We start from the raw sequence: 144,179 nt of genomic DNA on the forward strand, positions 1-144,179 counted from the left end.
AAGAGCTGTAGTACTTTTCATCTGTGGCCAAAAGAGCTACCAACAGCTTCTCCATTTTTGTCACAGGCTCAACATTGCTCATCCCATTGATGAACATTTGTGTGCCATCACTAACACGTTCACCAAGGAGTGCAGACTGTGAATTTGTAGACAGTTTGACAAGAAGTCCAGTCCATCAAAACTACCAAGTCTACAGCATGACCCACCAATATATTATCTTCTTTGATACTTTTTCTCCAATTAATCTTAAATCCTATAATCCAGTTTTTGTCTATATAGACCTGACACTTATGCATGTCTTATAATATTCCACCAGGGATAAGAATTATTTCCTTTCTTACACTTTTTGGGTCCAGCCGAGCAGGCTAACCACACCAGGATGACTTTATTGAAGCCTAGTTCAAGAAAACGTAAGACTGAACTGACTAGGAGCACAACTTACTAATACATGTCTGAGGAAGGAGGATCTGGTACTATGAGCACAGGAGCTCCCATGTGAGTGTTCCTGTTCTCCTGGGGCATAGCAACCAGCCTTCCTTTGCCACACTGTACTAACAGGATGTAAAATTTTCTCTGTACTACACTTGTGCTGGGAGGATGACCATGTGAGTCATCAGATAGCGATGAGATGAGGTGATGACACACACAATTTGATATGCAGGGAAATAACAACTAAATCACCTTAGTACTTTGTGCCATCATAGCTACAAACATGAACAGGACATCAGGTCCTAAAGCATCGGTGTGTATCAATGTGCTCCTAAAGTAATGTTTACTACAGACTGTACTGAAGAAAATTATGCCAGAGAGGTACTTAAGCCTTCAAATCTGGCTTGCCCATCCTTGTTCATTTTCCCCCACCCCTCTGGCTCTACTGAGGCTTGAAGTGGATCCAGGAGAAGAACTAGTTATGCAGTCTTCCAACACTGGTTCAAAAAGCTTTGTACCTTCAAACACCCCCCCCAATGGCCTGATCTACTACCCAGAGCATTTGAAACCTTTGTGTTTTCATCTCACTGTCACACTGCTGGTGGGATCAGCGCAGCCTTAATGGAAACACACACAGAGTCATAGAATCATTTAGGTTAGAAAAGACCCTTGTGATCTTCCAGTCCAACCATAAAACCAACATTGCCAAGTTGGGTTGGAAGGGACCTTCATGACCATCCAGTTCCACTCCCTGCCTTCCACTAGACCTGGTTGCTCCAAGAACTGTCCAACCTGCCCTTTGATGCTGCCAGGGATGGGGCTGCCACAGCTTCTCTGGACAACCTGTGTCAGAGCCTCAATACCCTCACAGCCAGGAATTTCTGCCCATTATCCCATCTAGCCCTGCCCTCTGGCAGTTTGAAGCCATTCCCCCTTGTCCTGTCACTCCAGGCTCCTGTCCAAAGTCCCTCTCCAGCTCTCTTGAAACCCCTTTAGGCCCTGGCAGGGGCTCTAAGGTCTTCCTAAAGCCTTCTCTCCCCCAGGCTGAACACCCTCAGCTCTCCTAGCCTGTCTCCAGATCAGAGGGGCTCCAGCCCTCAGAGCATCTCTGTGGCCTCTTCTGGACTCACTCCAGTAGCTCCATGTCTTTCTGATGTTTGGGATGCCAGAGCTGGAGGCAGCTCTGCAGATGGGGTCTCACCTGAGTAGGGCAGAGGAGCAGAATCCCCTCCCTCATGTTGCTGGTCACGCTGCTTTTGATGCAGCCCTGGATACTGTTGAATTTCTGGGCTTATTAGGACTTGAAGACACAGAGTTTGGAGCAGAGTCAAGGCTGGGCAAGTTCAAAGCAAACCATGGAGAGTGATAGCCATAAACCACGAATACCAGCCTTAGACCAAGTCTCAGCCACTGATCCTCTGGCTTAGTGGCATAGAAAGTATACATGCTCTATTAGTAAGAGATAGAGCCTAGAATGATGTGCTTGTAACATGGAAAGCACAGCTCATTGCCTATGTTTAGGTAGGATGAATCCAGGCCCTTCTAAAATGTTTACAGTGCCTTTTATTTGTGGCTTGAACCGGAAGATAGCAATTATACACATCCCAGATGGAGAAAGATGTTTAAAAGGAGACTTGGTTATACCAGGAACCCTGTTGCTTGCTTTTTCTATTTGGCTGTTTCTTCACTTCTCCTACAGAAGCAGCAGGAAATCTTTAGGGACTGGCTTTCCCTCCTCCCCTGATTCCAAGAAACTGACCTCTTTGATCTCTTTTAGTAACAAAACCTGGGCCTGCCTTTTTTCCAGCGGAAGCAAGTGACAAACTCAAATGTTCACATCCTTATCTGGGTATAAATTGGCACAACATCTGGACTTCAAAGAAAGTCCCCTGATTTACACTTCTTGCAGACCACAATCCTCATGGTAGGTGGGAGCCTGTGTTGCCAACCTTGGTCAGCAAATTACTTAATTAGAAACAGTCATTAAATAATCTTTAGTCTAATGTTTATTTCTCCAAGCTGAAGTGGTTACACTGCTTGTTGCTGCACTGCGCCATACTAGAGGAGGCTACAGCAAGGCTGTTCTGCCTTGGTGGTGGATTTCAGTGCCCATGCTGCTGGGATGTGTTTGCTCACAAGAAAAAGTGAAGTTTAATGTTTAGATGGGGAGAGGGAAGCAAAAAACCAAACCACTGCAGAACTTCACAGTGGAAAACTTCGGCAAGCAGTTTCTTCTTTTCTGCTTTCCTCCCTCCTTTTCAATGACCAAGTTTTACCTTGAATCTAAGATTCCAAGTGAAAGAAGCCCATGGTTTCCTCCAGACTGAGGTTATGCAGGTGATTTCTGCTGTCAGAGTAAGTCTGGGCTCATTTTACAGCTTTTCCCTTAGCCGGACCCTTTGCTAAGACTTTGTCTAGGCAGTTGGTTTTCATTGCACTGTCTTGAAGCCCTCAGGAACACATTCACTACTGGGTTTATAAAGAAGGGTTTGGCAAACAGATCCTTCTGCTACACATACATGCCAACTCGTGCAATCCCACTGCCCTAGGAATCAGCCCCAAAGCCCATGCTAGCCATGCTGCATTGCTCACTTACAGTAAAAGGCGTATTCCCATCCCCAAGCTTGGAGGGGCCATGCCGTGAAGTCCTTAGGCTGAATTCTGGGGTCTCAGTTCCTCAGACAAGTCTATTTTGGAGTTCTCCAGGAGAAATGATATGCAGACGACCTCCTCCTATGACCACTGACTTTAACTGCCCAGGACCAGGGCCAAGTCCTCCAAGCATCTCATCCAAAGCTCAGCTTTCTTTTCTCAACTCACTGTCCCAGGAGCAGCCCTACAGCTCTCTGTGCTCTTCATCACCTCTGAAGATGGGAATGACAGGAGGATGGTCTCCTTTGCACATGCCATTTCAACTTTTATCTTTTTTCCCCTCAAAAACAATGTTTATGCTCTTAAATCCCAATTCCTTCCATGAAGGCATGCCTTCAGCCTCCTTATTGGGCATTGGAGGAGAAAGTCTTGGCTCATTCTTCCCTCTATGAACAACATCTTGTCAGTTTGTAAGGAAGAATGGGATTATTGATACATGCTTTTATATATATCTTTATATGAGCCACTTAAAAATGCAGTTTCAGATGTAGCTCTGCTAGGGATGAGTTCTCAAATATTGAAGCTATTCTTTCAGGAAGGTCATGCTGTCATAACAAACAATTCACCAAAATAGAAACAGTACCCTGGGAATCTGAACATCAGAGTGGAAAGTCAGTTTCCTGGCAGATATTTGTAAAGTGCTTTGAAGATGCGAAGAATGACACTGCTGCTATGAAGTATTTGTTCCCTTTGTTTGTACTATGATGATGCCGAGCTTAAGGATTTTTTTTCAGTGTGTAACATAACAGAAGCAGCAACTACTCCACACTTGGGGATTTTATAAAAAAAGAACACAAACCAACCCCCCCCAATACCTCCCCCACTTATATAAGAAAATCTCTGTGATATCTCTGCTATCAGCAGAAACATAAACACTCCTGATTTATGTATAGATTTTTCCATAGTTCTCACCACTGTGGTATCTGAATGACTCTACAAATATTTAATGGCTACAATATTATGAAAGAGTAATGTGAAGTATTGTTGTTTATATTTTGCCCAGAGGGAATGGAAGCACAGAATTAATTAAACAACACAAAGTGAAACAGAAGATTAGATACTGAATGCTGATCTATTGAATCCCAGTTTATTGTCTGTTCCATAAGATAATGCCTGTTAGATTAAAAAAAAAAAAAAGAAAAAAAAAGAAAAAAAAAGAGAAAAGGGCTTTATCCAGAAACCATTTAGTGTAGTTTTTTGGCATGAGTTGTACAACCCAGATAAAATTATTTCAAAAGTTCCAGATAGGTCCCAAGTCTTGGAAATTATGAACTTTCTCTAATTCTTTTGTATTTGGGTGTAAACCATTCTGGCCACGTACAATCCCCCAAAAGAAGGCTTTTGTGTGTTGTGAGTGGGTGTTTGTGTCCGTTCCATGTCTCAGCTGTGTCATGTTCCCATCAGATGGGCAGGAGAGACATCTTCTAAGTGCTCATCTGAGAATGGGGTAAGAGAGAAAACATTATAAATGACTCCAACTGTTGCCTTTCCCTGGTCTTAAAATTAAGAACCAAACATGGTTTAAGGGAAAAGGGTTTTTACCTCGGTGTTTATTTAAGGATCCTTAAGGTGCACCACTTTGTCCAGGTGGAATGCACCAAAATGCATATGAAATGCACCTCCTGAAATTCACACACGATAGATCGTGTATACAATTTATAGACCTTGCAAATTAGCATATCTATCAAAGATTCCCCAATGAGAAGCTTAAATGAATTGCATGATATCCCCCCATCCAGAGGAAATCCCCCCTGGATGGGCCTATCTTGGTTTACAGGATGTGTTCTAGAGAGGACCTTGGTTTCTCAGGATAGCATGGGGCTTTCTGGCCCCAACTGTGAGGCCTCCAGGATGTTTGATCTCCTAGCTTAACGGAATATTAGGACTATGCTAAGTTATCGGACTTCAGGAATTACAAGTATGCATGCTAAAAGCACTGAGGATACATAAAAGCTATATAAAAGGGTATATAAAAGGTATATAAAAGAAAAGGTAAAAAATCACCATGGCATCACAACAGCAAGAAAAATGTGAGTTAGAGCTCACCAGCTTTACAGGCACCGAAGGAACCAACCAAGAGCTGCAGCTCATTAGGAAACTGCACTTTATAACTTCTTGTGTTTGTAGTACTCCTGGCATTTCAAACAGTGAGATGGACCTTTTACACTGTTGATGGTTTCTCCTCTGGAGAGGTGATTATCACACTATTAATTTTTAGCACCAGTGGTGTGTGATAGCAGAGTCTGGCTGCAGATGAGACACCATCTGATCTTCAGTTGTGGCTCAGCCTGATTAGTCATCCAGAAGGCAGATTTGGGTTGGTTTACATTCCTCACCTCTGATATGACCTCCAGCTACTCTGAAACAGTCCTCCCACAGCAAAAGCTTTGCTTTCCTTGGCTTGTATATCTCAAATAATCCAACTGTCTATTAAACTTCCTATTAGGATGGGGACAGTCATGCCCTGGTATCTACTGAGGTTCATGAGAAGGCTTTTGAGGGGATGGGTGGGTCAGTGCTCCCCAAGTCCTAACACAACCCATGCCACTGCTCTGGGGTGACTGCTACTCCACAAAGTTCAAAGAGTAGCTCTGGTGCATAAAAATGTTATCAGACCCTTGACATGACTGCAATTGGTCAGTTTAAGGTAATTCAAGTCAAGCTTCATACTGATGAAGTGGTTCCTGTGATTATGGTGAATAAAGGTTATTGCTCCCAAACTCAGCTGGAAGGGAGCTATCCGTACCATATACACCAAAGAGATGATGGGAATGATAAATTTCCCTGGATACCTGGAAATAAGCTTCAGGTCAACCCCCCGAAATGATTATTTTTTGCTTTAGACCCTTTAGCTAGAAAAAGACTAACAATCAACCTGTCAAGATAGCTTGAACAAGCTTTACCAGCTCTGTTTAGGTAGTAGAGGATTTTATGAAGAACAGAGGGGGAAACAGATTTCTTTTCCAGTGTTGCCCTTGTTTGCTGTCTATTAACATGGGGTCTGTTGTCAGAAGCACTCATGTTTTTACCTGTTGTTCACTCTTTGTGAAGGAGATTAGGCTGACTATAAGTTGGTGTCTCTTAACAAGCTGCTCCCAGCTGTTCCACATAGGAGCATGGATGAGAAGAGGCATAGCTTTATATGACTGGGTGATTTTTTGTTTCTTTTTCTTGTTTGCTTTTCTGTGACTTTTGAGACATTTAGGAAGACTAAAACAAGATACTTCTTTTGTTTTAATCCTACTTAGCAGGAAGACTGTTTTCTTGGTCTGTAAGTCAGACCTGGTAGGAGGTCCTTAAATGCTGGAGCAACCCACGCAAAGTGTTTATTTCCACACTTGGGAAATGGTTATAACTGAACTCTTTCCAAAGATGCAATTAAGAAATTATCTACCTTCCTGCCTGCCAGTAAGGGCTTTCTGTGTTACTCGCCTGGAAGGCTGTTGTTTATTGTGGTAATAAAGGAGATGAAATTTCTTCTAATGAATGATAAGAATAGATTGATTGTCCAGAGAAATTGTGGCTCCCCCATCCCTGGAAGGGTTCAAGGCCAAGTTGGATGGGGCTTGGAGCAACATGGTCTAGTGAAGGTGTCCCTGCCCATGGCAGGGAGAATTGGAACAAGATGATTTTTAAGGTCACTTGCAATCCAAACCTTTCTCTGATTCTATAGTTAAGTCCTGGGCAGGACAGAAAAGCATGATTAAAAAGTGCTTCAGTTTGTTACTTTGCTGTGGAATTGCCCTTGTTCCGGTACCTGCTCCACCAAGCCAGATGTTGCCAGCAGAGAGGAGTTTGTTCACACTCCCCTACTCCAAACAGTCACTGCTGACCAATGCCAGAGGCAGGAAAATGCAGTAAAGGGACTGGCAGGTATCACACAAGCTGGTATTTCTAGTAACTAAAGGAAACTGACAAACACATGAGTTGTATTCCATTACACACCAAATTCTGTAAAAGGAGTGGCTGAGGGATAAAAGAAAAAAGGCAGTAAAGACTATGTTGTGTAGATTAACATAAACAACCCTTTTCTCCTCAAAGAGAAGGTGTCTCTGAAACACCCTTTAGGACTCAGTAAAGAAATGTTGGGGTCATACAAAATGAGTTCTATGAAAATGTCAATTGAATACTCAGGAAAAACATTCAGGAAAAGCTATTATGGGGAAGTCATTACTTGGGAAGGGATAGAGAACTACAGGATGATGTCAGTTAAGAAACCACGGAGTACACAAGTCTTTTGCTCTCTGAGCTTTACTCCTTGTCAAAGATATAGCAGAATTAGAAAAGATTTCAAAGGATCGGAATGAAGAATGTTATTTTCAGACTTGTATGAACACACTATGACTGTCCACCCTCATAAAAGTTTACATGAGACAGACACAATAAATATCTCTACAAGACAGGTACTCCAGGTCATAGAGAATAATTGCACATTGTTTTTAGTAATGGCAGAATTAGGGTCATCAAATGATTTTATTGGCCAGTAGGCTTATAAAGAGTCAAGAATCTGACTTTTCACAAAGTCTGGAGTCCAGTTATAGACATCCTTGTCAGCAGGTATTATGAATACTGAGCATTTATACAGATCCTAAAGACCCCTGTTTAAGGGAAGAAATATTCATAAGAGGATCCTGATATTCATATTCATATACAGAAGTATAATCTAGAGCTTCACAAGCCCCTAAGCCACAACTCTGTAGGCACAGAGGAGTTATTGGGGCAGTATCACTACCCACTGGTGTTGTTTGTATGCTTCTTTCCCACCCTTCCACCCCAGAAGGGATGGGGAAAGGGAACAGACCTGGCCTGATTCAACACAGTCATCCTTATGCTCTTAACCTGCTTGTAAAAGAGCTTGGAAAGGTCTACAGTCACTTTCTAGTCAACAGAATCACTTGCTCAATGACCCAAACCTTTGCTTTCTTTCAGCATGTTGAGCTCTTGCAAAATCAACTACTTCCCAGGAAGGTGGGAGACCTGGGGGAACTCAAGGCACCCCTTCAGTAATGTTGGCATGAGGAACTTATATCTCAGCAAGCTAGAGAGACCAGGGCAGGTTTTTTTCTTTGTTGCAGGGGAGCAAAGCCTCAGAGGGGAGCAAAGTCTCAGAGCCAGTTAAGCAATCTGGCCAAAAGCTTTGTGAGTAGGGACAGTGCAGGAAGGAGTTGGATGCCAGTTTCCTGAGTTTTGATCCCATGCCTTGCTTCCTGCAGGTCTATGATACATCTGTGATGCTCTGCAAATAATTAATACCAATTCTGCACTAAAATGAAACCAGCAGTGGCTGAACAATGAGGATTCAGCCAGGAAATGCCTATTCCTTGACCTTTCACTCCACTTGCAGATAAAACCTAGAGCAGACAGCAAAACTAATTCAGCTTCAATCTCTCTTACTCTGTGTCATCACTGGCCATTGTCCTCTTGCTCTGAGTGAATATTCATCTCTGCTACCCGGGAGATTTCTGGCAGTTTACATGTTGAAATATACTCCCTTTTATCCCTTGTGGTGGCTTAATGTCTCATTCCCTCTTGGCTTCCCTGCATTTCTGGTTCAAAATTTCTCTATATGGGACCATTTCAAATAAGAAACAGCTCTGACCAAGGGAACTGCTGCCTCATCAGCTTTCATTTCTATAGATGATGACCAGTGTTTCAGTTATGATTGTGGTGGATTTTTGTTCTCTACCCCAGTGCTTGGAACACTGATATGGGATTTTTAGTCTTCAAAGTTCTCTACGTATTGGTCCCATTAGGACCTCATCTATTACTGATGCCATCTCTGGAAACGGCCCTTCTCCCAACCATCCAGTTTAATTCATGTTGTTGACTTCTGTTAACGTGCCCCTGGTTTACCATGTGCAAATGACAGGGATTGGCATCACACCCTCCAGTCCTTGTGTGGGAACAGGCTACTCTCTGTCCTCTGGGATCTCCCCCAGCTCCACCATTTCTCCTTTTGTATCTTCCAGTCATCTCTGGAACCACCAAATGATGATATTTTTCTGTGGTCTGAGAGTGTTAGTGACGGCTCACCCAAAAGGCTTATCACGGTGTGTGTGAAAGTTGCTTTTAGGAAAAAAACTTCTCCTGCTACTGACTGCAGAACCTCAAACACAGTGAAAACTTCAAGGCAAGTGAGGACCCAAAACCTACATCCAGAAAGCTCTCAGGGCAAAAATACTTCTCAAAATCTGAAGGGAGGACATGACAGACAGGGGACTTACACAGCTAAGTCCTTCACGAAACACCTCTGATTGTTCTGACAGCTCTCTAAGGGCTTGTGGCATTTGCATACAGACTCCTGACAACATCATAGAATTACAGAATTGTTTGGTGGGAAGTGACCTTTAAAGGTCATCTAATCCAATGCCCTGCCATGGTCAGGGACACCTTCCACTAGACCAGTTTGTCCAGAGCCTTGTCCTATCTGGCCTTGAATATTTCCAGGGATGGGGCATTTGCCACCTCACTGGGCAATCTGTGCCAGTATTTTATCACCCTCACAGTAAAAAACATTTTCCTTATGTCTAGTCTAAATCTACCTCCTTTTGATTTAAAATCAATACCCCTTGCTTTATTTCAACAGACCAAAGTTTGCCTCCATCTTTCTTATAAGCCCCCTTTAGGCACTGACAGGGGCTCTGAAGTCTCCCTGGAACCTCCTCTTCTCTAGGCTGAACACACAGAGCTTTTCCAGCCTGTCTCCAGAGCAGAGGAGCTCCAGCCCTCAAAGCATCTCCGTGGCCTCCTCTGAATTCACTCCAGCAGCTCCATGCCCTTCTAATGTTGGGAACCACAGGGCTGGAGGCAGCTCTGCAGGTGGCATCTCATCTGAGCAGTGCAGAGGGGCAGAATCCCATCCCTCGAGTTGCTGGTCACACTTCTGGTGTTCCAGCCCAGGGTATGGTTGACTGTTATGTCGGCTGTTTGGTCTTCAATCACACATTGCTGTGTAATCACCAGCCTTTCATCCACCACTACCCTCTAGTCTTTCTCAACAGGGTTTCTCTCAGTCATCAGCTGCATTACCAACAGATGCAGGTTGTACTCCAGCAGCTGCTACTGAGTAAACATTTGGTAAGAGATTTATTTTTCCCAAAGAGCATCCCATGTACACCAGAAAAAGAAGGCATTTGATACATCTCCACTTTACAGCTGACATGCTGAGTAGGTTTGTTGGGGTTTTAGTTTGGGCCTAGGTTTTTTTTTTCTGTTAAAGGAATTTCCCCCCCCCCCCCCCCATACATGTTGCTAAGGGAACAAATCGCTGAAGGCTGGATACTTAAGGAAAACAAAGAGCTACGCATTAAAGGTGGGGTGGGCCTGGCCACCCTTTTGTTTCCCCTGGGTGTGGGGTCAGTTTGGTCTCAGAGTTCGGAGAGAGAAGCTGCTGGTTCTTTTCGTCCGCTTTTCTTTCTGCGGAGAAAGATCCGAGGATCCCCAGCCCACCTTCCCTGCCCCGCTGGAGGCTGGGCTGTGGCTGCCCTGCCCTGCTGCTGCTTTGAGCCTTCGCTACATTGTAGCCGTGCTCGACCTGCCTGCCCAGATCTCCGGGGGGGGGATTCTGTTTGGATACATCTCATCTGCCACCCAGGATTTGTGCTCGGCCCTGCTGCTCCAGCCTGCCGTTCCAGCCTGCTGCTCCCCAAGGTCCAGCCGGACACTGGGGCCAGCTGTCCGGGGGTTTGTGAAGCCTTTGTTCCATCCTTCCCTGGGACCCCAGGCCACCAGTGCCATGTGCTCCCCGAGCTTGCTCCGGAGCGCCTCCTGCGGCCGCGGGGAAACCATCGCACCTGCCCTGCTAACCGGGAGCCGCCAGCGCCCCTGCCGGCTGCAAGCAGAACTGCATCCAAGGGGAAAGGGCCTGACAGCCAAGAGAGGCTGGGACTGGGTTTGTGATTGTTTGCTGTTACTGCCATAGTTATTGTTGTTTGTTTGACTGGTTATATATATAATAGTTAAGAACTGTTATTCCTATTTCCCACATCTTTGCCTAAAAGCCCTTGATTTCAAAATTATAATAACTCAGAGGGAAAGGGGTTGCATCTGCCACTTCAAGGGAGGCTTCTGCCTTCCTTAGCAGACACCTGTCTTTCAAAACCAAGACAAGGTTTAAGAGGCATAAGGGCACCGAAATACTATGGAAATCAATAGGATCTGGGCAGGTGTGTACTTATGAGGACTTCTACTTTTAAAAGAATTTGGTGACTGTTGTAGAATATGGCTTTTTTGCCCCTTGCCACATGATGAAATCCTCAGGTCTGCAGGGTGCAAGGTGCTGCCTTCCTTCAGACAGAGAAGAGATATCCAAAGCTGGGTGTTGGGATTTTTTAGAAGCTCTCCTGGGTTTTTGTTAGTTTTTTTTTTTTTTTCTGTTAAAGGAATTTTCCCCCATACATGTTGCTAGGGGAACAAATGGCCGAGTACTTAAGAAAAACAAAGGACCCGGCTGCCCTTTTTGTTTCACCTGGGGCAGTCAGTCTCCAGTGTTTCGGACAGCGAGGGAGGGTGCTTGCTTGGACAGCGAGGGAGGGTGCTTGCTTGGTCCGCTTTTTCCTTCTGCTAGAGAGAAACCCTGGGATCCCAAAGCCTACCTTCCCTGCCACGCTCAGAGCCGGGCTGTGGCTGCCCTGCCCCGCTGCTGCTTCGAGCCTTCGCTACATTGTAGCCGTGCTCGACCTGCCTGCCCAGATCTCCGGGGGGGGGATTCTGTTTGGATACATCTCATCTGCCACCCAGGATTTGTGCTCGGCCCTGCTGCTCCAGCCTGCCGTTCCAGCCTGCTGCTCCCCAAGGTCCAGCCGGACACTGGGGCCAGCTGTCCAGGGGTTTGTGAAGCCTTTGTTCCATCCTTCCCTGGGACCCCAGGCCACCAGTGCCATGTGCTCCCCGAGCTTGCTCCGGAGCGCCTCCTGCGGCCGTGGGGAAACAATCGCACCTGCCCTGCTAACCGGGAGCCGCCAGCGCCCCTGCCGGCTGCAAGCAGAACTGCATCCAAGGGGAAAGGGCCTGACAGCCAAGAGAGGCTGGGACTGGGTTTGTGATTGTTTGCTGTTACTGCCATAGTTATTGTTGTTTGTTTGACTGGTTATACACATATAGATATATAATAGTAAAGAACTGTTATTCCTATTTCCCACATCTTTGCCTAAAAGCCCCTAGATTTTCAAAATTATAATAACTCAGAGGGAAGGGGGTTGCATCTGCCATTCCATGGGAGGCTCCTGCCTTCCTTAGCAGACACCTGTCTTTCAAACCAAGACAGCTGGGGAAACAAAGACCTTTCACTAGCTAGGTCAGAAAACGGAAACATACTTGAAGCACCTCTAGCCAAGACATGGCCCTCCTGCTTCAGCACCAGGCTTTGTATCCTTGCTGCTAAATTCTATTGCCCAAAATTTCTGTTCAGAGAATATTTCCCTTCCCATGACAGTAAGGATCTTGACAGCTTGTGTCCCAGGAAAGAGTGAGAGAAGCCTTGAATATGTTAGGGTATCAAATCAAGTCTCGTCCTTATATCCAGTGGAGCAAGAATGAGATCCTGGGTCACTTGTGTGAAGAAGTACCCATCCATACATGAACATTGTCACCTGGCTGTCCCTTGTGCAAAGCGTATCAGCTTCTCTGTAGAATCAGGTAGCAGAAGGTACCAACCTAAGCCTTATCTTTAGGGCTTTGATGTAAAGTTGAATCAAAGCCTTGGCTGGAAGATATGAACATTTTGGTGCCAACTAGCAGGAACGTAGTATCTTCAGGTCTAGACAGTAGTTGAGCAGCAGTTCTGTCTGTCACGTCCATCACAACAATGACAGACAATTACTAATGTATTTAGTCCAGACCTGGCAAAGCATCTGTCATGGGTTAGCATAGCTGCGGAAGTGATTCCTTTGCAAAGAGGTGCTTATAGCTTCCTCTATGACCTAACAGAACCTATCAACTGGCTAGTTTGAATATTGACAATTTTTTAAGCCACTTAAAAGGCTTGACACGCCTCTGTGGTCCACATTTAAGAATGGGCAAACCTCGGGAAAGCTCTCTCTTGCTTCCAGCCTTGGGACAGGTAACTGAGCAGGGCCCGTGCAGCCCAGAGGGCCCGGGCTGGGCCCTGCTCGGCCCAGGCTGGGCCAGGACACAGCCTTCCTCAAGCCGTGAGTCCCTGTTCCATCTGCAGCTTCCCCCCAGCCCTGCTCTGTGCAGGCAGCCCCTGATGCGGCTGGGGCTCGTCTGAGACTGCTGCCCCGATGCCCAGCAAAGATCATGTGACCAACAGTGATAAGTGAACTCCAGCTGCGGAGCCAGGTGAGATTAACCCTTTTTTAGTGCTGTAAGTTTCTCCAGAACAGATGAAGCCTGCAGACATTAATCCTCTTCTGAGTCTGAGGAAGAGGGACAGTGAAGAAAACACCATAGAGACACCGAAGTCAGTAAAGAAGGAAGATCTGAAAACCTGAGGGAGGAGAAAGAGGAGATGCTTAGAAGTTGAAATTCTGTTGTAAAGCTATGGTGGTGATGGACTATGATATATCAGAGTACCCGCTGTAATTTCATGAAAGCATGGGGGGTTGGAGCGTTCAAATGGTAATTGTGAGCAGAAGTACCTATGCTGAAACAAGCAAATGCTGAAGCAGCTGTAATTTGATGAGAAGTTTGAACAGGGAGAGATGGAAGTGATGAGGACTCTTGCTCCAAATCGGAAGGAGAAGACTTCTGTTCCTAGAGATGCTCTCAGAGATAGTCCTAGAGATGAAGATGATGAGGACCCTTTTGCTCCCAGGGAAGGGGGAGGGCCTCTATTCCTAGAGATGAAGATGCTCCCAGAGATGGGTGAAGAGAGCTTTTGTTTTTGAACAGCTCAACCTTAAAATGGTACCCCAGTAGCTCAAGATTGGACCCCAGAAAGCAGTTGTGGGGAAAGCTGTAAGTTGGGAGAAGGGACTCTCACATGTGAGCAGAGAACCAACCCGGGCAGTTGTCTTGCTGTGAAACTGAAGCCATGAGACAACTTCTCGTGGAGATGTCTCCATAGCATGAGCAAAAGAGACTCTTCTCCCTAAGTGAACTGAACAAGGTTATTATAGAAGTGGTAAACTGACTGAAAATCTCAAGGGCTGTCTTTTTACATTGCCAGTGGGAGAAGGGAGAAAGGTGGGGGAAGGAGAAGTGTTCTGAAGGTTTGGTCTGATTTTTTTTTTCTTTCTTTTAGGTCTGTAAATAAACTTCTTTATATTCTTTTAAGTTTTGTGCCTGTTTTGCTTTCTCCTAAATCTTATCTCACAGAAGGTAAATAAGTAAGTAATGAGTATTTTGGACCAAAACCACTACACTCTAATTGGTGTTTCTGCCTGGTTTACGAACTGAACCCGCTACAGCATCTCAGCCAAGACTACTCCATGACAGAGCTGGGATCAAAATCTGATCCTTTGACCTCCAGTCAAGTGCTTCAACCACATGAACACATTTGTTGTGCTATTTGCTCTCCCTTTTCATCAACTTTTCTGTATTTTTCATTCCTAATTTGTTCCTGCTCATAAAGAAAAAACTACCCCCTTTCAAATGCATATTGCAATGAACAAAAAGCATATTCCTGGTCCTCAAACCCTTTTTTTTCAGTCTTTGTAAAAGATGTTCTTTGGGTGTTTATTAATTACAAAGGTTGTGAGACAGGAATTTTAAGTACACTAATAAATGCATTCAGTTAAATAGTGATGCTGGGAATTTCATCCAAGCAGGGGTTTATGCGATTAGATTACAGGAAAAGTTTTCTGAAACACGTGGAGCAAGTCAATACTTCTGGGGCTTCAGCTACAAGCTGTGAATGTGCTGATCCCTCACACATTGTCTGCAGAACAGGTAAGTGGGACAGAAATACTGCAGCCTAGGCACCAAGGGGCTGCAGCATGTCTGGGAACTTGTTGATGGTTAGGGACCAACAGATCCCCTAAATTGAGCAAGGGTTGGTTATGGGAGGTCAGTAGGTAGAAAGAGGCTCAAGGAAAACAGGGAGAAACACAGAGATCTGCAGAACCTGAAGTTTTTGGACCATGAAATGAACATCCAAAACTGCAGCCTGGACTTAATGTGCTCTTCGCTACCTCGAGCCTTTAGGTAATGCATCCTTATAAAGAGCCACAGTATTTGGTATTTAATCTAAACACCTCCTGTCAGTCCTACAGGTATTAACACAACTTCTTGTCACGGCCCTGGTGGCCATTAACATGTTCAGTGTTGCCTTTTCTGCCTCTCCATGAGGAACAAGCATCATGACAGCCTTTTCTATGACTTCCCACCAGGTCCTTTACAAGTCCCTCCTTCTCCCAAGGGTTAAACTAACTGCAAAAAAGATCAGCTACCAGTGAGGACAGCTTCATATCTCCCTTCATGTCTCTGCAGAAATAGAGACTTTGAAGCATGTGTGCATGCTGCTGCTTCATGTCCTTGCAGGCTTCTGTCTTGGGGACTCCTAATCTATGGGCCTACTTGCCCATACTTGTTTGCTGTGGCAACTCCAAGCACCTTTTGCCTTCTCTTGGAAGAAAAACTCCTCACAAGTGCTGTTTCAGATTCTCTCCCTGCTCCCAGTTCTTGCTCTTTACAACTCTTGGCATTTTCCATCTGTGCTATTTCAGCCACTTTGCCTTGTGTCTTTCCAGCTGGGTGGGGCTAAGCTATAAAAAGGATCTAACTATTTCCCTCGTTCCTTGGCTCAGAGCCTTGGGCTATACACAGCTTGGCTAAATCATTCCATGCATTCCTTTCTCTTTGTAGTAAGAGCATAATTCATTGCAAAGGCCTTTTTCACCGTGCCCTCCTGAGAGAGAAAATTACTGTTTTGCAGCTGCCTTGACTCACACATCTTGGGATGAACTTATCTCAAGCATCTTGTGTGCAGAAAGATTCCATGGCAGCATTGAATAATAAACAGATGCTGAAAGTTTGTGCAATTTGTGAGTAGCACAAAAATGCTTTATGTTCCTAGACAGACATTTCTACCCAGATCTTCCTCCTGCTGCCATTATTCAGTTAGAAATACATGGTTTCACCCAACTGCTCAAATGTCAGCATTTTATGAAGCATGCTTCAGCTACCATTTGGTGGACCATGACCTAGCTGCCTTTTCCATTGCTGACTCTGATGAACCCATAATTTCTGACAAAGCAGACATGATCACATTGCATAAAAGCCATGTCCCACTCCAAGGATAAGGACAAGCCACAGTTTTAGCTTTCCTCTATAGAAATTTGGGAAGCAATTGGAACAAACTCACACAAACTTCATCATGCCAATGTCTTTGAAAGAGTGTCTCAGGATTAAGAGGGGCATTTGCCTGATCTCTAAAGCCTTTAGCAGGCATCAAAAGTCTCAAGTACTTTACTAAAGGTGTTTGTCCTAAGGAGAGAGGGCTAGCCTTAGGGCGGGGGCCATGGGGAATTTTATTTCTGTTTCCAGTGCATAGCTGTTGGCGCTATATATTCATACTTTGTGCTTGTGTCTTCTCAGAAAAAGCGATTGAATTCATCAACTCCATACTGCAGCCCTGATGATGTTTTACACTGTGGTGGCCAGGACATGTGTCTGTCTTTGGGTGCACATGGGAGTGTCCTGGAAGGGACTGTGCATGCAAGATTTCCTGGGCAGTGCTGGAAGACTGTTTGAAATGGAGAGTGAAAAGTTATAGAGTTGGCTCATTCCTAAAGATAAATTAGCTTTTCTTTACTCTGGATGATCAGGGAGGCAGAATTGGGAATTATTCATGGAGATAAATTATAGGATTACATTGACAATCCCCATTTCCTGCAGTCAGAGAGAAATGTGTGGGACAAGGTAGCTAGAGTTCTCCAAGTGTTTTCACACCTAGTTTTATCTCCCAGAAGCCTTCCATGCCAAAAGCCCATCCAAGTCCCTTATTACTGCTCATTTTCAAACCCAGGCTGGATATCCAAAGTCCAAGATGGCTAAAATTTCCAAGAGCCATCCACAGCCTGGTTGTTTTGCCCATCCTGGAAAAAGAACTGAGAATACCCCAAATTTGTCTGATCATTTGGACTGAGAAGTTATATCCTTCAGCATCTGGTGTCATGGTGAACACAGGACCCTTCTGAGAGTTTCACATCTCCTTCCTAGAAGATGACTATGTTTGCTTATTCACTCGCACACCAAATTTTTCTTGTGTTCAGAGTGGTAACTGAACATGTTGTGGAGTGAATGCACATCATCTCTGTGGTTTACATAGCTTGCTTACTGGGAATTTGGAAAGGTCAGTACAACAGCATGCCTTTTTGTTTCTCTGTATTTCAAACTTCAGGCCTCTAGATAAATATTTGGCTTATGCTATGGACAGCTGCTGGAATGCGGCTTCTGGAATACTTGGTCAGGGTGAAGGGGCACTGCCTTTCTTCAAAGGGTCTTATAACTGGAGAGATAACTTCTTGGAAGAGCCTCGCCATTGTGCATTGGATGTGCTGGACGGTATGCCCAGAGGAAAAGGATTTTCTCTAGCCCAGTTAGAAATGTGACTTTGCAATCTGTGCTGTGGGTGATGACCTCATTAGGAAAAGGGCACTGGGATTTTCAATGAGAAGCTCAAGCCAGGAGGGAATACTTTATGTACTTTTTGATCATTTGCTCCAGGGCTTATAGATTACATCCTGTTCAAAGCGTCCGTTTTCAGTAAGCACAGAGCCTTAATTCCATTTGAAGTGCAGGGGATTTAGCATGGGCCTCTCTACTTTGACAAGTCTGAAACACTGAACACATACTCAGTGTTCTGGTGATTTCAATGAGAAAAAACGTCTGGGGGTCTGCTCAAGTGGTGACCAATGAATTTCAGTCATATCAATCCAGATGCTTTTTCCTCAGCTCAGATGTGACTGTCAGATTTCTTGTTACTGGCTCTATCTCAATTTCTTTACTAATGTACCCAATGAGGTCTATAAAGTGCTCAAAATACTAAGAATTTGAAGATTCTTGTCTGAAGATAGCACTACCACAGATTTTACTTCAATGACACATGAAAATATTTAGAATCAGGCAACAAACTTGCTTGCTGATACAAAGCAATTCAGAAAAAACAAGGCGACCTGTGAGAACACTTCACCACTGCTTAGTTTTCTAGGTCTGGCCCCAGTGACAGTGTCTGTGTTTGGGGGAAATGACACTCCAGGTAGTGCAGGATCTGTATTTATGGAATCATAAAGTCATAGAATAGTTTGGGTAGGAAAAAACCTAAAGATTTTCCAGTTCCAATGCCCTGCCATAGGCAGGGACACCTTCCACTAGACAAGGTTGCTCCAAACCCCATCCAACCTGGCCTTGAACACTTCCAGGCATGGGGCAGCCACAGCTTCCCTGGGCAACCTGGCCCAGGGCCTCACATATTAAGATGCAATTTAGTTAGTTAAGGAGCTGATGCCTATGTAAGAGGCTGCTCTTGTGTAGTCTGATTCTGCTTGCAAGGAAGAAGGCATGTGCCTACAACCTGCTCTCCAGGATGTAGCATAAATATGGGACCTGCATTTTGCACCAGCAAGTCTAAAAACACCTGGGGGAAAAAAAAACCCTTTTCATCTATCATCTTCAGGTGAGCAGGCCATGAACAAACACACAAAAAGATGTCCCAAGGGCACCTGGCAGCACAGAATGTGGTACCCAACACACAGTGATGAGCACAACCCACCTGGCTACTTTGGTCTGAGGTTCTGCATGCACATAAGCAAGATCATCCATCTGCCCACCAGACCAGGACTGTGGTCAAAAGGCATAAAATGCTTATATATCATTAAATGAGAATCAGATTTTAAGGATGTAAAAAAGATGAGGTCAGGATGACCTGGAAGCCTGGAAGATATCAACATCTTCCCACAGTGTCTTCTTCAGCATCCAAGTTTTTCTGAGTTCTTCCATCTAGGTTATATGAAATTTTGCACATTCTTTCAGTTATACATACTTATGCTATGGCTCCTCCCAACCATGCCCAACAGATACAATATTTTCAACATCTTGGTGCTTCAGTTATTGCAACTTCCTCTACTCTCGTTTTGATAAATGCAAAACAAGGATTTTTGAAAAATAGTTTTACATAAATTGAGCTGCCTCTCCTAACTTAGTATACCAACATAGACTTTTTCTTTTTTTCTTTAGCTCATAATTAAACCAGATGGTTTTTGTACCTCAGGCCTCTTTATTCTTGTCCCACCTTCTTTTGGTTTGGATCTAAACATTTGGATGCCACCTACAGTTCATGTGTCCTTTTTTGATATGTCCTAGACTTCTCAGAAAATCATACATGGACCTGGATGGCATGTTTCAGTTCCTGGCTGTGTCCCTCTTGTGAGATTTTTCTCTGTACTTCCGTTCCCACACAGTATACAGAAGAATAAATCTTCTTTGCCCACTATTTTTAACTACTTGCTCTAGTTATGCCATTTAGTCCATATTTGTAGAACATCTCACACAGCCCTGATCAGAGATGAAGTCATCAGACACTACCAGAACCTAAGCAAAAATGACATTTTTAGGAAAATAAATTCTATTATCAATGAGGAATTCCCAATGAAATGAGTTATTTGGGTTCAGAAATGTCTTCAGAAATACTAAAAGTATGTAGGTTAGGGTAGATAAACTATAATAAATATTGGACGCCTATTCTTGCTGTCATATGGGGCTGGAGCAGACACCTGAGGGTCTTTGTTATGAAGTTCACTAAAAGAAATCAAGATCCCCTGAGCAACAGAAGGAGGTTTTGCCAACAGCAGACTGGACACACTGCAGATGTGTGAGTTCTTTTAATACCCTCTCCAATTCTTCAAGAGGAACAGTTAGCAATTCTGAACCTGGGGATATTTTGGAAGTATGTGTATTTATATTTTATTTACTTACATAATCTTTTTCCCACTCATAATCTGATCATCTTCATGTTCCAGGAAAAAAAAAAAAAAAAACGAGAAAGCCCTGGTGCAAACAATTATTGCCCTAATAGTCAAGATTGTTTTCATTTACTCCAGTACAGCACAGACAATTTGGGAAAGAAGTCTTAGTCATGAATCTGATGCTGCATGAAGGGAAATTCCTGGGGAGTGAATTAGAAAATATCTCAACATTTTTTTCTTCCTTTTTTTTTCTGAGCGCTCTACAAGTCAGCGTCAACTAAACCTTTTCTAATGATTTGTCATCATTTTATTCTGATCAGCACTTCACATGGAGCAATTCTCCTCTGCATGGCCTTAGCTTGTATTGATTTTACCTTTCTGGTATCATGATGAAGTGACTTTTTGCTGGAAACAGGAAAAAGGACAAGATTTTGCACCACCACCACCAGGCTCCCTATCTTGGTGGGTACTGGTAGGATGTGGTTCAAAAACTCATGATGGAGTGATCACCTTGCAGCCAGGCAGGTTCCTGACTCAGGTGTGTGTTTGATTTCATAATCATAGAATGGTTTGGGTTGGAAGGGACCTTAGAGATCATCCAGTTCCAGCCCCCTGCCATGGGGGGACACTTCTCACTCGACCAGGTTGCTCCAAGATCTGTCCAACCTGGCCTTGAACTCTTCCGGGGATGGGGCAGCCACAGCTTCTCTGGGAAACCTGTGCCAGGACCTCAGCACCCTCACGGCCAAGAATTTCTTCCAGTTTAAATGCACTCTCTTTCAGTTTCAAGCCGTTCCCCCTTGCCCTGTCAGTACATGTCCATCTCAAAAGTCCCTCTCCACCTCTCTTGTAGACTCTCTTTAGGATTTTTCCATGGTTAATCTATGTTTTTATCTGTCAGCTTGACAGAGAAATTTGGCCAATATAAATAGTTTTATCAAGCCTTGGCATGTCTTATTCCATGGAAGAAAGGCTTTAAATGGTTCAAAAAGAAGCCAGCAAATTGTCCTGGGAAACACTACAGGAAACAAGTTATCAATACTGAACTGCAGATAGTCCAATGCCTGACCTTCGGTCATAATTTCTATATCTACTGATCAAAAAAGTAAGGACAGCAGCATAGGTCATCTGGGGAAACCTGAGAACATGCTAATAGAAGGTAACATGAAAAATATGGCTTGTTAAATGTCTCTCCATTCCCATTTGAAATTATTAAGGTGGAAACAGCTTCAAACTGACAAAGGGAAGGGTTAGATTGGGTATTTGGAAGACATTCTTGGCTGTGAGGGTGGTGAGGCCCTGGCAAATGTTGCCCAGAGAAGCTGTGGCTGCCCCATCCCTGAAAGTGTTCAAGGATGGATGGGGCTTGGAGAACCTGGTCTAGTGGAAGATGTCGCTGCCCATAGCAGCGGGTCGGAAATGGATGAGCTTTAAGATCCCTTCCACCCCAAACCATTACATCCGTCTGTGAAATCAGAGTTCAAATAGCACTGGAACCACTTAGATGTAATACTCTACGGCATCATATTTCACCCTTCTAGCTTCTTAAGCACTACCACAAATTAACTACAATAACTTTGTCTAACACATTCCATACCACATCTGACCACCCCAGGGCCTTGATAGTGAAACCACCAGTTGCAAAGTGCAAGTTATTCCCTGCATTGAAAGAGCACCGGCATCAACCAATGTTGTCCCAGAGGGAAGATGGGTCCATTTTAAAGAAGGGGAAACAGAGACATAACAGGGTTGGGATCAGTCTGACCAAAAGCATCCTTGGGTTTGAGTCACTCTGGGCTCTCCTTATAACCCAAGGGAAGATGGTCCCGGAGTGCAATTCACCTTCTTGGGAAGGCAGTGCCTAAAAGAAATGAGATAAAACACAGCCTAAAAGTGCCCCCTTCTCTCTACTGACTGTAAGGGCAGTCATGGATTACTCAATCAGGTATAGACATCAACACAAGTATCTAAAGTCATGTGTGACTTAGAGTCACATCTTTCATGGGTTGCCCAGGACCTGACCGCCATTTAGCAATTGCAGCAAAGTCAGAAGCTCTTCTTTAAGATAACAAAATAAAATAAAATAAAATAAAATAAAATAAAATAAAATAAAATAAAATAAAATAAAATAAAATAAAATAAAATTTTTGAAAAATATAACTGGTAATCTGGTCTGAGGTCCCATGACTTTATCTGACTCAGATCCTGCTGTTTATCATATTTACATCTCTGTAGCAATAGGAAGCCAACACATTGTGGACTACAGGAAATGTAACAACTTTCATGACCCTGGAGGATCTGTGGGGAATCAGGCTCATGCTTTGTGTATGATGCATGCAGAGGATGCAATGCCTTCACATCCCACAATATGTCATACAAAGCATAAAGTGTGAAAGCTTGATTCGCCATGAGTGGAAAACTTGACCCCAAATATCCTGCAATGTATGTTTTGTACTACCTTTGTTCCCTGAGTTACTGCTGCACTTCTTAGTTCAAAAGAGCAATGGAGAAGATGGACTTCTCTTACAGCTTCCTCATGGAAGAGGAATAGGAATCTGACAAATCCCCCATGGATTTGAGACTTGACACAAATGAAATCTGCTTCAGAGATAGAACCCAAACACCACCCAGCCCTACTATTGCTATGAGCTGTGGGTTTTAGTAGAAAGTCAGTGGTAAGAAGAGAGTATTTTCATCTGGAGATGGTCCATTGGCATGTATTCAGTGGTCTCATGGCATTTCAGCAATGGTCAGGTGCCTACAAGAAAAATCGTGACTCAGTTGATACTCCTCCAGGGCACCTTGCACTTGCAAAAGACTGCTTGGAGCTGTACGGGTTTCTTTAGCTCAGACAGTGATTTTTTCTTGTCATGGGGATGGTCCCAACAGACACAGCATGGAGAGCTGTAAGAGATGAGGAATTTTGCAATATCTCTAGATTGAAACCACCAGAAACCTTGAAATGGCAGAAGGGTGCCTTCAACTGAAATAAGGTGGAAAAGACCCAACAAGATTTTTCCTCATCCCGGTATGAGCTCTGCTCTTTGCTGGGGTGGCCCTGGCTGGATTCAGAGCAGGATGGGGAGCAATGTTCAAGTGTTGCTTAATTCCTTATGATACAATTTCTAAGGACTCAATACCAGCCTCTAGGTTCTGGGCACACAAGAAAGTTAATAAACTTTGTTACTATTGGTGCCTTTCCTGCAGATGCCTTTGCCGCAACTTTGTGATCAAATTCCTTGGTAAACCTACATTTCCCTGTAAAGGATCACAGCTACCATGTACATCTTTCACAAGCCCCTGAAGCATTGGGGTTTGCTTAACTCTAGAGTTTCAGTTTAGTTTGTCTTTAGTTTAGAGACACAGTTCTACTGAGTGAAATTTGCAGGCATATGAGTCAAAACTGGGTTCCTACAACCATGTTTAGGTTTTCTGAGAAATGTGATCTCATTCAGAGAAGTGTTAAGAAGTTTTCTGTGTCAATGGAAAGCAGAGGTGCTCAGCACCTTTGAAATATTATCAGCCTTGAGGTGTCTAAATATAGGCTTTAAGGTCTAATTTGAGAACATGGTCTAAAAATAATGAAAATTCTGTGTTTTTTCTTTCCTTGAGTATCAACAGAATATAAAAGTTCTAGTGCAACATACTATCAAATACCTGTAATTTTGATTATTTTGCTTACCAAGCAGCTGCTTTTCAGTAGACTTAAGATATTTGTTCAAAATAAGTTTGATGTAATATCTCTGTTGTCCCATTGAATTTTGGGGAAATTTCTTTTTAAATTTTTTAAATCACTATTTTAAGTATCTTTTATGAATAAAGTCCTATGAATCCCTTCAAGATGGAAAGTATGAGTGATGCCTTAGGTTTTAACTCTTATGTTTTTCAAATCCTGTACTGCTTAGTGTGTAACTTTGAAGTTTCTTGTAGCCTATTAAATTCTGCTCTCTCGTGCTAGGTAGACATAACAAAGCCTCTCCAGGCCTTCTCTTCAAGGACACCCAGACCGTCCTAGGCCCAAAAAGTATAGATCAAAAGCCTCGGGGGGGGTGGGGGGGGGGGGGGGCAAGCTTAGGGAAACTGCATCATTAACTGAAACTTTAATTGGAGAATTAACCCTGATATGCAAATGAACCAAACCTATAAAAGTGTGAAGAACTCGTGACTTGTCGTCCATCTTGGGGTCCATTTTTGGCAGTAGCCTCTGGCTCCCCAGGGGTTACCTTTGAAGGTCTTTCAAGTAAATACCTACCTTTATTTCCTTACTCCTGTCTAGTCTCTGTTTTTAAGTGGCCTCTCAAGGCATCATGAGGACCTATACTTTTATTTTTTTGTATAATAAAGCAAGAATAAAAAAGTTGTACAAATGCATGCACATGCCCTATATCAGGTTTTAAAAGTAGAGAACATAGTTTTGGTAAGATGTCATTTAACTGAGACATCTGATAAACTTCCACTGAATGACATGCATTTGCACTCTTAGTCAAATATTCTGTCCTGTATTTTTGTTGGGAAATACTCAGAAGAGCAGTGCAATGATCTGAAATTAGAAAAAAAAAACCCACAAGAATCTCTCAGACTTTGCCCCTATCCTCAATAGCAGCATATGACAGGAGACTGTTGTACCAGGGATGTCACCTAGACACTTTTACAGCCCACTGACTGTGATCCACAGCCATTATTTCGCATGTGTGGCAGGGATGGAGCCAGAAGAAATATGAGGAGGATCAAGAAGGATTGCAGAGCCCTGTGTGTGCTGGTAAGAGACTCAGGAGTGCAGATAGTTTTTTCCTGAATGCTCCTGGTCAAAGGGAAGGGGTTTGAACAGTCCAGTTGAATGTGGGGAGTGCATAAATCCTTATAGGACTAGTGCCACAGCCAGGGATTCAGATATTTAGACTGTAAGACTTGCTTGGAGAAATCTGCTCTGATGGGGACTGATGGGGTCCTTCTGTCAGAAAAGGGAAAAAGCAATTTTGGTTATAAGTTGGCCAGCCTGGAAAGGAGGGCTGTAAACTAAAAGTTGCTGGGGAAAGAGAAACTCAGTCCATCCCACTCCTACCACTTTGATGCCAAGGCTAGCAACAGATGCCCAGAACTTGGAGAGGGATCACAGATCAGCAGAAGAGCACCTGAAGAGCAATACAAAGCTGCTCCAGCCACTAAGTCAGCTTAAATGCCTCTGTGCAAATGCACACAGCATGGGGAATACAAGAGGAGACATGCCCACAACTGCAGTACTGCAAACTTATCAGCACCATGGAGATGTGGTGGGATAGCTGCTATGCCTGGAGTGTTGGAATGGTAGGATACAGGCTCTTTAGGAAGGACAGACAGCAGTGGGTGTTGTCAATGACCAGCTGGGGTGCATGGAGCTCTGCCTGGGGATGGATGAGGATGAGCTCACAGGTCAGGATCAAAGGAGAGAAAGGGATAGGTGACATTGCAGTGGGGCTCTGCTACAGGCCACTTGTACCAGAAGGAACAAGTGGATGAGATCATCTATAGATAGGAGTAGCCTCACATTTGAGCCCTGGTCCCCATGGGGGACTTCAACCACCCCAATACCTGTTGGAGGGACAACACAGCAGGACGTAAGCCAGGAGGTTCCTAGAAAATGATGATTACTTCCTTCTCCAAGTGATAGAGACACCAAGGATGAGAGGTGTTATGATGCACCTGGTTCTCACTCACAAGGAGAGGCTGGTGGGGAATTGGAAGCTCAAGGGCAGCCTGGGCCGCAGTGACCATGAAGTATTGGATGGAACTCAAGATCCTTACAGAGAGGAGGGCACACAGCAAACTCACTGTCCTGGATTTCAGGAGAGCAGCCTTTGGTGTCTTCAGGGATCTGCTTGGAAGAGTATCATGGGATAAAGCCCCAGAGGGAAGAGCAGCTTAAGAAAGCTGTTAAATATTCAAGGATGAGCTCTTCCAAGGTCAGGAGCATTGCATCCCAGCAAAGAGGTATTCAGACACAAACACCAGAAGGCCTACATGGATGAACAAGGAGCACCTGGACAAACTCAAACACAAAAAAAAAAGCCTACTGTCCTGGGTTGAAGTGTATTCTATTACCATCCTCATGAGCAGTGGAAATCAGGTGGGGCAGTGTTTCCTTGCCTCCTCCCCCCAGACTATCTTGCTGTTAATGACCCATCATTGTCCTGCTGCATGACTCAGAGATAACTCCCTCCAGACTATCTTCTGTTAACGAGCCTAATCAACACTTGGCCTCATGACTCATTACCCCATTGTGAGATGCTCCAACCAGAGGGAGGAACCAAGCATCCCATCCTGGATATAATCTGGGACTCTGAACACCAGAGACACTCTTTCCACTGGATTGCCAGAGGACAGGAGCTACGCAGCCACTGCTGGACTTTCTGAGGAAGAGCAGACCCCTTCTACTACAGGATCACCACTTCAGAGGATTGCAGCCACCATTCTACCGGACTGCTACCACCACCCTGCCTAACAGGGACTCAGGTTGTATCTTAACTTTGTCAGTGTTTTCTTCTACTTTCTTTTCCTTTCCTTTAATTTCCATTAAATTGTTATTCTGACTTGGTGCCTCCCACTGGTTTGTTTTCAAACTAGCACACCTACAGAGGATGGAAGCAAGGAAAGGTACTACTGGAGGAATGCAGAGAAGTTGTCTGGGCAGCCAGGATCAGGTTAGGAAAGCTAAAGCCCTGGTAGAATTAAATCTGGCCAGGGATGCCAAGGGCAACAAGGAAAGCTTCTAAATGTATTTTGGTGATAAAAGGAAGACTAGGAAAAATGTATGCCTCTTCATAAGGCAATGGGAGACTTGGTTGCCCAGGATGTGGAGAAGGCTGAGATACAAAATGATGTTTTGTCTTAGTCTTCACTGGCAAGTGCTCCAGCAGAGAGGAGGCCACAGAGATGCTTTGAGGGCTGGAGCCCCTCTGCTCTGGAGACAAGCTGGGAGAACTGGGGGTGTTCAGCCTGGAGAAGGGAAGGCTCCAGGGAGACCTTAGAGCCCCTGTCAGAGCCTAAAGGGGCTTCAAGAGAGCTGGAGAGAGGGACTTTGGACAGGAGCCTGGAATGACAGGACAAGGGGGAATGGCTTCACAGTGCCAGAGGGCAGGGTTAGATCGGATATTGGGCAGAAGTTCTTGGCTGTGAGGATGGTGAGGCCCTGACACAGATTGTTCAGAGAAGCTGTGACTGCCCCATCCCTGGACATGTTCAAGGGCAGGCTGATTGGGGCTTGGAGCAAGCTGGTCTAGTGGAAGGTGTCCCTGCCCATGGCAGAGCATTGGAACTGGATGATATTTAAGGTTTCTTGCAACCCAAATCATTCTATGACTCCATGATTTTATATTTAGCTGAAAATGTAGGCTTTGAACTCCAGGCCATGCTTTTTCTGTATTGGAACAACAAATCAAAAGAAACATAGCAAACTTACCAGTTGCTTATTGAAATCCTATTAAAATTTTTAAATAGCCTCTTATTTCTCCCCAGTTATTTTCTTGTATGGTCCCACCATTAGTCAAGAAGGAAAAAAAAGGTATGTCTGATGCATAAATGCAATTATCTCATTTTATGATCAGCTATAGAATTTAACTATTTTTTATAAAAATAAGTGGGACTTGTATTGCTGGTGTGAGTTTTCAAAGGATACCTGCTGGGTTTCTGAGCATGTGTATTATCTTCAGTATGATGACATCTTGTCTGAGGCTTAGATATTTTAAGTCAAATTAAGACATGATTTAAAATCTGCATCACTTTTTCCAAATAACCATGGAAAGTCCCCAGCTGTGAAAGTTTCACCAAAAAAAGTGATGAACTGCTATTTGGCAAAAAACCCTACAGACCATTTTAAAAATTAAACTCAAAAGAAAGGAGGGGGGGAAGGAATGTGTGGTTTAAAGCAGTTAACCAGCTTACACTGTCCCCCCCTGAATTTCCACAGTCTTGCTGCACAATCAGCTAGATCCTTAAAAGAAACCTTACTTGGTAACAGAGTCATGTATAGAGTGGGACCACGCCACACACCACAGCCATGATGATGCATCCCGGGCCTGATCCAGAAAGGGCTGGAGGTGATGGAAAGACTGTGCTTGCCTCCTAGTCATCTCGCAGCACTTCGCAGAGCACATCATCACTCACAAGAGCCACAGAAGAGAGCTCCCAGGGATCCCATCTCTGCTCTTCTCACCCACATCAAGTTGAGTCAAAATTGCTGGTCATCATCTCCAAGGCATCTGATGTTCTTTCCTGGTGTCCAGAAGCTCCCAGCTCCTCAGAGCAAACCCAAACAGAGCTCTGAAGTTGTGTATCAACTGCAGACGTGCAGCATGATCTGCTATGTTTGAACACATCATTTGGTCAGATGATGTGTCCTGAGGTTCCCTCCCATCCCTTTCCCTCTAGAATGACCTGCACCCAGGTATTATCCCAAAACACTGTTGAGATCCCTTATCCATCACCATGAAATAAGAATGTATGGTGTGGCTCCAGTAAGAAAACAGAGTTGGGATCAAACCCAGCATTGCACCAAGCCCTGCAGATTAAAGTGTCTTTACTCCAACAGCCGTACAAATCACAGGTACCTCCAAGGAATTATAGTGGCATCAAAACAGCAAGCAACAAAGTGAGCTGTAACTGGCTGAATGTGAAGTATGAAAAAATTCCTTAAAAGAGAAAAAGCAGGCAAAAATCTCGTGGCAAGTTGTTGCAACAAATGTCTGGCCTTGCCTTTGAGCAATCCTTGCCAATTGAGGTGAAAGTGTCAGTGGTTTCCTTAGGTGACTTGCTCCCTTCTGGCCTTGTAGCGGGAGCACACCCTGGGAAAATGTAAGAAGGAACAATTTTATTTTCATTATTCCAAAGACATGCACAAGATGATTTATCTTGGCAGCAACAATTTCTTCGGAAGAAGCTACTACTCACTGGTACATCCCACAGCAGACACATCCCAGATTGCCAGTTCCCTCAGAGTTTGAATAGCAGTAGACCTCTCCTAGGCAGAAGAATTCAGCTTAGGACATCACAGTGTCCTTTATTTAACCTTTGAATACTCTGTAGGCTCCTACCTGTTAGGTTCTGCTTATTACTCTCAGACAGCTCCTAGACAGACATGGTGTTTCTTTATGTTCAGTTTCAGCCAAATTTGGAACAGCATCCTAAGAAACCCGACCTCTCTGCAAAGCTTTATGTGAATCCATCCCATGCTCAAGGCTTCAAAAATCCCTTGCAGGTTTTGAAGAGTTTAACTTAAGTTAAGTTGCCTTCAGACCTGTAAATCTGTGAGCTTCATAAGCAGTTAAGTTTGTGTGATGCTGCAATATTACTCTTTAACCCCTTTTTTGTGAACAAGACCCAGTTTCCACCAGACACGGGCGTGAGATCATCTCACAATGGGTTTGCAAGCAGGCACTGATAAAAGTAATTAAAACGAAAGTGTTTTGAGAATGCAAAGGTCGCTAGGTAGGAGTGAGAGCAGGAGACTGCATCAGGCTAGGGCAGAGGAAATGAAGAAATGGAAGCAGTCTGTGCAATGGAGACCTTGCTGTTGGAGGAAACATGGCATCATATCTCTGAGTGGCGTCACTTGTGGTGGCAGGAGTGGGTTTGGGGGATTTTTTACCCTCCAGATCTGCTGGTGGGGGGATTGTGCTGACTGAAACCAGCTTAGAATCACAAAAACCTCTACCCACGCACAAAGGCAGAAGTGGGTTCTCAAGTATGTCTTGCCCTTCTCAGAAATTACTATCACAAATTAGGGGAAGATAATTTGAAATAGTTCTAAACCTTCTTAGGCCACAAGTCCTCAATAGCTAATTACAGCTGAGACACCTCTGAAAACATCTGGGCTACCAAAACTCGTATCTGTCACACAATACATGTGGATTTTGCCCCAGAACATTTAGTCAAACACTGGACTCAGATAACTGAGTTTGGGGGTAATTTGAGCAGCAAAGAACCTCTACCTTTTTTTACCAGTGTTATGCAAAACTGAGCTTAGCAGCTGTCTCAAAAAAAAATCCACTAGAAAATCACATCAGTAGGATTAGGATTCCATTGCTTTACAAGTAAAGAGAAATCCACAGAATTGATCCCTTTTGCTCATTTCAAGCCCAGCCTTTGTCAAATCCTTGCTCTGCCACTTCATCTCTGCCACTCCTCCCAGGCTTCAGGGCGGTATTGCTCACACACCACGCAATATCAAAATAGTCAACTGTGCAGTGCAGTGAGTGGTGCCATGGGTGTCATGAGCGTCATGGGTGAAGTGACACCTAACAACACATCCTGGCGACACTGCTTGGCTCAGTTATGATCACACTCTTCCATCACTGTCCAGCTCCATTGGCTGCACAAGAAGAGGATGGAATGGGATTGCACTCCAGATGTTGCTGCAAGGACAATTGTGGACCCCACAACCTCTGGACAGACACTTCATTATCTCAACATGTGCAAGGTGGGGACATTCCCAGGGCATGCCTTAGAGGCTGGTTTTGGGTGCCTGCTTATTAATAGCCTGGAAACCACCACAAGAGTTGATACTGATGCCTTAAATAACCTAGAAATGAAAAAACACACTTCTGAGAGAATATTAGTCTGGGAGGTAATATAAAGGCTGGTCTTTACTGGAGACCTCCAAGGGCCAGATATGGAAAATGCCTAAATGCCAAAATGCCCACCCCCACCCGGGGTGAATACAATTTTATAAGTTTAGCAAATTACCATAATTGACAAAAATTGCCAATTAGGAGCACATGTGGTAAGGCAATTCCTCCCTGGTTCAACTCCTTTCTATATCCTTCCCCTCAGATGGGAACTAAACTTTGTTTATGAAAATGTGTCTCGAAGTGCTGGTTTCAACCTTGGTTCCCAGGAAGAACCAAGATAGGATAGGGACCTTGTACCTCCCGGGGCTTGGAGCTCTGGAATGTGTTTTGTCTTTCTACCTAGGGAAAAGGTAGGGAAAAGTACTGGGACTAGCTACAATTACAATAATAGACTACAGAGCTACAAATATATATGTAAAGAATATACAAAGCAAAAATAATTCTGGCAACATTACCACCATGGAGCTCAGCAGCCAGCCAAGGCACTCAGCTGCAGCACAGCACAAGGGTACCAGCAGCTGTGTAGGTAAAGCTACAAATTTATGTCACCCACCTGCCCCCCAGAAATATTGTTTTGATGTATTTTGAGGCAGTCAAATCCCTCTGGGCCCCCACTGATCCTCCTTCTTGTTCTTACAGGGCATTGAAGGGGAGCTTACATGATGAAATTCTTCCCTGTGAGGGTGGTGGCACAGGTTGCCCAGAGAAGCTGTGGCTGCCCCATTGTGGGTGCTAAAAAGAGGAAGAAGAGGAATTTTCCAGCTGCTGAAGCATTTTGTGACATTTTCCTTTCTCATGCTTTAGCTGAGAAACAGTGAAAGAGGTTTTTGTAAACTAACTCTCTATCTTGCACCTGCACAGTCTTGTTTTGGTTTACTGAAGAAAATATTTTGAAATAGGCATCTTAGCATTCAGCCAATCACTCTGGGAGGTGTATGGTCAAGCAGCCAATAATGTCATTTCTCTATTGCACACCAAGTTATGTAAACGAGGTGATAATTAATTAAATAATCCCGTTTTATCCTGGGCTTGAATTCCATGTCATGATTCTCACCGTCCCTGGGGACACCAGCGACATCACATTCCTGGAAATGTTCAAGGCCAGGCTGAATGGGGTTTGGAGTAACCTGGTGGAAGGTGTCCCTGCCCATGGCAGGGGCGTTGGACTACATGGTCTTTAAGGTCTTTTCCAACACAAACCATTCTATGATTCTATGAAACTCAACATTTTACATAAAGCCCTGGAACCAGAAGCGACTTTCAGAAAGGACAAAGAAAAGTGTGTTGACTAGCAACCCTACACATTATTCCCACACACCAGATAAGATTTGTCTTTCAGATTAAAAGACTTTGACATTTACAAATCACCATGTAGGCTTCCTGATACATAATTTTTAAGTGGAAATTCCCCAGATATTCCAGGCCAACAACAAATGCTGCAAGAAAGAGAAAAAGAAACTCATAAGACTTTACAATGGTGAAATAGGACTAAAGGGCTGGAGAGAAGAAGCCAGTGCCCATATGTAATTGGGCACACAGATATCTATATTATTTGCTGTGAGATGCAGGCAGCATTTATACGGCAGAAAGCGAATGAAATGGTGCTAAGAGAAAAGACAGGTTCAAGAGTACTCTTTTATGCAAAGGCAATCTGCAGCTTTGGTCTGTATTGTGGAGTGGGAGGCAGTTAGCCATGGAATTCAGTTAGTACCCAAGGCCCAACTTTTAATACCCACAACAATGCTGTGATCAGTTCCTGGATATGCTGGGAAGGAAAACTCCAGGATAACCAAGATTTCAGTAAATGTCAGTGAACCTTGTGTTGTGCTGGTTTCTTGGTACAGTAGGGAAAGCAATCAATCTGCTTAGTCATTAGTAGTTATTTCTATCTACCTATCCACATTGGATAATGTGCAGGACGGTGCCATATTGATTGCATTTCTTACAGACTGGGTCAGGAGGACTAATAAGTGCACCAGCTGCCCTTGATGCTTTGCCATGTTTACTTCAGGACAAACTTTAATTCCCATGGAGTGTACTGGTGTGAATCTGGGGAAAAAGGGAAAGAGCAACCACTAGTATAGAAACAAAAGCCTAAATCACTGAGACTGGACATGAATTAGAAATATTCATCATAGAATAAGAGTGGTTTGGGTTGGAAGGGACCTAAAAGATCTCTGGTTCTAAACTTCCTGCCATGAGCAGGGACACCTTTCTTTAGATCAGATTTCCTAAAATGGAAGCAAGATCTGTCCAGCCTGCCCTTGAACACTTCCAGGGATGGGGTAGGCACAACTTCTCTGAACAACCTGTGCGAGGGCCTCAACATCCTCACAGAGAGAATTTCTGCCCATTTTCCCATCTAGCCCTACCCTCTGTCAGTGGGAAGCCATTCCCCTTGTCCTGTCATGCCAGGCCCTTATCCAGAGTCCCTCTCCAGCTCTCCTGAAGTGCCTTCAGGCACTGGAAGGGGCTCTAAGGTCTTCCTAAAGCCTTCTCTCCCCCAGGCTGAACACCCCCAGCTCTCCCAGCCTGTCTCCACATCAGAGGGGCTCCAGTCCCTGGAGCATCTCTGTGGCTGCCTCTGGACTTATTTTGCATGATTACTTACCCGTTGAGCAAATTACACTGGCGTGCAGGAATAGAGGTATGATACATCACTGACTGTCTCCCTCTGCTGCTTAACAAGAACCCTGAAGCAATTTTTTCCCCATTTATGTAATTGCAGCAGAGCCGGTATTTCCTGACTGACCCAATACACTGACTATTACAATCAACAGTCATATTTTAGGATTATTCCAACCCACTTATTCCACTCAGCCTGAGCAGAAATTAATCTCCCCCTTAAAAAAAGCCAATGACTTTTATTGTTATTTTGTTTCAGACTCTATTCAGCCCTTCAATTTCTATCTGTGAGTCAGTCCCCTCCAGCTGTGAATCTCTCGGCAAGTTCCCTGGCAAAGCAGCTTTTGTCCTGCCCTGCATTGCTTTAAGAGGATAAAAGCATTATACTAAGTGAACAATCATCTTGCTATTATTCTTAGCACCTTTGCCTTCACTCTGAATGTTAATGTGAACTAGAGGTACCAGCTGGGGTGTTTTGTAGACTGAAGTCCCTGAGCAAATTCCTTCCACTACTGTAAAACCAGAAAGAGCATAAATTTGGTATAATCACATAAACATATTATCACAGATATTGTGAGTCCTCTTGGGGGCTTTATGGGTTTTGGATAAAGAAACCCATTCCCTTCATTTGGGTGGGATTCAAGGGTGGTGTGAGAGGTGTGGATAAGGCATAAATGAAAGTATGGAGTTTATAAAATTTAGCCTAGTTTTGTGTCCTATATTGAAGTTAATCCTATAAGATATAAATAATGGAAATTTCTCAAGGTCAGAGGGGTGAGTTGCACTTGGTTACATCTGGGCTGCACCAGGAAACAAAGTTTGCGTTTAAATAAACAATTTAAAACTATGGAGAGAGTCAGACACTGGAGCTCTGAGGTCCTGATCCTGAGCTTAATGACACCCTCTTTTGCTATCAGAGAGACTTAGAGGTGCCTTTAGACAGACATTAACTTAGACACATGGAAAGACCTCTGCCTACCCTGTTACAAAGCTGAATAAGTGGCTTCAGAGCCCCATATTCCTTGTCCCCTACAAGTGCAGTTTCTGTAAAATCACTGTGCAAATTATAGATGGGCTGAAGTCTCGGGAGTATTTTTTAAGGTTCATTACTTTATTAGTTCTATTTATCTTTCTGTTTCACGGTGACAGCCGAAGTAATCCCAGACTTTTCGAATAAACTCAGCTTCACCTGTGTTTCGTTAAAGACCATGAGGTACAATACTTTCCACAAACACAGCCTTGTGAGGAGAGTCATACATCATGCATTGTGCTGGAAATTATACTGTCCAAGTTTAGTGTCCATTTGATGCCCAGTGAAGCCAGTGGAAACATAAAAATGCTGGCAGCAAATAAGGGAAACAGCTTTCTACTTTTACTTCTGCCAAAATTTCAGCTGAAGGTTTGTCAAGAGGTCACCAGTCCACCTTTCATTACAAACTTGCTGACTATGAACTTATGTTGTTTGTTTGTTTATTAGATTTTCTTAAGTGTCTGATAATCCATATAAAAGACTGAGAGAGTGTTACTGAACAAGTTTCAACTTTGAAAGAGAAGCAATAGAAAAACAAAACAAACAAAAACCCCTCAATAAATCTCCAGCTAAAATGTTGCATCTGAGCAAACTACTGGCAGCAGTTTCTGCTCTAGGCTGAAACTTTATCCATCCCCCAGTGAGCCTTTGAACCAAAGTCTTTTTTTGGCCAAGTACAGTTTCTTCAGGAAGGTCAAGCCCTTAACCTCCAGTCCTTCTTCTGCTGGCAGCCTGGAGCCTGAATATTTTGGGACAGATATTCAGGGCTGTGGATCACTTAAAAAATAGGGGACCTGTTTGCCTTTCTTTGAGTTAATCTTAAAGATATTATTCAAAGCTCTTTTTGCTGCATGATGGATTTTTCATTTTAGTTTTTAATCAAAAGATCTGTTACATGTTTTCTTGCTGCTGGTGAAAGAAACCACAAATAATTTTTCTCCTCACACACACACACACACACACACACACACAAAACCAAATCAAAAAAACAAAAAACCCCATGTATATATATATATATATATGAATATATATAAACAGTGGTCCTGTATGGGTCTTTTAAGAAAAGAGCATGTAACAATCACAAAATATTCTAAGTATTCAAAGCAAGTGAAAAGCACCATAACCTTCATCCAGGAGACACTGGCTAACAATTTGTGCTACACAACTTGGCCTTTCACCCAGCTGCTGCTCTGTGCAGGTTGTATGTGTGCACCAAGGTAGTATTGCTAATAATCTCCTTGGGGACAAAGAGCAGAAAAATTTACATTCTGAATGAAGCAGGGATCCAACAGAAGATTACACTGAGTTTATACCTGGATGCCCAGGCTTGCTCCCCAAATCCATACTTGGAAAAGAGGGTGGAAGGAAAAGGGATTTTTGGCAGAAGGTCACTTATGTGTATCCTGAAACAGCTGGAGTGTGAGATGGGCATCAGGGAACAGCAAAACAGTAGGAACAAGAAGCATTTCTCACTCCTAACTGTATGTAGGAAGGAGACCCAGCTGCACCCTTTCCTCTACTCTTCCTGTGCTGGTTTTCCCAGCAAGAAAACCTGCAGGCAAGTGTGAGGAAGGAGCTAAAGCACCTTCCAGAAGGGCTCTGGTTGAGGTGGTTGGCCCCAAGTTAAGATACTTCAGTAGACAATCAACTCGGATGAAGTAAGGGATCCTCTGCATTTAATGTAGCTTTAGTTTTCTATTAAGTTTCTGAAATAAATGTATCTCCTCAGTTTTTTTAGCACATCAGATGAATTTGCAAGAGGTTTTTGGTTTCTCTCTTGAACTTGGGTACCCATCTCCCAACTGGCATGTACCAAACACACCTGTGTCTTACCCAGGTTTTGTGTCCCGTTTCTACTAAGACCAATGACCACTGTTCTACCAGAAGGTTGCTTGGGTAATACAAAAGATGTTGGTATTAGTTGGTCCTTGGGAGGACAGTCTGGGAGGATCTTGGAATACCCAGCTGAGTGCTCATGCTATCCATGCATTGAACCAGCAGTGTCTGAGAGGGCACACACTGGTCCCATCCATGCCATGACACACGAGGCAGAAGAAGGAGCTTCCCAAGAGATGGGTGTGTTTACAGTGCTGACAAGGTAGGTCTCAGGGCTTCCTGACCATAGCCTGCCTGTTTGCCCAAGCACAGTAGCACATACCCCTCTCCCAACCTCTCCTCACACTAGCCAGACCCAGCAGAGAACATTTACACATCCTAGAATTAACAAGGTCAAAAGGAGAGCTGAGGAAGGGTCTGACTCCAGTTCTGGGGTAGAAGATTCAGTTGGGAGGAAGGGAAGATTTCCAGCTTTCTGGTCTCTTCACATAGGTTTGTCCTGGGTTGAAGTGTATTCTATTACTATCCTCATGAGCTGTGGAAATCAGGTGGGGCAGTGTTTCCTTGCCTCCTCCCCCCAGACTATCTTGCTGTTAATGAGCCTAATCAACACTTGGCCTCATGACTCATCACTCCATTGTGAGATGCTCCAACCAGAGGGAGGAACCAGGCATCCCATCCTGGATATAATCTGGGACTCTGAACACCAGAGACACTCTTTCCACTGGATTGCCAGAGGACAGGAGCTACGCAGCCACTGCTGGACTTTCTGAGGAAGAGCAGACCCCTTCTACTACAGGATCACCACTTCAGAGGACTGCAGCCACCATTCCACCAGACTGCTACCACCACCCTGCCTAACAGGGACTCAGGTTGTATCTTGACTTTGTCAGTGTTTTCTTCTACTTTCTTTTCCTTTCCTTTAATTTCCATTAAATTGTTATTCTGACTTGGTGCCTCCCACTGGTTTGTTTTCAAACTAGCACAAGGTTCTGCTATTTTCTCACTGAAATGGTGTTTCCTCTGGATTCCCTTCAGCCGTCCACTACACAACATAGACATTCCCATTCCTCAACCTCCTTACACGACTGTCATAGCAAAGATCTTCAGGCGTCATATGATGTCTTCAGCACTTAGGCTGGATGACGGTGGTGAGGACCTGGCACAGGCTGCCCAGAGAAGCTGTGGCTGTCCCGTTTCTGGAAGTGTTCAAGGCCAGGTTGGATGGGGCTTGGAGCAACCTGGTCTAGCAGAAGATGTCCCTACCCATGGCAGGGAGTTTGGAACTGGATGGTCTTTAAAGCCTTTTCCAACACAAACCATACTATGATTTTATGAATTTAAGTATCTCAAATATAATCTTGTACTATTTATTCATAAAAATATGTTTGAAATTAATATACATGGATTTACGTTGTCTACATAGGAAAAAAATAACAAATTTTGAGATGTGAATCTCTTCAACCGAACTACTGTTGGTCTCACTATATCTCATTGTAATTTTTTGCTTTATTTTCTTTTCTATTATTTTGAACAATAATTCTCACATTGCAAAACTGTAAAACCAATTTTTTTGTCTGTCTCACAGGATTCTGAGAGCTTGCAGAAAAAATCACTGGAATTGACTGTCAGCTAAATGAGGCAAAACTGCTCTCCCAAAAGAAAAAACACTTTGGAAATATGTGGGTATTCACAGAAAGGAATGGTGCATTACTGAGACTTTTACAAGTCAAGGGGGTTTAGCCATTCTGGTATTGTTGCCTTAAGCCACTAAAATCAAGAGCCAAACAAGGTTAAGGTGATAAAAATGCAGTTACCATTTAATGAAGGGTCCCTCCAGGTGCACAACATGCTGACATACATGCTGAAAATGTGTCAAAAATGCACACGGGATACAGGGCAAGTACAGTTTTATAAGTTTAGCAAATTAGCATAATTGGCAAGAATCCCCAATTAGAAACACAGGTAATGAAATAATTCCCCCTCTTGGTTCAACCCCTTCTGAAGCCCCTCTTCTTGCTAGCTGTTTATTATCTAATACATGGGCAAGTGTCTTGGGAAGGTGTCTTGGTCTTGATTCCCAGAAGAAGCAAGATTAGAACAGGCCTTTAGGAATTTGTTCGTCTAATAGGAAAAGTATTGGAGTTAGGAAACTATATAACTGTACAATAATAGCCTACAGAGCTATGAATATATACAAAGAATATATAAAAGCAAAAATCATTTTGGCATCATTATGGTAGGCAAGCAATCTTCAAAGCTGCTGCTGGAAATTTGGTTGTTGGTGGAAGAGATACCTTAAAGAAAGGACAACAGTGACTCAGGATAACAGGTGAATGCTCCAGATTATGCTTACAAAGTTGTTTTCACACACTTTTTTTGCAAGAAGCACAGAGCTGAGTCTCTGACTTGGAGTCTCTGAGAGAAGAAAGAGGCAGTAAGGTCTCTTCATACCCTGTGATTGGGCCAATGCAGAACACTATGTGGCACATGCATGAATGACACGGAGGTGCCAGAGCTTGTCCAGAGAATGGCAACAGAGCTAGGGAAGGGTCTGGAGCACAACACCAGGTTGTTTAAAGCCCCATCCAACCTGGTTTACTTATGCTTCTCCTGATATGATGAGGAAATTTAAATGCTTTCCACACCAGCATTTCTCATGATAAAGATGAAGATCTTTTCCACCAAAAATGTTTCACCAGTCCTCAGTTGAGAGACAAAAAAGACCCTTTCTTGCAAAAGAGGCTGGGAGCCTAAGAAATAGCTAATTATGGGTCTAATTTCTCTCAGTAAAGATGCTACCAGTGAAAGCTGGCAGCTTGTGGAGCACCACACAAGTTTGCTTGTCAGCCTTTTATTGCTGTTGTGGGTTTTGTACAGATACCTGCACAAGAAAAGCAACGATAGACACATTTTTTTACCTTATCCTTAGCAAAAATAGGATTTATTAGGAAAAATCAAAGGTGGAAAGCATATTCTTATGCTCCTACATGAGAATGTACCCTGTATCATAGTTTCTCAAGATATGGTGAGTAAAACCACATCTACTGAGGCATAAAAGATCAAAGCCACATGTGCTGATGCATAAAAGATTAAGAATGATAGATCCTTCATAAAATGTTCAGTTTAAAGTAAGATGGAAAGATGTGGCTTGGTCTTAATGAGGTTTCAAGGATTTTGAAGGTTTGTGGTCCAAACTAATATGGAGCCTTTTTTTCTAGACAATCAGAAATAGGTAAGGACTGTCTAATTTCTGAAGAAATTATAGAGTATCAAAAAACCCTAGACGATAAGCAAATACCTTGTGAAAATTAATATCCAGTATAGTCTTTTGAGCATCATCTACTCCAGTAAACTAAACACGATGAGGACTCACACTGTCTCAGTGTCAGTGCTGCTAAGCTCCCCCCCCAGGGATGCCTCTGTCCTGGATGAACCAACTCCCTCCTCAAGTGCCACTAAGCACAGTCTGGGAAATAGCACAAGATGCTCAGACACCATGTTTTGGTCACAAATAGACTTCAGTAGTGTGGAAAAGGGGTATCAAGTGCCAGTTGGTCTCAGTGCTGAAAAGCAGCCATGAGCAAATCCAATTTGCTAATGTGGACAGAATCTTAGAGAGAATTAATTACTCCAGACTCGCTCAGGCAACAGAAATAACTAGGGGTCTTTGATGGGACAGCTCATGTACAACTACAACCCAAAAGAAAGGGAGGCTCAAAATTAGTTTCCTGAGCCTAACAGGAACATTACTTGTGCCTTTGGGGAAAGGGATCACAGAAATTCCAACATGCTTTACTATCTGGGAGGAATATGGATGTCATAATAGAGTTTTTCCTTGTTGCTTCTTAGATCAAACACAGTGCACACGACAAGGCCTATCAGCATCCTAATTCTTTGCTTGTGCCATGCAAACACTCTTTTTTGCCACTTCAGAAATCTGACCCAGCTGCACAAAGCCAACAGTGACAAAGCTGAAGGAGCAGCTTACATGAGCACAGATTGATATTGCTTCACATACTACCTTGGTGTCTGCCAGGAAGGCAGGAACCTCCCTTGGAATGGAGAATATAATCCACTTCCTTCCAAATTACTATAACAATGAAATTAAGGGGCTTTCAGGCAAAGATATGGGAAAAGGAATAACAGTTCTTTACTAGAATATATATGTATAACAAGACAAACAAACAGCACCAGCGGCAGCAACAACCAACAGAACCAGGAACCCAGTGCCAGCCTCTCTCGGCTGTCAGGCCCTTTCCCCTTGTCCTGGGTTGAGGTGTATTCTATTACCATCCTCATGAGCTGTTGAAATCAGGTGGGGCAGTGTTTCCTTGCCTCCTCCCTCCAGACTATCTTCTGTTAACGAGCCTAATCAACACTTGGCCTCATGACTCATTACCCCATTGTGAGATGCTCCACCCAGAGGGAGGAACCAAGCATCCCATCCTGGATATAACTGGGACTCTGAGCACCAAAGAGATGGGGGGGCTCCACTGGATTTCCAGAGGACAGGAGCTACACAGCCACTGCTGGACTTTCTGAGGAAGAGCAGACCCCTTCTACTACAGGATCACCACTTCAGAGGATTGCAGCCACCATTCTACCAGACTGCTACCACTACCCTGCCTAACAGGGACTCAGGTTGTATCTTGACTCTGTCAGTGTTTTCTTTTACTTTCTTTTCCTTTTCTTTAATTTCCATTAAATTGTTATTCTGACTTGGTGCCTCTCACTGGTTTGTTTTCAAACTAGCACACCCCTTCAGTGCAGTTCCACTCACAGCCGGCAGGGGCGCCAGTGGCTCCCGGCCGGGCAGGATGGGTGTGATGGTTCCCCCGCGCCTGCAGGGGGCGCTCTGGCGCGAGCTTGGCCGTTTCTCTGCATGTAGGTAATGGCGGCACAGCCAGCGGAAGGGATGGAAAAGGGGCTTCCTTTACAAACCTGTGGGGGGGCGGCCAGTCCTGGTGCCCCTCTGGATGGCCAAATGAGCTGTAGCAGGAACCTCGGAAGCAGCAAGCTGGAACAGCAGACGCCAGCAAAATCCCTGAGTAATAAAACGAAATGTATCAGAAACTCCACAGCTGTAGCAGGGGTCACTGGGTGTCCCAGCAGAGCAGGGAGTGTGGGGTGTAGCGAAAAACAGCCCGAGGCAGCGGCAGAAAGCAGCGGGGCTGGGCAGTGGCAGCCGGGCTCCTCTGCAGCAGCTGCCCCACGCAGCCGGGGAGATGCGCCCTTCAGGAGGGGGTTCGGGGGTCGAGGTCCTGGTCTTTTCCTCTGAGGCACCCAAACAGATGGCAAGGGTTCTTTTTCAGTGAGGCAGGGTGCCAATAAGGTCTCAGTTCAATGGCTACTCTCACAAGCAAAGGCTCACCCACAGCAGGAGAAGCAGTACAGGGCTGGGCTCTGGCAGCGGCAGTGAATTCTTCCCCCATTAAGCAACAGCTCGATGATCCTCCTTTGATGCTGAGAGTGAGAGAGAGGACCCAAGCCCAACCCCTCATGACCCAGCCAAAATCTCGAGGTGTCTTTGCCCTTCCTAAGAGAATGCACCAGCTGCACTCCTGCCCCTTCTCCGTGGCTACTTTTGTCTCTCTTAGGTACCAGTTGTTATTGTCTCTTAGCAATAGATGGGAGAAAAGTCCCTGAAAGAAAACAAAAGGAGCAATCCTAATCTCCAACACGTGCCATGAGTGCAACCTGCTTCCCACAAGCCAGTGAATCAGTGGCAAAGCCAGAAAACAAATTTAGGATCCAAGTCCTAATCTGGTGAATCTGGTGTCTCCAGCAAACAAACAAACACTAGAAAACCAAATAAGCAAAAAAAAAAAAAAATCCAAATAAGGTAAGAATTTCTGGTAACTTTTGCCTAGAAATGTGGCTGCAGTATCTGTGGATAATTGATAACATAGACACAAAGCAGACACACTGTCCTCGTATTTGTTGGAAAGAATTGTCCAGCAACTCGATCCAAACTGCTGCAAGGAGGGTGAGATGGGAAGGGAGCCTGAACATGTTGCACAGAGGAATTTATATCACATGCTATGCTTCACATGTGATGTTTTTCCCTCTACCTACTCACACAGTAGGTTTGTGACTTTAATCTGTTTATTTTTAGTAGGAAGTATAAGTAGGTAAATACATGCTCTGAGCTGATATTTTAGGCAGGGAGGTTTAATTGTGTATGTGTGCTTATTGTTGTTAAGTTTCTGGGTATTACTGATCTTGGACATGCTCCTGCACACTCCCGCACTGCAGGAGCATAGGTTGTTTGGCTGCTATCAGAAACACTCCCTGCTACTACTGTACAAACTGCTCAGGGTGGGGGTTTTCAGCTGCCATATTTGGAAATAATCCTCTTGTTTGTCTGCAGGATGAGTGGAGGAGAAACTATGGCCCTGCAGGTTGTTTCTACACTACACTGGCAAAAGGCAGCCATCAAGATGGTCAAATGAGACACAGGCTCTTCTGTTGCTCTGCTTTTGGTTCTTTTGCTGCAAGAAGTGATGAAATCAGCTCTACCAGCACGGAAACTGGCTGAGAGCTTTGCCCACCTTGCTAAACTACCTGATGACTTACATCTCGCTGCCTCCAGCATGTCAATGAAGACACTCAGGGCTCAGGTTAGTAAGAAACAGAGTTTTTCACCTACTGCCTATGTTGTAAGTCTGCAGCCACTCAAGTAGTTGTGCAAGCACTTGGCCCCAGTTCCAAGTCCCACAAGCAGCATAAGATTCCTCAGTCATGCACAGATATCTTTCTAGGACATCTTTGCATGGGAGCATTTGCTGAAGAAAACTTTATAACCTGGTAAATTTTCATTGAACTTGGAATCTTTACACAGCCCTCTCCTGATTCCCTATTTCATTCTGACTTCCTGGGTTAAAAGCTCGGAAGGTAAATACCAGATTTTTTATAAACACTCAAGTTCAATTCCAGACAATTTACATGGTTTGGGTAATATCATCAAACAAAACAAAGTATAAATAATGCCAAATACCATAGTGCAGATATGTAAACAAATTACAAGGTCTTGTAAAATGACTTGATTTTGAGTAAAACCAAGAATAAAAAGGCAGTCCAGAGTTTGGTCTTCAAATGGCCCAGGTCAGCTTGAACCAGCTGAAGATCTATCAACCAAAGTGTTAACATGCTTCACTTACTTTCTAGACTGTAAACTAAACTGTAATTAGTCACCACAACCCAAGCAAACAATCTCCTCTAATTACCTTGTCATGACAATACGTCTTTGTAATATTGCAGATGCTCAGGGACAACTTATAAACAGGATGTAAGTGAACGTCTAGTAAAAAAATTAACTGGATTACTGCAGTTGCTAAATATTATTCCAAGTTTCATAATACTAAGTGCTTTAAGGCCAACATATAAAACAGCAGCTGCTGTTAGAGGAGTTTGTTTTTCTACGCATAATCAAATTTTGGCTTGTAAAAGGCTGTTATTTTTCTATCTTCATTTTTTTCCTGGGAATTGTTACACCAAGCACAGACGTAAAAAAAACCAAGGAGAAAAAAAAAAAAAGCTGTCTTCCTGAATTTTTTTAATGGGTTTCTTTATTTTTGTCTGTAATCCACCCACCTCCCCACTCATCAATTGCTGGTAGCTCTCTTCTGTTACATTGGTGCTGCTCATTCTGCATTTATGTTGCTAAACCAGGAGATTTCTCAGATCCTGTGTCCAGCTAGGAGCCCCAAACCAGTTCCGGAATCCACATCATGATCCTAATTTTTAACTCAGGTTCTTGTACACCTTAGAGCAACATAAAACTGGAGTGTTCTTTTTGACACATATTACTACACCCAAGGGAGAGAGCTCCACCAGTCCTGCCAAGAGAAGGGTGATAACCCATTCTGCATCAGCTACCAGGGCGGAAAACCTAGACCAGGACACGGCTTTCCTGCATCACTGCAGCACCCTGAAGGTCAGCTGGAGGGTCTGCTTGACTCACAGTCAAAGAATAAAGCAAGGGGCAGACATGTGAACACAGACAGGGGAGCACAAGGAAGCAACAGTCATGCTCAACAAAGGCCATCAAGGTTTCTGCAAGGTGTAGGTTTAGCTGACGGGGAATTTTATCAAGGATATGGCACAGAATGGAAAAGCACAGACTTGTGGTTTTGGAAGTCCACCTGATCTAGTGGAAGGTGTCCCTGTCCATGGCAGGGAATTGGACTAGATGATCTTTAATGCCCCTTCCAATCCAACCCATTCCATGATTCTATGGTAAGCAACAATGACCACATCCAGGCAGAAGCAGCTGTCCTCTCTACATTGGAGAAGACAGAGGGAACAATGTCTTTGACAGAACAAAGTTGAAGAAGGTGTCCCTAAACATTTTCCCACAAACCTTTCTGCAAGGCTCCTCTAATCTTATTCTGTGTATTGGTGTTGGGCTGGATCATGATTTTGATCCTCCATGTTTACTTCTATCCACCTTCTCTCCTGAAGTATTTCATCCATGCTTCTCCTGCCATCCAACCATGATGGACCTTGGCATTGGGTTTTGACTCTCTTCCCCCTCTGTCTCAACACAGGGACCTCTCACTACCAAGACCTGCATTTCAAACACACTTCTTGTTCCCAGAAGTGAACACACTTTCCTTCCAGATCTCACCTCTCCACCTTGGGTTGACTCACAGACCTCTGACTCTTTTTCCTCCTTTTCTGTCCTTGGTGCAGCCCATCACTCATGCTTTTCTTTCATTCCCAAGTCTGCAGTTCCCTCTTGGAGACCAACAAATCACACGGTATTTAATCATACAGTTGACGTTATAAACAGAGCTGTCCTAAGACCTCTCCTTTTCTACATGCACTACTCCCCAGCCTTCATAACAAGAGTTCTTCCACCCAGGACCAAGATCCAGACTGTTATTTCACAGTGCACTGGCTTAACTCTATCTTCTCATCTAATTTCTTTTTTATCTGTTCACATTCTTTGCCTTGTGCCTTTGCCCTTTCTCTGCATTTATCTGTCAAACACCCTCTTTTCTTCAAAGCACTGCTTAAAATTCAGCTCTCCAAGCAGCACTCCTCTTTTCTAATCCCTGGCAATCTCACATAATCCTTGTGATGAAATATTTTCTCATGATCTGCCATGTGTTTAACTTAACTACTTTAGATTTCAAAGTGTCCTAGACAGGGAGTATGTCTTACCTGTAATCTATAAAATACTGTTCACATTGAAAGTAGCCTAAAAATGTTATCTAATAAATGGAATTCATTGCACTGCATTTATGATCAGCTACAAAAGGATGAGGAAGACCTGCTGTACGTGCCAACAGTATCCAGGCAACTCAGAATCACAAATGGATTTTATCTTTACACTACCCTTTGGGGAAGGTAGATGGCCAAAGGCTTTGGGAGCCAAGGCAAAGAGCATAGCAAGTGATTTATTAGCCTGGGGTCACAGAGATTCTGGTGATGCGGGCCCTTGTTAAGCCTCTTCACCACAAAGGCATGCTTTCCCCAAAGGAGGGAACTGATCAGCAACCTACTGGTGTTTATTTGAAGAAGGGCCTGAGGATAAGGAAAACACTAATCATAGAGTCATTAAGGTTGGAAAAACCTCTAAGATCATTGAGTCCTCCGTAAACCAGCACCACTGTGCTCACCACTAAACCATGTCCCCAACTGCCATATAATAGAGAAGTGTCACACACACACAAAATCACAACCACCTTGTTATTATAACAGTTTTCCACTGGAAAAAGAAACACATTACTATAAATGTGCCAAGCTGAGGCAGAGCTCACACTGCATCATACTACTGGGTCAGTGCATGAGAGACAGTAGTGAGATAGGTCCTGATGAGAGGCAAGATATTGGTCCACTACAGCCATTCATGTGGGTTTTTTTCCACAGGCTACATGAAAAGGACTCCTGCATACTTCTTGACTTGGAAGCCACAGCCAGTCCAGCTGTGTTTCCCAGCATCTGAACAGTTTGGCGAGCATAACACATTTTCCCCAAAACAACAACACTCCCTTGTGGCTTTTAGCCTGGCAGTTCAGTACTGATACAAAACCGATCATTGCTAGGTGATGTTCCCGCCACTCAGATCCAGCACAGTCTTCCTTGCTTCAGCACAAGCCTTTTGTGCTTAGAAGGTTCTATTACAAATGTTCACCTGTAAAAGCAGAGTATGGGAGATGTGTGAACAGCAGAATAAGAAATTAAATGTAGATTGGTAAAAAGCATAATTTTTCTATTCCAGTTGACACATAGAATCACAGAATGATTTGGTTTGGAAGGGACCTTAAAGATCATCTAGTTCTAACCCGATAGTGAAGAATTCATTCTCATAGTGAAACATGCATATTTATAATGTCATGGTACATGGCACGGCCAGATTAAATAATTTGGGGATTTTCTGGTATTAACTTGATTTTTTGGAGATACTTCTTTTGTCATGAGATCACGAAGAAGACCAGCCTGCCACCACACTCAAACTGCAACATAAAAACTGATTAGGTATTGTTTTTCACAGGAAACTATTTACAGCATGATGCAGTTTGGGCTGTTCTGGCTTAGGTTTGCTGTGACACACCTGAATGGGATTGTTTACACTCCTGGAAAACAAGAGACAGCTTGCAGCATGGCTGGAGAATCCTGGCTACATTCCTAGAGAGCTTCATGCAGGTGGCATCCAATAAAGACACTTGACCCTTTGCTTTGTCTTTTAAATCAATAATTATATGTTTTTGAGGGGGACAGAGTGAAATCATATGTTGAACTCAGAACTCACATATATATTCTGCCAGCAAAGTCCTTCAGCATTCATAAAAGAAAAACAGATACATACAACATCATGGGCTCATGCTTCAAAAATGAAGCATCCAATTAAACGAGTAATTCTTTCCCAAACAGTATTCTTTTTGCACTTCCATTATAATCAAGTCCTATTATTTTGGCAAAACTATTTACTTTTTTCATATGAAACAATTAATTCTGAGTAGCTGTACCTGAAAGTGAACAGAAGTTGAAGCTGTGGCAGAGAAACCCATGGAAATCCAGGGGGAATCAGGTACAACGGTTTTAAACTAAAAGAGGAGAATTTTAGATTAGAAACTCATTTCCCAGAGAATGGTGAGGCCCTGGCACAGGTTGCCCAGAGAAGCTGTGGCTGTCCCATCCCTGGAAATGTTCAAGGCCGGGCTGGATGGGGCTTGGAGCAATGTGATGTAGTGGAATGTGTTCCTTCTCATGGCAGGGGGATTGGAATGAGATTATTTCAAAGGTCCCTTCCAACCCAAGCCTTTCTATGGTTCTATGAAATCCGAAGTATAATTGGCCTTTAGTTTTGTGGTTTAACCCATCCACACTACTCATGGCCCTGAGCTACTCTTTGTCCTTAGTGTATTAGAAATTGCAGAGACTTCTTGCTTTTATTACACAAGCAAGCACTATCCTACATAGTTCAGAAGGGACTGGTGTTACTTGAACAGTAATAAAATAGTAATTAATAGTAACGGAAAACTAAATCTGTGTGCTAATATAAGACTGTAAGGAAAAGAAGCAGCAGGAGCAAGGCTGAGAATTTCTTTCACAAGCAGTCCCCCTGCTAACTCCTCTCTGGTGAGGAGAAGATGGACCAGCACAAGGCAGTAACATTAAGAAGAAATTTTTCAAATATTTGTGAAAGAACAGGAAAAATATGAACACCCCACAATAGCAAAGTGGGGACATTGCAGCCACAAACTAAGACAAACAGGACTGTAGCCAGGACACTGTGCACAGCATGGAACATGTTGTGGACTTCTGTAGGCTGGGTCTCTGCCAAGCCAACCAGAAGGTATCTACATTAAGCTCTCCCAAGTAGGAAAATTTGTTTTGGTATCAAGAAATTAAATGCAGAAATTAAATACCAAGCAACATTTTGGTGATACTCCAAAAGCAGAAAAAGCAAGTGTTACGTTATTTTAAGTTGCTATTACAAAACACATCTGGCCAGGGGAAGCAGAAGACAAGTCTGATGGACAATTCATATCAGAAAGACACATACCAGAATTTCAGGAATGAGACTATTCTGTTTCATTGGGCTTCTTGCACTGGTTTGGTGGAGACTTGGGACTCTACAAGAAACATTATGATCAGCAGGATGGGTGGAATATAACAAAAAAGAGGGCTCAAATCACAAGACTTGAATTTTCATAAAACATCAAACCAAAAAGTTAAAACATTAGTTAGAAACAGATTCTTAAGTCTGTAAGAGAAACAATCACCATTTTCCATAGGAATAAAATCCAGTCTGTCCAAGTGCATCCTAGTGTGTTTCCATTGCCTGTTACATTCCAGGGTTCACGAGTGAGCTCAAAAAATAATGCAGAAGCTGTCATTGCATTAAGGGACATTGCCAGAGGATGCGGCAGCAAATGGGGTGGCCAGCAATGGGAAATGTTTTTGCAGTGTGGACTCATTTATTTGTGGAGGACTGTGTAGCACCCTGCCAAAAAACAAGGTGAAGGATGAAGACACGTTAGCTTCCCCACAGGAGACTCCACAGGTCCTTGGGGGTCATTATAATGTCTGTCTTTGCTTTTGTACTGCTTAATTTCATCACATCCAGGACTCTTTACACATCCCACAGGAGAGTCGTAATAATTGTGTGGTTGATGTCACCACATATATCAGTGGTGTGATTGACAACCTGAAGTTTGCAAGCTTATGTGTCGCTTCACCTGCTGAGCTCACCAGGCTACAGAAGGCATTCTCTTCCTTCCTGCTTCTCTATGGCCCCATGAGCTCCACTGACCTGTGTAGTATGTGTCTCTCCAAAGAGAACATGCATGTGTAACACATCAACACCTTCGTCTGTGCCATGCAGAGTGCCACACACCCTCCTCCAAATCATAAATGACCCAATTGTTTAGGTTAGAAAAGATTGAGTCTCACTGTTACCCCAGCACTGCTGTATTCACCACCAAGCCACGTTCACAGCTTTTGGACACTTTCAGGGATGGCGATTCCACCACTTCCGTGGGCAGTCTGTTCCAGTGTCCCATCCCACAGCAAACATCAGTTCTGTGAGGCAGTCTTCAAGGCATGGAAATCCGCATCTTCTAGGCCTATGGTGAGGAAGCTGTCTCATGCTTTTCTACAGTCATCCTAACCAACTAAGGAATTTCTTGGCAATTTCCAAGGGGAACTTCATTTAGATTAGACCTAAAAACCTCCATTCTGTACATTACTGCTGTCCTGCTAATCTCTAGGCTGTAGGTTACTGCAATATGACCACAAAGTCAGGGATGAAAAGGACAGAGAAGAAGGGAAAGGGAAATCATGAAGTCCTTTGGAAATCACACAAAGGACACCCTTTCTGCCTGAACCAAGATCAAGAATGTGATTTGTAATGAAAACAAACCTCACTCTCATAAAAAAGTTGTTGGACAGGAAAAGTGATTTCCAGTAGCTTTAAGAATGAAGTTGGGTAATTTAAGCTTTATTTTCTAGGAGTGGAAGGTAAGGAGAAAAGAGGTAAGGGGGGGGGCATAGTCCACCTCAGTCAGTTACTTGGTAACTTTTTGAGTTCTTTTAAGTTTTGCAAACAAGGGTACCAGTACCAAGTCAACCATCTAGGTGCAAACCATGGTTGTGTCTCACCATAACAGGGGTTGCAGCTCTCTGTAGGTGGTTTTGGTAGCTCTCCTCCAGTTGTCCTGCTGGCATCTGTACACCATCGTTTTCCACATTCCATCTGTACATACCACATACATCCAAATCAAGCAATTTCCCAGATCAGTTCATCGACCCAACTTTTGCAATGGGACTAAAGCTCTGGGGCCAGAGTTGTCCTTGTGCCATCTGCACCTTGACTGAAAGAATTTAAAGGATCCAGGTTACATTTACCCTCAAGTTTAAAGTTTGCAACCCCTGTTCCTCAATCCCAGTTTATTTCATCTTGAGGTTCCTATTTTATTTCCAAACAATAACTTTCCATAAAGCACCTGTGCTAACCCTAACCAAAAGTAACCCCAAGCCCTGTGGTACTTTCACAGTGGCTGATCAGACGAGGCAACTGCTCACTGAGTCCGTGCCCCACTATCAGTTGAACTTGATAGCAATTATTTGTAATGCAGCCATTTGGTAAGAATTATTTGTAGTAAAGCCTTATCCTGTGTTCTCTGTACTTAGCAAGCTCTGCTTTGCAGCATCTTTCCTGGGTTGTCTTAAGATGCTTTGGCAGATTTTTATTATTATTTTGGTCTCATTTCTATTTATTGCAGGAGAACTCATGCATCCCTCAGGACAAACTCAGAGGCGAGCACAGTCTGCCACCAAAAGAGCTTGTGCTTTCTCAAGGAATGGCTATAGCAAGGCTCTGCCCTGACCAAAATCCCTACTTCACAGGGAAGACAGCCCTCCAGTTCTCAAATTAGTCATTCTGGGCTTGCATGTGTCACATTTACATGGTAGATTTGAACAAAAGCTGTAAATCAAGAGCTGAAACTGGCCGTGGTCACCTATGGATCTATATTATATATTTTCATGCAAAAAAAAGAAGGCTGCACAATGCTCAGTAACAGCTATTACATCCAACTGTAGACTGATGCAGTTGGAAAAAACACTTCCAAGCATTCAAATCCTTCTCTGGACACCTTTTTAATATTGAGAAATACTAGAAAGTGACATCTGATTACAGTGTTTTGTTAGTATCCTGTGTCTCTGCAGTCCAGAAGTGGCAGGGAGAATTGAACAAGCTGAAGTCTGGAGAGGAAAACAAGTATCTCTATTTCTGGGAACACTGCAGCTACAACACTTTGTTCTCGCTAAATTTGTGCTTCTTCCTTGTGGTTTGTTCTCATGCTGTTGTTAGCCTCTTCTCAGACCAATATAGTATTTCTATTTCACATCCAAAACAAATCAAGAGAAAAACCAGAAAACACATACTAGGAAAGAAGAAAAAAGAATGCGTGGGTGGCCACTGGAAAAAGTTGTTGAGTTTCCATTATGGTCGGTTTCCAAAAACCCAGCAGGACATGGTCCTGAGCAGTCTGACCCTGCTTTGAGCAAGAGGGTTGGACCAGATAATCTCCAGAGGTTCCTGCCAACCTCAGCGATGCGTGGGCACAAAGAACTGCTCCCAGCTCCTTGCCGTATGCAGGTCTTGGGCAGCATCCTTAACAGTAAAAAAAGCCTGTGCAAAGAGACTCCCAGAGCCTTTAGTTGGCCTCTGGTAGTGATGCCATGAGGATTTTTTTGCCTTTTCTTTTATACCCGTTATACCTTTTTACAACTTCTGTATTCTTAGTGCTTTTTGTCTACATTCTTGGACTTGTATGTTCAGCTAGGAGACTAAACATTTTAGAAGCTTTGTAGGTAGGGGTTAGTGTGCCCCAGACACCAAGGTCCTCTGCAGAACACATTCTGTAAACTAAGATAGAACCATCCAGGTGAAGGTTCCTTGGGGTAGGGGGCTCATTCAAGCCTCTCATTGGAGAATTTTTGATAGATCTGCTAATTAGTAAGACCTATAATGTTATACCTGATCTTTTGGGGGTGTGCATTGAGGTGTGCATTTCAGTGCATTTTACCTGGTCATGGTGCACCTAAGGATCCTTAAAATAAATACAAAGGTAAAATCCCTTTTCCCCTTCTAAGAGTGTTTGACTCTTGATTTTAAGACCAGGAAAAGGCATCAGTAGAGCCTGACATGAAGGAAGTCCTGAAGTACTGGAGATCTATGAGCCTCTGGGACAGTTCTGACTATGAGCTGTGACAAGCTGGTTTTTTTTAACCACATAAGACAATTTCTGAACAATGTTTGCTCTAATGAGTAATAAATTAGGCTCTTACAAGTAAGAATTACCAAAGTTTTAGTAGAAGTGCCATCAAAAAGGATTCATGCTAGGTAGTTTGGGCATTCAAGTGACAGAATTAGATTATCTTGGTCCCTTTCTTCCAAGCCAAACCATTCTATGGAGTCTAAATCCCGTATGTAGTCCATGAGAGACTGGCTATTGTGCCTACCACTCTCTGAAGGGTTCAATGATAGCCCAAAAAGCCCATGGTCCTCATCATCCACTCACAGTTGGGTGATGAGAGTAGCTTTTCTAAATCCATTTAATAAAGGCAGTTACAGAAACCAGGATCACAGAAAATTTCAAAACTGCTAAAAAACTTATGAGCTGGAAAGCTGATGAAAACACCAAAAAACCTTAACCCCCCCCCGCCAAAAAAACCATACAAAAAAAACCACTAAAAAAAATCTAGCTTTCAAAAGAGGTCAAGGATTGAGCAAAACTAAAATCATAGGAAGTTTTGAGTAGAATCAGATCTGGAGTATTTGGCCGACATTTCTAACAGTCATCAGAGAATCACAGAATGGTTTGAGATGGAAAGGACCTTATAAATCATTCTGTTTCAACCCTCTCCTGTGGGCAGTCCTGGGCTTCAAAAAAGATTCAAGACCATTTGGTTACTCTTCAGTACACAGTGCTTAAAAACTTCTTACTACCTTTTCTGCACCAAATAATTCAAAGACTCTTTTCTCTAGAATTAATGAGCAAGTTCCCAGGTACGGATTTTCCTATTTTAACACTTCAGCAACTTTTCACCAAAGCACAGTGAAAATATTCCCCCAACCCATCCAAGATGACCAAGCATCCCCACATGCCAGTCATAGCTCTATATGCCTCAAGGTACCACCAAATTCTCTTTTTAATTTTCACAGTTTAAATCCTTAGCATACCAATGCAACTCTCAATTCATTGCCAGTATCAGAGATACGAGGCCACTAGATTTCAACCTGCAGCATCTGTGCTGGTTGGAGAGAAAGACTGCATATGACAGAAAACACTATACTGTTGTCAATCCCAGTTAATTATCCTTCATCTTACTATTGATTTTTTTAAGTTTACTTTTCTTTTTTTTTTACCTTCAGAGTGTCGAGGCACTGGCACAGGTTGCTCAGAGAAGCTGTGGCTGCCCCATCCCTGGAAGTGTTCAAGGCCAGGCTGGATGGGGCTTGGAGTAACCTGGTCTAGTGGAAGGTGTCCCTGCCCATGGCTGGAGGGTTGAACTGGATGAGTTTTAAGGTTCGTTCCAACCCAAATCATTTGATGATGATACTCTGCCTCTATACCAGACTGAAATGCCCCCATGACAATTTCTTCTTGCAAAGGAACCCACAAACACTAAAAGTACTAAAAGTACTTCTTCCCATACCTTCTCTTTGATAAGCTATGTTAAGCTCTAAATTTATCATAAGGTGTTTCTTTTCTACTGGAAGAAAACAGATTCAAAGATTCTCAGGACAGACTTTGAGTAGGGGAAAAACTGAGTCCCACAGTGTGGAAGGAAACTGTGCACAAGCTGTTAGCAAACATTCTTCATGGTTTACTTCAAAACTTAGGGAAAGGAGTCCAGCATAGACACGCAAGTGCTAAACATACTTTTTTTCCAATACAGGCAAACCCCAAAGCAGTATTTTTCTAGTTCATTATCCTAAATTATGATCAGTCCTCTCTGGATTGAATGTTGCCAAGCTGAAACCATCTGCCTTTGTGTGCACCTGTGGGGATGCACAAACCACCACCTTCACCTGTGAAATCCTTAGACTTCAGAAACTATTTGTACATTAGAAACAAAAGCATTTAGTCTTAATTCAAGATTTTTGACTTTTTAAAAGGCTTCAGGTAGGTTTTTTTTGTTGTTGGGTTTTTTTAATCCCATTGATTTAGTCATGTGTTCTGTTCAAAGGCCCCTAAGGGCCCTTTTTCTATTTTGCCCTGAAATTTCAAAAGCTTGTTCTGTCAGTGGGAGAAGGACTGAGACTAAAAATACTTTCACCCCAATGGTTTAACCTTTCCAGACAACATGCAGTCCTCTGTGATTCCCTGCATCTTTAAAACACACATAAATTCCCCCTAGATTCAGTAATTCCTCTAACTTCAGTTCACTTTCTTAGCATCCTTTTTTGAAAATTCATGTGTTACTGCAGTGCCAGAGCACGTTCATTAAACTGCTGAATTCAAAGTGACTCATTAATGCCATTTCACTTGCTCTACAATTTATCCACAGCCTACTGATAAGATACAAGCCTAGTGCCTACTAATTCCCTGTACCAAAAATTAACACCACCATGCCTACCCTTTCTTCTATTCCAAGGAGGGACATCAAATTAATTTCAGGAATGAAAATGCAGCTTATGAGGGAGATAGGATATGCAAATATTATCTTACATACGGATGTTTTATTTTTAGCAGTTTCCTGATATTTATGGGGCTGTGAGAAGTGGATGAAGTATCTCAAGGGCATGTAGGAAAAAGCTGCACATCTGCCAGGCAGGACAAAGAACAGGCAGTGATGCCTGGAGTTCATGCAAAGGAGAGAAGGCCAAATGCTCCAAGCACTTCGTCTTACTGTCACTATCAAAAATGATGTAAAAAAAAAATTAACATATCTGCCCTACATTTTAGGTCATCTTGTCTATTTCTTATTTGTAAAGGTATTCATATGGTGAAGTGCTGAAACAGACAAATTCAACAGAAGAATCTGAAGAAAAACAAGTTGAAATTTGGGAAAGCAGCAAGAGAAGAGTGTCAAGAATTAACACATTAATTACCAAAGTTCCTTCTTCTAAGTTTCTTACATCACCCCTAGACATCCCCACCATGTGCTTCAACTAGCCAACCTGAAATCAATCACTTCTCTAAGAAACACGTAAAACTTTCAGGTGTTTAACGATTTGCTGTCTTCAAAGAACTGTCAAATAGTCCACTGTAGTTGTCCATACCTTTGCTCCAGTCATCACTAAAGAGGTAAACAAGTCTTACATAAAACAGAATAAATCGGACCAGAACTCAATATAGTAAATGCATCAGGTGTTGAATTCACCTTAGGCCATTTCCTGGTATCTATTTTTGGCTGGGGAAAACATATACCTTCACCTAAAACTGAAACTGTAACTTAGGGCAATGTTCTTGGTCATAACTGCTTAAGAAAAATCTTGCTCTCTCTTATATTCTCTTGGCCTTCCCATCCTAGACATGCCAGGGACACTCAAAGCACTGCAAGAGCCCAGATGACAATGAAAATTTCATACAAGCTAGAAGAACTGTGTGTCACCTGCTTTGGGCCTTTCACAGCTGGGTATGAAAATGCAGACCATTCCTTATGCTGACTTATGCATAGCACAACAGACTGTTCACTGCCAATAACATCAGTATTAAGTCACTTTTTTGTCATTCTGTAGTAATGCGGAACTTTCACAACTTAGGCAATAACTTGTTCACTTTTGTTGATGCCTGTGATTTCATTAAAATAAGAGTAAAAACTCCTGAAAAGTAATCAAAACCTGAACTACCTACAATGACATACTGGCAGGGTTATACTTTAACTAAAGAAAGAAATGTAAAATGTTTCATTTAGAACATATTATTCTCTTCAAACCTGAGCACTATGGACAGCAGAACCCAAACCAATACTTATTTCAATATAAAGGTAACAAAAATAATTTGTTTCATAACCCACTATTCCAGTATTTGCATGTCAAATTTATCAGAACACTTCTCCACAATTATAAACTACATTATTTTGGAATTAATGCTGATGGAAAAAGAAAACAGAAGGAAAAGAGAAGTATATGAAGGTCCTAGTGACTTTTATAAGATAATTGAGGTTAGAGAAAACCAAGAGCCCCCTCTAGGGGTTACTGCGAGTTCTAACATAGGTGGATACTCGGGACAGGTAATATAAATGGTTTTTAGGGCTTGTATTTTTTAGTTTGAGTTACTCCAACTGGAATTTAGCCTTAACTACAATATCAACAGTAAAATGACAGCTTAAAAAAAAAAGACTGATGCAAAAAGCTGTATTAGACTTTGGATGAAATCTACTTACAGTAGTACTTCAGCACCAAAACGTGGCCAGTTAAGCTTATACATGTATATACAATTAAATGATATGTCAAAGTCATAAAATGCTTAGTTATTTATAATGAAATCTATACAAAACAGTTAAAAACGTGGTTTTATATACATTTTGGAAAAAAAAGTATTGTCTTGATCACCAGAATGTATTAAAACTGGTTCTCTTGTCCCATCTGAACCCAAACCGCTCTCCGTGACTTTTAACTATCACAAAACCCCAATGTATTGCTTCAACAAGCCAAGGCATAAGGCTAATTTTGGAAACCTACCACTGTATATCCATTTAAGCTTTTAAACTCCCCAAATGGTCAACTTTAAAAACAGCATGTAAGAGTAAAATATAGATCTTTAAAAGTCTTAGCTCACTTGTAAATTCTCAAGTTCAACTTGGAAAGATGTTGAACTATTTATCCCCAATTTTGAAAAACTGATAAATAGCAAAAGACACCTCCTTCTTCCTGGTTTGTACTAGAATTACTAGAACTGCCTGTTTCACAGGAGCTTTTCCAACAACTTGTCTCACTTGAAATTTTATATTTAAATAATTAATCAGGTTAACTAGAGTAGATGAGCATTTTGTGTGCTTATGGCACAAAGAAATGCCTCATCTACCATTACCTGACTTCTTGTAAAGCATGAAAACAAAACTCCACTAGCAAATCCACTTTGCTATGAGTTAGTGATTTATTTTGCTTATTTCCAAACATTCACCAAGTTGAAAGAATTTTAAAAATATATATATTTTTAGGCTTCTGAAAAAAATTTTTAAGTGAGCATGAGTGCAAGAAAGCTAACCAATTCCAAAATTCCTGGGGCTTTTCCAGCACTATCAGAGACATTTTTTCTCTCACATGCTATTTGAAAATAAAAATAGTTATTAAATGTTTTCTATTTTTTTTTAATGGTGTTTCACTCAACAGCTAAAAAGACACAACAAAATAATGATCCCTTTTCACTGAAAGCTGTTTCAGTATCTGGGCATGGGCTTCAATAGCACAAGCTGTAGAATTCATTGCAGATTCGTTTTTGAACAGGAGTACATTCCACTCTCACAGGTTTACTCAATCTTGGTAACTACATCTTCTCTTCTTTTTTTTCTCCCAAACAATTTTTAAGATGCAGCTTTTGCAATACTGTCTTGTTAAAACACACTGATGCTTCAAGAGTCCAATGAACAATTCTAATAGGCAAAGTGCTCTAAGACATCACAACAGAAGGGCATCTTGGATACTCAAAATCCCAAGATACTTTAAAGTGCACTCCAGTGTCCCTATTCCTTAAGATTGCTCAGCAGAACTTTGAGAGGGGCTGGGCTCAGTGCCGTCCTCAGTGCTACTGTCCACATCTTGCTCCATTGCTGTCTCCTCATCATCGAGGCACTGACTGGTGAAGTTGTTGAGCTCCAGGAGCCCACTAGGTTCCACCACCACATTGGAGCTGGAGTGACAAGGGATGGAATAGTGAGGGATAGTCTGAAAGAAAGAAAATATTAAGTTTAATGAACAATTTTGAAGGTAAAGGCATCTGTGCAAGCACAGGCATTCATGGAAAAGGGATTATTTGGTTTACAAGGGCAATTTTCCCTAACTAAAGCTTCAAAGCACCCTTTCACTGGATTGGGTTGTGAAAGGTAAAATTTGAATAATCTTGTTTTCCAGGCAGTGATGTTGGCTTTTGATCTTCCCTAAAGGTCTGTAACAGCATAACAGATGCCCATCCACCATTCTGCAAACCCAAAGCAGAGATAATATTTTCTTCAGCCTTGTCTTTTTCAGACAAGACATGCCGATAAAAGAATAACCCGAGCTAGAATGACTCACAAGGACCATCAAGTCCAACTCCTGGCCCTGCACAGGACAACCCCAAGAATACCACCAGGTGTCTGAGGGCATTGTCCAAGCACTCCGGTAGGACTATGGTTTTTGTATACAACAGAGTACAAGCCCTGGCCCTGCTCAGAGCTGCAGCTCAGAGGCTGAGGAAACACAATAGCTATTTCTAAGATGATGATGATGATGATGATGATTACTGTTATTGTGTATTTTTGCTTGTACTTTCATAGGTTAGAAGCTAAATCTGTGACTATACAACTGAAATTCTGGGCAGTATTTGACTTTTGAAACAACTCATAGCATGCCACAATGATAAATATTACAAATTCTCAAAATATACAAGTTTGAAGCAAAACAGAAATCTACCTTTGTCTATTTAAGGAGGACTAAATATGAATACAAAACTGGTAATTTCTCCAAAAGAGAAGTTAGCCCCAGTAAAGACTTCACAAAGTAGCATGAAAATTTGAAACCTTCGTACACAAATTGTTTCCTGCATCAGAAGCATTTTCACTGTAACACAAGTATGATACATATTAAAACAATTTCAATCCACGCTACCATTTGTGTGAACATATGCCATGCCAACTTGTCTACAAACACTCACGTTATACCACTTGGAAGACTTAACTATCTCCTCAATTGACATTCTGATAATTTATTACAACATAAACCCTCATATTTAAGGCAGCAGAATCAATGAAAATATCAAGCATAGCAGTTAGGCAATGATTCAAAGCATTTAGGCTAAAGATCAATAGTAATTTTATCTCAGAAGTGTTAAGTCTGATCCTATGTGAAGTTAAAAAGCTTTTTTCTGATTACAGACCTTATTTGCTGAACTTCTCCAGAAAGCACAACCCTAATATGTCATTAATTTTACACTTAGAAGCAACTCTAATAGAGTATATAAAAGATTCTAGAATATAACTCCATACTAAGTGTTGAAGCAGTTTTAAGCATTTCAAATGAAAATACTTTGTAAAATGAGATGAGCCTGGTTGTTTTCTCAACAGGAGGAAGACACTGAGGGCAGAGTGAATGATACAGTACTAGAGAAACCTGAGCCCAATTAAGAAGAATTACACTTCAAGGTAGCAATCAATTGCAAGATTAGAGTAGAAACAGAACCAAAACCTGGGGAATAAACCTACAAGTACTTGAACATCATTCAGTGACTATCATCACATCAGATGTGTTTGCTCTGCTCAATCTTTGTCTTATTTGCTCTGTCTTCTCTTACCTGGACAACAATTTCTGATGAGCTTTCTTCAGCTTTCTTTTGTGATATATTCTGAATGTGTATAAACTGGTTTGTTGCAGGTATTCCTTGTGCATCGAGTTTCCTCTCTGTTAAAGTAGGACCAACAGCAGGAGGACTTGAGCTGGATTCTGCATGTGTCTGTTGCTGGGGGATGGAAGGTGCCGTCATCCCTACTGCAGCCACCTTCGGGCCCTGGGTACAAGGTGACGACTCTGCTCCACTAGCAGGTTTACTAGTGGACGTGGCCTTGTTTGGGGGATCCACTATCGTATGTTCTATGTTTGCATCAATCTGAGCTTCCACCATAGACACTCTCAATATATCTGCTACTGCTGTCTCCGTGGATGCCTGCATGGGAAATAGGCTGGTAACCAGCAATGCCAGTTTGGGCACAGAACTGCCACCTGCTACCTTTGAAACAGAAGGAGCCTCATGCCCCTCAAAAGTTATCTCTGTGTTGCACCTGAAAATCAAATTTTTGTTGTGCATATTACAATTAATATTTTTTTAATTGAAATCCTAATCAATATTTCCAAGGACAGAATGGCACAAACAACATATTTGCTATTAGGAAGACAATTGAAACTCAGTGTTTTAACAAAGGAATTAGCAATGATAGGGCAACAGTTAATTGAAGCCTGGGGAAAAGCAGCTTTTTAGGCTGCTATATAAGGATTGTAGCAGTATAATACCACAGCAGCCTAATTTTCCTTTGGGATTTACAGCCCCGTGGGGTGTTTCCTGGTTTTCACATCTATTCCTACAAGGGCCAAAAAAATTTTACTTTTCTGGAGTTACTTAAAATACCTTTTTTTTTTCCATGTTCCTCAGTCTCTACCTTTTTCCCTCCCAAGGAAAATCAAATTACTCCTGTACATGAAAGCCATATAACTTCAGGAAGATATGAACTACAAAGGAACAATGGAGAGCCTTAGGAGACTGCAGTGTATTCATGTTTATTTCTACAGAAATAAGAAGTGCTATGGGAATGGAAATTAACAATGTGTTGTATCTAAAAATGAAAAGAAAATAACTAGGGACAAATTCCATGCACCAGTAGTGGCTGAAATTAATAAAAACTGTCCAACAAAACAAGTTTGTGAGCTCTATGGATTTTTCCCCTATAACATGTGCTTCTCTCTCCTAGTGTCAACCTTCTGATGGGGTAATTACTACCAGCGGAATGAGGGATTCTCTCTTGCCAGGACAAAACACTGCTACAGCGACAGGGTCAGTGTTTTATTTTTTTCCTTGAACAGCGACGTGCATTTTGCATGCTATCAATATTCCGTTACCTGGCTTGCTGGCTGTTTCTCTGAAGAGGCAGGTAGCTGCATTTGACTCTGGGGGGGCTGGGGTTGCACGTAGATTTTTTGTGCCGTTGGTGCCTGTTGCAGTTTGGGCAGCTGCTGCGTGGTTTTTACTGCAAGCACCTGTACTACAGTTTGCTGTGGCTGTGCCACTAAGGTAGGGAGTTGCCTTTCTTTGGCCATCATATGGTGTGGGGGGTGCTGTGCATCTGGTTTGGTCTGTGCTTGCTCTTGCTGCAAGGGGGTTAGCTTTTGATGCCTTATGGAAAGTTGGGGCATTTGTGGGAGTTTGTGCTGGATTTGATCAGCCTGTAGGTGGATTGTCTGCTTCTGCTTAGTCTGGAAACACTGCAGAGTTTTCACTTGCAGTTGAGTCTGTTCCAGCTGCGGCTGACTCAGTTTTTGCTGCTTTTGTGCCTGCGATTGTGTCAGGGCAGATCTGTAGAACAGGCCAGTCTGAGGATCTAAGGTGTCCATCTCTTCCACTTCTCCTTCCTCAGTTCCAAGTTGTTCACTATGTTTGGTAAATGCAGTATGACTGCTTAAGGCCTTAAGAAGAAGAATTTAGAGCAAGTTAGTAAAGAAAAATGTAAGAATACACAATCTAATTTTTCATGTTTCAAATGGACTACTTTAACTTTTTTTACATTACAGACTCCCAATTCATGTATAAAAAGATACTCTTACATGGATATTTCACAATATATATGCAATTAAGAGCTTTAGTATAATGTTAAACTGTGGTACATCTCTATGTGAGAACATGAACTCCACAACTAACCCTCAGTGGGATTACGTAGATCTTGCTTGTGTAAGACTGAGGCTCAAAGCTTCCTAAGGTTGCCTGGCAGTTGGATATGAAGCAGCAGGAAGTAGCAGGTGGCTGAGACAGTAGCTCCTCATTAAAGCCAGAGTCTCTCTGCACAATGAATTTCTATTCTGCCTCTTGAAAGCCACGTCATCTTCTCTATGGTTTCTTCTGCAGGGCCCCACATAACTACAGGCTGTCCTATTTCAGCAGAAATCCTCTCTTCTCCTTCCTTTCTCAAAATTGTATTGCAATTTTTCTTGGGCATTACACAAACATTTGACTTTTTGAGGGAACGAGCAATCTATGCTTTGTAAACCAAAATGTATAAATGTAGTGACAAACAGTGTTAGCAAGATGAAGCAGCCTAGTCCCACACCTGTGAAAATATACTGCCTGATGTGCGTTTATAACACAGTGCTGTTCTGGATTGCAGCTGAAGCTCCTCAAGTTGAAGCACTGTAGAATTGAGCATGTCCTGATCAAAGTCATTCAAGTGGCTTCAGCAAGATTTGACCAGAAGCTGCACTGTTTGTTTGAAGTGTTTGGGATCCCCACAATACTTATCTAAATGTGATCTGAGTTTTTGATTCAGAGAAGTTTTCCTATTCACAAACTAAAGCCCTCAAATGGAAAAGACACTGTGTGCTCTGTGTACTGACCAGATTCCATTTCAGCCCTCTTCCCCCTACACTACCAACATAACTTAAAGGGCTCAGGCCGCTGCAGTACTACAACCACCCTCTCCATCGAAACACAATCACAGAATGGTTTGGGTTGGAAAAGATCTTAAGGAATATCTAGTCCAACACCCCTGTCATGGGCAGGGACACCTTCCACGAGACCAGGTTGCTCCAAGTCCCATCCAACCTGGCCCTGAACACTTCCAGGGTTGCAGCATCCACAACTTCCCTAGGCAACCCATGCCAGTGCCTCACTACCCCTCCAGTAAAGAATTTATTTCTAGTATTTAATCTAAACCTCCTCTCCTTTGGCTTATGGCTATTGAAGTGATATTAAAATCATTAATTTGCCTGTACACTGAACATTTTTGGTAGCAGCACCATGATACATACATTCAGAACAAGCCCCGGTCCTATGTAATTTATATGACCTACTGCTGTTTATAGACTGCTGGGCAAAGAAAGGATCCAACCTGCTGCATGATATGGGTAATGGCACCGGTGGAGGATGCAGGAATAGATTTCACCACAACAGAAGTCTGCGTTGCTGTCTGCGACTGAGCCACATGCTGCAGCAGAGTCCTCTGGGGCTGAGATGGCTGGTGGGGCTGGGACCGATGACTGACTGAAAGTAAAGAGGTCAGTGGCACTTCTCCAGAACTAACTGCAGGAACTTCAACTGTTTGCTTTGCAGTTAAGCTTCAACTGAAAGCATACACGAGTAAAAAAGATCTCAGTATGAAAAATGTCTTTCACTGTGCACTAGCATTAACCTTAATGAGTAGATCTATTCTGAGAAACCTCTTAAAAGTAGCAACTCAGGGGTTTTGCTTTTGTCTGTTTCCTAAGTAACCACACTTGGTCCAAACCTCTTCTGGCCACCCTTTCCCAATACACCAATTCTGCAAGCCGAGTTTATACTTGATGTTCAGCTGGGTTCTTTATACAGCACCAGAATACTGCTGTAGAACACAAGTTATTCTGTGTTTTTTACACTGTTAAAAACACCTCTGCAATTGACTGCGGTTAAGAACAGCAAGCCTCGCTCACCAGATTTCTACCACTGATAAACTGCACACAATACCCCCCAGAGCATAGGCTAAATTTGAAAGATTAGCACAAAGAAAATGTTTGGGTATTATTAAAGCAAGTGAGGCTGATCAGAAATTATAGATTAAAAAATGGAGACCTTGTCATGGGTCTTTGTCACTTCTGAGAACAGATCTAGCTTGAGTTACAGAGCTATAGTGAGAGACCTGTAATTAAACAATGAACTGACAGAAAAGTCATGTGCTGCTGAGAAAAAAACCCCACAAAACCATTCTATATTGCAGTCACTGATAAGATATGAATCCAAATTACTTTATACCTATCCATAATAATATGCAAGTATTTGTGTAACCTAATTTCTTAGTTACAAAATATTTAATCACTTGCATCTTCTTGAAGGAGAACAAGCAAAGTTTAATCTCAGTTGTAACATAACTTAAAATTAAGAATTTTGTAGTGACCTTCCTGAATGTTTAAAGAAAAGTCAAATTTTGAATTAATATGGTAATTTTACTTTCTCACTCCAAGAAAGTTGGTTTATTTCAATACTGGCCTGCATGCTGTGCCAGATTTATCCTGGCTATCTCCCAACAACTCCTACACAATTGAAAACGTAATTTAAAAATAAAGTTTCTAACCTATATGGTTGTGTAGATATTCTTCCGAATGTGAACCAGTACAGTGTTGTCTTCCGGAGTCTGCAGACAGATAAAAAATGGTGACACTAAGATGTGTGAATTGCTCCCTTCATCTCATGAGGAAGCACACACTGAATCCCAGTTCCCAAATACTTAATCCTCTGGTCTAGGCCCATGCAGGACATTTCACAACAGACTATAGATTCTTTACTATCTTACGACTGAATTTTTAGCAGAAGATATAGCTATGTGGGTTACTGATAAATTCAGAGGAGAACAAATTAAACCAAAAAGAAACTCAATTACTTGCATTACCTGGCAATGTTCAGAGAAACTGGGGGAAGGGACAAAAATCTAAGTGCAAAATAACCACTTTAATGCTGCAGCAGAATCTGCTGCTGCCAACACATAGGAGCCTGCACTTCTCTGGTAGATTCCCACATTTCAAATCAATGTTTACAGAAATCCTAATATTTAAAATAGTATCTCCATATTGCCAGGAAATTTTTAGCCTTTGTACTTTGTATGGCTTCTAAGCTGCAGAAAAGTACTGAAGTCTACAAAGACACTGACTAATTTTCCATCCTCCCTGCAAAAGGCCCTGTTGTACATCAACTTCTCAGCAAGACCCATCAAAAACTGGAACCTTGGAGAGAAGCTCAATGCACGGTATCTGTGTCAGTGAAGATAACTGACTGCTAATTGGAAAGCAGTTTAACACCATTTTTTATACTTTGGAGTTTGTTTTAAAAGAGATCCAAGGGAGCAAACATTCAAAATTGAAGCTAGATACAGTAAGTGCTATTTAAAGGAGTAATAGTAACATCCCCCCAGCTCCAATTTCACACAACTTAGGCCATTTAAGGGATGGGAGCAAGGGGAGGAGGTACAGAACAAAATGAAAATACCAGATCAGACATTTAGCACTAAAACCGCTGGAGCTACAGATATGTACTAATACAATTTAATACAATTAGTTTTATTTCTCTTTTCCAATGTAGACTTTCAACACTCCTTCATTTTCCAAATAATATAGAGACTAAAAATGTGGCTTTAAGAAATTAAAATAGAGAGCAAGTAATCTGATCTTTTCATGTATGTATGGGAAGTGGCTCACATCGAGTGTTCTGAGATAGTAGGGAACATTGGAGAGACAAGAGAAAAGACAAAATGGATGTCCAAATAGGAGGAGTCAAGAATTTAAAGAGATTGAATTTGTTAAAATCCACTTAGTCCTGAGTTAAAGCCAGGTATGCATTTAGCATGCTAATGTAGCCCCAGTTTCTTAATTTGCTAGAAAGCTTTGAACTAATACGTTTGCACTTTTAAAATAAATAGGTTACTCAATGTCTGACTCCTTTCAGTATGTACAAAAACTAGGCTACAGTTCCTGTAGTTTCATTTTCTACTTTTTCCTTACTGGACATTTTCCTTCAAGGGTAGTGGGACAGTCTGTCTTCTACATCCAGGGAAAGGAAAATCTACTCAAGTGGGATATCCTGAAGCAACCACCCTTTGTTTCAGTTAGAAACATTTTCCCCTAGGCCCCAGCAAAACAGATGCAATCTCTGTCCCTTGCACAGGGTCTCAGGAGTGGAAGAAAAGACTAATTTCCTCTAAAGAAAATTTCAGCAAAAACATAAAAGTGAAACCTATTGTAAGAAAACTCCACAATTGTCCTCAGACTTCAACTGCAAAGCCACCCTCACACTACCTTAGCCACTTACCAGTTGTGATATATTCAGCCACTAGTTCTGATTCTACAACAGCGATTGAAGGACTTTCTGGAGAATGCCTCTTTTCTTGAGTCATCTGGATTGGGACAGCCATTTGGCTCAAGTCAATGGTAGGCTGCCTTGGCTTTGATTCCAACTTTTCCTTGACTGCTTTAGAAGAAAAGCATAAAATCAACCTCTAATACATAAACCTTCATAATAAAATAAACCTACAATATAAATGCACCAGCTTAAATAAATATAGTTAACACTATAGAATAGATGCAAACAAGCATACAGGATAAAAAGGAAGGAATCAAGTTGATTCAAGATAGGTGCTTTTCAATTGCAAAACTTACTACAACAGGCTTTTTAAGCAAAAAGTAACCTCTAAAGTTATCCTAAACAATCTCATGGGTTTTCAGACCTGTTGTCTGCTGAAGTTCCAGCAAAGCTTTTATTGTGGAAGTAGCTGACTGAGACTCATTGGATACATCCTGGTAAATTATTGTAGGGCTTGTGTCCACAGCAATTTCATGTTCTGACCAATCTTGACTTCTTGAAGCAATCACATGGACTACAGGCTGAGAATCTGCTTGCAGAAAAAACAAAGGCACATCATAGAATCACAGAATGGTCTGGGTTGGAAGAAACTTTAAAGCTCATCTCGTTCCACCCCCCTGCCACAGGCAGGGACACCTTCCACTAGCCCAGATTGTTCCAAGCCCTGTCTGACCTGGCCTTGGACACTTTCAGAGATGGGGCAGCCACAGCTTCTCTGGGCAACCGGTGCCTGTTCAAGTCATCATAGAACCACTTTGGGTTGGAGGGCTCTTGTCCAACTTTTGCTTTAAAGCAGGGTGATAGTTCAAAATTATACCAAATTGCGCACTACTTACTAGCTTTGAACATTGCCAAGGATGCATACTCTCATTCAGCAACACTTTAGTTTCTATCTCAATTGATTCTTGAAGTAAAACACTGTTGATGTTATGAACAGTTTCCAGCAAAAAACCAAAAAGTTCTGTATCTTATTTTTTTTGTAAAAGATTTTGTTTGAAAAATCAAAGTTCAGCAGGTTTCTTTGTATGTTGAATTTGCCTTGGATTGAACTTTTTTCCCCGAGGTTTCAGCAGTTCGGGTGATCAGCATGTATTCAGCATTCTGAACTAACAGCACCTAAATTTGGTAAGTTGGTTGAATCTTCAGAACTTTTTAAAAACTTACTTAAATGGCCGTATAGATCAAGAGTTACAAAATTATACAGAAAAGGTACAAAGGTTCACTGGGACATTTGCTTTTATTTGCTGTAGTGATACATGTCATGGTCACTCCCAAACACAGGTTGGATGTTGTTTATGCCCTACTATTTATGCTCCTCCTAGACACAAAGAGCTGCTTTGGCTTGAAGCCAGGGCAGAATTCCCATCAGGACTGCATGTCTGATATATGTCCTGATGCACATACACATGTCTACAAAAGGACCAAGATTTGTGTTGACAGCTTTCAGCCATGCAGCAGAGATGCTTCAATACACTCTGTAAAGACAGTGGCAGAGCATGGACTGCCAAAATAACCTCCAAAACTTGCTACCCTGCCTACCTCTGGCAGACTCTCCAGAAGGAGGGAACAGGTTGCATTTTAACAGCAAGTTGGAGCCCAGCAAGACATCTTTATCACCACTTTTCAGGAGAAATGAAAGCATATAGTAAGCAGCTCAAAAGAAAGAAAAATATAAAAGTAAGGGAACAATGGCACTTCACTGCAAACAGATGGGGTGAAACCTGTGCTAAAAGGAGACACACAGAGCTCTCTGGAGCCAGCTGGCATTCTTGGAAGACAGTCCATTCATACATTATGTGACACCAAGACAGACCTTGAGAGCTCTGGGAAGACTCTGTAGAAGAAGAGCTACTGTCAGTGTAGGTTTGTGGTTCTTCTTTCACTTCTGGGAGAGAAGAGTTTCCTGTCTCTGCTACCCTTGATGCCTGCTGTAACGTTTCAGTCACCAGCTGTCTGGTTTGTTCACTCACAACTGTTGCTTGAAATGTCACTGGCTTTGGTTTTATGAGGACCTAATTAGAAAGGTAAATTTTGTTTAAAGTAAAAGCACTCAAGAAAACACATCTGAGCAATCAGAGTACAGGGTGCCACTCAGATCTATTTACACCACCTATAAAATATTAATATTTTGCTTTAAAAGTCTACCTCTAAATTCAGCAACTTTGATTATTAAACCACAAAGCCCAAGTAAGTGGCAATGCACAATAATGTACTTCTCACTCAGTTATTTGAAGTACTTAACACAACAAACCACTAAACAGTGATTTTTCAGGACTAGATAAAACTAGTGTGATAAGAGAAAGCTATGCAAGTGAGCTGGAACATGCACTGCACTGATAAGGACAAGTACGTCCACAATAAATACAGTCTTGAACAATCAAAACACACAAGATGTTACATGTGATAAAAGTTCTTTAAAATAGTAAGTGCAGCCAGAGAAAAAGCTGAAACTAAAAGCATCCAGAAATAAGCCAGGTTCTCTGTACCCAGCCCCACCAACTACACAAGGTTGCAGGGACAGCCTGAACAGGTATTAAGCAGAAAATAAACTTCAGTAAAACCTCAGATGTGATGGATAACCTATGTCCAGACTCTGCATCTTTATTTCTCATGGTCTAACCATTAGCTGTAAGATGTAAACAAGTATCTGGAGCCATGGCCAGACAGTTTCAGCTACAGAAAAGGCTTAATAAATCCTTTTGGCTTGCTCTAGGCCTCCAGAAAAAGCTAACAAGTGGAAATACTGTGCTTGAGAAATCAGAATTGAGGCCACCTCATTACACTAAGTCTCATTCCCCACAGATATATATTAAACCTGGAACAAATGAGGAAATACATTGAAAAATTATTTACTTCCCATTAAAATTTACGGGTACATTCCAAGACAGAAAGGGGTCCTCACTGTACCTGTGTTTTCCCTTGCTGACCATAAACAATTTTAGTTGGGATGATTTTGGTGGCTGGCTGGACCGTGGACCCTATTCCTTTTGGCTGTGTAACAATCATTTTTGTGATGGGTCTTGTGGCAGTGATGATAGCAGGTTTTGCTCCTGCTGGCACTGCCTGAATAGTTTTCTCCCCCTGTAGAGAAGTCAAAGTTTACAGGTTAACTTAATGAAATTGTTCAGTGAGACCCAATTCTCTAAAAAAATACAGTTATATGTGAGTGTGTGTACCATGAAATAAATCTCCCGCTACAACTACATTTATTTGATACAAAATACGTTAGAAGACCAAGAACAAAAGAACCTACGGTTTTGAATGAAAAAAGCTACCAAGATCCACTTTTCCATTACCTTACCTTTTGAGCAGCTCTGAAGGGATGAATAAAAAGAAGTAACTAAAAGACATGAAGTTTTTCAAACTGGAACTTTGTCCAAATCCTTCACAAATGTTTTTTAAGACCACCAATTTCTATTAACACTAACTTTGGCAAGACATCTACAAAACTTGAACTGAGATTCTAAAATGAAATTATTTAAATATAGATTTTCATATTGTCTTCAGGACCAATACATTAATTATGTATGGACTTCTTTTAAACTAAAAGTTCACTTCATCAAAAAATGCAGATTCACAGCTGTTTCACAGGAATCATTTGACTGTGGAATAGTGTTTACAGATGACTAGACTCCCGATAGCTTAAGAAGAGCAAAGGCATTGAGCATGCTTTTTTTAAGCTCTGCACAGTAACAAACCAAGTAACAACATTAGTAGCCAGTTCCTACCAATATCCATGAAATAGCTGGAAATCCCCCAAAGCACACTTGTTTCAAAAATACCATCCCATTCTGGTAGCTACCATTGTGTAACATCATAAGATTTCCACTTGTCTGCAAATACACCTTTAATTCTAAAACTAGGAAAGTTCAAAACCTAAAACAAAAATCATAAAAGATTTTAAAAACCCCCTCAGTGGTTCTGCTACTCGAGCAGCCTTTTAAATTTTACAGGACTATGGCATTAAATCTCACAGTTTTATCTAGGAACATTGACCATTTTTATTTACTAGTACATACAGGTAAGCTCAGCTGATGCTGGAAACTTGATTTTATTCTTAGGTATACCTCAGGTTATAAAAAAAAAAAATTCACCACTATACAATAGTCAGGGCATAGGATGTCACAATGTTACACACCACATAAATTTAAAGTGGTTCCCCTACTGTGAAGACAGTTTATTTCTGCCCTTTATACCCAAAAGACAAATGGCTGGAGACGCAAGTTATTAACCCAGGACCCTGGTTCTCACTGGAGCAAATAGGCTAAGATTCTAGTTAATTTCATCTCCTTAATTGCTTCAGGAATACAAAATCATTATCCATGGGGAAAAAAGCACATGCAAAAGTTTATATTTTCCTTTAACTTTGAAAAAACATCCCCAGTTTGCTTTAAGCATGGAATTATATTCTGCAAACCACAGTCACTTTTCAAACATCCCTGACATTAAGGCATACTGGATCTGTTAAGGAGCTCATGCACAGTTTGCTTTTAATCAAGCCTTTAGCAGAATGAATGCTTGCCACTTGGCTCTTCATTTGAGACTTGAAATGATTACTTACCCCAGCATTCAACAGTGTTGTGACAACATTTTTGCCTGGAAGCCCTTGAATCGTAGTTCCTTTTCCAGTAGTTTTTTGCACAACAATCACATTCGGTTTTGATGTCATTGGAATTGTAGTGATTTTGGTTGTAGTTCCTAAATTTTTGTTGGAAAAGAAATAATGTGCAGTTTGTCACATTTTGTGTATTTCCTTTCGCCATAGAAGTTGGTGAGCTATAGAGGAATCACTGTATTTAAATCTGACAGCACATCAAGAAACCAGCAGCATCTGGAATCGGAATTTATGTCACCCAACTCAACATGGAATGATTAGATGCCAACTCGACAAATCTTTCACCTACAGTAAAAACAGGTGTGCCTAGGGGAACATAATATATTCTGTATTAGGACAGGCAACCCCTTCTCACAAGTTACAAAGCAGACTAACACAGCTTTCTCAGGCAAACATGTAGAACTTTTCAAAGGCTGGAGTTAGGCTGGGGTAAGCACATAACTAATATTCAACTCGAGGTCCTATTTGCACAGACAATCTCTTCTACAGATGACCTCTGTAGAAGAATCTACGTACCAAGGATGTATCTCCAGTCAAGAGAAACACCAGCTCTTTCTGTTCTAATGTAAGTGATGAGTAGTGGATTTAAAGAAGGAAAAAAGAAAAACATGCTATTGTTTCACAACCAGTCCACAAAAGTTACGTTTAGAAGTGTGGGGTGCTTTTTTTGTTTTTGAAGAGCTGTCTTGGCTATTTCTGTTCCTATGTTGGTGTTTAATTAGTTCCATTCCCTGTATCAGGTTTTTAATTACCTGCAGTGACAGTTAATTCTGGTCAGCCTTCCACAGTATACAAAAGTTACATACACTGGAATCAGTCATCAATGCTATCAGACTGCCACTGCAGTAGCTACTCAGACAGCTTTTTATCAACGATTTCTCCTTTCTCCAGAGGAAAGCACCATTCAGTCACAACAGAGCTGCAAACCCAAAGATTTCCTTTACTACTTTCTACCCATCAGTCATGCCTGTAGATACTTTGCAAAGTATTTCAGATTAAAAATTCTACTAATTCTAGGAAAGGGAAGACATGCTGAGACAGGATTATGATTTATTTAATCCTACTGACTTCAGAGGCATCTAAAGAAGCTCCCTTAGCAAAAACAATTAAGCAAACAAAAAGAAAAAAGCAGGCATGCTTTCCAAACTTGTGTTCTTTCAGGACAATCATTATTATCCTCGTCAGGATCACCCACAGGTTTCTCCACATTAGCTGCTGCTCAGAAGAATACTTCCACCTGTGTATAATTCATTAGAAGACCTAAAAATTGTCTTAACAATTCATCATACACACAACAGGCTAAGAAAAATTACTTATTGCCAAAGAAGATGCTGTATCATCACTAAATATAATTTTGTAGAAATCAAAAACTGCTCTACTAGATTACAGCCCAAGAGTGCATTTACTTGATAGCTTGTGCAGCACCATCAGGTGACTGGAGCTGGCTGGTGCCACATCAGGTCTTTGCTAAACAAAGTCAAAGTCCCAAACATATACTAAGAAATTGTTAGTAGTGTAAGTGTGCTTGGTCCTGGTCTTAAAGAGACTCTATCTTTATAGAGATGATAGAACCACTGAATGTTTTGGGTTGGAAGAGACCTTGAAGCTCAGCCAGTTCCACGCCCTGTCAAGGGCTGGGACACCTTCCACTAGATCTGGTTGCTCCAAGCACCATCCAACCTGTCCTTGAACACCTCCGGGGGCGGGGCAGCCACAGCTGCCCTGGGCAACCTGTACCAGTACATAACCAGCAGGGAGAATGAGGGCTGGTCAGCAGACTAACAAAGATAAGCAGCAGGGTCTGCATAAAGCTGGGAGGGAAACCTTAAGGCAGAACGCGGGCTAAAGGAAAGACAGGCTGCCAATGATAAAATATCAAAGTAAGGTGGAGACTGCATAGCTGAATCTAACATATACAGGCCATTTTTATTCTGGTTCTTTGGATGTGCAGTGGAACAGAGAAGGGCAGCACTGGGATTATAAAATGCTTTAAACAGGGGCCAATAGTGTTTTGTAATCTTTCTGCCCTCCATACAATGTTCCCCACCTCACATTTCTCTTTCCTTGCAGTTTTCCTTCACAATTGCTGTTTCCTTCTTAAACACAAGAACTACCACAATCCTAAGAACACTTCACCTTCAAACTTCTATTATCTTCTTCTTCATGCTCAGCTATTTTTCTTCTGAATTTTCCAATAAAGGTCCTAATAACTATTTGAGCACGTAACGCACAGAAAAGCCCCGAACAATTAAAGAAAACCCAAAGTTACTTTTAAAATAGAAGTCTTAACATCAAAGTACTCATATGCCTACCAGAAACAATATTACTGCTGATGATCTTCCCTCCTAGAGTAGCCAGTGATTTTGGTACTACAGTAATGATGCTACCACTTGTTGTTTTCACGTAAGTAGCAGCCCCTGGAGTTCCAGCCATCCGAGCCCCCAGAGAAGGGCTCACTGTCGGCCGTGTATATGTTGCTTGAGTTCCTGTTTTAAAGAGAGGAAAAAAAAAGTTCACTGTTACAACACAATCCTCTACTAATATTTGTGAGAAAATATGTTAGTTTAGGAATAAAGTGACAGATTTATTCAAAGATACCCTACACTGCAATCTATTACCACCCTTTACAATTTTTCTAGTAATTTCTAAATCCACAGAGCAATATTCAAGTATATATAAAATTTAAATTAATATAACAGTCTTCTGAGTATTTTAACAAATGTTCCATGACTGCCTTATTTTAATTAATGTCCTTGTGCATAAGATCCTAATTTTCAATAGATGTGCAGATTCTGCCTATAGGTTTGCCTCTTGCTCCCTTAGATGCCCCAGAGTCAGCCATCTGATGACACAACTAGAACTCATCCCTTCCTCTCATGAATGACACTTCTGCTATATGACAGATTGTTTATAAAGAGAACCACTAACGACTGGTCTAAATAACACCCTTAGAGAAAAATATAATTTACAATGATGATGCAATTTTATGGACTTAGCATACAGTAGCACAAAAGAAACCTCTAAACATAGTATAAATGCTGTTTTTTCAGAAGTAGTCCTTTTCTGGATGGAAAGAGAACTGAGTCCACAAAAGAAAATTGTTCAAAAATATTAACAGCTACACAAACACTGAAATTCCATTCTGCTTGTACTGCTGCTGCTAGTGCCCTTAATTGCTAAAGATCATAGAGCAAAGCAGCTTGTTTTGTCCAGAAAGGTGCGTTCACATCCAAGAGAACACAATATAGATTTTACCAACTAAATGAACTGCAAAACTTCTGGTTTTTTTTCATGTACTCAAGAAATTATCTGTGGAGTACTTTAAAAGTTATAAACAGAATATTTACCATTTTACCATTAGTTTATGCTAAGGACAAGAGGAGAACGGCCTCAAATTGTGCCAGGGAAGGTTCAGGTAGGATATTATGAAAAAATTGCTCATGGGAAAGGTGGTCAGGCATTGGAACAAGCTGCCCAGGAAGGTGGTGGAACCATCCCTGGAAGCATTCAAAAGCTGTATGGATGTGGCACTTGGGACAAGGTTTTTAGTGGTGAACATGGTGGTGCTGGGTTAACAGTCAGACTTGATCTCACAAAGGCTTTTCCAACAGTAACAATTTTATGGTTCTAATATTCCCAGCCCATACTAAAAAAAAAAATCAGGAAATAAACAGTTTTCTGAAAACCAGGATAAAGCTACCTTTTAAGTTTTCCTCATCCAAGTTTATAATCTGAACAGTCTGCATTATTATCTATTACAAACACAAATACAATTAGATGCCCAGAAAAACACTGGGAGCTTAAATTTCAATTTACTGGTCTTTTTATAAATTCACTGCAGGACTATGAGCAAGTCACATGTCTTCTGAAGTCCATCAATGCAAAACAGGAATGGTGCTGATCTGTCTGCTTGAGTTAAATCAGTATAAATCATGTCATATAAGGTGCTACAGAAGTGCAAAGTATCTGTATAGGTTGCAAGAAAACTTCCTTTAAATAAACCCAATGGGGAAAGAACAACGATATTTTTGTGAAACAATTCAAACAGAGGAACAAAAGAGCACGCAGTGCAAAAATCCTATCTATAATAAGTAACAGGATTGTGAATGTGCCATTGTGCCCACTGTTCGAAAGAGGTAAGTGCTTTTTTATTAAACCTAAGAAACCATCTTTGATCACCTGTATGTCTGGGTTTACCCTCCCTTCCCTTCTCAGAGGTGTAACTTACCAGTGGGAGTAGTGACCAGTTTAGTTGTCATGATAGTCCCATTACTGCTAACCACCATAATGGGTGAATTGCTACTGCTGGGCAAGGTCGCTGTAACTGGTTTGGGAAGGATTTTACTGGGCTGCACCTGTTGAGTGATTATTTTAACACCTAGGAAAGGAGAAAGGTCACTGTTAAAATACAGGCACGATAAGTTACCTTCTGAAATGCTTTCTCAGACCAAGGCCTAGTGGGCAAGTAGCTCCACAAGGCTTCAATTCTGAGCCCATGTATTCTTGATCATGAAAAAAATTATTTAATTTTTGACTTTTTTTTTTTTCTTAGTTTTGGTTGGGTTTTTTGTTTGTTTTGCAAATACCAAGAAAGTCATCATCTTTGCCTTTCATGTGCCTGTTTAAATTCCTAGCTATTTCCACTGTCCATTCCATCACTGATTTGTTGATGTCATTTTTAACTTTTCCTGGTCCATGATACAAGAAACCATAATGTTTCCCAGGAGGCAATAGGTTACAACCAAGACTGAATTGGTTCATATACCATGGACCATGTAGATGCAAAGTAATTCTTCATCAATTCAGTCTGTAAATCCTAATGTGTCTTAATTAGCCTAGACAAATTTCATCACCCTGAATAAATTAAAAAACATTTCTGCACAAGGAGTAATAGTGACTGTCAGGAAGCAACTGTGACACTGGCTAGGGAAGGTTACTTTAAGTAAACTGCTCTCTTTCCCCTTGATTTACTGGTTATCTTAAAGCCACAAAGAAATTTGGCTTAAGCTATGAATAGAATCAGCAAGAATGAAGGATGAGGGCACCTTAGTACTGCCAGGATTCTGCTCCCTCTCTCTCCATTTTGTGTTGGGGAATGGGACCTCTGTGAGATTCACTTCTCAGTTGCAAACCAGCAGATTCCTAACATCTGTTCAAAAGGAGATCCAGGAGATGTGCATCCAGGAGATACACAACAGATATTATCTGTTCCATGAGGTAAATGCACTGCACTGTGGTGGCCAAATGCCATGGAACACACAGCCTGGATGAATCCCATCTAAGTGAAGCACCTAATTTGTACACAAGTATTTCTAGGTGAAAAATTTTGTCCACTTGAGATGTGGAACATCCTCCAGAGAAGTTTTCTTCTCTCTACACTGAATATAAAAGCAGTACCGAGCAAGTAAGCTCCAAACTGAAAGAGAAATTGAAGTCTCTGCATCATCCAGACACTGGATAAAAAGTCACCATGAAAACTGATTCACATCTTCCAGAAAGAATTGGTATCAGATGGTATTTCCAAAGAAACTTTAAACTAAAAAGCACATTGAGCCTAAATCCATTGTAGAAGACAATGAAATGAAGCTCATATTGATACTGTTCAGTGGCTGGAAGCCTTTTTTACATCTTAATTAGTAGCTATTACTTTTCTTAAGCAGTGATCCTATAATCAAAAAGGTAGTTTTATCAAAGGACAGGAGTAGGGCTGTTTATTTTTTCATTCCATGGTCTACTTTAATTCCTTGATTTAAATAGTACAATATAAAATAATAATTTTACTGACAGGATTAAAATACTAATTTTATATTAATATACATAAAAGTACTATTATACTTTGCACTTTTATAGCACATCTTTGAGAACTGGATAACTTTGCAAGCTTTATTTCTTACTACTTCTTGCTGAGATAAGAACTGTGTGCTACAGCAGAGAAAAGCCAAGAAAGAACGATTACATGACTTGCCCAAAGTCAGCTGAATTAATCAATGTTACAAAAAGAATCCAGTCCAACTTCCAGATCTAACTGTATTTGTTTTGACATGTACTTCAAAAGTATGTTTTGATTTCTGGACCAAAGAAAATAATTAAAACATGGAGTAACTTCTTTTTCCAGATGATATAGTTGAACAACTCTTGGATCTTCAGAAAACTGGTGTGTTTCAGGTTGCCAATCACATTACTTTTGCAGTTATTTACATACCTCTCAACCTCTAAGATAAAACATATATACCTAGAGCAAGGTTTGTAATACCTGAACCAAACAAGAAAAGTGAAACAACCAAATTCTTTAATTACTGTTACTTGAAAACATTAAAACATCCTTCACTATCTACTTATATTCATGTTTAAAGCCAAATCCTGTACTCAAGAAATCATGCCTTCATGATCACTACCCCATGCACATTTTGGGACAGAATTCTGCCCTACTTTCCTGAGTTACAGTCAGACCTCACCAATGTGACCCAAGATAAACTCCAACTACCTGATTCCTGTTTGATCTGAATGGTGGGTTTGATGCCAGCTGGCAGCTGAGACTGCTGTGGCTGCTGCTGGGCTACAGAACATGGCACCAGCTGCTGCTGCTGCGGTTGCTGCTGCTGCTGCTGTTGGGCCTGTTGGACGTGGTGCAGCTGCTGTTTGGGAGACTGCTGATGCTGTTTGGGAAACTGTGCTAAGATCTGAGTTGGATTCCCAACCAAACCTTTTGGGGAAGGTAGTCTGGTAGAGGCAACTTTAATTGCTGATGTAGACACACCTGTGAAAGAGTAAATGGTTTAAGATTGAACAGTGCAATGAGAAAGAAAAATATTATAATTTCTAAAATAATTTTGCATTTCAACCATCTTTACTACTGAAAAATGCATTGATATATGTGAGGAAATAAAGTTCCCATGTAGCAGAAGTGCTCTGTTAGGAGGCAATGGAGCTTTTATACAGAATTTCAATGTGGCAGCAGAACAGCAGCTAATGGAAAGACCACAAACCCAGTCTACTTCCCCACCTTTTGTAATACAAATAATTCAATAATATTTTCAAAGTCTTGACTTTAAGCTTCAAGACAGCAAAATACCTATAGTGAAAGTATTTTAAATATGTATTTATAACAACGTAGTTTAGTGGAAGGTGTTCCTGCCCCTGGCAGGGGGGCAGGAACTAGATCTTAAAGGTCCCTTCCAACTCAAACCATTCTGTGATTAAATGATTCTAAAATCACAATGACAAAAAGTTGGCAATAGGAGGATGTCAAATATCAAACCCATCAACACTGGAAGGGAGTAGCTGTTAGTAAAAGAGTTGGTTGGCATTTTAAAAAAATCAAGTAATGTTATGTAAATTATAAAACTGTGTGACACCTGTTTTGTGCTGTTGGGTTAGGTGATCTTAAAAGTGATTAAAAGAAGTTTGCAGTAAGATGGAAATACAAAGTTCCCAAATAAATATTATTACTTATTTCTGTCATTCCCCTACATAGCTGTCAAAATATTTACAGCAAATTTGGCTTTGTATATAATTCTAAACTACACATCTGTAAGCACCAAGACAAAGTCCGTATCTTATGAAGGCAATTTTTAACTAAATCCCAGTTGTAGTGAAAAACAGAAACAGATGGCAGTGATAATGACAGGAATTACAGTAAAGGTACAATTCTGGCAATCTAAATAAGCAACCTCACTGCATAATTTAAGATGGTTACACCATTTCCTTGGACAGCTCCTTTCATTCGTAAGTTTAACTCTACATTTGAAGAGATTATCAGTTCATGTCACAAAACTTTTCACCAGCATCTTCTGCAATGACAATGACAGCCTTGGAAAAAAACCTTTTAGAGAGATACTCCACCTATGTACTTTAGAATTAAAGTCTCTTCCATGATCAAACCCAACTAAAAATCAACGATTCAAAAAATATTAAAGCCTGCTGTGAGCCCTTCTTCTCCACAGATTAATATCTGATCATATTAATACAAGCAATAGGGAAGGAAAATGCCTCCTCAGCCTTGATACGGCTACCCAATATTTTGTGGAATGGAACAAGAATGGGAAATACAGACCAGGAAAAATTGTGATGTGACATTGTCACTGTCAGGCAGTTTTTCTTTCAAGTGCTGCTCACTAAAGTTCATTCATTCATTCATTCATTCATTCATTCACAGCTTCCCTTTCAAATGCTAGCTGGTGGCTGTGAAGCTGAAACAGTCAAGCTAGCATACACAGCTGGAATTTGAAATCAGAAACCTAAGAATTTTAATCAGGCCCACTCAGGTCTTAATTATAAAGGACTTTAAAACTGACATGCCGATAAAATACACTAATAAAAAGTTTGTAAACACTTCTCTACCTTTCAGAATTGTCATCTGGGCATGTTAATAAGTTGTACTTATTTGATGTTAACTTTGCAAATCTTTGTAAATCAGGCTTTTAGAGATGCAATAACCTTCAAATATTGGAAATATACATTTTTCTATGCATCAGGAGAAGCTCTTAAAGCCAATCATTTTGAGGTTATATTGTTTTAGAGCTAAGTCACACCACCTTACTTCACCTCCTCTTAAAAAAGAGGATCTGCACATTAACTGTTGAAGTAAAGAGGAAGAGAGTTCAACAAGAACTTTTGTGGAGACTCTTGGATTAGTTTCATAAGCACATTTCTTTCACATGTCCTGTGCTTTACTCATCATATGTAAACAAAAAGTGCATCTCCCCAATGCTATTCTCAATGCAAAGTCCAATTCCTCAGTGAAAGAGCCTTTATAAGAGAATTGCCATACCTTGTGCTACTGTTGACATAACCACTGATGGTGTAGATGACACTACAGCAGTCACAGCAATAGTATTTGCAGTGCAGGAAGGAGTGGAGCAGCTGCTGCTGCTGCTGCCCACGGAGGACTGGGAAGCAGTGATAACCACGGGCTGCTTTTGAGTAGTTGAGGCAATGACTGATGTTGGAACAAGTTTTGTAACTGCTGCGTAGTTGTGGGACTTGGAAAGGATGTTGGGTACAAAAGTTGAGCTTGGAGAGGTGGTTACTATTATGACCTGAAAAAAGAAAAAAACAAGAAGAAATTCATTTGTTCTTTGCATCTATTTAGAAGCATAGAATTTCAGTAACATGTCTGTTTGTGTATTTAGGTTTAGGGATACATGTTTATTAAGAGCTTGTAAGACTATCAATCACATTTGCTTGCAAGAAAAAATTTCAATTATTTTGAGGAAGTGGTGATTAATGTCTCCTTAAAATTGGGCAGATTTTTTAAGGAAAACAATTACTATCCAATTAAAGTAGAATTTTATCTCATGTTTGAAGGCAAACAGACAGGAATGAACTTGACTTCATTAAACTGGGCCAGGAAGCTTGAAACCTATTTTAAGAGAAACTGAATGGATTTCCAGCAAGTTTTAAGTGCCACTCTCCCAAACCTCCCAAAAGTATCAAGAAATAGCAATGAGAGAAAATAGATGATTTTTTTTTCAACAATTAACAAGCACTTGCTGAGTCAGTAATGGGAAATGATCTACCAGGTTGTATGCAATATTTCATCAGTGAAAGAAAAATGGTTTAGGTTTGAAGCAATTTCTGCTTTATTTAGTGCTCTTAATAACAAGAAATTCTTTCTGATTTGTCTGAAAACCATTTCTCTGAAGAGAATAAACATCACCCCTGTGCGAGTTACAATTACAACTCCATGAATCTGATCTGACATAGAAAAACACAGAATTCATGACAGTATTGGAAGAAGTCTGTCATTATGCAATTGACCTAGAAAACGAAGCACTTATTGACTAGCAAAAATGGGGACTGTTTACATAAAGAAATTCCTTTTATTCAACTTCTATGTCGTTTCTTGTACTTACACAGTTAAAATAGAAAAAGAGCACAAAAGTACAACATTTTCAGTTTTTCAAGCAAGAATATTGAGAAATTATTTTAATAATGCTATTGTCCCAACAAAAATTTTGTTTATTAAAACCTTGAAAATTTAAGCTTATTAATGATTCAATGTAACAAAAGCTGATAGAAAAGTAAGGTACAAAATGGGCAAAGGAAACCTGTGTCAGCTCACACACAAAGTCTTACACAGCTAGCCAAGCACTACTGAAACCTTGCCTGATAAAGAAATAATATGGTAATGGCACCAGAAATAGACTTAAGTGACAGATCAAGCAGCAAGAGATTATGAGTTTATAATTTGCTTAAAGAAAAATGAAAAAAAAAAAAATAGGGAAACAGCCACATGGATGGAATAAAAGCATTATTAAAAAAGCAAATTTCACCACCATGGCTGGTTCTGCTTCTCCTTTTGCCTCAGTTCTTAGTTTGATGGCCTCTACTGCTTAGAAAAACCTTTAATATCTTGATCTGAGGAAAATCAAAACTTTACTACCCCCACAAGCTGTAGCAGGTTGACCACAACTAATCAGTGTCTGAAGGACAAGGTTTCCACATTCCGCTGCTTTTTTGATTGCATTTTCCAGTGAGAACATTTTCTCTACATCAGTCTTATTTCTGCATTCTGCCTAACCTTGATTTAATCAAAACACCTTTCTCAAATTGCTCTTAGGCTACAAACATGCAGATGAGCTTAACATGACACAGCTTGTTCTAGTGTGAGAATTGGAAGTGAAAAGATTCTATGATATGCCCCTGGAGTTTTATCTTGTTTCTTAAACTGTCAGCTAACACTTGGAATACTTCCCAACTGTCTGAAGTTAGGGTCAGCTCCATTCCACCCAGGGTAACTAATTTAGGAATACAAAGGACAACTTGCAGTTAAAATAGGCATATTACAGGTTAGTGTGAATATAAACCCTACTACAACAGGGCAAGTTCAGCATCACAACTAAGTACAGATATGTAGAATGAATTTGAGCATAACTGCAACTCCTGCAGACCACTGCATTTCCTTAAGTCCAAGATTATCACTTAAAAACACTTTATTTAATTAAGGAAGGAATAAAGCCTGTAAAGCATTACAGTTCAACAGTGACTGCTATACTGTGACTAAGCAGGTTTGGGTCTATCTATTCTATCTCATCTTTCAAAATTAAAAGAGCAGAGCAAAGTTCAGTAATCTTCATGTATGAAGTACATACAGAAAACATAAAATTCAGGTAAAAATTTAAAAATTAAAGTTCAAATCACAACCACTTTATTTCTGAAGTACTGTTTTCTCATGTATGTTGAAATGATCCAAATAATTTCATCATAGGTACCAAAACTGCATCCCATGTTCTACAGCAGAGAAACTGCCTAACTTTAAACATACACACACACACAAATCAAGGTGGTAATTTTGTTGTTGTTGCTTTTAATTGTTACAGTAAAATCTAATTCCCAACATGTACTGAAATTAGTCCTGCCAGCTCTATTTTGAGAGATGTCAAAACTTAGTCCCTGAAAAAATAAAGGTACTGTAACTGCCAGAAACTTCACTAGCTTGATTCCTTCTGTGTCCTAGACAAGTGACTTTATTACAAGAGAATCCAGAAACTGGAGCTGTGACATTATTACTTATTACAACACATCTTCCTCCAACCCACTAAAATGTCAAAACGATTCAAAGAGCTGGCATGCAGAAACAAAGAATTTCATTCACATATAACAACTTACACTCAAATCAGAAATGTGCTGTTGGATATGAATGAACAAGACTGACATTTAAATTAAAACTACTAAAGGGGATTTCTCTCACCCAAATCATCCAGTTATATATTTTGGCATATCTAAATCCAACAAAAGAGGGCAGTGTGACAAGTTCAGATACAAATGCTACTCTGGCTGCCTAACAAAACAAGCACTGATTTTCCTGTCACTGCAAATTAGTAAGACAGTCAAATAATAGAATGCAAAGTAAACCCTAAAATTTCTATGTCAGAACAAACGCAGAGGCACAACTGCAGGAAAGGTCCTATCAACAGTCCACTCTTTTGGAGACTTAGTACACTGTCTTTAATTTCCATGATATATAACACCATACTTAATACAACCCTACACATGTTTGAAGCAAAGATTTCTTCCTGCACAAATTATAACCCTAATGTGCAATAGGATGGATAGGTTAAGCCCTGTAGTAGCTGTGGATTTACTGCACTGAATGCAGAACATTTAATTTGATGGTTTATGCTCACTCATGGATTTCTCTTATACACTCAGGTATTCAGAGATGAAATTTGATTAAGGACACTGTTAAAGAACAGTGAATCAAATGAAAGCATCTTCTCTGCAGTGGGAAGAGGTCAGAAAGCAAGATCTTTATTGCACATTACTTCAGTTAATCTTACTTGGTTTTAAAGTTTCCAAAAATCAGGACACAGGAACTCTGCTAATCCAAAAAGAGGCATAAAGCAATTAAGAAGAATAGTAGAAAAAATACCATGCAAAGGTTTGAGCTCAATAGTCAAACTCTCACAGTTGGAAAAAAATGCTTGTTAGTGGCCAGCCTACTGTAAGTGTTGGTATCGAGGCGAAATTAATTCCACAGAGACACTAACTCTCCCTGAAGTCTGCTGTAACTAATAACTGTACCAAGAATGAACTTGGTCTGAACCATTCATCTTTGTTTTTACATCTTAAGAACAGAAAAATAGACACAACTGAATTGCCTCCTAATGAATGGGAATATAGTCATGCCATAGATTAGGCACTTAAAAATCTAAATCCAATCCAAATTTTAAACAAGGAAAGCCTTTTCTGCACACTGCATTGTGGTGAAAGCTAGGCACACTCAGCTGAAATAATGACTGATTTTGACCACTGTAACACTGTTAATGTAGAATGAGAAATGGCACACTAGTACTGAAAAGAAAATAAAACCCCCCGGACTTTGACCGGCTCCAAGAATACACGTTATAGACCCCAAAAAAATAGTCTCTAGATAAAAGGCTTGGCAAGGGAAAGCCCATGCCATCTCTCCTGGAATTCTACTACTGCAAAGAATAATTATAAATAAGGAAAATAGAAATAAGAAAGATTACCTTTGACCAATAGTTGTTACCATCTGAAGACTGTTCAGTGGCCTATGTGATCCAGTTCTCAGTGGACTAGTGTCCATATCATAAAACCCAACACCACAAATGGTACTAACTGGTAACCTTGTTGGCAGTCTCACCAGACAGGCCAAGAATTGAATGAGCATGGAGACTGAATCCCCTCTCATCCCTAGAAGTGGTCCCTTCAGGTCAGGGTTGAGGCACATTGGTGGGGCAGTCTGGGGGAAGCTTGCACTCCCGCTGCCTGTGCTGTACCTGTTCTGTGGATAAAAAGAGGGCTTCAGTCTCCACGGCTGTCAATCCAGGTCCTTTCACACACAGGTGAACTATATTCATACAAGAGTTTGGTTTTCCCTTTGTTTGTTTTAAAGAGGGATTACCTTATCCCAAGATCAATCCTTAAAAAACAGCTAGTCAGATCATAGAAAGGAAGAGTCAAACATCACATCTTATTCATTGATAAAACCAGAATAAAGTAACATTTGGCAGCTTCCCCCACATACCTTCTGTGTTGTGGTGTTTGTTGTCTGTGTTGAGGGCTTAGTGAAGGTTATTTTCACAGGCGACATGTGTGGTGGTAAGGAGTTGGCAATGCTCTGCATTATATTACTCATTTTGGGGCTGCCACTTACAGGCACTGTGATAGTTTTAGTGACAGGAGTCACTGCCTTCGGGACTTCTTTCAGAAGAACAGGGGAAGAACTAGAAGAATTCGTTCGCCGTCTTTTGCGGGGTTTTTCATCATCATCTGAGCAGCTGACACCTGGAAAAGAAGTATTTTCTCTAAGCTATGTTTCCCCTGTCTGCAGATCTCAGTGCTTTCTGAAACACTACACCCTTTTTGAGTCTTGCACCCTCTTTCAAGTAAGATAAAAAGAAATAAGGGATAAATTACATCTTACGGTCACAACCAACCTGTATCACACCTCAGATGATCTTAGTCCTTGATACGGGCCACACTCACAGTGCCATGAATCAGAGACAAATCACCCAAAACCTCAAGCTATTCAGTTACTGGGTTACTTCATTCAGTTTGAGACATTAACATAAGAGCCAGGTCAGGGTTTTCATTCTGTCTCCAGAAGTTTGACTAGTGAGACTACACAAAGGGATTGGGATAATGCCACACACATTTTAGTTTAAAACTTTACACTACTTTGGGTTTTTTTGGTGGTGGTTTTGTTCACAGCAACTGGACTATCAAAATTTAACCCCCTATAGTTTTCTCAGACTTCAGCCTTTGCACCTACTTCCATGTCATGGTTATCCTTACAGTACCCCTTCTGCCTTTCACCTCAATACAACATCTTGGGATATATTTTTTTTTTATATAGTTTAACTGTGAAGGTCAATCCTCACTTTATCTGCTTTTGCCTTCTTTGGTGTATTTTGTGCAACAGATATAAAATGGCACCTAACACACAATCATGAAAAACATAAGAAGTCCTGGCTCAAAAGAGTTCTTTCTTCCTTGCAATCATATACTGCACATATAGAAAAAGAATCTGCTGCAATATTCAGTTCAGCAAAGGATAACAGCATGATTAATGGATCTTAAATCCAAATGAAACTTGCCAAAGTAGGCAACAGGTTCATAAATTGGTCTAGATTACAGACAGACACACAATGACCTTGCAAACCTCTTACAGCTCCTGGGTAGCATTGAAGGCAGGCAGGCTCTACAGAAGGATCTGGACAAGATGGATCAGTGGGTGAGGTTAAACAAGGCCACGTGCCAGGTCCTGCCCTTGGGTCACAACGACCCCATGCAGAGCTACAGGCTGGGGGCAGAGAGGCTTAAGGGCTGCCCAGAAGGAAGGCACTTGGGGATGATGGTCAATAGCCGGCTGAATATGAGCCAGGTGTGCCCAGCTGGGCAAGAACACTGGCACCCGGCCTGTACCAGCACTGGTGTGGCAGCAGGACCAGGGCAGTGACCATTCCCTGTGCTGGGCACTGGTGAAGTCCTGGAGTCACTTCTGGGCGTCTCATGACAAGAGAGAGGCTAAGGTGCTGGAGTGCATCCAGAGAAGGGAACAGAGCTGAGGAAGGGTCTGGAGTGCTAGGAGCAGCTGAGGGAACTGGGGCGGCTCAGACTGGAGAAAACGAGGTTATAGGAGGACATTCTTGCTCTCAACAACTCCCTGACAGGAGGGTGTAACCAAGTGGGGGTTGGGCATTGCTCCCAGGTAACAAGTGACAGGACAAGAGGAAATAGCCTCAAATTGTGCCAGGGGAGGTCCAGATTCAGTATTAGAAAAAAAATTTCACTGGAAGAGTAGTCAGGCATTGGAGTAAGTCTGGAAGTGTTCAAGAGGTACCTGAATGAGACATTTGGGGAGGTAGTTCAGGGGTAATTACATCGGTGCTGGATTGATGGTTGAACCTAGATGACCTCTAAAGTCTCTACCAACATTGACAAATCTTCAATCCTATTATTTATGCTTACAATGTCAACCTGTGTCAAACCATTTAAAAAGAAAAACAATCAGAGAGAAGCTGAAGAGATACAATCCTGCCTATGGAGAAGATGATTGAAAATCTTCTTCCATGTGCCTGGGACTTACAGACAAGAACACCATCACATCAAAAAGCAGTCCTGCTGGCAGTCAAAGCAAACTTCGTTCGTAGTCAGTCTCTAATTAGGGCCAAGATCTAATTATGGCCAATCTCTAATTAAAATTACTAAATATTCTGGCATTCAAAAAGTGAAGATTCAAGAACTAATATGGACAAGAAACTGCCCAGCACCACAATAGGCAATTTCTGAAAAATGGTACTCTCTCTCAGCAGAAGTAGCTCATTTGCAGGTATGCTTCCAAAGGCTAACAGTTGTATCCACAGAGACAGGAAACTGAACTAGGGAAGAGAAGCAAACTTAAAAAATGTAGCTTTAGTTGCCTGTAGCAGGACACATGAAGTGTGGATCTACAAGACTAAATTTCAAATCTCTAATCAATAATTTACTTTATGGCCCTGAATAAGCCTCTGTAAAGGTGATGTCCCTCTATAAAGCAGAGGTTTGATTACGTAACTTTAAGGTTTATTATGGACAGGCTTTTAAGTGTTACTGTGAGTGCACTAATCATATTGAACATGTGCAGGAATTTAAAAATCTCAGAACCTATTTAAATCCAAAATCTGCATGCAGCTAGGATGTTAGGACACAGTTGTTATTTTGGTGAGGCACCAAGAAATAGAGGAAACTTTGTGGCCCTCATGCACAAAAAAAACCCATCAACCAATCAATCAAGACATAAGAAAGTAACATTAAACTAGTAGAGCATTATTTTATGTTATTATTTTATGTTACAGCTCATTTCACCTCCTGTTTTCACTGCTGGGGTTTTGCAAGAATGTTATTCCTACCATTTCATATTAGCAATTGCTGTACAGTTTTCCACAGACATTTAGTTAAAAGGTAATACAGCTTGACTGAAACTCACACTTGGTAAGTAAGGAAGCAGAGTCATAGAAAGGTTAATGACTCAATCAGACTGTGACTTGGAAGAGGTTACACCACAGACCAGTGGCAAAGTCCTGACTCTAACTCAGATCTCCTGAATTTGCTCCCAAGCAGGTTTGTTAAAATTAATGTGACTGATGTAACATACTCTGAAAGACACAATTTCTTTAAAAAAATAAACAGTAACAACAAAATGAAGCACATGAAATAGGGAAAAAATTAAATTTAGGGACAGACAGTAAAATGATCATCCCTGTATCATGTGTCTAGACTCATTTGATACTCATTACCATGTAATAATTCACTAAAGTTTACAATAAAATTTTAAGATGTTAAGAACATTTCCCCCTGAATCTTGAAACTAAAGCCAAATGATTAGTGCATAGATCAGAAAAATGAAAAACCTCAGTGTAATGGGTTTCATGGGTTGACAGAGCCATTAATGATGGTTGTTTGCAATTAACATTATATTTATGTACTATGTGGCATTTCTGACTACCTAGAAGCTTATACAGATGTATACATATACCATAAAGACTAAAATAAATTTTAAAATATTAAAGGTATGCAGAGCAAGCATTTATCTACTTCACTATTAATCTTTGTTATTTTGATAGAATCAAGTAAGAACTGAAGGAAACATTTTAATACTAAAATAAAACCACCCATGGCGAGGGCGTATATATGAGAACATAATCTGCTTTTAGAACTAGCTGACTGATTAGCCAAACAAAGATAGGGACACATACACACTCTCAAGAAAAAAGACTGTTTCTAGATTCTATGTCCTGAATTTTCAGATTTAAATGTGTGAAGATGGGTATCTGATAGGAATTCATATGAAGTTTTCGCAGCTGCTGAGAAACACAAGCCTCACCAAGACTGACTTCCAGGTAAATCACAAAATTACCAGACACAGATGTGAGCACAAACCCTTGCCAAACTGCATTCAAAAAAAAAAAAAAAAAAAATTCCACATCAACTGTGAAAGTGGAAAAGAGGAACCTTTTCTAACTCAAGTAAGTGACTACTATGCATTAGTTCTCAACAAGATGGATCAGAAATTCACTGATATACAGAAATGTCTATATTTAATTTTCAAAATATTTTCCACTTGCTGTCCTTGCAGCTTTACTGCTCCTTACAGCATTTTGCAATGAGTGGATTTATCCTGAACACTATTTCTCTGAAAAAGGGAAGCAATAAATTCATTCTCTAGACTAAACAAAGGCACAAAGGCCTTAAATGACTTGTCCAAGGTTGGAGTGTTTAATTCAGTCTTATGCTTCAGCCACGCTGTCCCTTTCTTTCCCTTTTGTTAATCAGTTGCTAGTATCACTTACTTTTGACGTAAACAGTACTTCCACTTGGCAAGACGACTACATTGGAGGCTGGACTGGCAGGTCTGGGGGACTTCACTGTTGCTACACTGCCACTTGGAACAGGGGTAGATGTTGGGGTTGAAGTGGTACTTGTGTAGGAATAGCAAACCACCACTGAAGAGGAGAAAAGACACCTTCCATATAACTGAAGTGTAGAATCCCATTATTCTATCACTATTTTTCAACTGAAATGGAAGCCAAAGGCCTTTTGGGTCATTATCTGTGTATTTGCCTCTGCAATCCTGTTACTGTGAAATACTCCCCAATTTGAGCTAAGCATGGCCACGGAATTAATGGTCTTCAAAGACAACACAGAAATCTAACCTCCCCTCCTCCCATCCCCAAAAATCTCTACTGCCAATGTGAGATTTCTTTTTGTACTGATCTTTGTTTTACTTTATAATTTGTTATTTTAAATTTTAGCATTAATTCAATACATCAATCTTTTTGCTTTTCTGTAAATGACTAGGAACTGACAGAAAAGTGCTATTGCCTCTACTCAACAGTACACCAGTTGAAAAAAAATACTCCTTCAGTAGTGAAGAACTGATCGTGCTAATCAGCTTTTTTAAACTGCTTTTTTAAACTATTGCTTTTAAGTAACAGCACAATGATACAGTATTTATCACAAAACCAAGATAAAACAGCTTTTTTTAAGCAGTGTTACACATGCTCCAGTTGTATGAAGCCTAATCCAAGCCTGCTCAGCCAAGCTAGTTGGAATGTGTACTACCATTATTTAAAAGCATAGGGAAAGCAGAAAGCAACCTTTTTACTTGTTACATAGTACATTTAATCAGAAGGAAAAAACCCAAAGCAGTATTTTCTCGACTTTCACCAAACCTACTTGCATTCTTAAAATAAAACATTCTGAAACATCTTTCATCACTTACAGAACTTTACAAAATCTTAAGCCATTAGTCCAAGTTTTTAAAGTTTACAGAGCTGATAAGTTAGTCAGCGAATGTCATTTCCTGACAAACTGGATTGTTTTTATATTTCAGTTGCTAGAGTGTCAATAACACAAAGCAGTCAGATTAATGCTGCAGATACCACAAAGGGTTCTTTAAAATAAGGGGTGTTTTATATTTCTGTGAATAAGGTTTGTAAGAAAGATTTGGATTTTTTTTCATAGGTTCATAGAATGGTTTGGGTTGGAAGGAACTTTAAAGCTCACCCAGTTCCAGCCCCCTGCCATCAGCAGGGACATCTTCCACTAGACCAGGTTGCTCCAAACCCCATCCAACCTGGCCTCTAAAAAATATCTTTAATATTTAACACTTTAAATCTAAACCACCAATTTCCACTGTGACATTGCTTTTACATTCCCATAGATTGCAGCAGAATCCCATCTTTCTCTCACCTTCTTTGTTCCCAGTTTCTGCAGGAATTGGAAGAGATGCATTGTGCTGAACAGCTGCATTGGCAACAGCATTCGCAGTAACAGTAAAAGCTGTTTGTGGAACAAGTCGTGGCATCAGTGGCACCAGTCGACGGCCTTCTATGGACCACTCGGAAGAGCTGTTTGGTCCAGACATACTAAAGAGAAATGCATGTTCTGTAAGTGTTTTGACAACTTTCCAAATATTCAGTATCTTACTCAAATACATTTTTTTTCCCATAGTGCAAGTCTAAAAGGCAGTTTAAGACACACTAGAGCACTAATACATAACTTCCTTCATTTCATGAAAGCCCTTGCATTTTTGTCACCTGATATAGAAAACCTCACATTTTAAATTAAAGAGTTGATTATTCTTTTGTTGTTCTGTTTTACAGAGCTGTTCAAGGGCCAGAAGTGTGTAAACACCATACTCAAATGCCCCACATTAGGTAAGCTACTATTCAGGCAGAGTTGGTATACCAACTCTCTACTTCTGTAATACGAAAATGCCAATAAACCAAATAGATTTCATAAAAGACTATTGAAATGGATTATGTTACAGGGAAAAACTCTTAGCTTCTATGGCAAATTTTGTTTCACCTGAACAGAAGCATTTCTGATGTTTATTTTAGTATTCCCAAACAAGGTCACAGAACATGAAATTATTTAAATACACCCTGAGCATCTTCCTAAACAGAAAGCAGTCTTCTGCTCTAATTAGCTCTTAACTTTAGTACTTACATCCACACTAGAATGTTTTCATAAAAACACTGTTCTTATCTAGATGAGGAAGTATTTTTGACTGTTTTACATGAGTCATTTATCAAATCAACAAAACCAAAATGGCAAATTATTTTTCAATGCTGTAATGTTCTTAAGCAAATCAACCCATTTAATGTATTAATATATTCTAAAAAAATAACTTCTCACATGAAATATTTCAAGCAAGTTGCAGCAAGAGCTATTACAAAGTAGTTTGTAAAATGCAGAGTATCTGCTCTGTTGATAAATCTTGAAATGCTTCAGCATTCCTCATACATATGCATATTGTATAACGAGAGCTACATAAGCTGAGGTAAAAATACATTTTAAAAACAAAAAATAAAGGACACAAAGGCTAGCAAAGTAGGCTTTCCTAATGAGTTAAGAGAATTATGTAAGTGAAATACTATATTACCAACTATCACTAAAAAGGAATCACCACAGGAAAACAAAGAAAAGAAATAAAGAAAAGCAGCACTTCAAAATTGCACCTTGTCTGCATTATAGTATTTCATTGAAGTGCAACGCCTCAGAACAAACTATTCGTGTTCTGCAAAATGCTAAGACCAGAAGTACTACTTAAAAGGAAAACTTGATTCAGGAAAAGAATCCTGATTTGACAACTAAATGCTTTTTGTTATCTTCCCTCTCATTTCTTTAAAGGGGGGTAAGAAGTTGGTGGGTTTTGTTTGGTGAACAGCATACTTCTAAATCTTTAAAATTGAACATTAAAACTTAAATGTCCCTCTACAGCACTAAACCAGTATGCTGATTTTGACTAGTCTTGGATCAAACAATTGCTCACTCCAACTGTCCTGCTATTCGTATAATTTCCTTTTTTTCCTCCTCATAACACCTAAGCTACAACAGTCAAACTTAAAAAAAAAATCAACAGTTGCAACACAAAAAAGAAAAAAATACAGACATTTACAATGCAGCTCTGTTTAAAGACAGTCCTTAATAGTAAAACTATTAAGTAATCATGAAAGATACATAACCACTTGATCTATTGCTCCTCCACCTCTCAAAATCATGTAGAGCTTGTGAAAGCAAATGCAAGGAGGAACCACCCCAGCTAATGCCAGCACAGCAGCTGCACCGCAGAGTGATGGACACTGATGTCATCAGCTTGCTGCAGCTTTTTCTACTCTGACCATTTTTTCCTTTCTGTGCTGATACATGTTTTCCACTAATCTGCCACCTCTTGCCCTCTCTTTGTCTTTCCTATGTAGTTTCCTCTTTCCAGTTAATACAGCCTTTCCAAACTGATTAAAATAAAACTAAAAGCAAAACAAACAAAAAAAACCAGCAAACATGTTCATCCTACTTAGCAGCTTCTCTATTTTCTCATTCTCTGTTTCTTCTGGTCTATCTTACAGAAAGGTCTCCATGCTAAAAAACTGCTTCTTACGTTGCACTTGCTCAGTGAACGGGATGGCCTTGGATCCAAAATGTACTAAATAACTGTTTCTACATCCCTGTAGATCTGATACAGTAATGCCTTCATCCATACAGTGTTATAACTACTGGTTCTTTAAACCACTATCAATCTTCAAAATTCTAACATTCAGTTAAGGCATAATGGATTTCCCAAAGGACACTTTTGAAAATCAGGGACAAAATGACTTGGAACTTACTTGTGTGCAATTGTTGTTAGTCGTTCATCATTTACTGCTCTCCGAACTTCAGCACGATGTCGCTCTGTTGAAATACTATTAAAAAAACAATAAAGCAATATATTTTCATCAGAGGAAGACATGAACATTCATCTAAAAATTCCAGCTAAAATTAAACTTATGAATAATCTAAGAGAAGAGAGGGAACAGGACTTTATATTTAAGAGATTGTCACTTAACTCCTGCTATCACAGTGACAGAGAATCAATTGTATTATTGCTCAAAAATATTACTGAAGAATGAAAAGAACATTACTGCTCATAGGGTGCCCTTGAAAAACAGCTAGAATCTAACCTCCTAATGAGAGCAATACATTTAAAGGATGGCAGAAAAATTCACACAGGACATGCAGCATTCTTTCTTCAGGTACCTTGGGCTTAAAGACCTTGAACTTCTACCTTGACAAAACCACAAGCCAGTGTACATGCATGACCTGGCTGTAATACTTCTAACACTCAGTATCCCATAAAGCACCAACAAACCAGTAAAACTTCTACCACAGGAGCACGCTTGTTTTTCTTATTAAAAACTCTAAGCAGAACAAGAATGAAACCTCTGAAACATGGAGAATTACTTCTCTAAATTCAGACTTACACTGTGATCCCGGTGAAAGAAAAAGCATGCAACACCATAAAAGAAAACAGGATGGGTCTTAGTCTAAAAAGATCAGGGTTACCTAAGCACTTTAGAGAGTTCTCCAAGAAGATCTTTCTTCTCTTTTGTAAGGTCTCCCTGTGCACGCAAGGCACTGATGACACCTGCATAGGCCTCCAGTTCTGAAGAATTAGAGCAAATAATATTTCTATTTAATGCTCACAGCAAAGGGGAAAAAACCCATGTTTTCCATATTACTGACAGTATTCTGTAAATTTTCAAAATCTTAAAGAGGAACATGTCTTTCAATTATTTAGTGCTTTTCTGAAAGAGATTGATGATTTAGAACTCTCCCAGCCAATTACTTTGCAGCATAAACCATTTCTATGAAACAATTGTCTCATCAGAGAGGATTATCTAGTTTATAAACCCAAATGAATGTGTCAAGCTCTCTCTGACCTGACAGTTCAGGCAAAAAGCTTGAAGAAACTGTTTGGAGAGTAGTTCAGAATTCTCTTAACACATAACATAATTAAGAGTTCTATAGAAAAGCTTAGCTTGGAAAAGAAATAAACCGTCATTAGAACAACTGGGTTTTTTGTAATGCCTTTCCTTAATTAGCATGGAGAGCATCAGCTCTAGTTTGTTAAATACGATCATCGTAATCTTTTATGCCTATTTACTTGATACGGTACAACTGCTTGAATCTGAAAGAAATGCAACACAGAATTAAACCTGCCCAACACAAAAGAAACAATCCAGCTATTCTTAAACAGAGAGCCATCACAAAGACTAACTCACAAAAATGCAACTCTGGTTTACCAGAAATGTCAAATTCCAAGTGACTGTGATGTCATGCCATCAGTGTTTTAAAAAATGGAACCGTAAAAGGCTACTAATACTTTTGAATTTTGTCCTACTAAACAGGTTGAAGACATACCTAATGCAAATAATGGAGCCTGCTAATTTGCCAAAGAATGACTTGCTATTGTCAGCTTCACATGGTTTAGGAAAACCAGAAACACAAATTCGTTTGATCCTTACATAGGTGCCTTTCATTTGACACCCCTATTTCAGCAGCCAACCCAAACAACCCCACAACAGATCCCAGTTAACCAAGACCAAGAATAAAAGGTGCAGGCCAAAACCTAACATTACTGAAGTTTGCCGCAAAAGAAAAGACTGGCGCTATTCTGAAAAGCTTTCAGTTTAGGATTCCAAAGGGCTAATGTAGAAATGAAATCAAGGAATTGTGCTGAAAAGAAATCCTGCTCTCCTGTCCCGATTAAGCAGACAAAACAAAAAGCAGAGTCATTTTGGTTAACTATGCAGCCTGCACAGGGATGCTGAGTGACCTAGAGAAGCATTTTCAGCTTCAGTTATAAAACATTCACTAATTAATGCAATGGTTATTACTAATATCAGCATTTATTTAGACAACCATGTTACAATATTTACGATACTAATTATTTGCCTCTGCTAACAACTTAAAAGTAATTCTCAGATGCAACCATATAATTACTTATCAAGGGCAAACTTTTTTTCCTTCTGCATGGTAAATAAATATCGTCGACACCAGAGCTTTAAAAATGCACATTCTGGTCTTTTGGAAGCTAGTAAGGATTACTGATCAGCTGTAACTTCCTCACCCTTGTGTCTGTGCAGCGATCATTAGTGGTGTGCTCTCTTTCCAATGCAAAACACATGAAATACCTAAAATGGGTTTGGGAAGTAAATATCATTATTGCTAGTGTTAGGTGCTACAATCATCACCTCGTTCAGTAATAAACCATGATCAGCACCAGGTCCTGCATACCTCGAGATGTATTTCAGCCTCACCTACATCCCTGCTTCACTCCTTACAGAGTATTCCCACTACTGCTGTACCATCAGCCAAATGAGATGTTGGGCTGTGAGCTGGAAAAGCAGGACCCTCTAAAGCAAATGGCTATTGCTGGATGTGAGTGTCATACAGCTATTGCCCCCACTGCCTGTGCTCCTTCACTCCTCAGTCCTGTGGTGTGCTTCCTCTCAGCTCAGAGAGGCACTGCCTCAGCCTAACCCTGCTGGCAGGGCCCCCTTGTGGGGACAGCTCATGCCAGCAAAACAAAAATGACTTTTTTTTTTTCTTCCTGTCAGCCTAGGTTATGTCATTGAAGGAGGTGTAGCTGCAGTTCTGTTTGGCTCAGCTGCACCAGCAAGGTTCTGCCAGCATAGCACCGTCAGCTCGGGTGCAAGTTTTTTTCCATGCTTCCAGCCAGCACAGCTACATTAATGAAATTTAGTAGCACAGATCTTGTCAAAAGCTTTTGGTATTCTGCACTGCCTCCTAGTTTTTGTACTTCTTGGGCCCTGCTTAAGACTTAGGGCTGTCACCTTAACAGATAGCACAGCTTGTTGCAATGTTGCGTGCAACATGTGCATCATTGTTTCAACAGAACGCAAATCCCATATTCCCAAGAAATGAAAGAAAAAGGGCAAAGGGAGGGAAGATAAATTCTCAACTCTCAAAAAATAAAGTCAATGGCTTCACAATGTATGAGAACTTTGGCACAGTTAAGAAATACAGCACATTTTCTCTTAGCATTCAAGCAAAATGAGAACAAGGAAAGCTGTCACTTGACAGTCACAGGAAGTTAGAGGGGGCCTCAACTTTCTTCCGGACATCATCTCCTAGATTATGGTCTTAAGAAGAAAGTCTGAAAAATCTAAGGCTTTTTTTTTTTCCCTTCTAGTATTATGCCTCATTTAACTGGCAAAACCCCAAACCCTTAATTACATAAATTCAGCCCTAAGAACTCAAAACCAACTATGTCGGATCAGATCAAAGATCTAAGAAAGGATTCTCTCTCCTGCAGTAGCCAAAAACAGATGTGTGAGGAAAGAGCAAATGCTTTTACTACTTTCCAAAACACAGAAGCATCTCTCCTCATACACTTAGATCTACAAGGACAGAGCACAAAAACATCTCCCAGTGTCTATCTCTTGAGCAGAGGCCTCAAATAATGAGCTACATTTGAAACAATTAAAAAGGCTCCTGTGCTTATGGCAGCTGAGCAAGGGCATTGTTTTCCCACTTCCCTGACAACCTGTGTAACTGCAAATCACAAACAACATCTTTTAAAATCCTGTTTTATGTCTTCACAATAGTAACTTAAATACTTGAATTCAGCCCTACAGTGCCAGTTAAACCAGGATTCCTCTATATTTTTTTGAGGTACAAAAAGGTTTCTAATACAGAATTGAGGAAAAAAACCCAACCAAGAAACACAACAAAACAAAAAGCAACCCCAAAGGCTCTCCTTTCACAGAAAATCCTGTTGCATGTTAATAGTGGCAAAAAAAAAAAAAACAGCCCTGCAGCATTGCAGCTAGGACATCCAAGAGAGATTCAACCAAACTAAACCAATTCTTCTCTACTTGTTTTGCTAGGGCTGAGAGTGTCTGCCAAACACAATTTTAAGCCAGGGCTGTCAAACCAATGACACATGGAAAATGCAGGAAATCACTTGCAAGCTGCCTGTAGACCTATTAAAATATTTAATATAAGCAGCATAAAGGCAAATCTTAAAAGGGCAAAATACAGACCCACAAACTGTATCTTACTGTACCCAGTTTGCGAAGGATCCTCTTGCACTCATCCCTACTGAGGTCCAGAAGAGTTGGCCACACCACAGGCATCCTTCCCTTGTGTCTGTGCTCCCACAGAGCTCAGCCTCGCTGGAAAAGAAATATAAACGCTCAAGCCTATGATTTACTGATTTCCCAAGCCGATTAATGTAAACTCCTCTCAGCCTGCTCACACCTCCACCAACACATTCGCTCCCATCCTTTGGAGTGGCATGAAGGAATTTGGCAGTTTCACAAGGGCATGGACTTCCTATACTCTCTCGCTCAAATGCATCGCCCAAGCCTGTTTGCGGAGTTTCCTATCTCTTTCCCAAGCATTTTTTTTAACGCTGAAACGCTCCCCGAATTAATGTTCAAGTCTCCTCCCTCTCTTTATGTACAGAGTAACTATTAAAAGAACTCTTCCAGTGAACCGCACGCTCCCCCTTTCCTCCGGGGAATGTATTTTGCTCCAGCCTACATTATATGACAGGATGGCAAAAAACATCCTGTGTGAAAATTTGCTCTCCACGTACCAACACCAGCTCCCTCCCCGCAAAAAATAAGCCAAACACGGGAACACCTTCTTGCCGGATCCCAGCGCAGCGAGATTCCGGGGATGGAGGGGAGAGAGGGCGCATCTCCCCGATGAGACGAGGATAATAAAGGAAAAATTGCAGCCGGAGGGGAGCTGGGCAAGCGGGGCTTGGGCCGGGCAGGGAACGGCACGACGGGGGGGTGGGGAGGGATGGGCACCGGGAACAAAAGCCCTGGCGCCGTCGCAGCTACCAGCGGGGGGCTGGAGGGAGGGGAGGAGGGGGGGGAGGGTCTCCTACAAGGACGCCCGAAGGCAGCCGCCACCCGGGCATTCGCCGTCCGCCCTTCCCCGGCCCTGGGCGCGGGGGACTGGCCGGAGCCAGCGGCGCTGAGTCCACGCCGGGATCGGGGAAAGACAGGGAGGGAGGGAGCGGGCCGCGGCTAGCGCTGCTTCCTCGCATCGGGCGCAGCGGCAGCGGGCGGGGGCCAGGGTTCTGCCCTGGGCCCGTGAGGGGGCGGCGGGTGCCCACCGTCCGGGGAAGCGGAGCTGCCCCTCTCCCCGAGGCGGACCGCCCCGGGTAGGGTGAGGAGCGGGACCCACCTGCCCGACCGTGCCCAGCACATCGAAGGCTCCACAGCGGCCGCACCACCCCCCCGTTCACTGGTGCCGCGCTCGGGTTTGTTTAGTGGCGGCGGCGACGGCGTTTACTCGGGCCAAGATGGCGGGTGAGCGCGCTACGCATGCGCGTGCGCCGCGAGGCACACTAGAAATTGTAGTCTCTGCTGCCGCTCGACCGTGAGGAGATGGAAGAAGCGGGTGCCAAGATGGCGCTCGAGTGAGCACTGCGTATGCGCGATGACACGGAGCATGCTGGGAATGATAGTTCTCTCGGTGTTTCTCGACGCGTGGGAAGTGGCGCCCACCGTCCCGCCATGGCTCGGCAGGCGGGTACGGGTAGGCGGAGGGGACAAAACACGGTGCGCGTTCTCTGCCCGGGCTGGAGCGCGCTGCGCGATTCGAACGCAGTCGCATACCCCCGAACTCTAGGAATTAACAACTGGCCACCGCTCCTGGAACGAAATCTGGCAGGGGAGAACATCACCCCGACGCCATTTGGCCGTTTGCACCTTTCTAACTTAAAACGGACGCCGGTGGCACGCGGGGCTGTAGCGATGCGCGTGTAGGGAACAATAAGGGTTCCCTAAATAAATTCTGCACCTACGGCCCCCTCGTAGCTGCTCCGGGGTGTCTCTGCTACCCGAGTACAGCAACCACCTGCACCTCATTGAAAGGAATAAGAAGGAGGTGTCTTTCCAAACAATCTATGGGCCTGCTGGTAGATAAAGCCGGATACCGAGAGGTGAAAAGAAGCAGTGTGAGGAACCAGAATTTCCACAGGAATTCCACTAAATTGACACAGACTGTTACTCACTCAACATTGTGCTAATCCCCGGATTTAGAGAAAAAGAACAGAGACACAAATAAAAGTATTGGGGGCGGGGAGAGGTACCCATTAAAAAGGGGGTTTGTATTAAGCGATTCGGGATGTCTGTACCTCTCAAGTATCTCAGCCAGTGGGGAAAGAGAGAGGGAAATGCGGCCGGGAAATAGGATAGAAAGGCAGTTGTGTCCTCTAATAATTTAAGAGACCCCAGGGGAATACCCCATGGCCTCTCCCTTTATTCGAATAAAGTAACAGGGCTTCTGTCTCCTTTTTGGACATAAACCTCTGGTGTTTGTGGATTAATTTTCCTGACACCAACACCGCGAGTGCCAGTGTCAGAGTCCTGGGCCTGGCTGCCGTTTTGGATATTATAGTGATTACATCTTGTTTTCCTGAAGATTTCCATGAAAAGCAGTAAATTTTATCTGTTTGAAAGTCCTCAGATCATATTAGAAATAGAAGATAAAATGTCTCTGGGGTGCAGCTGAAAAGCAATGAATCCAGTTGTGGCTGCATGTTGCAGCGAGAAAGTATAAAAGAATCCAATGCATAAAACTACCTGCAAGGAAATTGCTGGAAAATCACACCCAAACCCCTTCGGGATAAGGCTTGCTCCTGGCTCTCTATCTCACAGGGCTCCATTTTTGCTGCAGCACTTGTTTAGCATGCTTCCCATCTTGGACGCATTCTGGACACAGGCACCTGGGGCCAGGCAGTCTCGTGAAGAGTAACGAAGGGCTCCTCCTTGTTCTGCCCTCTCTCAGAAAATCGTGTGCTACAGTTTGCTTTCAGAATGCCAGAAACAGCTGGACCTTTCCCGAGGAGGATGGATGGTGTGCACTGAATTGCAACACCTATTTCCAGCAGATCCGCAAGGGCTGTTTTTTCCACGTCCTTATAGATAGAAATGTTTCTTCCCGGTGATCACAGATGAATTTCTTCTCACTTGCAGTTTCCTATTATTCTTCACAGTGTCATGTACTTAAAAACAACTATGCTGAACAGGCACAAGACAGCTAGAATTTTTTTTTCTCCTTTTAATGCCTTCCTAAACAAGAATGAGCTGAAGGCAAGTAGCATCATCTTTGCATACTACTGCCTAATAAATGTCCTAAGATGTGCACAAATGGGAAGATGCAGGTTTGCGCCAGAAGTTGAAGTTTTCCTTGCCAGGTTAGAGACTCCACTGGAAAGGAAATCACAAATTCCAAAAACCACAGAATCCCAGAATGGTTTGGGCTGGAAAGGACCTTAAAGCTCATCCAGCTCCAAACCCCTACCATGGACAGTAACACATTCCCCTAGACCAGGTAGCTCAAAATGTGTCTTTTAGTCAAACTACTCTAGTCAATAGGAATAGGCAAGGACAGCCTTGCCACTTAACACAATATAACCTTTTTGAGGTTTATTCATCAGTTGTAACTACGATGCTATAGCAGAGTATCAGTTTTATTGCACCCAAGATGTTTAACAGCCAGCCCCTGTATTTGCAGAATAAATTATTCCCATGAGCAGAAACTACAAAACCAGCCTTTTAAAAGAAAACGTATCTACTAAGATTTGGATTTTAGCTGCATGTTATGTTTGAGTTTGTGTGTTTATGAAAGCGCTCTGAGTGAAATCAGTGCTAACGATGCAGCTCAGAGGGAGCAGAAATACTTTTTCAGACCTGCTTAGTAGCTAAATTCATTAAACGTAATTAGATCTATTTCGTATTTGTTTTTAGCTCTCTAATTTTTTTTCCAGCACGGATGAAAGTAGCCAACAGAATCAAAAGTTACTGTGGGTAAGGTGGACAGACATACACTGACACTCATATATGTTCATATGCATGTATTCAAGAAAATGGTATTTGCTTCATTTCCTTTGGCACACAGAACAGAAAAGTGATGTAAAAAATGAGTCAGTTATGTATGTATGAAGTGTCTGAAGCTGTGATTGCTGCATTTCTTCAGATGTCCTAAGATGACTTCCAAGAATATTCATTTTTATTAAGGATGAAGACCCAGACTTGGAGATGTATGAGAGGTTCAGAAAGTCCAAAAGCCAAATTTTCCTTGTAGTCAAAGCCATGATGTTACCATTTACTTCAGACTAGCCTACAATCAATTCTCCATTACCCAGAAAAACAGGAGGGCTGCGATAGTATGGGCAAAGTAAAAAAATGCTCAAAGCACATAAATAATGAGTCCTGAAAAGCATAAAAAGGCCAGAGCCTTGCAGCGGTTGATCAGCTTAGCTCAATACCAAGGTTGTCCTAGCAGATGCACGAGAATTACCCCCAAGCCCAGCAGGGTCTGGTCAGGAGGGTCTTCTTGAGTCAAATCCCACATCAAATAAAAATCACTACACTGCTCTACAGTCTTAACCAGTCCAAGAACAGCACAGGTCTTTCTGTAAAACTGACGGAGCGTTATCTGGATTCAGAATGACTACACACAGCTGGCTCAGGTCTCCTAGCCTAATCCAGGAGACTGAGACTTGACAGCATTTTTTTCTGCCTGAAGACCAAAATATCAAGTGTTCCAGCTATAGACTAAAAAAATTAGAAGAAAAAAAGACAATTAGGCTTACTTAATACATACTTCATTAATACAGAAACATAGCTAAATGTCCCACATTCTCTCACTAAACTCATATAAAAGAAGTGAAGTCACTGTAAAGTAAGAAAATGCAGTGTGAAAATGCCAGCATTTTTTGTAGCCTTAGGTGCCTCAGAGATACTAATAATTTTCTCAGTTCTCATTACCTACATCCTCTCTCTCTGAGTCATCATTTAAGGAGGCCCAAAATTACAGAGCACTTTCTGAGTGTCCATAAAGTAAAACAAAAGGCAAACTTGTTGACAGCAGCATTTCATCATCTTTCCTAAGGAAGCAAAGCTCAACAGTGTAAAAAACCCACAAGTGAAATTAATTTGTTTTGTTGGTCAAGGGGAGCTAAGAACTCAAATGATCAAATCTGGTGGTGACCTGATGAGCAACACTGTGCAAGTTGTTGGGACCTCTCTTGTGCCTTCATTTCCCACTTTTATAATGCATTTTACAAACTAACAACAGACAATGATACCTAAAAGCTAGGCATTATTTGTAGGGTGGTGAAGGCCCTGGCAGAGGTTGCCCAGAGAAGCTGTGGCTGCCCCATCCCTGGAAGTGTTCAAGGCCAGGTTAGATGGGGCTTGGAGCAACCTGGTCTAGTGGAAGGTGTCCCTGCCTATGGCAGGGGCCTGGAACCAGACGATCTTTTAGGCCCCTTCCAACCAAAACCACCCTGGGATTCCATGATTAATTTTATAAAAGCATACTGCTGAGTAGTCTTTTTCAGAATTCGCTCAATTATATGCATTGAAAAAAAATCTGTTTCTCCTTCCAGAAAGGGAAAGAAATGACCATCAATCGCTACTACTTTCTGTTATGTTCTCTACAATCCAACAATTTCAGATACCCCACTGGCTTAAGTAATATGAATCTCATCAATAACACACACTGGTCTAATTAACCACATTTTCAGATGGCCCAAGGAAGAGCTGTGATTTTCCCAGGGCAGTGATTTGTATGCAGCCTGAGTAATCAGGACAAAGCTGGGCTTCTCAGCTCTTTGGGAGCTCATAGGAAATGAATGGAGCAGCCTCGCTGTAGTTCTTGCTGGGTTATTAACTGCATCTCCCCTCACATCACTACACCCTGATTGATACAGGTTCTGCAATGATCCTTTTTCTTCAGAACAGCCTTTCATGAGTAAAAGAGAGGTGCTTCAGCTTGGTACTATATGGGAACCAGGCACAGCTACTGCAGCTGCTGCTTTTATGAGGTAAATGGTAAATTTCCAGCTTCCAAGAGACTTACACTGGTAATTTTAAAAGTATAATTGGAAAATCAAGGGAAAAATTTATTTGTTTCAGTCTGCCAGAAATTGAGAATGAAGTAAGAAATCCACTGTGCTTTTGATACTAAAAGGAATGCAACACTGTAGATAATTTCAAATTTTAGGGAATTTAAGGATAGTTTAAAGTATCTTCCATGTCTTGCCTAAGAGAGAAATATCTTAGATTTTAACAGAAGTTAAATTATTTCTTGGCCTTTTTTTGGTTTCCAAGTGGCCTAACTAATCGAGTTTCCCCTTCTCCTAATAGGTTATTCAGTGACTCAATACATTTTCCTGACATAAGCATCTTTATTTTAATGTCATTCTTCTGCCCTCAGACTACTAAAAACTCTCTTCCTCCTCAAACACTTTCCCATCACATTTTTCCTCCTGGCTAAGAGAAAAGCAGAAGCCTCAACAAATGTCTAGGTGCTGGCAGCTTGCAGAGAAGTTTTTATACACAGTCTTGTCAGACAGATTGTCACCTACGACTATTTGTATTTAAATTCACAAAGATATTTCAATTACTTTCACTAAAGATAGCTTTGTGTTGCCAGTCAATAGCTATTTCCCCCCTCCCCCATTGTAAGTAATACATATTCTATTCAACAAATGCTTTTGTTTTACAAATCCCAACAGCTTCTGAGCTGAAAGTATCTAAATTCAGCAAGCATTAAAAATTCATCAGAATGCCACTGTGTATCGAGATGAGCATCTCTTTAAACACTTTGCTACACTTGAGGCAAAACCCCGACTATATAACCTCAGATAATGAAAAAAATCACTTGTGTCATTCTGCAGCATATCACAGAAGGAATTAAAACTGGTACCTTCTGCAATCTTGGGAGGTAGATGCAAACCTCCATCCTCTTTGTGGCTTGCTGTATTGGCAAAAAACATATAAACTTGCTGGGAAGAAAGCAAAGCCACTTCTCAGAATAGGAAGCCACTTCTCAGATTAGGAAGCTAAGGAATAAGGCGAAGTATTGAAGTTATTGCTCCACTGAGCCACTTGAGTCCTTATCTATGGCCACATATGTGTTATACAAACGCTGGGTATCTCTAACAAGCTTCTGCCATTCAAAGAACATATCCCAGATCGCCAATTAGCAGAATTAAGTCACACTGGGACCCAATTTGCATTGTATTTTAGGGAAGCTTGCATTTTCTCTTTCAAGTTGCACTTTTAACCCATCAACAGACTGTCTCTTGCTTTAAAGTTCAAATCAACTCACCAACAAATTACTTGCTCCTGATTTTGACTTACTATTTTTACAAGGCTGGGTATGCTATAAATGCTGAGGAAGGAAGTGAATATTAAAGATTATATAATCCTAATGTAAGAATTAGAAATTATATCAATCCTGGAACACCTTGCAAATGGAAGTTTAAACTTACAGTATTGTTGTAGGGTGACAACAGCAATGGAAAAGAAATGCAAGCTGGTGCTGCACTTGCAAACCAGAAACTAGCATTATTGTCACTGCAATTTTCAGTGAAACTTTGGGCAAAGTTCACGTGTTTTAAGAGGCTGATGTTAACACTGGGGATTAGCAAGGCTTGTGCAGACAGATAAAGACAACTCTGAGCTGGGGCAAGCAAAAAGGGAAAAGAGATGACTCAGACACTCACTCCTGACTCCTTCATGGTGGCGTAATTTTGTACCTGCAGCACAGCACAGAGTGGGGAGGCTGTGATCTTGGGCTGGCTGGAGCTTCAGAAACTGCAGCAGCTCAGGTGGAAGCCTGAACTAAGAGCAGCTGCTTGGAATTCAGATGGCTGCTTCCCTCTGCAGCAGGGAAGTAGCTGCAGCCCAGAATAACAGCTGAGTAAAAAGAGTAAGAAGTAGAGCAGATAAGAATACAGACAGCCTGTGCACAAAACCATGGTTTTTGGGCAGATCCTCACATCAAAGTCCAGTGCTGCAAAGACAATGGCCCTCTGGGTTTCCTCATAAAGAAGATCTGATAGAACACCTATGAAAATCATCATTCTTTGAATCAGAACCATAAAAAGAAAAAAGATCCCAGTGAAACGGAAAATGCAATGGGAATTGGGTCTGATAACCTTTTAATATCATCACAGACATTGTTAATTTTTATTTGCAAAAAGCTAACCTCAAGGGAGGAGCTAGGATGCTGCATTACTGTAACTTAGGTGGGGGTTGTGTTTTGGCCACTAGTATTGCTTACTACATTCACCTGTCCCCAGAGGTCTGACACACATTGTATGCAAGATTTGGTTACTCCCCACCTTTGCCTCCCAGTTCTCCAGAACAGCAGGTAAATGCTGGACAGTATTTGTTACAGTTACCTGTGAATAGATACTTCTGGATACAAATCTACAAAACTAGCTCCGTGGGATTAGCCTGATGCCCACTTAGGTCTTACACTCAGGTTATTCCAACAACAGGGCTGTAAGGCTTGCAAGAGAAATGTAGTAGTAAAAAGAATCATGGAACCATTTCAGACTTTAAATATTCTCTTGCAAATAAATTTTGCAATAGCAGGAAACCTGCAGGAGTAGACCATTACACTTCAACAGTACTCTCAGAAAATTAAGGCATACCGACTTTCACCTTTGGGAAAGAGACATACAGTCCATTTCCAGACACACACAGAAAAGGTTATTTTATACTCACTATTATGTGAAAGAAAATCCTGTATTTAAGACACAGCTAACCTCTGAAGACACAACAGAGAAAAAAAGCGACTAAAAAAAATACACGTGAACACACAAAATTCCTTTAAGAATAATTTATCAGAATACAGATTATATGTTCAACACTAATACAGTATATAATCCCTGTTCAATGTTCAATAAACATACTTGGAAACATACTGTGAATAGGACTTAAATAATCAAGAGGATTGTTTAAAACACAAAATCACCAGCATACAAATTATATATGTACACTTCAGAGGCTACTGTGCAGGAAAAATGGTTTCAGGGATTTCTGCACTCTACAAGAGAAAATAATTTTTGAAATTTCCAACTAAGTAGTAATGTAAACTAATTTTTAAATAAAGTGCTTCTAGTATTACTACTGGGTTTTGAAAACTATTGAGTCCATTTTCTTCCCATTACATAGAAAGCACTTAAGAATTAGTCTTCATATAAAAATCACCATCCAGCAGACCTCAGTAAGTCCACTTTATAAACAAGTCCTTGCCTTCATTTCATTAGGAAAGCTCCTATGCAAATATACACACATCCGGAAGGTAACAGCCATAACATACTTGTATAGTGCTTCAAATGACACAATCAGTATCAACTGAGACTTTAGTCAGAAGTGGCAGCTCAGAAATATGTGCAATGGCTAATTTCATTTAAATACTGCCATGATAACATTCTGGTCTGGCTTGCTCAGAGCTCCAAAAAGGAGTTTAGAATGCAAGTACTTTTGTTTGGTGAAGCAATTGGGAGAAAAAAAGGTCTTTCAATATTGGGCAGAAGATATCATTTTCTTATTAGTTATGTGAGAAGTAATTTTTTCCTACTGAAATAGATTTTAAATGTTTTAAAATTCACTCTAACATTATGCAACCATGCTCCTATACTATTACTACAATTGAAAATGATCCTGCTCTCTTTTTTGTGTTCCCTTGTATCAGCATGAACATTTATGCAACCTGCACCGCAGATCAGACGGCAGCTACCTGGACTAAATCTAACCTAAATTAGCTTATTTTTAAAAAGATTACTTGTCTGATCAACTCATTTATACAGTTCACTGTCCATGAATGTTTGTGACTGCCCAGTAAAGTCAAACCAGTGGGGTGCAGCTACAGTGATCTTGAGCATTAGCTTAAATGATTACTCAAAACTACTTCAGCTGCATATCTAAGTTAGAATTCAGGCAAACAATTAACACCAAATAAACTGATGTTATTATAATTGGTCAAGAGCACTTGATGACAAGACTTCCTCATGTAAAAGACAGCTTTAATCCTGCTCATATTAAACAAAGAAAGCTTAAAATATTTGAAGCTCAGAAGGAATCAAATGAGTACGGGTTTTTTGTTATTTTTCCTTTATACACTCTTTTGAAAACACACTTTTGACTATTTTGTGTCTTCAGATTATCCTTCCTAAAGCCCACACATCTCCAGGACAGGAGGACATTTATGTGAAGATATGTAAAGGATGTATCACAGCTGAATTCTTAAAACTACAGCAGTATTACGCCTAAAATAATCATCACTTGCCATCAGCATTTATAATTTCACAGCAGCTCTGCCTACTTTTAAACAGGAAATATTTGGTGATGGAGCCCTTACCTACTTCCTACCATCCAGTTTTCTGTATACTGTTTTTTTTCTAAGCTTTATTTTATTTTTACCTAATCATGAGTTCAGACCAGGTACAACCTCTATCTAATTATTCTATTACTTAAAAGCTTGTGGCTTTTACCATTATCTCTTCAACTACCTGAAAGGAGGTTTTAGCCAGGTGGGGATTGGCCTCTTCTGCCAGGCAACCAACGACAGGATGAGAAGACATGGTCTTAAGCTGTGCCAGGGAAGGTTGAGGTTAGACATCAGGAGGAATTTTTTTCACAGAAAGGGTGATTAGATATTGGAAAGGTCTGCCCAGGCAGGTGGTAGAGTCACTGTCCCTGGGGATGTTTAAGGAAAGCCTGGATGTGCTCTGGTCTACTTGACAAGGTTATGAACGGTCATAGGCTTGACTCAACGATCGCAGAGGTCTTTTCCAACCTAACTGATTTGTGATTCTGTGTGTGATTATCCATCAGGCTGCAGAGTAACGACATCCTCCTAGAGCCAAACAAAAGAAAATAAGACAAGAGAACAATGTTATGGCCTTAATGTCCACCCTATGCCTGGTTTTAAAGCAGACACAGTGTAGCACATATACAGATGGGGAGCAGCCCCAGCAGAAGGTATGCCAGCCCCGCCCTGCTCCACTCACCCCTCTGAGAGTCTCCTCAGGAAGGAAACTAAGGGAAACTTAGCCACAAATGATCAGAACTGTAACAATGAGGCTGGCCGGCTGGAAACCTGTGGGTGGTGACTAGGAGCTGTAAGCAAAGAGAGGGAAACCAGTCGTGGAGTTTATGGGGGAACTGGAGGTACTGTGGCTGGAGACTGGGGGTTAGATGAGAAAACTATGTAGGGCTCCAAATACATAAATGAAGAAAAAGGGATAATGTGGCAGGAGAGAGCAGGAAGACCGGACTGACATGAGTAAGTTGGAGTGGAGAAGAAAGAGCTGGGGAGGTTAAAAAAGTGCTTGTCTTTTATGACGTCAAAAAATGTTATGATCTCCCTCCTACACTGTGTTTTGGAGTGGCCACGGTGTAACACACGTATGGCGTCACACACGAGCACACGGCATCACATGTAAGGCGCAACGCACGCAAACGCACATGCCGTAACAAACACACGGTGTAACACACGCACGGCATAGCACGTGCGCACGGCGTAACACAGAGACACACCTGGGGTAACACACGCACGGTGTAATGACCACACGCGGTGTAACACACAGAGTAGAACACGCACATGGTGTAGCACACAACCATACCCCGATCCCCCGCGCCTGCGCGCCCCCATCTTGTCCGCTCCCCGCACGCACGCGCAGGGGCGTACCGTGCCCGCGGCGGGCGCGCGCGGTGCAGTGTGGGAAGGAGGCGGCCCCGGCCCGGCGGAACGCGGCGCTGAATCCTCCCGGCCGCTCACAGCACTGTGGAGCCGCTTCTCGCCCGCCCTCCCCTCCGGCCGCCGCCACCACCACCGCCACCACCACCGTCGCCTCCTCCTTCTCCTCCACCCCACACACGCACCCTCCCCCCCCCCCCCCCCCCCCTCCCGCCGGCCCACGGATTTAAAGGGGCCGGCCGGGGGAACCATGCCGAACTTCTGCGCGGCGCCCAACTGCACCCGCAAGAGCACCCAGTCCGACCTGGCCTTCTTCCGCTTTCCCCGGGACCCGGCCAGGTGAGAGCACCTCGGGAGGCACGGGCTGGGGGAGGAGCGCCCGGCTCTCCCCCTCAGGCCCCGCCGGCCCACAGCGCTGCTTGCCTGAGACACCACGCCGGGGAGGCGGCTCCCTCCCTCTTGCTCGCTCTACTTCCCCCGCACCTCTCTCTCCGCGCCTCCTTACCCGCAGGGCCGGCGAGCGCTCGGAGCTCCGGTGGTGCCTGCGGAGGCCGCGCTCGCTGTGGCGCCGGCGGGGCGGGGCCGCGGGACCCTCCGGGCTGTGGCGGGCGGGCGGCTGCGCCTGCGCCGGGACGGCCGCGGCTGCGGCTGCCGCCCCTCGGGGGAGTGGTGGGGATGGGAGCGGTGCCGCTTCGGGACGCGGCGGGGAGGGGATGCCTGGCCGACAGGGGGCTAGGGGCTGCCTGGCTGTGGGCAGGGTGGGGTGGTAGTTCTGTGTGAAGCGGTGCAATGAGATGTATGGCTGTGAGAGGTGTGGGGCAGCTGGAGGGGTGCCGGAGCCATGGGCTGAGGTAGGGGAGCTCTGCACTGCGGGGAGCCCGCGCAGGTTCTGCACTGGCTCAAGCAGTGAAGGTCTATCAGTCCTGCTCTGTATTAGGCGATGTGGTGCTGGACGATGAGGTGTGTGCGTGGCAAATGCGACACAGGCAGGAGCTGTCACAGGATTGCTGGGATGGTGGCAAAGCATCATGAGCAATAGCAGAAGTGATGGGAGAAAGGGGTGAAATGAGTGGAAAGCGGGGCTGGTGTACTGGTAGAGCAAAAAGTATGTGAGTGAGAGACAGTGAAAAATAAATCATGTACTTAGACATAGAAACTCCCATGTAAAAGGTCACCCTTAAATCGAGATAACACTCTTAAAAATCACTTGATTTAACATGATGCCCACAATTTTGAAAGGTGCATAGGCATAGAGCAATACCAGTTATCTCTCTTCTAAGAGTAGGCAGTTAAGGCTGAATTTTTTTATGATTTATACATGATATTTGTTTGCTTCCTTCCTTGAAGCTGCTTGGCCTGATCTTTGGAAAAATCAAAACCCCATGGGAATTGTGCATATGCAGTACTTTCTAAGGAAACAGACCCTCCAAGCGATTTCAAGTGAAGATATGAAAATCTTGTATAGGTAGTAGCTGCTCTCTAAAGCCGTGATTTCAGATATGTTACGAAGTTCTCTTGGATGAATGCAATGCCTTGCCATAAAGCTTGGCTATCCAGACCTCTTCTTGATGCCTAGCAAGGTATTGTAGTACAATCCATATTCCATATGCTTCTGCTTTTAATAAGAACTGAAATCAAAGTGGTTGGGTACCTACTCCTATTCTTTCATTAGTATGATTTGCTCCTGCTGTTGTCTCTTTCTACCTTCTGTCCTGTGAGACCCTCAGGAACTCACACAAAGGAATGTCTGCAGTTTGTGTGGAATTGAAGAAATTTGGTGCTGTCTCAGCTTCAGTCTCAATTTGTAAAGAGGTCCATGCTGTAAAATGTGAGTTGCATCAAGCTGTGCAGAATTGGTTAATAGGTGACAGTTTATTGTATGAAGAAAATACCCTCTAGAGCTTATAATTTTTCTATGGAAAGACATTTTGAATGAGTGTTTTCCATGGTAGCAGTGCGGAGATATAGTTAAATGTGTGCAATTAAATGATTACATATTAAAGATTTACTTTTTTGAAACCGTATTTTATAAACTCTAGGATGGTTTAGGTTGGAAGGAACCTTAAAGCTCATCTCGTTCCAAGCCACAGGCAGGTACACCTTCCATTAGACAGCCTTGCTCCCAGCCTCATCCAGCCTGGCCTTGGAACATGTCCACGAATGGGGCTGCTTCATCTTCTCTGGGCAACCTGTGCCAGGGCCTCCAAACCCTCATTGTAAAATATTTCCTCCATATATCTAACCTAAATTTCCTCTCTTACAGTCTGAAGCCATTCCCCCTTGTCCTGTCACTACAGTTCCTGATGCAGAGTCTCTCTCTGACTTCCCTGTAAGGCTCCTTCAGACACTTGAAGTTGCTGTGAGGTCTCCACACAACCTTCTCTTCTCCAGGCTGAACAGCCACAACTTTCTTGTCCTGTCTCCGTAGGGGAGGTGCTCCAGTCCTCTTACTGACACTGAACCATGCCATAAATCAAATCCCTCCTGATGGGAGAGAATTTCCTAAAAGTCCTTGCAAGGCGTTTCAAAGATAAACCAAGACTTTTCCTGGAGTTTCAGCGTTGCCGGATAGTTGTTTATTAAGTCTTATCAGAGGAACAGAGCCACTAGCGTGACCCAGGTACACCATAGAGCACAGAAAGCAGGAGAGAAGTCTAATTATCAAGATTTACATGGCCTTTTAAAGATAATTTAACCAATAGTTACTAAAAACATATATTATTTTCACTTTCCTACCAATTATTCAGTAACACGGGCAGGAACTGCGGAATTCTCTATCCAATTATTCCAAACTACTTTTACTGCAAAACATGGAGTAGTAGAAGAAGAAAAAGAAGGTTTAGAGAACAACGACAATCCTCCATTCTGATATTTTTTACTCTTATCTATTTACTACGAAGAGAAGCCCAAAACCTCTAAATTTTTCACCCTGTGACAATCTTACATAGTAGTCTATCACCTAATTCACAACACTGTATTTTCTAGTTCTTGTCTGATCGTTGGTAATTTTTTCCAAGGTTGGCGGTTAAAACAGTGTTGTTCAGGGGGGTAAGAACCCTTAAAAACAGGAAGAGAAATATTCTCAGCACTCTGGGTTCCTACATCTTACCAACTTTGTGGTCTCCTCTGAACTTGGTCCAACATTTCCATGTCTTTCTTTATATTGGGGCATACTGTACACAGTATTTCAGATGGGGTCTCAAAAGAGCATAGTAGAGCAGCAGAGTCCTCTGTCCAAAGGAAGGAGAAACTGCGAGCATCTTTGTGCTCTTAAAAACAGTCAGTGTCAAAGATAATGTTCTAAGTTCTCTAGAGGTTCCCCCCCTTAATATCTTACAACTTTCTCTCCAAAGTTGATAATATATTCTATTTTACCCACAGCATTTAGAGACTGATAAATCCATGCATCCTTTTGGTTTTACAGACTTGAGGGTGTTGGTTTATTCTGTAGGTTGATGTACAGCACTCTGCAGATGGAAATGACAATGTGTTCCTTGTACTGCTTGCTCTCACTTTTATAGGTCAGACTGGGATGGTGAGCAAAGTACTTTGTGCCAAAATGTTATTTGCACTTGGCAGCTTACGGTGGGAAAGTTGAAAATAAAGTTGTTAGAATACATCTTAAAATAAATTTTAATTTAAAAAAATCTTTGATGGTAAATGGATAGTCCCAGGTAAATTGTTTCTATTACCTTACTGTTCTCAATGTTTCCACAATAGCTGGGTAATTGCCTTTAGTGTTTTCCCAATTCAGTGCTAAGCAGTTCCAGTTAGACATTCCAAGTCTGATCTTTCAGGTGTTAGGAAGTCAGTGAGAGCTAACCTGTTAAAGACTACCTTCTTTCATTGTGGCTGCTTGAGACAAGAAAGGTTTCAGAGATCAGCCTTTGGAAAGGAACCACCAGCATTTAATGGGTGGGATGTTGTCTTTTCAAATCAAACTAGTATGAGTAGCCTCTGTTACCTCCATAAGGTTGTGTATTTTACAGTGTTATGCAGTCTAGGCAGTGATCCCCACAGTAAAATGTTTGCTTAACTCTCATCTGTGATTGTGGCTCTGTTCATCATGGTGGCTTGAGTTACAGTTGAGATATGAGAGTTTAGAACAAAATACTTCTTAAGCAAAGAGATGCTGTTCTACTGCAGTTGACCAGTACTGAGGCAATGGCTGCACCTCTGTAAAATGCCGTTTCAACTTCCATGAGATGTCAGCCGATCTCTGAAAATGTAAAGTTTGTGACTGAAGAAAACCTTCTTAAAAGCTAATGAGCAATGCCTAAGTGGTATTAAGGGTAACTTTCCTGCCTGATCATTCAGGAGCCACTGTGGGAATCACATTTTTGTGAACGAAGCCTCTCCAGGGCAGGTGGCTCCAGTGAAGCAAAGAGTGCTGTTTGACTCCTTGGACATGCCCACAGTCATGGTGGCAGACAAGTTTTCCTTTCAGCCTCAAGCTTGGGTTTTTTGTAGCAGAGTGTCAGATGTCTGGTTCCTTTCAGCACTTTAATCATAACATAATAACAGCTCGAACTGATGCCTGTGGGGATTGACCCTGAACCAAGAAATCCCTGGGCTTTTATATAATCCCTGGGCATATATGTCTATGCACCCATTCTGTAACTGCTGCCCTTATGTACAGCATTATTCAAAGTAACGAATATAACAAAGCTAACAGGATTACCAGGGTAAAGTACAACATTATAGATTCCTGTGAACAAATACTTAAATGATTACCAATATAAATTCACAATCAACTGGTTGACCATCCACTACTTGTTTGATGTGAGAATGGTGTATCCAGTTTCCTTACCTAAAACTTACAGCAAAGCGTATATGACAGTATATGGTCCCTCCTATTTAAGTTCCAATTTGGATTTTCCTGAAAATACCTTAATTAATCCTTCCTCTCTAGGTTGTACGTCATGTAGCTGTATTTTATTTTATTTATCATTTATTACTTTGTGTGAAGTGGTCTCCAACCATTTCTTTTCTAAGAGGCTGGTCTGAGGTATAATTTTCTGCCCAAATACTATTCCTGTTGATGACCACTCTAGGGGTTGGTGAGAGTTATGTCCAATATCTTGCTATCCCATAGTACTACTCCTAAACTCCAGGCCATTTTAAATATACCTGACTACAAGTTTGAGCAGTTTTATTATTTCTTTGTTTCACAGGAGCCTTTGGTATGAGCTGGACAGTGTACTAGAGTGATTTCTCTTGTAAGCTTGCTAGCTTCCAGCACCACTTGTATTTCAGTTCCATTAGATACATTCTTTTCTGCCAAGGTAAAGAATTCTGGTTCTTTCCATAGCACAGAGATTGTATGACACTCTCCAAAAGCATATTTAGAATTAGTATAGTCACTCATTAATTACATCCCCGCCAGGCTGCTCTTCCTAACGCAGGTTAATTCAGCCCCTTGGGCATTCACCAAGGGTTGTAGAGGTTCTGCTTCAGGTGCCTCAAAGTTTCTCATCCCTGTGTAGGCTGTGTGTCATTTTCCATTCATGTATGAAGATCCATTGGAGAATGGGATTAGATCCAAGTTCTCTAGAGATTGATCATGTGTGTCTCCCTGTAGGTGGCTGGAGTGAAACACTACCTGAGCACATCATGATGCAGCTCACTATTGAAGGGAACACGAAATAAAGTTGCTGGATTAAAAAAAAAATCTCAAAATGATATGTATATTTAAAATAATTTATTCACAACTATATGCTCTCTGTGGAGATGATGCTTGTGAAGCATGTTTAAGAATCATGTCCACTTAATGTACACATAGTTGTTGGGTGACTCAGACCTAAGACTGCTCCTTTTCATGGTAATTGCTGTTGCTGCTATTGCTTTTGACATAGGAATTATTCCCTGCTGCTACAGCATCCAGTTGAGTTGAGTAATGACTCAGGGCAGCGATGTGGATATAGGTTTTGAGTAAGGACTTCACAAGCTCCATAAGCCTGTCTTCTCATGCAAAAATAGTTCAAAAGGCCTTTGAGTAATCTGGCAATCCCAATGCCAGAGCAAAAGCTAAAACTCCTTTTAATAGCTTGGAAAGCTTTTTCTGTTTCTGGACCCCACTGCACAGGCTCCACATCCTCTGTCTTGGTAGTATTAAGGAATCCATTCAGTCCTGGCAGCTCAGAGGCAGCTGCAGTGCCAGCTGCAGATGGAGCACTGGAGGCAAGAGCTGGAGGCATGAGGCAACTGCCGACCCTTTGCCCAACAAAACGGCACAGGGACCTGTGGCAAAGCCAAGCAAATGGATGCTCTGAGACACTGCAGGAGCTGACAAGACCCAAACTTTCCCACACTTAGACTGGCAAGAGGACTTAGACTTGTTTGGGGTCCCTTCTCGGAGGCACCATCTTGAGCTGCACTGTGATGAAATTATTTTAAGGATTGATATGACTGAAACTGTGCTATGGGAAACCTAGGGTCAAGCTGCTGAGGAAACTTGGTCTGACTGTGGGAGTGTGGAGCATGGAGCTGCCAAGGGGCCTTGGTCCCAGCTCAGGTGGTGCGAGTGATAGCCGGAGTGGCTCCTGGATGGTCTGACAGGAAAGTTTCCTTAGCAGTACTCTGCCAATGATTTACTGAACTGCTTTACCCCAGTATATCCAGAGTATGCCATATCTTTCTACCTCTAAGAAATCCTCACAACTGTTTTTTTTTGTTACTGGTTGAGTAACCACAGCCTGGTTACCATATCCTGGACTTTTTCTGGGTCTCCTAATCTTTGTCCTTTTGTTAATATAAATCCTAAATGTTTACTTCCTGACAACACGGCTGAAGCTTACAAAGAGATGCATAGTGGCCTTTTCCTTCTAAAGCAGTGCACAGACAAATAGTATCTTTCGATCTTCATATGCCTTGCTGGCAAGTAACAAATCATCTACATATTGTACAAGTATCAATTCACATGGTAGTTTTATACCTTATTGCATTGTAGTAGGTGTCAAAATTCTCTGCATGTTTAATAGACCTAACTGTCTACCTTCTGAAGACCGCAACAGAACTTTAAAGCATTTTCTTATATCTACTTTTTTTTTTTTTTTTAATTAATGGAAGTTTTTTCCTTTTCTTTTTGCTGAAGAGGAAATATAAAGTCTTAGGCAACAAAACACCAGTTCCCTGCTCAGACAGGACCCTTTGCATATCTTTGTCCCAGATGAAAATGAAACGGTGTCCTCCAAGTTAATATAAATAACATTGTTTTGAAAAGTAAAAAGATTTCCTGCTGCTGAGACTGTGCTGCTAACCTGGGTCACACAGGCGATGCTTGCCATTTATGGATAACACTTACCAAATCTTCTTGAGACAACAACAGTTCTCTTTATTCTAGAGAAAGTAATTTACCTCTTACCTATGTAAAAATCCTCTTACCTATATAAATGTATATGTCTAAAATATGCATTAATAAATATGCTTTAAAACCATACACAAAATTATCACCATTATAAGCAAGTACTAGTCTACAGAAAATCTCACATTTGTACAAAATGTGCTGGAAAACTGCTGCTGGAGAACTGGTTCTTGGCGTGGTACTTCAAACTGACACCTGACAATCCATCCAAATAGCTACAACCAAATCTGAATTCACAAAAAGGATAACTTTTCCATAAAAAAGGACACAAATAGCACACATTTTGAAGACGAGCATTCCTCACAAGCAGATCCCCCCAAATCCCCCTTTTTTGAAGGGAATCCATGTGCACCTAATAGCAGCACATCAGAGTGAACAATTACTTCAGCTGATGTTTTCTGTGCTCTCCAAAAATATGTTTTGTCTGTGAACCAGTTGCCTATTTACTTTCAAACGAAAAAAATACTTTTACAACCCCACAAAAAAGATAGTAAATGAACTCTTAGGTTAAAATACCTTGAAAGAATCACCATATATTAAAATGCTGTCTATAATGTGCATGTAGTGGCATGAATCATTACTGTAAGAGTTTAGGTTGCTGCATTTTGGGTTTTGGGGATTTTTTTAATATGAACAACTTTGCTATCAGTCTTGCTCTCTGAACCAGGTTTAGCTAAGCCTTTAAGTTACCCCAGTATTCACAAAATAAAGTCACAGAATCTTAAGGTTAGAAAAGCCCTCCAAGATCATCAAGTCCTACTATTAAGCCAGCACCACCATGTTCATCACTCAATGCTGTCCTCAAGTGCCACATCCACATGCCTTTTGAGGACTACCAGGTATGGTGATTCCACCACTTCTTTGGGAAGCCTGTTCCAGTACCTAACTACCTTTCAGTGAGGAAATTTAGCCAACCTAAACCTCCTCTGGTACAACTTGAGGCTGTTTCCTCTTGTCCTGTCCCTTGTTCTCTGGGAGCAAAGCCTGACCCTCACCTGGCTGCACCCTCCTGTCAGGGAGTTGTGGAGAGCAAAAAGGTTCCCCCTGAGCCTGCTTTTCACCAGGCTGAGCCCCTGCAGCTCCCTCAGCTGATCCTGGTGCTCCAGACCCTTCCCCAGCTCCATTCTCTTCTCTAGGCACACTCCAGCATCTACACTGAGGTTGCAAGGAGCCCAAAACTGACCCCAGGACTGGAGGTGTGTCTTGGTTTGAAAGACAGGTGTCTGCTAAGGAAGGCAGAAGCCTCTCTTGGAATGGCAGATGCAACCCTCATTTCCTCTGAGTTATTATAATTTTGAAATCAAGGGGCTTTTAGGCAAAGATGTGGGAAATAGGAATAACAGTTCTTTACTTTTATATATCTATATGTGTATAACCAGTCAAACAAACAACAATAACTATGGCAGTAACAGCAAACACAAACCCAGTCCCAGCCTTCTCGGCTGTCAGGCCCTTTCCCCTCGGGTGCAGTTCCGCTCGCAGCCAGCAGGGGCGCTGGCGGCTCCCGGTGAGCAGGGCAGGTGCGATGGTTCCCCCACGGCTGCAGGGGGCGCTCTGGAGCGAGCTCGGGGAGCACATGGCACCGGTGGCCTGGGATCCCAGGAAGGGATGGAACAAAGAAGCTTCACAAACCCCTGGGCAGCTGATCCCGGTGTCTGGCCGGACCCTCGGGGACAGCAGGCTGGAAACGGCAGGCTGGAACGGCAGGGACGGGCACAAATCCGGAGTGGCAGATGCGATGTATCCAAATGGGGAATCCCCCCCGGAGGTCTGGGCAGGCAGGGTGAGCAGGGCTACAACGTAGTGAAGGCTCGATGCAACGGCCATTTGTTCCCCTAGCAACATGTATGGGGGAGGAAATTCCTTTAACAGAAAAAAAAAATAACAAACCACAAAAAAACCTAGGAGGGCTCCTAAAACCCCAACAAGGTGCCTCACCAGTGCCCAGCACAGAGGGACATTCACTGCCCTGGGCCCGTGGCGACACCACTTGCATGTACAGGCCAGGTGTCCTCGGCCTTCTTGACCACCTGGGCACAGCAGTGTTCAACCACTGTTGACCAGCAACCCCAGGGCCTTTCTACCAGGTAGCTTTCCAGCCACTCTGCCCTAAGCCTGTACCTCTGTGTGAGGTTGTGGTGACCCAAGGCAGGACCAGCCACCCCCAGCCAGCCAGTGCCACAGGACTTCTTGGACTTTGTTAGGCGCAAGGTCAGTGCCAATTCACAGCCTGAAAACACTGAAGCTACTTGCATTAGGTGTATTCCTCAACAGCAGTAGTGTAATATATTGCATTGAGATGGCTTTTAATTTGTGCCAAATGTATTGCAGCTGAAGAACTTGTGTAACAGTACATGACATGCATTAGTTGAATACCGAAAGATTTGAGAAAAGTTAATACATAATTTTATTCTAACATCTTTCTAGTTGCTGCTTGGATAATACCATGCAGAGCTATAGCAGGTGATCTCAGGGGTTTGACTTCCTTTTGCTTTGTTATTCCATTCCTCAGAGAGTGTTCTGTTTGGAACCAAACTCAGTGAGACTGAAGGGCTGAATTCAGACTCCAGTGGAGTTTGCAGGTTTGAGTTCAGTCATATAACCTGCCACTTCCTTTTAGTCCTGTAGCTACTTGAGAGAATGTCAACATTTCAGCCTTTGCCAGTAGAGCTTCCTAAATTTTGAGAACTCTGGTTGCTGATCTGCTGCTCCAGTGGGTTGAGAAGCTTGGTGCCCATGTCTGATCCATAATATGAAAGAGGGGAAATTTAGATTACGTATTGGGAAGTGAGGGCTATGAGGGTGGAGAGGCCCTGGCACAGGTTGCCCACAGAAGCTGTGGCTATCTCATCCCTGGAAATGTTCAAGGCCAGGTTGGATGGGGCTTGTAGCAACCGGGTCTAGTGGAAGGTGTCCCTGCCCATGGCAGGGGCTGGAACAAGATGGGCTGTAAGGTCCTTTCCAACCCAAACCACACTAGGATTGTGTGGTTAGGATCCTCAAACTGGGGCTCAGCACACCAAGGGCTTTTGCATCATGTGCTCAGGTGATGCCTTAATGAACCTAGAAACAAAACAACACACCCCTGAGATAACATTAGTATAGGACGTAACACAAAGGCTGGTCTTCATTGGAGGTCTCTAGGGGCAGATAGGGAAAAATGTCCACAAAATGCCCACTTCCCATTGGGTGAATACAGTTTTAAAAGTTTAGCAAATTAGTATAATTGACAAAAATCACCAATTAGATTGATGTCTATGTAACTTAGGTCAAAGTAACAAAGTGCTTATAAAGCTTGGGTTATAAGATATCTGTGTAACCTTAATATCAATATAATCCAAATCATGACTTTTTATCAATATAACCTGAAGAATATCAATATAAGAATATAAGCTGAAGCATAGCCTTCTATAGTTATATAGCCTGAATCACAGCTTTTAACTTATGTAGCCTGAATCATAACTTCTATACCTATAACCTGATGCTTATATAACCTGAATCATAACTTTTGATACCCATATAATCTAATATGAATAACTTTTTATACAATGTAATGGCTAGTATATCGTTAACTAGTTGCTTATGTGCAGAATAGAGAAAAAGAGAAAGAAAAAAACAAACAAACAAACAAAACCTTACTAGGTGTATAGTTTTAGAGACAGATAAGTGTAGTACTAATGAGAAATTGGCAAGCCAAAGCCAATTAGCCACAAAACAAAGAATTTAGGCCGGTTAAGGCCAGATGGACTGAAGAGCATTGCAACTGCGCATGCCCCAAAGACAAAGTTGAAAAGTTCAAGTGTGAAGAAGACTTTAGAAGCCTTCATCAAAGACCCCCCGCAGACCCCCGAATTGGGGAAGTGTATGCACAGTGCAAAGAATTACTAATAACCATGAGATCATGCTATGTAAATTAGTTCCGGCACATATGTGATGATGCTGTAAAGACATAGCAACATTAAATAAAATTTACTGTATAAATATATCACAGCACTTGACGAAGGCGGGTGAGTTAGGAGGAAAAATCCCCCCTCACCACCAGCGCTTCAATAAACAAATACCTGCTCTATAGACATCAGTCTGTGGGGATTTATTTCCAGCCTATCTTTTGGGCATCAAGGTACATAAGAGGTGATGCTATTTCCCCTGGTTCAACCCTCTCTGAATCCTGCCCTCCCCCTTAGATGGGAACTAAACATTCTTTATGAAAATGTGTCTCGAAGAGCTGTTTTTCAGCCTTGGTTCCCAGAAAGGAGCAAGATAGGATAGGGGGCCTTGGAATGTGTTTTGTTTTTCTGCCTAGGGAAAAGGTAGGGAAAAGTACTGGGAAAACTAGCCACAGATACAACAATAGGCTACAAAGCTACAAATATATATGTAAAAAATGCAGAGAATAGATTAAAAAGGCAAAAATAATTCGGCATCACAGTCAGTGATGTTTACTTCAGCACAAAAGGCAGCAAGCAGCCACAGCCAGTTTTTGTGCAACTGTCAAAGAGCTTGGTAAGGGAAAGGAATATTAGGTGGTTAAGGAAATCAGTGTGAGACTCATTTTTGAGTAAGCCCCCTCTGAAGAGCTGGTGGTATCTTTTGCTGTCACTCACTGATCTGATCCTTGACTATTACTGGTACTTATTTAGCTTCTCTGGTTGGCATCAACATTGGAGGACAAGGAATTCAGGCTGATGTTTGTCTATCCTTGACAACTGTGTGCCAGTTCTAAATGCACCATTGCTGCCACCAATTTGTCCCCCTGTGGTTGCCAGGAGGTGATTCAGAGGAGTTAATGTAATGTAAGGAGCTCTGGCTTTGCTCTCTGTCAGTGTTTGTCAGCTTCTCTGAATCACTGAGAGAAGCAGGTAACACCAGGGGTTAGGCTCTTTCTTTGGACTGAAACCCTCCCCACTAACTATTGAGGAGGCTGATCAGCCTTTGTGATCACATTTAATGAGTTGTTCAGTAGTCGACACCCACTGAGAAAGTCTGAGAGCCAGGGTCAATACAATTTACATGCCAGTCTCCCACTTAAAAAGAGTGTTTATATAATTTGATTAAGTGAAAAAAGCTCCCCTGCTCTCTTTTTGGGGTGATTGCACTGCTCAGACAAGAGTGCAAGATCTGTTGTGCCAAACCCCCTGATTTTTTAAATCATTTTTTTTCTTTCCTTATTTTAAGTTGTTACTAAGGATACTCTGTATGGATCTCCAAGAGCAATATCAGAAATGATTCCTGACTTATGGCATTTGCCACCACTGTTATTTTGATATTTTGCATGAGCAAAAAATTGAGATTAACAAATGGTTCAGCCAGCAGAGATCAGAATCTAAGATTCTACTCTTTCATCTGGACAGTTGCCCTTTACTGAGCTAAAGTAGAGGTGAATCCACTCAGACCTGTGATTTCCTCATTTGGGCTGCCCACCAAAACATCTGACAAGACAGCCTTTGTTCCTTTATTGTTGAATAACCTCTAGTTGTTTTTCTCCCTCCTTACTGCTATAAACAATAATTTCATGTTTGCAGTCAAAAATAATAGTAAAATTGCTTTCTCCTAACTTCTAGCAACAGAACAAGTAACCTTATTGCTCAGAGAGGGATGGCATATACCCCATTAGCGGAAGTCTAAGCTGACTTCTGCATTTACATCAATTACTGCAAGTGGTTTACTCACCAGAGGAAAGAGTCTCTTGCATACCTAAATGGAGTCCAATTAGTAAGGGAAATATTTCTTTATCTTTGTGTTATACCTAATCCAAAGCAGAAGTAAATACGTTGTAAAAATACATATCTAAGGAGAACTTTCTTCAGGCATGTCTGTAGAATGGTTGCTTTTCTGTTGTTATTATTTCACTTTCATAAATCTACTCTCAACTCCCAGTGACCACAATAAATAAGAAGAATACTGTATTTTCAAAGGAGGTGGAGAAGACAACTATCTTAAAAACTGCTTTGAAAACTTTATGACTTTAGACTACAAGGACATCTCTTTGTTTTTTTTTCTTTTTAAGAGCAAATTCTTTAGAATTAAGTAGGTTTCATGAGCAACTGTGCTACAGTCTGCTCTGTGTGTGTCTGTGCGTGTGTGTGTCTGTGACAAAGGCAAGAATATATAAAGTAGGGAAAGGATTCCTGAATTTGCTGGGGTGATGTTGAGTGGTGAGCAAAGGCAGAAAAAGTAGTTTTTACAAAGATTCGATGGGGTGTTTTAAAGGAAGTTGTAAAGAACTTTCCTGAGCCTTGTATCAAGGTCTGGGCTCACTTGTGCTCCAATTTTGAGTATGGTTTGAAATTTTAAGGGATTTTGTTTTATCCTAAGATTATCTAATTCTTCTCCTTACATGCAGATGTCAGAGATGGGTAGAGAACTGTCGAAGGGCAGATTTAGAAGATAAAACTCCAGATCAACTCAACAAGCATTACAGATTGTGTGCTAAACATTTTGAGACTTCTATGATATGCAGAAGTGTAAGTAAAAACAAGCATTTGTTTACTGCATCTTGCAAAATGGGACTGGCATTTTTCACCAGAATGCTGCCTCTTAATCTTTGAGCTCCTGGGTAACTGGAAAATTAATCTCTTAGTCTTAACTGGGGTCACTGTCATTGTCTGGGGCTCCACACAGTCTCACAGACATTGAAAATGAAAATGAACAGTTGGAGGCGAGAGAAAAAGCAGTGCCCCTGCTGGTTTAAGGTGTTTGTTGAACACTGGCCCTCACTGCAGTGCTTTCCTCATGCTCGTTTTGTTTCACTAGAGGTTACAATATTATGTAAGTTTATTTGATGTAAGTTTGCATATCTCTAATTATTTAAACTTATTAATGTCCTGTTACTGAAGTGTGTACATGGTGTGATTTGGCTAAATTACACTCTGCTCTGGCCACAGGATTTAAATACTCTTTACATCTGTCAAGCTTTAATTTCCTGTTACATTTTTTCCGGCTAAAATCAAAGCACTGTTTTTGTTAATGAAATAATAGCTTTCAATTCTCTTTGTCAACAAGATAATATGATTTTAACAGCTTGCATAACAGTAGGAAAGGGTAGACTTGGGACTTCGTATCAAATTTTAATTTCTAGGCTGAATTTCACTCTGGTACATAGGCAAAACCAGTCTTTTAGTTTTGAAGGATAATTAAAATATGCAGGTCAAACTCTGAAATCCTGGTGATATTACATGTGATGGGGTCTCTAATTAGCCAGCATCCCAGAAACAAATGAAAATTTGAAGTAATTATGACTCTGAAAGAAGCTCTATGAAACTTGGTTTGTTTGAAATGTTGTTCAGTCTAATGACAGATGACGTCAGTTAAAATTTTGTGCTTAGTGGAAATTAGCCAGTATATATAACAAAGGTTTACAGTATATCCAAATTATAAAATTTTACTTAAAGTATTTTTTTTTAACTGGAAGCATTTGTATGATCATCTAGAAATCTTTTCTTCTTTTTGTTTATTCACAGATAAATTTTCCTTCCATATGATCTTTCACAGTAGTGTTTTGTGGACTTTGTAGTTCTACAAAAAGAAGCAACTGAACATTTTCACGATTAAATGTTTCTGGAATTGTGAAATAAGTGATAAAACCCAAAACACAATAGTAACAAAATGTTTCCTTTCTGATGCATAAATGTCTTTTTATCCAGAATGTTTATTTTTAAAAAAACCATAATATTGCAGTAAATTAAAATTATTGCATCCAGGGTCTTTGATATGAAGATAATGGGGAGAAAAAAAAGCATTTGCAGTTCGGGTTGGAGTTTTCTGTAGTATCTGTCTACTTCTCACTTTCAGTGTTCTCTTGATATCCCTGAAATGTGAGTTGCTTAGCTTGCTCTTTGGTAACATCAGAAAGTCAAAGTACTTTAGAATAATAAAATAAAGGAGAAAAGAAGGAGAGAAAAAAAAAGGCACAGTGTCTGAAATTTCTCAAAGAATTCCCTAATCTAGATGTCTGTCTTCTTACAGAGCCCATACAGAACTGTGTTACGGGATAATGCTGTGCCAACTATATTTGATCTTACAAGTCACCTGAACAATCCCCACAGCAGACATAGGAAAAGGATAAAAGAGCTGGTAAATTTTTAATGTAAAATTATTGGTTTATTATTAAAAGAAAAAAAGGCAAGTAAGTTAATGTGAAACTTTTACACAAAAATGTCAAATAATAATATTTAGCACTTGAGTGTTTGTATTTTCTATGCTGCCTATTCATGTATCTCTTTTTGTTGATTGTAAGTTAAATGCATGATAAAAATTTTATCTACTAAGGAAGTTGTTAAGAAATAATCTGGAAAATTAAATATGTTGATCCAGAGCTGATTCTTTCATCCAAATCAAATGTATAGTTTTCTTTTCCTTGTTACTTCAGTGCCAACTGAACACAACTGATGCATGATATTCCAGAATTCTTGCTGCATATTGATTGTGATCTTTGGTTCACACATTTAACTTCTGAAATCTGAATCAATTCAGACATGCTTGTTTTAGCTTATTGTTCTGAAAAGATGATCCATGGATAAAACCAAGATTGAGAAATTTTTTTGTGGGATTGTGTCTTGTGTGTCATTTAGGGAGAAAATGTCCCTGTGGTTATAAGTATACTGACAGCTAGGGGGAATTCCACTCCTAATCTCTGTTTATGCTTGAAAAATTGCAGACAATTTCTAAGTACTACTTTGTGAGTTTGATTGCATCTGTTGACTGAAAATGGAGTTAAAGATAGTTCTATCTACTGACAGTACATTATCAAATTGCAGTAGAATCTATTTACTAATAATTATGCATATTGAAGAACCTCCTAATACAACTGTTCTCATGTAGTTAGTAGATACATGTCATGGCAGCAATAAACTACCTCAAGAAACCTCCTGGTCTTGGAGTTTCTAGCACTTTTTGGCAAATGTTAACTGGTCTCATCTACAGTATTCGTATCTGATCTTGATGTGTTAATATTTTAAGGTCACATGTTAGACATTGTCATCAATATAAGTTATTTTTGTTTGTTTTTTTAAGAGTGAAGATGAAATAAGAACATTGAAGCAGCAAAAGAGTAAGTGGTCAAAATAATTGAGATAATAACTTTATTTGCTAAGGCTGACAACGTAATGAAGGACTCATAACTATTAGTTTATATATATCAAGAGGATAACTGAGTTCCTTCTTGATTCAGCCAGCCAGTCTAAATTTTTTCCAAAACACTCGTTCACTTTTAAACTGGAAACATTATCCTCTGGACTCTGGTAACTTAAAGATAATGAGTAAGTAAATGTTTTGTTTTATTTTTGACACAGTATTTCTCATTTTGTAGTTGATGAAGCTTTTGAACGAAAACAGGCAACTCAAGAATCGAATGAAAACAATGAGCAAAGTACTGTCTCAGAGGAAGGAGGGGAAGAACAAGAGGAAAAAGCTGTCCCCTTAACACTGGAAGAAAGAGAAAACAAAGATTACCTTAAATCATTATTTGAAATTTTGATCCTAATGGGTAAACAAAATATTCCATTGGATGGCCATAGTGTTGATGAACTTCCAGAAGGTATTTTTACTTCCGATAACTTTCAGGCTCTACTGGAATATAGAATAAACAGTGGTGATGAAGTTCTGAGGAAACGATTTGAGATGACTGCAGTCAACCTTGAGTATTGTTCAAAAACTCAGCAGAAACAAATGCTTGAGATCTGTGAAAACTGTGTTAGAGAGGAGACACTGAGGGAAGTAAGAGACTCACACTTCTTTTCTATTGTCACCGATGAAGTAGTAGACATAGCAGGAGAGGAACATTTGCCAGTGTTGGTCAGGTTCGTTGATGATTCTCACAATCTAAGAGAAGAATTCATTGGGTTTTTACCATATGAGGCTGATCCTGAAATTTTAGCTGTTAAGTTCCATGCGACTATTACTGAAAAGTGGGGTCTAAACATGGAGTACTGTCGGGGTCAAGCCTACATCGTCTCCAGTGGGTTTGCTTCTAAAATGAAAGTTGTGGCTACAAGACTCTTGGAAAAGTATCCACAAGCTGTGTATACACTGTGTTCCTCATGTGCCTTAAATGTTTGGCTGGCAAAATCTGTTCCTGTTGTTGGTGTTTCCATTGCATTAGGAACAATTGAAGAAGTTTGCTGTCTTTTTAATCAGTCTCCACAATTACTAGTAGAACTGGACAGCACAATTTCTGTTCTTTTTCAGGACAATGAGGAGAAGGGTAATGAGTTGAAGAAGATCTGCCGTTCTCAGTGGACAGGCAGGCATGATACTTTTGAGGTTTTAGTGGACCTCCTGCAAGCATTGGTACTGTGCTTGGATGCTGTGAGCGGTGACTTGTCTGTCAGGTGGAACAACTTCATTGTCGGTCGAGCATTTGTACTTTCAAGTGCATTAACAGATTTTGATTTCATTGTCACTATTGTAATTATGAAAAATGTTCTGTCTTTTACAAGAGCATTTGGAAAAAATCTCCAGGGACAAACATCAGATGTGTTCTTTGCAGCTGGCAGTTTAACAGCAGTATTGCACTCTCTGAACGAAGTGATGGAGAATATTGAAGTTTACCATGAATTTTGGTTTGAGGAAGCAACAAATTTGGCTACAAAACTGGATGTACAAATTAAACTCCCAGGAAAATTTCGCAGGGCGCAACAGGGGAACTTCGACCCTGATACGACATCGGAAAATTACTACAAAGAAATCCTAAGTGTCCCGACAGTAGAGCATATTATTCAAGAATTAAAAGATATTTTCTCAGAACAACATTTAAAAGCTCTTAAATGTTTGTCATTAGTGCCCTCAGTCATGGGACAGCTCAAATTCAATACGTCTGAGGAGCATCATGCTGACATGTTCAAAAATGACTTGCCCAATCCAGACACACTTTCTGCTGAGCTTCACTGTTGGAGAATCAAGTGGAAGCACAGAGGAAAAGATATTGAACTTCCAGCTACTATTTATGAAGCACTTCACTTGCCCGACATAAAGTTTTTCCCTAATGTTTATGCATTGCTTAAAGTCTTGTGCTTACTTCCAGTGATGAAGGTGGAGAATGAAAAATACGGAATAGGGCGAAAGCGCTTAAAGGCATACCTGAAAAACACCTTGACAGAGCAAAGGTCAAGCAACCTTGCTTTGCTGAACATAAACTTTGACATAAAACATGACTTAGATTTGATGGTGGACACTTACATTAAACTCTACCCAGATAAAGTGGAATTTCAAGACTGTATTCCTTCAAACAATTCTGAAGTAACAGACGATGCCTAACTTTTTAAGCTCTAACTGATCTATTGAAACAGCTTCTTCTTAATTAAGTTTCAAAGCTGGGGAAAAAGAAAGTTGAAATCTTAAAAAATCACTGCAATTGTGTTTCCATTTTAGGCCTTGGACTGAACAAGCTGTGGTCAATGACCTAAATTATGTGTTGTAAGTCCATACTAAATGTGTTTGGCAAACAAAATCAAGCCTGACACAAGCCCATTGCTCTTGGCAGAGGTGCTTTCTACATCTGATTGGCTTAACTAGGTGCTCGTTTACTCTGTTGCATTGTGGAAAAAGTACATTATGATTGTAGATCTGATGGGGCTGTTACATATTCACTGATGAATTAGGATAAGAAAGAAACTCAAAATATTAAAAAGAGTATAATCTATTTCAGTTCTGTTACTTAGGATTTTTAAAAAAAACCCAAACGTTTAAGGAAGTCCTTGATGTATATTTAAGTGGCATTTTGGAGAGTGGATTCAGCTATTGCATGATCCCCATGCTGTGGACAGGTCTCGGTGTAAAGTGAATGTCAGTGATATAGGGGTACGTTTATGGTTTTGTTGGAAGAGTCAACCTCTTTAATCTCTTGATGACTGTTTACATTCCTTTGTGTCAGACACAAAACTTTTTTTTTCTTTAGGCTTAACAGGCATGGCAGGAGTATTTAAATTCCTAAAAGACACAAAAAACTTAAAATTTATTTCACAAACATTTAAATCTGTTTGCCCCGACTCTGACGCAAACCCATGCATCTTATAGTATGTTTATTTGTAAACTCACTCTGGAAAGATTAAAATAAGAGTTTGTTGTTTGTCTAGGAGTAAGATTGAAAATATTGCTGTTATTTTTGGCGAAAATGAAACATTTTTGTAAAGTTTATTGAAATTTAAAATAAAATGTGAATTGCTTTTTACGTAGTATTAGATCTCTTAGTAAACCTATGCCTCTGGGAATGTGTTCTGTAAAGGTGCCTTTTATTTTAGCAATTTTTTCTCCATTGTTTTTGCAGTTCTATTGAGCAGCATTGTCTGAAGACAGAGGAAGCTGTGTGATAGTACTGCTGATCTGCATGTTCTGCAAGGTTTATTAAAGTATTTTGAGATAGCACAAACTATAATGCTTTTACTGATGGAAGTTCTGTCAATCAGGGAGAAAGAGATCAAATTTGAAATGGTCCAAAAGTAAAGTTTTGCAGCTATCCTGAAGCATGACAGTTTTATAACTTATTTATTGAATCAAACATCAAAAATCAAATGGTTTGTTTTGGAAGGGACCTTAAAGCTCATCCGGTTCTGCTCCCTGCCATGGGCAGGGACACCTTCCACTAGACCAGGTTGCTCCAAGCCCCATCCAACCTGACGTTGATCACTTCCAGGGGTGGGGCAGCCACAGCTCTGGGCATCCTGTGCCAGGGCCTCACCACCCTCATAGCCAAGGTTTTCGTCTGTGTATCTAATGTAAATTTCCCCTCTTTTAGCTAAAAGCCATTCCCCCTTGTCCTGTTACTACAGTTCCAGATGTAGAGTCCCTCTCCAGCTTCCCTATAGCCCCTTCAGATGCTGGAAGGCCCTGCGACATCTCCACACAATCTTCTCTTCTCCAGGCCACAACTTTCTCATCCTGTCTCCATAGGGGAAGTGCTTCAGTCCCATTAATAACTTCATGTCCTTCTTATGTTGGGGGTGGGTGGGAAATTAACAGTACTTTTATGTACGTTGCAGTGAGAAAGGCCCCCAGCAACAGCAAATTGAATGATTCTAAAGACTATGAGTTCTTAGTGCTCTAACATAATCAAAACAATAAGATCAAATTTGGAAAAAACCCCACCTTTTCTAAGTATTATCTTTTCTTTCCCCTAGGATTTGTATATGCTTTCTGACATACATTCATGTTATTGCAGTTGTCTCAATAGTAAAAAGTGTTTTAGCTAATAGCTTTCTCTGTTCCTCTGAATATATGAAAATAGCTCCCAAATCTTGGTTAATGCTATAAAAAAAAGACATTTTAAAATTAGAAGTCACATGGAAAATTGGCTCTTTTAAAAGATGATCTCAATTACAATTTTAATAAAATAAATTTAAAAATCTTTCCCCTCTTGGAGTTTTGTGAGTTCCCCTGTTAAACACAGCAACATGGTGGTCACGACCTCAGAGATTATGAGCCCTGTGTCACTAAAGTCAGGTTGGATGACCCCAGGCTTACAGGTGCAATCAGAGAAGGAAAATTGATATCCGGTGCCATAGAATTGGCCAAAAGAGCCAAAGACTGCTTTCTGACTCTGTAAATGAGGCCTTTCCAACCAATGTACTGAGACAAATTGAAGGAGGGAAGTGCAGTAAAACTGTCCTTAAGTTACTGTCTACTGGAGCTCAGCTGAGACACATGCTTGTGATAAGTGTTGCTAATAAGCTGGCTCAATCTTTTGGTATTGCACTGCCTTTCATAGAGATATTTAGCTTGTCTGTGATAAATCAGGACCTCCTGATTTATTACAATTTGATTTGTCCTTCTGGTAAGGAATCCCTTGATTTTTTGACACATCAGTGTGTCACCTGTAAGAATTAGTCTGAATATTGATGATTTGGTAGGATGCTGAAAACTAAAGAAAGGAGATTAAGATTAGATGTTGGGGAAAATTCTTGTCTGTGTGTGTGGTAAAACGCTGACACAGTCTGCCCAGAGAAGCTGTGGCTGCCCCATCCCTGGAAGTGTTCAAGGCCAGGCTGGACATGGGTTGGAGCAACCTGATCTAGTGGAAGGTGTCCCTGCCCATGGCAAAGAGTGGAATGAGATGGTCTGTAAGGTCCCTTCCAACCCAAATCATTCTGGGATTCTGACTGGTTTCTGATGTGGAGAAGCAAAGGCATAACAGGCTGCAATGATAGGTGCCCCTTTAACAGGAGAGATTTCTGTGAAGGAAAACCATTTACTGAAACTATAGTGTTTCCCATCTGATTTCTAGGGGTGCACAGAAAGAACGCAACTGAAGTGTAATGCAGTCATACAATTTTGCTAGAGCAGGTCTGAGACTGATACAAATGTGTCTGCAAATGAAACAGTCACTGAAGATAAACTTTGATTCTGTGTTGTTGAACAGATTCTGGAGACAGGGAATTACAGTTTTAAAATATTCTGTCCGTTTCAGGGCAGTGTGTATTTCCAAGGTGTATGTGAGGTATTTACCTTGGTTTGACCTGGCATTTTGGCACATTCTATGTAATGAAGGAATTGGTCTGGTAAAATTAATGTAAGTGTTTCTGCTCAGATATAATTTTAGTAGAAGTGCATTTCCATAACTGCTCAGCCTATCATGCTCTGTGAAAGCAATGCTTGTTTTAATACACAAAATCTAATTCCTTTTCCCATGCACAGAATTCCTGCTAGAAACCACTATTGATACTGGCCTCTGTCAAGCATGTATCATTTTGTCTCCTGTAGTGTTATTTCTGTCACTGTCTTCAGAAATCCTGTATCCACTTGTTTGGGTGCCAAGGTTGTGCTGTAAAGAAGTGGAGGAGCAGAACCACTTAGGGATTCTAGGTGCAGCTATTCTGTCTTCCACACTCGCTTTCTGTGCAACAGGGCAAATCTCAGAGTGGCCAGAAACATCCCAGTTACTCTGAAGCAGGGCAAAATAAATCTCTTTATTTATCTGTTTCAAGAAACAGCCAATAACCTGGAATAAAAATAGGTGTTATCCCAAAGAAACGTAACATTCAGTCATTTCCAGACCTGTAATGATCCCTAGTTTCCTTAAGGAAAACAGTTCCAACAAGGAATAGGAATCTCCCCAACATTTTGCCTAAATGTAATTAGTGAGACATCAGCAAAAAAAATTGAGTTGGAAGTTTTAAACATATCTACAGCAGTTTCAAAAGATGTTCATGTTCTCTATAAGTTTTCTTTACTTTGAAAAATAACTCTGTTAATCAAACAGAATTTAATGTGCATGTTCTATAACACAGTAACTGTTCATTTTGTTATTGCCATATTGTGCACTGTTTCTAATAATTTATTTTCCTGCAGCAAGCTTGCTTTTTTCTTAAAACTCTGCCTGCGGGTCTTCTGTTTTAGCTGGCAAGAGTTATCCCTGGAAGTGTCCTTGCAGGCAATGAGGGTACTAGTGCAGTTTGTTCAGGGAGATTGAGAAGCAGCAGTGACAGAGCAGATGTCCCTGTAATCCCCTATTCCTCTGTTTTGTAGTGTCCCAAAGTTAAATATATCAGTGAGTAAACTGGCCATGTGACTGCTCATGTGATCTTAAAGGATACTCTTGTGTTGCAGAAGGCTTCCAATGCCCCCCATGCATGTTAGCTGGCATAAATACTCTAGGGATAAATTTGTTTTCTAGTTGTAGAACTTGGGGTGCAGAATAGATGATGGCTGCTACCGTCCCCCAAGGCCACCCAAGCAGTCTACAGACCTTCCTCAAGCCCTCATGGCCACAGGCTCCAAAGAGCAACATTATAATAAAGAGATGTTTTTCAAAACTAGTTATTTTATACAGGCGCCTACACGGGTGCCTTCCTGCTGCAATACATGCTCTGAGCCTGGCACATGGAGTCCCAGCTGGGGCCCAGGCTTCCTGTCGGGGTCCCTTCCCCGCCCTGTAGCCCCGGGAGCCCTGAGGGAGGCACGGGGTTCCCCATTGGTTGGTTTGTGTTTCCTGCGCGGGTAAAGGAGCTCGGGTCCCGACTGTAACAGTTCCTCGGCAGAGCCCGGCCATGCGGCTGGGGAAATAAACATCTCTGAAACATCTAGCAAGAATCCGTCCGTATATATTTGTTTTCCACGGGACTCCTGGTTTGATAAAGGCGTTACAGTATCCCCGCTGTAACATAATGGTGGAGAATTGAGGGCAGAATGATCCCCGATCCCTAAGCGACTGATTTGTGTGAGTAAACCCTGGAAACTTTGGATTCTTCTTCTTGGTTTTGTTTTGCTATTTCATATCTGGACTATGGAAGAATCGTGGGAAATGGGGCTCTCTGAGCCACAGAAAAAATGTATCTAGAAGTAAAAGGAATCCTTGAACAACAAAACAAGTATTGGAACCGGGAGATCTTGAACACTTTTTTATCTGGCTTTTCAAAGGGTTCCCCTATATTTCTCGAGACTTACTTTTTGATATCAAACCTCCTGGATATTATCAGGAGTGTTTCTGGAATGAGATCTGCGATAAGCTAAGGGATGGACTAGCGATAGAAGCTCTCCGTGGATCCCTTATAATCAGCGAAGCTCTTGAGGAGCATTTGTATGGTCCCATTACCCCTAAAGCAGAAGATCATACTTCTCCCGTGGCCGAGACCGCGTGGCAGCCATCCCGGGAGCACATGACTGCAGCCGTGCCAGCGGAGGTGCCTGCGCTGGATGCGCCCGGCCCCCTCGGGAGCGCGCGCCTTATCGCGGACCCCATCCCTGTCTCGGGGTCCCTGGCCACCCAGCCGCGAGTGAGGGAGCGACGCCGCAGGCGCCATGGGTGCCATGGGCCACGAGCAGCCAGGAACCGGAGGTCAGCATGGAAGCCCGCTCTGTGCATACGGCTCGGAGAGCCCTATGCAGGGAGAAGCGGTGGTTTCCACGGCGACACCAGAAGCCGCGCAGTGCAGCGCCGAGCCGAAACGGGGCCGCTCTCAAAGCAGCGTGGAGTTTGCGGAGCGGAACTACTCACAGGCCACGGAGCCAGCGGCGATGGCAGCGCGGGGCCGCGCAGAGCCCAGACACGCGCCGGAGCAGCGCCGCTCGGAGGGCACGGAGCAGCCGCAACGCGGGGGCCTGACCGAGACGTCGGAGTCAGCGAGGCGGCGGCCACGCGGGACCAGCACCCACGACAAACACGCAAGCACGTGATAGGAGAAGTTCTAGCAACGAAAGTCACAGGAACTGTGAAATGGTACAATGTAAAAAACAACTATGGATTTATAACACGAGATGATACAGGGGAAGATTTATTCATCCATAGAACTGCCATTAAAAAGTATAGCCCTAAAAACTACCTGCAAAGTGTAGGAGATGGGGAAGTTGTTCAATTTGATATAGTGCAAGGAAAGAAGGGTTTACAAGCAGCGAATGTTACTGGGCCTGGAGGTATTCCAGTCAAAGGCAGCCGTTATGCACAAAATTATAAACAATATCCATTCCAGCAATTTCCCTACCCACAGCCTAATTTCCCCTTTTACCCTATACCCAATATGAACCCTTTCCTAAGTTTACCCTATCCCCAGTTTATTCCTAATCTGTTTTTCACTCCATGGCTTCCTTATACAGTTCCATTTCCCTACAATTCCTCTCCGATGCTGATGGGGGGATGAAAAGGGGGAGGGAAGAGATTGAACCCTCTCCTGCCTCAGTTTCCCCACAGGCATGTCCAGAGAGTTCTGTCTCCCTTCTGTCAGCCCTAAGATGTTCCACAGAATCTGTCAGGACATTTAAAGACTCAGGAGGGTGCCTTGTTTTGTTTTGAAACTGTTCTTGTTATGGTTATCCAGTTGTCTTCATTCTCCTTTTATTAAAATAAAACGGGTGAAATGTCGGGGTCCCTTCCCCGCCCTGTAGCCCCGGGAGCCCTGAGGGAGGCACGGGGTTTCCCTGCCCCTGGTCAGCCTCGTTCCCCATTGGTTGGTTTGTGTTTCCTGCGCGGGTAAAGGAGCTCGGGTCCCGACTGTAACAGTTCCTCGGCAGAGCCCGGCCATGCGGCTGGGGAAATAAACATCTCTGAAACATCTAGCAAGAATCCGTCCGTATATATTTGTTTTCCACGGGACTCCTGGTTTGATATAGGCTTGTTACAGTAATCCCCGCTGTAACAGCTTCCCTTGCAGCACTCAAGAGAGGGGCCTGTGGCAGCTTCACCTTTATTAAAAGGTACTGAGAAACACTGATTTAAATTTAAAAATTGAGATCCCTGTGAAAGCCAATGCTGGAGGCAGCTCAGCACACTTGCCAATAGTTTCAGGTGTCACATGGCATCTTGCACTGAGGGTACTGCTGAGTCTCTCATCATCTGTGGCAGTCTGCAGTTGGAGCTGGGACCACGCACACCACTGTTAAAGTGAAAATTCAGCTTCTGTCACCTCTTCAGCCAGTAAATGTCTGAGGATCTGGGCAAAGGAGTGTCTTTCCTTGCTCCTGGAAGAACCTCTAGGAGATCACCAAGAGAATACTGTTTGCACAGCCCCTGAACCTCAGGGTGATTGCTTAGCAAGTAGATTCTGGCAGCCAAGAGTCTTCAGCATCTATTGTCACCATGATGCAGAGATTGAGGGGCAGAACTTATCAGGACCTTGGGTTTTTTTACTCCCAGAGCAGCGCTTCAGTCTTCATAGCTGTTTCCTAGTGAAGCATTTCCTGGAAGCTCCTGGTGTACACAGACATTTCTGTACAGTAAGCACTTGCTGTCTTGGTGAAGGAAGGATACTTGGGAACTACTGAAATGGGTTTGAGTCATTAGGGAAGTGGGAGAGAGATGGGGAGATACGTGAGAGACATCAAGAGCACCATTTCATTGGTAGTGTGATGCTGGAAGCTGGTGTGAATTCTACATCAGAACTAAGCCCAAATGGAGTCCTGGTCTTCTCCATCTCCACCTGCGGTGGTGTCAGGCTGAGCAGGCTTGGGCCAGAGGGCTTTGTGCTGCTGACTTAAGGGAAATCTCACACAAAGCATGGAGGAGAGGGAGCTGCAAGGAGGCTGATGGTGCTGGAGAGTTTGGACCTGTGCCCATCCCAGCAGATCCACCATCACACAGGCAGCTAGTTAAAGGCACACTTGACCTCCTTCCTGAGCTGGGGTACTTAAAAAGTTAAAGGCAAATCATCTGGTTTATTAGGTCAGAGGCCATTTCAAAGACAGCAGCACAGTTATGCTACATGTTGTACATATCCTGGAAAGAGTATTCAGGGTGGGAAAAACGAGGTTCACTCTCCTGTGAGAATTTAAAGGGTTTAAGTGAAGAAGGGGCAGTCAATAACTAACTCATGTAAGCACAAGTTAACTATTGGGAGGCAGCAAATGTTCGTTCAGACAGAAGATGTTAATTACAAAGCCTGAGAAGCCGAATTCACCCTAATCTTGTCAAGACAGAGGGGACAAGGATCATCTCAGAGACTGCTGAATCATTCCTCAAAGGACTATGCATGCCCAGGAAGAAAGGTGAAAAGTTCACTGGGAGGATGACTACTGGTCTTCATCAGAAAGACCCCCGAGGAAGAGGAGAGGTCTTCCTCAGCACGACCACCAGGACACACAGAGCATGCGTGGCCCATATGCTAATGAATTCCAAGGAATAATTTGTATAACCACACCTGTCCCAAGGAATGTGATGAATATTCATAATTTAACCCTTAATACTGTGTTGTAGAGAGCACCAGGGTGTGTATGTTTGGAGGAGCAATCCCCACACACCCGGCGCGCCGAATAAAGCAAATACCCACTTCTCTGACTGTCTCTGAAGTGTCTCCTGGCCCGGTTGCGGCGTGATTCAAAAGACAATAAGAGACACATAAAATAAAGCAAAGAGGTAATGGCCCGGTTCCTTGGCGCTCTGCCAAGAGCACACCTGATGCTTGGGGATAGTCCTTTTTATACCATTTTTACTGTCTGTTCTTTATGCATATTCAAACTTTTCCAGGAGCTGTTCTGCATGGCCACTCCTTGGTTCCGCCTTTTTAGAGCATGCGTATTAGGGTGGATCTCTTAATTCTCCAGACAGTCAGGGCTGATTGCAGCTTTGGCCTCTTTGCCCACCCCCCCCCGCCCCCGGGCAGAGCGGTGATAATGGCTCTCGGACTCTCCTGGCCGCCCATTCTCCAGGCGGAGTAGCCTTTGGGCCCTTTTGTTCTCTGGAACAAAGTGTTGATTAGCAGCTTCTTGGGCCTCATCCTCTGTTCGCTTGGAGGTTATCTTACTTGCTCACACTTGCTAACATTCTTGCTAAAACAAGAGAAAACTACATCCACACAGCAAAAAGCATTTCTAACATTATATCTACCTTTATACTTGCGAGAAGCCAATATTATAATATATGTTTATAACAAGGGAGAAGTAGGATCTATATGGGCACATCCTTACTGGTGAGCACATCCTGCCAAAGAACAGCCTTGGGTATCTGCCTGCAGAGATCAAGCTTAACAGGATTCAAGCCTTAACTCTTAATTTATAGTGTTGAACAGCTCTTAAGAAGAGGGCGGGATTTGTAGGAGGTACAGTAGGAAGTAGACTATGCTGTGACATGTATTTCCCCACCAGGGAGTGAGGTTTGCTGGCTTTGCTTTGGTGTGAGTCTACTCTAGGAATAAGCAGGAGTATCACAGTTTGGCATGAATTCCTCCCTGGAGGGAAGAGACAGATGATATCACTGTTGGCGTTGTTTGGACATCATGAATGTACGAAGTCAAATGAGAAAAACATGGGTTTAATTCCCTTTTTAATAAAAAAAGTAATGGAAAGCTATGTATGCCAGGAACCACACTGATAGAAGTCTTTATACCCTGGAAAACTCTCTGCCTAGTGAATAAGCGCTTGTAAGTCATCTTTTGGTTAATTTTTTTTTTGTGTGTATGTATATATATAAAATATACAAAGCCAAATGAAGTTACTTCTTTGTCTTGTGGATGTCAACATTGCTGAGCAATGCTTTAAGAAGAAACGTGCCCAGAGTGAAGGGCACACAGCTTATTCCTGGAAGACTTTGTCCCCACAGCTCCTCCTGAAACCCTGTACCCTAATGTCCAAGCACACAACCATTTAATTAGGAAAAGACCTGAGCCTAAACACGTGCTAAGTATTAGTTTCTACTTCACTCTGGAAAGATTAGGTGGAAGTGTGCAATTGAGCATTAACTTTGAGACATTTCAAGTTCATAGTACAAAACTGCACTGTCCAAACCAGTGTCATGCATAAGGCAGGAGCTGCAGAGATGGCAGAAAGCTTGCCAGGTGAGAAGAGCTGTCTTCCTTTAGCTGCTCTTACAAACCTTAGTTCCACAGTATTTCACTGTTGCAAAAGATGTGTTTATTGAGAAACCTGTGGCTTCGATGTGGGTTTTGGCATAGATAAAGGCACCCTTCTGTGTGATCGTAAAAGCTGGGTTTGAAAGTACTTGTGATACATATAATTTAACATCAGGTGTTCCTGTATTTTCCAGACTGTTTCACATTCTTACTCTAGCAACAGGGATAATGGAGCAGATTCACAAGTCTAATCCTGATTCTTTGCACCCTTCAGGCAGGACAATACAGCTAGAACCTGGATGCAGTTTCCCCTCTGAGAGTGCAGCATTCCTCCTGGGAAACTTGAAGGAAAAAAAGTGCTGAAAATGCAGACAGAGCCATTTTCTCTCCTATTTGCATCTCCAAGTTATGCATAAGCTCCTGAACACCTTTCTGGTGTGGTCCTTCAAGTCTCACCCATCTTCTTTTCTTCCAGAACTGACTGATATGCAAAGAACTACAAGGAGGACAGGTCTTTTTCCAGGTCTAGGTGCTATTTTTCTGTGCCTGCCTGGCCCATAGTTTTGTGCCCAACTTCCTGCCTTCTAAGATCACATGTTTTGAAGGTCAGTGTTCTTAGCTGCCTGTGTTTTACATTTTCTGTCTGGAGGTGTATTAAAGGCTGTGGGTTTTAGAAATTGTTTAGCACTACCCATCTCTGTGGAAAGGAACTTGAAAGTGATGTCAATCTGGGCATGCACAGTCAAAGGCAGGAAAAAGCACACATTTTGAAAATCTCCATTTTCTCTGAATAGAGCACTGGGGCTGTCCTTGTTTAGCTACCTTGGTATCTCATGTCATTCCCCAGGTGGCTTTCTGTAAATACTTCGAATTTTAAATTTTTCTAAACAATTTCAAAATTTGCCTTTTTGATATATCCACTCATTTTAACGGTGCATTGGAGATTAGAAAAATCAGACTATACTATGTTTCTGCTATTAAATAGTACATGTGCTGTTATTTTTTCCTATTTTACGCCTTTTCATTTCCCCTTCCCAAATTCAGACCAACAGTCCTCCATTTTGTTTGTCTACAAAGTAACCTTCTCTTCTCAATTTCAGTTTACGTGTTGTCTTGGTTTGAGACAAATTGGAAGAAACATCCTCTGATAAAAGGCAGGTTTCAGCTACCCCTCCCCCACCAGGTTCGGAAAGAAATTCCTTGGAGGAAAGTGAAAAAAACCTATTTATTTAACAAGCAAAGTGCAAGCAGGCACGGAAAAAGAATAATGTTAAAACCTCTCGCTGAGGAGAAGACCTGGGAAGATTTTCAAAGTTCTGTAGGTCTGGCTCTCTCTCTCTCTCTGGAGCTGGGGTTCAATGTGGCTGGGGTGTAAGGCCTCCCGTTGATGTTCTGGTGTTGCTGAACAGTCCAGAAGAGAAGAAGAAGCCAAAGTCCCAGGAAACTCTGTGCTTTAGCTAACGAACAAGAAGCTAGCAAAAAAGCAAGAGAATGCCACTCTCTTCCCTGCTGCAGAGAGCGGAGAGCTGGGAAAAAGCAGGAAGGTGCTTTCCTTGGCTCCATAGCAACTGGAACACAGGGGAGTATATGTGTCCTTGAACACAAAAACGATCTGAAGAATTTGCCTGGCTTCTCTTAGTCCTCTCGTGAGAAACAGCTTAAAGACACAGGAAGGCACAGGATTCATGTCTGGCATAGGGCAAATGATGGGGAATACAGTATCATACAGTCACCCCAGGGCATGTATTGATCAGTCATTGCTTCTAATCTTTACAAGACTTTTTTCTATTCTGACCAGGATATATTTGCAAAATGTGTTGGGTTAGGTTTACTGTTTAAATAAACAAACCCTTAAGTTTTCTCACCTAGCATTCTGTTTTCCCTCTCATCCTAAAATGATGCTTTTATGGAACCCAAATGTAGATAAGCGGCAAGTTCCTCTTCACTTTTCTTAAAATACCAATGTTCTTCAAATATTAAGGAAAGATTTGTGCTTTCCTCCTGCAACCTTGTCTGTGCAGGGAACTATGCTTTGGGGAAAAGGTGACCTTATACATCTCAAACTGATGAAAAAATGTTCTAGGCTTTACACTGGTGTGTCTCCTTATTCTCTCTGCTCTGGTTCTCAGCTTTTAAAATGTTGATTTGTATCATTATGTGCCACTCCCTAATCTGCATGAATGGCCTTGCTGAGTATAGCCTGCTTTGGTGTCATACAGGTCTCTGGTCTTTGTAGGCACTTCACCCTGTGCTCTGCCCATGGTGCAAGGAGACTGGAAACCAGGAACCTGCAGTTGAATCACTGAATCCCAGACTATTTTGGGTTGGAAGAGACCATAAAGATAATCCTCTTCCACCCCCCGCCATGGAGGGACACCTTCCACTAGACCAGGTTGCTCCAAGCCACATCCAACCTGGCCTTAAACATTTCCAAGGATGGGACAGCCACAGCTTCTCTGGGAAACCTGTGCCAGGGCCTCTCCACCCTCACAGCAAGGAATTTCTTCCCAGTATTCCATCAAACCCTGCCCTCTGTCAGTAGGAAGCCATTCCCCCTTGTCCTGTCCCTCCAGGCCTTTGTCCAAAGTCCCTCTCCAGCTCTCCTGGAGCCCCTTTAGGCCCTAGCAGGGGCTCTAAGGTCTCCCTGGAGCCTTCTCTTCTCCAGGCTGAGCAGCCCCAGCTCTCCCAGCCTCTCTCCAGAGCAAACCTGCTCCAAATGTGGTATAACTTTCCAGAACAACTTTTGAAGATTTAATTGCAGCATATGGGAAGTCTGTTCTGAAGCACACACACATATCTCAATAACTCCAGGAATTTTGCACATACAAAATCATTTTGCATTTACCTCAAATATCACCTGTGTGGAAACCAAAGTTTATTTGCCCACTTTGCATACTGAGTGAGAAATTGTCACTGCCATATTTTTCCTAGATAGGGGTTTTTGTTCTTAGCAATTTTTTTAATACAGGAAGGAAATGTAGGAATGTCAGGTCTAAGGTGACTGCTCTGTAATGAAACACACATTTTAATTTGCCATGGGAAAGTAATCGCAAGTTGTTCACATACCAAAAATGTTTTCCCCCCTCACCCTGCTGCTGTAACACTTGTTACTTATCTAAAAGTAAGCAAAGAACCCCAGCCCTAAACAAGATTTACTCACTGCTCCACTCTGCCTTCACTCTAAATCAGATGAGCAATGTAGTAAGTTCAAAAAGCCAAACAAAACAAAAGAAAGATCTAATTTGTCTTTATTATGAAAGTGAGTTGAATCAGGGTGGTAGTGGTACAGACATATAGACAGCATTAATCCAAGATTCTCAGCTGAAAGTTTCTCTAAATTGGGAAAATTATGTGTGAATTGCATTGTTTTCCTGAATGGTTCATTCAGGTAGAATGGAACTCTGTTTTTAAGATGAAATATTTTAGTTTGATGATATGTAACCACAAAACTTTGTCTTAATCTGTCTTCAATTTAATGCTGAGAGGGTTAAAAAGGTATATTTTTTTTCCCCACAACAGATTGTGGCTTTTTGTTCTAAAAATTTGTATTTTTTTATTATTCAGGATTATTGTTGAATAAAAAATACCAACTATTTTATAGTTCTCTTTCCAAATTTTTTCTCAGCCCAGGAGAAGTAGTGAAGTCAATGATATATCCAAATACCCCTAAAATAAATTCCAAAGCTGCATACTCATAGCTCTTTATGTCTTTAGCACATTGAAACATGTACTGTGCAGCAGCTCTGTGACAAGCAAGGAATGCAAGACACATTTTTATCTGATCTAGCACAACTCTTACATGTAATATGATATTACTAAATTGTCTGTAAATGAAAATCCTAGTGGAGCTCTGGTTAGCCCAGCTCAGGTATCACAATACTTCAGGAAATACTGATTTGCTGAAAATAAAGAGATTAATTTTTTTTTTTTTTTTTGGTAATTAGATCAACATGGGAGGTAGGTTTCTGAGTCAGCTTTGGATATTTAATAATTTGAATGGATGTTACTCACCTATGCACCTTCCTTACACTCACACTCCTGTCACCAACCAGTTCCCACCTTCTTTTCTGCAGAGGAGTCATCTTAGGTGTGTTGGTGTGAAGAGGAAGATGTGAAGTGGAGCCATTCAAACACTGCTGTCACTGCGAGAGGAGACAGTGCTGTCAGGGAGAAGAAGTTGCTTAAATAACCAAAGCCACACGGAATGAATTTCTCAGATTCTTCCTCTGCCAGTGATCCTTCCTTGTCCACTGCTGACAAAGCATGAATCCAAATTGATATTCATGTTAGGAGGGGCTGTCTTCTTAGTTTTTATGAACTGAACATTCATTTACCCCAAACTAACTCACCCGTTACCCTTCTCTTTAAGTATTATTTGTCTTGTTTCTGCTGTCTCTCATCATGTCAGATCTGTAAGTATACTGGACTAGAGACATTGTTTTACTGCACTAGGCAGGGGTTTGGGAGACCTTGACAGCGTGCCTGTTTCACTGCAAATTTTTCATGTGACCAGGTCACATGGAGGTCATAATTCCTTCAGATATTTGATAACTGGGCCTTATATCACAGAGATTTTATGTAAACAAATAAATCAACTGAGTAGAAAATATTCCAGAAATGGGGGTCATATGAATATCTATGATTAATAGCTTCATGGTGTTTTGCATAAAGAGCAAAGTGAGTCCAACAGTGTCCCTAGCCAACCAAGAATCCTGGAGCCCTCTCCTCATCTGCAGCAATGTGCACTGATCCCACTTCCAAGCTTGACCTGACCAGGCCATGTGTGATGGCAGCCCAGAAAGCCAGCTGTGTCCTGGGCTGATCCCACAGCGTGGGCAGGAAGGTCAGGGAAGGGGTTCTGCCCCTCTGTTCTGTTCTGGTGACAACCCACCTGCAGTGCTGCCTCCAACTCTGGGGCCCAACATCAGAAGGACATGGAACTGCTGGAGCAAATCCAGAAGAGGCCACAGAGATGCTCTGAGGGCTGGAGCCCCTCTGCTCTGGAGACAGGCTGGGAGAGCTAGGGATGCTCAGCCTGGAGAAGAGAAGGCTCCAGGGAGACCTTAGACCCCCTGTCAGTTCCTAAAGGAGCTCTAAGAGAGCTGGAGAGGGACTTTGGACAAGGGCCTGGAGAGACAGGACAAGGGGGAATGGCTTCCTACTGACAGAGGGCAGGGTTTGATGGAATACTGGGAAGAAATTCCTTGCTGTGAGGGTGGAGAGGCCCTGGCACAGGTTTCCCAGAGAAGCTGTGGCTGTCCCATCCCTGGACGTGTTCAAGCGCAGGTTGGACAGGGCTTGGAGCAACCAGGTCTGTGTTTGACATCTCTAGCTCTTTCCTGAGTTTATTTACTTTTACTTTTAGGAATAAACTGTGCCCGTATCCCATTATGGATGAAAAATTACTAGTGATTCTCTTAGTTTTTTTGCAAAGTGCCAATCTGTCTCTGTGATCACACAGGATTGGGGTAGGAAATGGGAATGGAGGTGGGGACTGCTGGTGTGACAGAAGAATTAAATTGGTTTGGGACTAGCAGAGCCAAAGAAGCTTCATTTCATCTTCACTTGTGTTTCCAAGGGGACCTCACCCATGTTGTTTCTCTGTCTGATAAAGGGTAAGCCCACATCCAGCTGTGTGCTCTAGCAAGGTGAACTTCAAGAGTTTGTCTCTTGTGGCTCTGCAGGACCCATCTTCCCCATATTTGTATGAAATTGGCCAGTTGGTTCAAAGATTCTAGTGGAAGCTTGGTAAGATCACGCAAATAGCCCAAGACGTTTACAGGGTTTAAAAAATTGTTTTCCTTTTAGAAACTAGGCTAAAAATATCAAGTTGAAGAACAGTATATGTAAGAGCATGCACCATTTCTGTCTGGAAATTTAGTATATTCTAGCAGACAAGCAATGTAATTAATTTACTTTTTTTCCTACTGAAAAGTCAGGTAAATGAGGATTATTTTAGGTTTTAAATTTGACACTTGCCCAACGCCAGGCACCTACGAGAGTTGCTCGCTCACCCTCCCCTGCCACACCTGGGCTGAGGAGAGAAAAAAAATTAACAAAGGGCTAATGAGTTAAGGACTGGGAGAAAAACTCTCAAAGGGCAAAATGGGCTCAACTTCAAGTTGCAAAGTGAATTTATTACTAACAGACTCAGAGGAGGATAATGAGAAGTAAAATAAGCCCTTAAAACACCTTTTTCCCCCATCCCTTCCCTCCTTCCCAGCGGCAGCTGGGAGACAGTCCAGGGAGCAGGGAGACAGGACATGGGGGCTTGGTCAGTTCATCACTGAGATTTCCTTCCACTGCTCTGGGAGAGGAGTCTTTCCGTGTGAGGCCATGGGGTCCCTCCCAGGGGAGACAGTTCTCCAGGAACTTCCCCGGCGTGGGCCCACTCTCATGAGCAGCAGCCACACTGCACCTGCTGCAGCGTGAGTCCCTCCCACGGGCACACAGCCCTCCCAAAACTGCCGTGCCGTGGCTCTCTCTTTCCACGGGGTGCAGTCCTCCATGGACAGGCTGCTCCAGCCTGGAAGCAGGGGCCCCCTCTCTCCACCAGGTCTCCCAGTGGATCACAGCCTCCTGCAGGCACCCACACCGCTCCCCACGGCCTGTGGGTGGATCTCTTCATCTCCTGTGGATCCCCATGGGCTGCAGGGGGACAGCTGCTTCACCATGGTCTGCACCACGGCCTGCAGAGGAATCTCGGCTCCAGTGTCTGGAGCACTTCCTCCGCCTCCTTCTCCACTGACCTTGGTGTCTGCCATGTTGTTTTCCCTCGCATGTTCTCACCTCCTCTTCTTCTCTGGCTGGAAGAAAAACTGTGTGCACTTTGTTTTGATTTTCTTCTTGTGTGTTATCACAGAGGCGTTACCACCATCTCTAATTGGCCCAGCCTTGGCCAGTGGCATGTCCATCTTCAGAGCCATCAGGGATTGGCTCTGCTGGACACAGGGGAAGCTTCCAACAGCTTCTCACAGAGGCCAGCCACCTCTGTGGCTCCCCACTACCAAAAACCAGGCTGTGCAAAACCAACACAAGTACATATGCTACGACTGGATAGTTTACTAAAGACTAGATCACTAGATTTGCTGATTCCCAATGCTGGGGTTTTTTTTGGAGTTCTAGTTTTTTTTCTGTTAAAGGAATTTTCCCCATACTGTTACTAAGACTACAGATCGCTGGGTACTTAAGAAAACAAAGAGCTACCCACTGAAGGTGGGGTGCGCCTGGCTACTCTTTTGTTTCACCTGAGTGTGGGGTCAGTTTGAGTCTCAGCATCCAGAGAGAGAGGAAGCTGTTTTTCTTTCTGCTGGAGAAAACACCGGGATCCCAAGCAGGCCTTCCCTGCCCTGCTTGGAGCTGGGCCATGGCCTCCCTGCCCTGCCGCTGCTTCAAGACTTCGCTACGTTGTAGCCATGCTTGCCCTGCCTGCCTAGACCTCTGGGGGGTACCCCGTTTGGATACATCGCGTCTGCCACTCTGGATTTGTGCCCGTCCCTGCCGTTCCAGCCTGCCATTCCAGCCTGCTGTTCCCGAGGGTCCGGCCAGACACCAGGGCCAGCTGCCCAGGGGTTTGTGAAGCCTTTGTTCCATCCCTCCCCTGGGATCCCAGGCCACCGGTGCCGTGTGCTCCCCGAGCTCGCTCCAGAGCACCCCCTGCAGCTGTGGGAAAACCATCGCACCTGCCCTGCTCACCGGGAGCCGCCAGCGCCCCTGCCGGCTGCAAGCAGAACTGCACCCAAGGGGAAAGGGCCTGACAGCCAAGAAGACTGGGACTGGGTTTGTGATTGTTTGCTGTTACTGCCATAGTTATTGTTGTTTGTTTGACTGGTTATATATATAAAAGTAAAGAACTGTTATTCCTATTTCTCACATCTTTGCCTAAAAGCCCCCTTGATCTCAAAATTATAATAACTCAGAGGGAAGGAGGGTTGCATCTGCCATTCCAAGAGAGGCTTCTGCCTTCCTTAGCAGACACCTGTCTTTCAAACCAAGACACCCAATAAGCAGCTGAAATTGAATTTATTCTGAAGAATTCAGTCTTGCAGCCCAGTCACATAAGGACTCATTGTAGTGTGACCAGTGGGATTCTGGAGCACGGGTTTTGTCCCTGCATGATTGCTTTAGAGTCATTCTTGACAGTGGCAGCCCAAAAGGACTCCCAGGCTGCTGATGACATTTATCAAGCTCAGCTGCTGAGGAAGGATGCTGATGGTACGCAGCCCATAGTATCTCATGGAGAAAACATTTCCTTCTTCTATGCTTTCCAAGCCACTTAGGTCCTTCTGTGAAAACAGAGATAATGCTAAATTGCTGCTTGGCAGCCTTCAGCTGGCCCTATGGAGTTGTCTGCAGAGAGCCACCTGCATTTAAATAACAGCCACC

At 41.9% G+C, this 144,179-nt stretch overlaps 2 protein-coding genes and 1 long non-coding RNA gene across 4 annotated transcripts; 1 reads left to right on the forward strand and 2 right to left on the reverse strand.

The window, feature by feature from the left end:
* Window positions 1–55,851: 55,851 nt before the first annotated feature.
* On the reverse strand, window positions 55,852–97,035 carry EMSY (EMSY transcriptional repressor, BRCA2 interacting). Its single transcript, XM_069027833.1, has 21 exons — window positions 96,900–97,035; window positions 95,764–95,872; window positions 92,235–92,334; window positions 91,520–91,594; window positions 89,103–89,278; window positions 87,701–87,853; window positions 83,395–83,654; window positions 78,673–78,940; window positions 76,387–76,659; window positions 74,131–74,280; window positions 72,215–72,388; window positions 69,849–69,985; window positions 68,195–68,368; window positions 67,101–67,299; window positions 65,652–65,816; window positions 65,237–65,392; window positions 63,510–63,569; window positions 62,295–62,446; window positions 60,307–60,879; window positions 59,000–59,515; window positions 55,852–57,396 (listed from the first exon to the last, which is right to left on the reverse strand). Exons 2-21 carry the CDS (start codon window positions 95,831–95,833, stop codon window positions 57,202–57,204), a joined length of 4,026 nt encoding a protein of 1,341 aa, XP_068883934.1. The 5' UTR covers window positions 95,834–95,872; window positions 96,900–97,035; the 3' UTR covers window positions 55,852–57,201.
* A 7,313-nt stretch (window positions 97,036–104,348) lies between these two features.
* Window positions 104,349–107,835, reverse strand: LOC138114487 (uncharacterized). The gene is made up of 2 exons (XR_011152650.1): window positions 107,734–107,835; window positions 104,349–106,385 (listed from the first exon to the last, which is right to left on the reverse strand). It is a non-coding gene; the product is annotated as an uncharacterized lncRNA (long non-coding RNA).
* On the forward strand, window positions 107,455–128,572 carry THAP12 (THAP domain containing 12). 2 transcript variants are annotated; one of them, XM_069023958.1, is made up of 5 exons: window positions 107,455–107,567; window positions 120,935–121,055; window positions 122,557–122,664; window positions 123,604–123,640; window positions 123,899–128,572. In XM_069023958.1, exons 1-5 carry the CDS (start codon window positions 107,479–107,481, stop codon window positions 125,842–125,844), a joined length of 2,301 nt encoding a protein of 766 aa, XP_068880059.1. In that variant the 5' UTR covers window positions 107,455–107,478; the 3' UTR covers window positions 125,845–128,572. The 2 variants fall into 2 exon arrangements, with proteins under 2 accessions (XP_068880059.1, XP_068880050.1); XM_069023949.1 differs by lacking the exon at window positions 107,455–107,567 and adding an exon at window positions 108,565–108,808.
* The last annotated feature ends 15,607 nt before the right edge of the window (window positions 128,573–144,179 follow it).

Source organism: Aphelocoma coerulescens, chromosome 1 (assembly GCF_041296385.1).
Source record: "Aphelocoma coerulescens isolate FSJ_1873_10779 chromosome 1, UR_Acoe_1.0, whole genome shotgun sequence".
Lineage (NCBI taxonomy): Eukaryota > Metazoa > Chordata > Aves > Passeriformes > Corvidae > Aphelocoma > Aphelocoma coerulescens.

Excerpts from the sequence above, each read along its gene's own strand:
- EMSY (XM_069027833.1), bottom strand. The coding sequence starts at position 95,833 with ATGCCTGTGGTGTGGCCAACTCTTCTGGACCTCAGTAGGGATGAGTGC. Across the intron at positions 87,854-89,102 it reads AGAAACTGGGAACAAAGAAG|TGGTGGTTTGCTATTCCTAC; the intron begins GTGAGAGAAAGA and ends TCTCCTCTTCAG. Across the intron at positions 76,660-78,672 it reads TATGTCAACAGTAGCACAAG|GTGTGTCTACATCAGCAATT; the intron begins GTATGGCAATTC and ends ACTCTTTCACAG.
- THAP12 (XM_069023958.1), top strand. The coding sequence starts at position 107,479 with ATGCCGAACTTCTGCGCGGCGCCCAACTGCACCCGCAAGAGCACCCAG. Across the intron at positions 121,056-122,556 it reads CTTCTATGATATGCAGAAGT|AGCCCATACAGAACTGTGTT; the intron begins GTAAGTAAAAAC and ends GTCTTCTTACAG. Across the intron at positions 122,665-123,603 it reads GGAAAAGGATAAAAGAGCTG|AGTGAAGATGAAATAAGAAC; the intron begins GTAAATTTTTAA and ends TGTTTTTTTAAG.